At 45.6% G+C, this 144179-nt stretch overlaps 1 protein-coding gene across 1 annotated transcript; it reads right to left on the reverse strand.

The window, feature by feature from the left end:
- Positions 1-6252: 6252 nt before the first annotated feature.
- Positions 6253-117490, reverse strand: PIP4K2C (phosphatidylinositol-5-phosphate 4-kinase type 2 gamma). Its single transcript, XM_029594928.1, has 10 exons — positions 117109-117490; positions 94221-94318; positions 90443-90539; positions 64964-65110; positions 50089-50235; positions 28309-28347; positions 27047-27160; positions 22202-22445; positions 21777-21880; positions 6253-7989 (listed from the first exon to the last, which is right to left on the reverse strand). The coding sequence occupies exons 1-10, from the start codon at positions 117280-117282 to the stop codon at positions 7909-7911; spliced, it is 1245 nt and encodes a 414-aa protein (XP_029450788.1). The 5' UTR covers positions 117283-117490; the 3' UTR covers positions 6253-7908.
- Positions 117491-144179: the final 26689 nt, after the last annotated feature.

The following is a 144179-nucleotide window of genomic DNA, read 5'->3' on the forward strand; positions in this document are numbered from 1 at the left end:
CGTAACTCCCTCTCTTCAGTAGCAGAGGAGTCTCCGCACGCAAAGGCGGGCAACTCCACCGATTGATTAACGTGAAAAGACGAGACCACTTTCGGTAGAAAGGAAGGGACCGTCCGTAAGGAAACCCCCGATTCAGAGATACGCAAGAAAGGTTCCCTACAGGACAGGGCCTGTAACTCGGAAACACGCCGTGCCGAGGCAATCGCCACTAAGAATGCCGTTTTTAAAGTGAGATCCTTAAGAGTCGCGCGTTTCAGGGGCTCAAACGGCGCCATGCATAGAGCGGAGAGAACCCAATTGAGGTTCCAAGCCGGACAAGGCAGACGTAACGGGGGGCGAAGGTGTTTAGCACCCCGAAGGAAACGAGCAATATCCGGGTGAATCGCCAGAGACTTACCTCGCAAACACCCCAGCGCCGCCACTTGGACTCGTAGGGAACTGCACGCCAGACCTTTGGCCAGACCCGCCTGGAGGAACGCCAGAACCTCAGCGACGGAAGCCGAAGTGGGGTCCACCCCGCGCTGCACGCACCAGTCCTCAAAGACAACCCAGACACGGACGTAAGCCAAAGACGTCGACTGCTTCCTGGAACGCAGTAGCGTGGCCACCACCGCATCTGAATAACCTTTTCTCTTCAGTCGATTCCTCTCAAAAGCCATGCCGCGAGACAGAAGTGATCCGCATCCTCCAAACAGACGGGGCCCTGATGGAGTAGGGCCGCCATTCCCTGGAACCGAAGGGGTGCCGCCACTGCCAGTTGTACGAGGTCTGCGAACCACGGCCGGCGAGGCCACTCCGGTGCCACCAAGATCACGTTGGCCGGATGCAACTCTATGCGCCGTAGAATCTTGCCGATCATCGGCCATGGGGGAAACACGTAGAGCAGCACATCCGTCGGCCAGGGAAGCACCAGCGCATCGACGCCCTCTGCCCCCCGCTCTCGACGTCGACTGTAAAATCGCGGGGCCTTCGCGTTGTGCCACGTGGCCATCAGATCCATGTGGGGCACTCCCCACATTTCGCAAATGAGAAGAAAAGCTTCGTCCCCCAGCTCCCACTCTCCGGGATCTAGACGATGACGGCTGAGATAGTCCGCCTGCACGTTGTCGACTCCCGCAATGTGAGACGCTGCGAGGTTGCTGAGATGTAGCTCCGACCAGGCCATCAAGCGCTGAGCTTCCTCCGCCACCTGGGGGCTCCGGGTCCCCCCCTGCCGGTTGATGTATGCCACGGTGGTCGCATTGTCCGACAACACTCGGACCGCCTTTCCCCTGAGCAATGGTAGAAAAGCCTGCAGGGCCAGACGGACCGCTCTGGTCTCTAGGCGATTGATAGACCACTGGGCTTGCGACACCGACCATAGGCCTTGAACTGAGCTCCCTAGGCAGACCGCTCCCCAACCGGAGAGGCTGGCATCCGTGGTCACCACTGTCCAACTGGGCACCAGGAGGGAGACTCCGGCGGAAAGGTGACTGGGGTCCAGCCACCAACGCAGGCTGGATCTCGCGTGTCCCGCTAGAGGAAGTGGTAAGTGGAAATCCTCCGAGACCGGCTTCCAGCGGGAAAGCAAGGATGACTGTAAAGGTCACAGATGAGCGAACGCCCATGGCACCAGCGCCAGCGTGGAAGCCATAGACCCTAGGACCGTAAGGTAGTCGCAGACTCGTGGTTGGCGGAGAGACAACAAGCGTTGTACCTAAGTTTGCAATTTGACCATCCGTTCGAGGGAAAGAAACACCTTGCCCTGCTTTGTGTCGAAAAGAGCTCCCAGATATTCCAGGGTCTGCGTTGGTGTCAGATGACTCTTGCTGAAGTTGACCACCCATCCCAGGGACTGCAACAGATGGAGGACCCTGGCCACCGCCATCCGACACTGATCCTCGGATTTCGCCCGAATCAACCAGTCGTCCAGGTACGGATGGACATGGAGACCTTCTCGGCGCAGTTGCGCCGCCACCACGACCATCACCTTCGTGAAAATACGAGGGGCCGTTGCGAGCCCAAAAGGGAGCGCCCGAAACTGGTAATGCCGACCCAGAATGCAGAATCTGAGGAAGCGTTGGAATGACGGCTGGATACCTATGTGAAGATACGCTTCCGTGAGGTCCAGGGAGGCCAGGAACTCGCCTGGCCGGACCGCGGCGATGACGGACCGGATGGTCTCCATTTTGAAGCGAGGAACGCGTAGGCATCGGTTCACCCCTTTGAGATCCAGAATTGGTCGGGACGTGCCGTCCTTCTTTGGAACTATGAAGTAAATGGAGTAACGGCCCTTTCCTTGTTGGCTGACAGGAACGGGGGAGATGGCTCCCAAGTCCTCTAAGCGGCGGATGGTGTCTAGCACCGCCACTTTCTTCTCGGGAGCCTTGCAGAGTGACACAAGGAACTTGTCCACTGGAATGCGAGCAAAATCTAATGCGTAGCCGTGACTTATCACGGTGAGGACCCACTGGTCCGACGTTATTCCGGCCCATCTCTCGTAAAACGACAGCAACCGCGCCCCGACGTTGGGAACAGCGTGCCGAGGCTGCTGCGGGAGAAGGGCCGACCCTCTTTCATTGTGAAGACTTGGGCGCCGTGATGGCCAGGGCACCCCCTGGTCTACCAAAACGCCTCCCACGAAAGGACTGCTGCTGCTGCTGCTGCCACTGTGGGGTACGGGAGGAGGAAGACCTGAACGAGTGCCCGGACGACCTTTGAGGCCGCGCCCTCCTGGGCCCACGAAAGCGGGACCTGGCTGAAAAGGAAGGCCGCGACCTGGATCTATCTTCGGGCAACCTGAGAGCCCTATTTTCCCCCAGGGAAGCCATCAAGTCATCTAATTCCTTGCCGAACAGCAATTTACCCTTGAATGGCAGCGCCCCGAGGTGAGCCTTTGAAGAGCCATCCGCCGCCCAGTTGCGTAGCCACAGGAGGCGGCGAGCCGAGACCGACGCCACCATGGATCTAGACGAAGTGCGCAGTAGATCGTGGAGTGCATCTGCGCCATATGCTATTACCGCTTCCAACTTATCCGCTTGCGCTGCCTCGTCTGCCGAAAGGTCCGCATTGGCTTGAAGGACCTGAGCCCAGCGTAAGCCCGCTCTCAAAGCGAAATTCGTACACATGGCGGCCCGAATTCCTAGCGCTGAAACCTCAAAAATCTTCTTGAGCTGTACTTCCAGCTTCCTGTCCTGAAGGTCCCGAAGGGCTGTAGCACCCGTAACCGGGATAGTAGATCTTTTCGTTACCGCCGAAACCGCCGAATCCACCTTGGGAAACTTGAGAAGGTCCAGCGCATCCTCCGGAAGCGGGTAAAGTTTGTCCATGGCCTTGCTGACCTTCAAACCCTAACTCCGGGGTGTCCCATTCCCGGAACATGATGTCTGTTGAGGAAAAATGGAACGGAAAAGCAACTGCTGGACCCGTGAGGCCTAACAGGACCGGATCCATGTTCGCTTCCTGACGAACCACCGCCGGAGGGGGGTTTATTCCCAGTTCCTGGATAATAGCTGGAATTAGAGGTGGCAATTCATCCCTACGGAAGAGCCTGACCACTTTGGGATCGTCTCCTTCCACAGCCTGTGAGCCTTTGGCTACGCCGGACGTAGCGGAGCCGTCCGCTCCTACATCGTCGGGCCCCTTCTGGGTCTCTTCAGGGGAATCAGCGTCCTCCTCGGGGGAGGAATCGGTGTCGGCCTCCTGTGGGACGCCACGTGGAGGCCGCTTCCCCCGCGAGGTGCCCTGGGGTCCCTCCGCGACCCCCGAAGGCTTCCGGGACCTCTTCAGCGGTGGAGCTCTGCGAGCCTCACTCCGGCCGCGCTTGCTTTTTTTGTATTTTAGGACCTTGCGCAACAAAAGCGCAAGGTCCTCCGAAAGAGAGCCCGAATCCGATGAAAAATCATCGGGACTCCCCGGGGACCCTGTGTCCCCCGAGGGACCCCTTCCGACCGCGATTCGCTGCGGGGAAAGCGCGGGAGGCAAGGCCGAAGGCCCTGCCGAGTCCCGCGCCATTTCGCGGCCCGTGGCCAAAATGGCTGCCACTCCCGCGCTGATCGGGAAAAGCTCTTGGGGCTTTTCTACGGCGCCCCCCCCGCGCGGAGGCGATCGCGCGGGCCGAGAACGAGCCCCCCGAGGCGCCCCCGACGACCCCTCTCCGCCCGGGATGCAGGCCGCGCAGAGACTTTCGCGCGAAAGACGCGCGCGCGCCGAGCCACAGGCCCGGCAGACCGAGCCGCGAGGCATGCTGGCGAAGAGGCGCGAAGACGGAGCAGCAGGAGCGACGAAAACTGAAGAAAAAAAAATCGAACGGCCTCCCCCCGTCGGCGGCGCCCCCCCCTGCGAGCGGCGCCGCGAAGCAAGAGAGAGCCGGCAGAAAATAAAACCAAACCTTTTTTTTTTTTTTTTTTTTTTAACAAAAAAGCCTGTCGCTGTCCACGGTCCTGGAGCCCTAATCCAGCAGGGGTGAGTGAACCGGGCTCCCCGGTGTCACCCCTGACGCTGCTACTAGGCCAGCTGGGTCCTCGACCCTAGCAGCGGCCTCAACCAGGGGGGGGTGGTCCCCTCAGAACCTCACAACCCCCCTGGGAGGCAGGGCGAAGGGACCTAAGGGACAATTTGGAAAATTACCCAAACAGAAAACAACGTAGCCTAACTGGCCTAAAGGAATAAAAAAAGAACCGACCCTGACGGAGTACCAGAACCAGGGCAGGCAGGGCTGTGACCGGACCTGCACCATCTACTGGAGACAGAGTAAGACTGAGGGGCTGTGACTGGCACAGGGGCATATATGGCTCCGCCCACAAGTTTTAGTCTGTCTCCATCTACTGGTGCGGAGTCACAACCCAGGTGTCCTGGACTGATCCTGGTACGTACAGGGAAGGTAAATTTTGTCTTCTTGCTGTAATTGCTTAACACTGTGCTAGTGTCCGCATCTGCTAGGAGACGGAGAGATACTGAGGAGCTGAGGCCACTGCAGGGGTATATCTAGGGTGACGTCAGCTTTGAAATCTGACTCAAGTCTCCCATATGCTAGCAGAAGAGCACATAACCCACTGGTCCTGAGTCTATCTGGCTACATGCTAGGAAATAAGAATTGCACATACACTTTTGCTAACATGGTTACCATTGTACTAAGGACCTACCTCAGAGAGCAGCACTAATTTTGTACCTGTGTGGTGCTCCTTTTTCAGTTGTGTGCGCAAGCCAAAAACATTTGCTCGCACACTGCTCAGAGATAACACATTTGCTTACCACTAGCTTAGTGCATTAGGAGTGGACTCAATTTTTACCATGTAAATAAAGAAAATGTGAACTAAAATTTAGTACACTTTTACTCATTTTATTACATCAGGCTCGTGTCTTCAAACCTTTCCGTAATTTTTCACTTTCACAAACCAAATACAGTCACTCTCACCTACTGGGTCTCCACAGAGGAAAGAAACTGACATCTCCAGGGACAATATATGCCATAGCCTTCAAGCAACAACAGCCCTCTGGTCATTATTCTTTTCCCACTTTAAGTGGAGACAGCAGTCTACATTTGCCAAATATAAGCTGTATTATTTAAAATGATAACAGTCATCTCTCACTGTGTTACAGCACACAGGATCTGAAGTGTGCCTAGAGATAGAACCATGTAACATTGATCCTCTTGCATTGAGTGTATGAGGCTATTTTGTTTACTGGTAATAATCTACATCTTGTGCAGTGGAAATGGACTAGGAAATTCAGATTGCATTCTTCTGCAGCTATTATTGGCTTCCTTAGACAATACTTTCTTACTGTCCAGTGCCAGCCGCCGCCAGTGGAAGCACACCCCTTGAACCTTATGAATTATTTCCACTCTGCAGGTGCCAAAAATCTCATTTTAGCACACACTTTCATTTGTCACTTGTAGAGCTCACTGTGGAGCACACCATTAGGGATACTGCTGTCCAAGGTGAGTGTGTCCAGAAATATAACAAATATGAAACACCAGGCTTAAGGTAGCATACACAGCCAAACAATTGTACACATTCTTCCTTAATACAGCAGAAATGTATTTAGATCAAGTTCTTGAAAAAGTTATCTGGGATATCTTTGCTCTGGGGGGGAGGGAGACGAAAACACCTAAGCCTTTATCTATTCAGTTTTTGAGGACAGCAAGGCTGGAGCCTAGTCTAATACACACCATATAAAAGCTCCCAAAAGAAATTGTGCAGGAAAAATTAAACTAGCAAATTTCAAAGGGGGAAAAATGTAGACAAACACAAAAGTTAGAGAGTCTGAAAATGTTATAATTTGCATGTTTATTGCACACACATTGTCAATAGCTCAGTCACAGGTACATAAGGCATGTTTCTCATTGTTAACTATATGCTAACACTTCAATGGAAGAACTAATATCAGCTTGGGCATGATAGTGGGATTCTTTCAGCATACTTGTCTTATTGCTATATCTATGGAACACCAATTGCTACTAAATTAACTTGCTCGATTTTCATTTTCTAATTTTAGTCCCAATCTACCCACGAAGATTAACTCTGCATTTCCATGACAAGCCTGTAATCCCAACCATAACCCCTGTTGAGACATAGGCATTCCCTTTACTGAAGCATTAACACCTCAAACTCAGAATGCACAAGCCATCCTTTGCACTTATCAAGACTATCATCATTCTCAAGAAAGACATTTATAATTAGCTCTATCATCAATCTGATTTGTTGGTCGCACTGAGAAAAACCACCTCCATGTAGAAAAAGAACTTTGAACATTTATAAAAGGATAAGGCACTCAAAGGTTAGCAATAACACCTGATGAATGGGAACTTCAGGTCACTGCTGTGAGAATTCCTTAGGACTCTAGATAAACAATCATTTTAAGGTGAACTGAGCCCATGCACGTGGAACAGAACTATGCTAGTGGGTTATAATTGTTCTTTTTCTACTCTTTGGCCCCTAGTCCCATTTGCCTCAGGTCTCCTCTTGGGCTCCCAGTCTTGGCTGCCTCAGGTGGTCTTTATTAACTCTTGAACTGCCACTACACTAGCAACAAATAAGAAACTATACTCTGTTTTACAGTGATGTGGCAGGCAGCGATATGTAGAGAGAGAGAGAGAGACAGACACCAAGATGTGGGCTCGGCAGGCTTTTGCTGTTAAAAGATGGCTCCACTTACTAGGCAGTGCTCAGAGGATGAAGAGCAGCAACCATCCTCTATCAATTAAAGAAATGTCACTTTGTTAAGGTTTAAAATTCTTCAAGCAGCTCCCTTAAATACAGCTAATTTATGCAATATTTATCAACACACAACCAAGAGATGTGTGTGATGCGTAAGTTTAAGGAATATAAAAAATAAGTTTGACAGTTTAAGGCACCAGTTTTTTTTTTGGTTTTTTTTTAAGTGACCAAGAATATTTGCCCAGCCTACTTTGAAATTTAGCATTTTTAGATTTCCTTTGAATAAAAAGGATTAAAGGAAGTGAGAAGAGTCAATGCCTGAGTACCCATATTGTGGAATGTTGCATGGGTAAGGGGCACCAAGATCTCTCCAGGCATTAGGCCTTACAGCAGAGATATATTCCACAGGGTTCAAGACACCTTAAACCTCCACAGCAGTACCAAAGGACCTGTGATATATCAACAGCAGCCACAGAATATTCAGCAGGGCAGGAGATACAGCAACCGTGCCAGTAGCATGTACTACAGGGGTGAATTAGATCAGGATGTACAGGGAAAATAACTCATCCCAATCTCCCTATATGCCCCCAAACTGCACATGCACTCCCTGTTAAATCAGTTAGAACAAGTAGTTCTGTATATCCACTCACTGCTCTAGTGATCATATATGAGCTTTTTGTAGTATTTTACCACTCAGAATCCATGTGCGAGACCCTATGACCAAAATGTAGCAAAAATGACAGCTTCCTCCCATGTCCTGCACAGATGGCTAGGTGAAGATGTTGGTCACAAAGTCCAGAAAACGCTTGCCATACTGCTCGGGGTGAACGGTGGAGATCTCGGCTCCTGCCTGAAGGGGAAGAAAGAGATAATGATTCTTCTGCATCCCCTGCTGCCACCCAGAATCTCCCATCACTCTGCATCATGTACTGTATCTGAGGGCTCCGTATATTACTAGCAGTGGCCATGTGATCCAAGACTATACTTTATAGGACTCCTGAAGTGCACTGCCTGTTGATTGACCAATATAAACAGCTGTTTTCTTTTTGGTCTGGTAATTTTGTCCTGCATCTCTGGACCTGCATCTCAACCAAGGTTGGCCTCTTTTGGGCTGTGGCATCATAAGCCTTCATTTGCAACCATCCAAGGTTTTTCCCTATTTTATATTCCCTCCCAACTCATTCAGCCAGGTTATGTAGCAATGGTTCTTTCTAGAGGGTTTGAATTCTCCCTCAGTTGTGTCCTTAGCTCTGGCCAGCCCAGGAAGCAGAAGACCTCACCCAGGAATCAATCCTGGGTCATCCACACAGCAGCACATAGTAACTGCCACAGCGTTGACTCAAAATTGAACAATTCTGATTAAGTCCGAAATAATACAGACATTAACTCTCTTCCTCATCCTTCCAATTCCAATTGAGAAGCACATCCTCTTTGCTTTTGAACATCTGACCATAAGTATGAGAGCTTTTGATAGTTTATATCATGGGCTCTAAAACCAATGGGTGAGAATTTAGCCTAGTGATCAAAGCCCAGAGCTAAAAAAAACCCCTGAAGATCCAGACTTCAATCCCACTACTGCTACAAATTCACTGTGTGGACCAGGGCATAATCACTCAAACTTAGTAAGCATTTTAGACATGATCTGGTAACTTATAAGATTTATCACACACGAGAGTCCTCTACAGTAAATAGTAAGGCAGTAGATCCTTTGCTCTGTGCTGGGAAGAGGCACACTAAGTCTGAGCTACAACAATTTGGGGTGTCTGCTCACCAGAATCCAGCTCCATCCAGGTTTAGGAATATCACTTACGAAACTTAAGGAATTCTCACAACATAATTTTAATTCTTTCCTGCCTTCAATGCTCTGGTAAGGAAGCAGCTTTTTGGGTTCTTGGGCTAGTTTATTTTTCTCTTCATCTCCTATTTTCTTCCACAGGGAAAAGCAAAGGGTGCCAAAGATGGTTTTTAATGTAATATACAGAACTAGACAATTACACCAGTTATACAGTGGCAGAGCTGTGTGTTTGGGACTCAGCAGTGAAATAGGAGGAGGTGCTGTAGGGAAGGATTAAGTGACATTCTTAGATGCTCTATTTAACAGAAGCAGGAAAGCTTACGGTATATCAGCTTTGTGTTTCTCTCATAGAATAAGATATATGCATGGTTTCAGTCTATTTATAAAAGAAAAGGAGAGAGGAGACCAAAAATACTCTGTACCTCCAAAAAGATTTTTAACCATCAATTTTAAATTTATAATTATTTTAAATATTTTAAATATTTACCCATCAAATGACAATATCATAGATCTTATCGCTCTTAATACAATCTAATCTGCAGCCTCTCACCACGCAATGGGCCGCAGGCTGTAATCAGCCTTCAGAGCTTTTTGATTGTAATCATCTATTGTCATTTGCCACTATCATTTTAAAACCTACTATATACCTTTATTAAATTTCTTAATCAAATTATCTCTATTGTTTTAATAACACCACTCTCATATTATCTTAGAACTCCCGTTCTTACACTACCATCACCAAATCTCATAAATTGAATTGAATACTTAGCCAGTAAATCTTTAAGTTAAGCAGATATACTGCATTGTTTTCAACTGTTCCCGATATGAATCATGTTTCAACTGAGGTTTAGTCTTCTTCAGGGGAAACTATTTAGATTTCAAAAAAGGCCAAAATACTCTGTTAACCCCGGACAAAGGATTAGTGTCTCTTGAGGGATTCAAACATGGCGCCACAGCGTCCCAAGACTCAAAGTTGTCAGATTGCTCTCATCAACTTCTCAAAGTTGATCAGAAAACCTAAGAGTTGCAGAAGACATATTGTCCACAGGGATTGAAGCATCACATCTTATGATTTTGCTGTGATTAGCCAATCAAGATACGAGAAGATTTGTATTCCCTGGTAATGCAGATGAGTTGCCACCACTGCAAGGCATTTCATAAAGATCCTCTTGTGAGACAAGTCACAACAAGAGTATTTTGTACTGGTAATGGGAAGAATCCACCTGGAAGCAGAGGTAGCACCAATGCAAAGGGTGGATGGATATGTGAGTAGATACATCCTTTAGATCAGGGGTGGGCAGGGGTAGGCAGTGTGTATGCAGGTCTCTCTCATGCATATTCATTAAGGATACCCTGAAAACCCGACTGGTTTGCAGCCCTCGAGGACCGGAATTGCCCACCCCTGCTTTAGATCCAGGGCACATTCATTGTTCTGTATGTAAGGAACAATTGCTGAGGGATTTCATTTTGAATTTCTGGAAGTATGTTTGTTTAGATAAGTCCAGAATGGGCCACATTCTCCCCCCCCCCCCCCACTTCTTGGGAATAGAATCCTTGTGTATGTTGAGATGCTGGGATTGGCTCTATTGAGTGCTATCTGAGAAGCAATAGGACCCCCAGACTAAGCTGTAGCAAAGGAAACTGATCCAGATTGAGTGACGAGCGTCATGGAAGGGATGGTGGCTGGAATAAATGCAACCAGTACCTAGACTGCACAATTTGGAGGAGCCAGGGGTCCTTGGTCATCTGATGTCACTACAAAATTTTTCCCCCTACTGGAAGAGCAGGGGATAGATTGTTGGGAGAGATCAAAAACTAAGCATCAGCATAGGGTGGGTCTGTTGTGTAGTTTTCGGCTGACAGTGTTCTCTTTGTCAAGGCCTGGTTGAAAGTTGACACTGGGCTAGAAGAGGTGGCAGACAGTTTTTACAGGTAGAAATAACATCTAGCTATGGAGGACTGGTCAGGAGCTGTTGAGAGCCACATTTTGGCCTTGTGCGATTGTCTCCAGGAGCTTTTTGCTGAAAAGACTATTCCCCCAAGCAGTTTCTCATGGACAGCCTCACGGATGCTTCTTGCTCAAAGCCATGCCATGCATCCAGCTCCAATGGAGGCATGTGACAGAATCAAAGGATTTGTAGATCGACTGAAGTAGGTGGCAAATGTCCACTTCTGCATTCAGGAGTGATTGAGTAATTGCCTTGATCAGTAGCAAGTAGGAAAGGCTTCAGATTTTTTTTAATGTAATCATGGATATATTATACCATGTAGAACTGTTGGACAGATATGCAAGTATAAAGCATTGTACTTTGAAAAACACACCAAAATTATCTAGAAGCTTATGGTCTTTTCCTGGGGGAGAATTCAAGTGAATTTTTCTCTTCACCTTTTTCACAGCAGACTCGATCACTACAGATTGAAGAGGCAGCTGGGTGACACCAAAGCCGGTGACTGCCGACTGTATTTGAGGTCCAGCTTTTTAGCAGTAGGAGTGTCCAAAATGGGAATTTCCCACATTCTCATCTGAAGAATGAGGAGGATGTGAACGGAAAAGATTGTTGGTTCAGCTGGAATATCCAATATATGAAGGCAGCCAAGGAACTCAGAATGGAGGTCTTTTGTCTTTGCAGATATGGACGCCCAGTACTGTACCTATCTTTTCCACAAACTTAGAATAGATGAGGTCCTCTGGTGGCAAGATATGGTCCAGAGGAGCCAGAAGTGGGTTGAAAGGTATGCCAAGAGTGTTCATCTGAACCTAAAATATACTGGCTCACTTATCCAGGATTCCAATGATGAAAAGAGGGAAATTGGGAGGGGCTTCCGGTTGACTGAGGACGAGCGGCCTGGTCTATCACCTCTGAACTACTGGATTCTGCTGTGACAGAATGAAACATCCCTAATCAAGGGTTCTGAAGATGAGTTCACCTCTATAGGTGAAATTGGGACTCCAGTCTACAGTATTGCCATAGTGATAGTGGAAAGGGGAGGCTGTAGTGTTTCTTCTATCTCCTTGGTCAGAGAGGTAAATAAACTTCACTGAAAGAACTGAAGCAACTGAAGGAAGATTGGTTCTTACCTGCTAATTTTCATTCCTGTAGTACCACGGATAAGTCCAGACTCCTGGGTTTTGCCTACCCACCAGCAGATGGAGACAGATGTTTTGACTGACTCTGCCCTATACCCTCAGGTGCCACCTACAGTACGTCAGTATTACACTGTATCCAAGCAGAACGTTTATAAACCATAACTCAGAACAACCTTAATTTTCCTACACTACCTGGTCACTAACCCCAAGAAGAAGCAGAACCCAGGAAACTTTGAAAACCCTGAACACAGTTTAACATAATCTGCAGAATATAAACAAGTTCTGAACGAGCGGACTCTTCTCATTTATTTATTTATTTAACATTTTTCTATACCGACCTTCAAGGTTAAATACCATATCAGGTCGGTTTACATCGAACAGGGGTAGATCAGTGTAACATAACATAACAAAGGAACAACTTTTTATAATTAGTGGAGGTAAAGCAGAAAAGTAAGAAAGTTACATAATAACAAGGACCATGAACTAGGAAGCTGAATTCAGCTGGAAAAAGAGAAACCTTAAGAATGTATTAAATTAAAATACTTCTTCTCATACTGAAAAGAGTGGGACTCTGGACTGATCCGTGGTACTACAGGAACGAAAATTAGCAGGTAAGAACCAATTTTCCTTTCCCTGTACGTACCCGGATCAGTCCAGACTCCTGGGATGTACCAGAGCTTTCCTATACTAGGTGGGATCCTGAGAGTCCCGCTCAGATCACATCTTCCCCAAAAGCACCAGAGCCTGGGGCCTGGATATCCAACTGATAATGCCTAGCAAAGGTGTGCAAAGATTTCCAAGTAGCAGCCCTACACATTTCTTGCGGCGAAACTTGCTGACACTCCGCCCACGAGGTTGCTTGCGAATGGGTAGAATGTGCGCGGAGTCCGACCGGAAGTGGATGGCCATGAATCAGGTACGCTGAACCAATAGCCTCTTTCGACCAGTGAGAAATTATCGCCCTAGGTGCCTTATGTCCTTTTTTGGCTCCACTCCATAGCACAAAGAGATGGTTTGACATACGGAAGCTATTAGTAACTTCCAGATAACTCAACAGTACTCGATGCTCATCAAATTTCCTCAGATTTCTAGACTGGGGATCAGAATGGTCCAAATCTGGAAAGGATAGAAGTTCTACCAAATGATTCAAATGAAGAGGACACCACCTTTGGGAGAAAAGAAGGAACTGTCCACAAGGAGACTCCCACATCCATAATTCTCAAAAAAGGCTCTTTACAGGACAATGCCTGAAGTTCTGACACCTGGCGAGCTGAGGAAATAGCCACAAGAAAAAATACCTTTAACGTGAGATCTTTGAGCATCGCCCTCTTCAGAGGCTCAAAAGGCGCCACACACAGAGCTTTGAGAACAAAATTTAGGCTCCACGAGGGACAAGGATTATGCACCGGAAGATGTAAATGTTTTGCCTCTCTGAGAAAATAGCCCACGTCCAGATGCGAGGCTAAGGCTACCCCGCGTATTTTACCACAGAAGCAACCGAGGGCCGCCACTTGCACCCTTAGAGAACTGCACGCTAAGCCTTTAGCCAAGCCGGCCTGTAGGAAGGACAAGATAGACACTGACGCATGAGCAGGGACCACCTTGCGCTGCATACACCAAGTCTCAAAAACTCTCCAGACCCTGACATAAGCTAGGGAAGTAGAGGTCTTCCTTGACTGCAAAAGGGTAGCTACGACTACATCTGAATATCCCTTATTCTTTAGCAGTCGCCTGTCAAAAGCCAGGCTGCTAGACAAAAATGATCTTCCTGTTCCAAACAAACGGGCCCCTGACGCAGGAGGTTTGGGAGGTCCCAAAACCTCAGTGGTCTGTCCACTAGATCCGCGAACCATGGACATCTGGGCCTTTCTGGGGCTACTAGGATTACCTCCGGATGAGCCTCTATGTGCCGTACAACCTTGCCTATCAGAGGCCAGGGCAGAAACACATACAGAAAGATGTTTGTTGGCCAGGAAAGAGCCAGGGCATCCACCCCTTCTGCCCCGGCTCCCGACGTTGACTGAAAAATCGTGAGGTTTTGGAGTTCCAAAACATTGCCAACAGGTCCACACTCGGTGTGGACCACCTGTCGCATATGAGACGGAATGCCTCCTCGGAGAGCTCCCACTCCCCTGGATCGAGGAAATCCACCTGAACGTTGTCTACTCCTGCGATGTGGGAGGCCACAATCCTCACGAGATGATGTTGTGCCCAGGCTATCAGTAGCTGAGCTTTGATTGCCCCCGGCTGGCTTTTGGTTCCTCCTTGGCAGTTGATATAAGCCACTGCAGTCGCATTGTTGGATAGAACCCTGATCGATTTCCCCTGCAGAAATGGCAGCAGAGCTTGCATTGCTAATCTCACCGCTCTGGTCTCCAAAAGATTTATCGACCATCAGGATTCCTCCACTAACCATTGGCCCTGCACCGATCTGTCTTGACAAACAGCTCCCCAACCGGAGAGTCTGGCATCCGTAGTGATCACCGTCCAAAGTGGGAACATCCAGGGTCACCCCCCACCCGGTGTAAACTGTCCGAGAGGAGCCACCAATCGAGACTGGAATGTGCAGAGTCTAAGAGGAAGGTGTTTACTGAAGAGGATGTTGGGGAGGTACCCGTACGGTGAACCTAGAAGATGTGGTAGACCTCACTGACAAACTGAAGAGTAGTAAATCACCTGGAACGGATGGTATACACCCCAGAGTTCTGAAGGAACTAAAAAATGAAATTTCAGACCTAATAGTAAAAATTTGTAACCTATCATTAAAATCATCCATTGAACCTGAAGACTGGAGGATAGCTAATGTAACACCAATATTTAAAAAGGGCTCCAGGGGCGATCCGGGAAACTACAAACCAGTTATAGCCTGACTTCAGTGCCAGGAAAAATAGCGGAAAGTGTTCTAAACATCATAATCACAGAACATATAGAAAGACATGGTTTAATGGAACAAAGTCAGCATGGCTTTACCCAAGGCAAGTCTTGCCTCACAAATATGCTTCACTTTTTTGAAGGAGTTAATAAACATGTGGATAAAAGTGAACCGATAGATGTAGTGTATCTGGATTTTCTGAAGGTGTTTGACAAAGTTCCTCATGAGAGGCTTCTAGGAAAAGTAAAAAGACATGGGATAGGTGGCGATGTCCTTGCTTGGATTACAAACTGGCTAAAAGAGAAAACAGGGAGTAGGATTAAATGGACAATTTTCTCAGTGAAAGGGAGTGGGCAGTGGAGTGCCTCGGGGACCCTTACTATTGGGACCCTTACTTTTCAATATATTTATAAATGATCTGGAAAGAAATACGAGTGAGGTAATCAAATTTGCAGATGATACAAAATTATTCAGAGTAGTTAAATCACAAGCAGATTGTCATAAGTTGCGGGAAGACCTTGTGAGACTAGAAAATTGGGCATCCAAATGGCAGATGAAATTTAATGTGGATAAGTGCAAGGTGATGCATATAGGGAAAAATAACCCATGCTATAGTTACACAGTGTTAGGTTCCATATTAGGTGCTACTACCCAAGAAAGATCTAGGCGTCATAGTGGATAACACATTGAAATCGTCGGTTCAGTGAGCTGCGGCAGTCAAAAAAGCAAACAGAATGTTGGTAATTATTAGAAAGGGAATGGTGAATAAAACGGAAAATGTCAAAATACCTCTGTATCGCTCCATGGTGAGACCGCACCTTGAATACGTGTACAATTCTGGTCGCCGCATCTCAAAAAAGATATAATTGCGATGGAGAAGGTATAGAGAAGGGCTACCAAAATGATAAGGGGAATGGAACAGCTCCACTATGAGGAAAGACTAAAGAAGTTAGGACTTTTCAGCTTGGAGAAGAGACGACTGAGGAGGGATATGATAGAGGTGTTTAAAATCATGAGAGGTCTAGAATGGGTAGATGTGAATCGGTTATTTACTCTTTCGTATAATAGAAAGACTAGGGGGCACTCCATGAAGTTAGCATGTGGCACATTTAAAACTAATCGGAGAACATAAGAAAATGCCATACTGGGTCAGACCAAGGGTCCATCAAGCCCAGCATCCTGTTTCCAACAGTGGCCAATCCAGGCCATAAGAACCTGGCAAGTACCCAAAAACTAAGTCTATTCCATGTAACCATTGCTAATGGCAGTGGCTATTCTCTAAGTGAACTTAATAGCAGGTAATGGACTTCTCCTCCAAGAACTTATCCAATCCTTTTCCAAACACAGCTATACTAACTGCACGAACCACATTCTCTGGCAACAAATTCCAGAGTTTAATTGTGCGTTGAGTAAAAAAGAAAGTTCTTTTTCACTCAACACACAAGTTAGTGCAGTTAGTATAGCTGTGTTTAAAAAAGGATTGGATAAGTTCTTGGAGGAGAAGTCCATTACCTGCTATTAATTAAGTTGACTTAGAAAATAGCCACTATTACTAGCAACAGTAACATGGAATAAACAGTTTTTGCTTGCCTGGTTCTTATGGCCTGGATTGTCCACCGTTGAAAACAGGATGTTGGGCTTGATGGACCCTTGGTCTGACCCAGTATGGCATGTTCTTATGTTCTTAAGATGAAATCGTTCGGACACCAGGTTCCAACGGGATAGCAATGCTGACTGAAGAGGTCTCATATTAGCAAAGGCCTATGTGACTAGCTCCAAGGTGGAAGCAAATGAACAGAGGACTCTCAAATAAAACCAGACTCTTGGAGGACACTTGCACATCAAATCTCGAACTTGCCCTTGCAGTTTGGTTATTCACTCCTTGGTCAGGAAGACCTTCCCCAGCTGTGTGTCAAATGGGGCCCCCAGGAACTCCAGAGACTGGGAGTGAACAAGATGTCTCTTGGCTAGGTTGACCACCCAACCTAGTGACTGCAACAGATGAACTCGTTAAGCGACAGAGAGACTCCGATTTTGCCCGAATCAGCCAATCATCTAGATACAGATGAACAAAGAAGCCTTTCTTCCAGAGTTGCGCCACCACCACAACCATTAACTTGGTAAAGGTCTGGGTCGCTGTGCAAGCCCAAACGGCATAGCGCAGAACTGGAAATGGTCTCTCAGAATGAAAAACCTCAGGAATTTTTGATGGTTGGCTTTGATCTAGATATGCAAATATGCTTCGGGACACTAGGAACTATCCTCTGTACACCGACGCCACAACTGTCCTCAGAGTCTCCATGTGAAACCTTGGGACTCGAAGACAGCAATTGACCCTTTTTAAGTCCAGAATGGGCCAGAACGTGCCTTCTTTCTTTGGCATCATGAAGCAGATGGAATAACGGCCCCTCTGCTGCTCCGGAGGCACTGATACTTTGGCCCCGAGATTGCTTAAGCATTGTATATTGTCTTGCACCGCCTGACGCTTCTGTGCATAGGAGCATGGGGAGATGAGAAAGCTGTCATGAAGGCGCCATGCAAAATCTAAAGCGTAGCCTTGACTTATCACATTGAGGACCCATTGGTCTGACGTGAGTTTGGCCCACTCCTCGTAAAACTGAGATAACCTGCCTCCTACAACGGGAACAGAGGAGTGGACCGGTCTCATTTCATTGGGAAAATTTTGTTCCTCCCACAGCCTGGGGTCCGGTCCTACCGAAACGACATCCCCGAAAGGATTGGGGCCAGGATTGTTGCCTACTCGAGCCTTGTCTGGACAACGAGCCCGACGACATGGAAGAGTGGAACCTCTGAGACCCCTGAAACAGAGACCAAGGAAGAAAAGAGCCCCACGTCTTGGGTCTGTCCTCAGGTAGGCGATGAACCTTGTTCTCCCCCAATGATTGAATGTCTTCCAAATCTTTACCAAACAGCAGTTTGCTTTTGAAAGGCAGCGAGCCCAGCTGAGCTTTGGAGGAGACATCAGCAGACCAGTTTCTCAGCCAAAGTAGTCTACCAGCCAACACCGTTGAAGTCATGGACCTGGCTGAAGTGCAGAGCAGATCAGATCATACAGAGCATCTACACTGTAAGCTTCCACGGCTTCCAATCGCCCTGCTTGCACAGTCTCCTCCTCTGGCAGCGACGTGTTGTTCTGTAGGAGCTGCACCCAGCAAAGTCCTGCCCTCAAGGCGAAACAGCTGCACATGGCAGCTCGCACTCCCAGTGCAGAGACCTCGAAAATCTTCATGAGCTGGATTTCAAGCTTACGATCCTTAAGATCCCTGAGAGCTGTTGCCCTCTCACCAGGATGGTGGTCTTCTTAGTGACTGCAGACCCCGCAGCATCCACCAAGGGGACCTGCAGAAGATCCAGGGCTTCCTCTGGTAAAGGATACAGCTTATCCATCGCCTTACTGACTTTTAGACCCAAGTCTGGGATGTCCCATTCATGAAACAGTAAGTCCATAACAGAAATATGGAATGGGAAGGAACGGGATGGACCACGAAGACCCACCATGACAGGATCAATGGCCCCCCATCCGTGAGTTTTCAGGAGGGGCATTCATGCTCAATTCCTCCAACACCACAGGGATAAGTGGACCCAACTCATCCCTCTGTTCCCTCAAGGTGGAACAGATAAACCACCTTGGGGTCATCCCCTTCAAGAACTGGGGGGCCATGTCTGGTAGAATGGGCCTGGACCTCCTCCTGGTCCACTCCCAGTAGAGGCTTGTCCCCTGGATCTCCATCCTCAATATCGGAAACCTCCAAGGAGAAAATGTCCAGCAGCCGGGGTGTCACAGACCGCAGGGGCCACTTCTTTCTAGTAGCCCCCTCTTCCTCCGGGGCTCTGGACCGCTTAGGTCCTTTGTTCCCTGGAACCAAACCATTCCTCTTGGTGGCTCTCCTTGCTTTAAAAAGCTTTGTGCTATAACATAATAAAGTCAGAGGAGAAGGAGGATGAAGAAGAGTCTGAAGCCCCCTCAGGGCTCTCCTCTGCCGCGACTATAGGCTCCTCACTAGCAGGCCTATACAGTACAGTGCGCTCTGGTGGAGCGCACTGTTAGCCCAAGTTTGGACGCGTGTTTAACGCGCTAGCTTTACCCCTTATACAGTAAGGGGTAATAGCGCGTCGAAAACGCGCATCCAACCCCCCCGCAACTAATAGCGCCTGCAACATGCAAATGTATGTTGATGGCCCTATTAAATATTCCCGCACGATACAAAAAGCAAAATGTGCAGCCAAGCTGCAATATTAAGTCGGAGGCCCCAAAAGTTAAAAAAAAAAAAAAAAAAAAAGTAAAAATAATAAAAAAAAAAAATTTTAAATCGGCCCGCGGCCCAGAAGACGGACGCTCAATTATGCCGGCGTCCATTTTCCAAATCCGTGGCTGTCAGCGGGTTTGAGAACAGACACCAGCAAAATTGAGCGTCGGCTGTTAAACCCACTGACAGCCGCCATTCCTGTCAAAAAGGAGGTGCTAGGGACGCGCTAGTGTCCCTAGCGCCTCCTTTTACTGCTGGCCCTAATTTGCATAGGCCACCCTCCTGAATCGCGCATCCAGGAGAGTGGCCTGTGTGCTCGCCAGCTCTCCCGTGTGTTTTTCTGTATCGGCCTGTAGGCGTGCCCACCTCGGCGGCCACCTGCTGTGGTGATAAAGGTGGTGAGGATTTCCCATCCCCTATTGCGGCTTGTGCCGCCACGCGAATTGTTTCCAAAATGATGTCCATTCCCCTGCTGAGCGGGAACAGATCTGCTGAAGAGAGCCGTGTCCGGCTGAGCCTCCCGGGATCTCAGCACGGCTTAAAAATGTCTCCCCTGGTGGCCTCAGAGGTGCCCTCCTCCCCGGGAAGGCAGGCGGAGCATAAGCCATTGCGGGAGACTCGTACTCATTCCCACAGGCATCGTCAGGCGACGGCGCTATTAAAAAAACAAAACAAAAAAAAACCAAAAAGGAAAAAAAATTCAGCTTCCAACGTCTGACCACACCCACAAGAGAAAAAACGGAGGCTCTCACAGTAAAATGAAACCAGCCAAAGCGCAGTTCCGACACTTTTTTTTTTTTTTTTAAACAGTCAAATCTGACAGAAGCTCTGCGTGGGTCCTGCAGCTACTGGGGTGAGTGATCCATGGCCCTTGACCCCAAACTCCAGCTGCCTCAACTACCGGGGGGGGGGGGGGGGGGGGGGGGTCCCTCAGGACCTGTCAACACCCGGGGAGGTTTAAAAGGTTCTTTGTTGCTTCCTCCTTTTTTTATTTTTCTTTTTTTTTTTTTTTTTTTTTTAAAGGGCTATAGCTGCCTAACCTAATTTTCCTAAACCTGGTTTTTTTTTCTTTTTTTAATTAATTCCTAATTTTCTTCACAGACTGTAGGCTGTGTCACCTCCATCATCTGCTGGAGATAGAGAAATACTGATAAGACTGTAGGTGGCACCTCAGGGTATAGGGCAGAGTCGGTCAAAACTTCTCTGTCTCAATCTGCTGGTGGGGAGGCAAAACTCAGGAGTCTGGACTGATCCGGTTACATACAGGGAATGCAGCTTCTGGCCTGGCACAGGTGGTAGGTCCCCTTCTTCTGAGACCAGGATAGGATCCTGCATGAAAATATGTGGTCTGTTAGAAGCAAGCAGTACTATCAAGGAAACCTGTGCTGCAGTCTCCAGGCAAAGTCCTTCTGCCACTAGTCTAAGCTATTAGAGGGAGCAGAGGCAACCTGACCCCTTCTCCTGCAGATCTAGGATGGGCTGTGAAGAGCTGTGTTTGCAAAGCAGCTTGATAAAGCTAAGCCTGAGGTGGATGTGTCAGAAGCTTGAATGCTTAGATCCCCCGAATGATTTGGCATACGTCATCTAATCTTTAGAGATGCGACTAGAAATGCGATGCAGGACAATATTACAGTTATGTCTGAGCTGAGCCATATGACATTGCACTGTGCATAATGGGATCGTGTTATTGAGGATTCTGTGTACCATGTGACCTAAGAGTAGGGGTCTCCGGGCATTGCACCTTGGCACACCATGCACATCAATGATGATGCATCAGGTGAGTCAATACATTGTGCATCAGGCATGGTGATGCTGCTTGTGCTGATATAGCACACATGGTCACATCGATGGTGCCGGTGTGCCCAGCCTGGAGTGTTTGTGTTTCATCGATGCAGGATGTGATGGCTCCATTGATTGATGCCACTTTATTTTCAATGCAGAGTGGCTGGTGGAACTCGACTCCATGGTGATGGCTTGAGCATAAGGGGGTGTTTTAGAGGAATTCCTGCTCAACTCTTTTCCTGGCAAGGCAGACAAGGCTGCACTATGGGATGAGGACCTATTGTTACTCTGGATAAATTTACACAGTTCCTCGATCCAAAGTGCTCTAGAATGCTCTGATCATGGGCAGATGTGTACAGAAGCATAATAGTTCTGGTTCAAGGCATCCGTAATGCAGCTTGTGGCCATCAGTGAGGGAAAATTTGCCACATACAACTTTTAAACCTGCTCACAGTTGTTAACTTCTGGCTGGATGAGATGGAATTTTCCCCCCCTCCCAGTAGCACTGAAAATTGCTGTTGTGGGGCTGCAGACGCAGCGAGGCAAATAAGAAAAAGATTTAATGAGACAAACACACAAAAAAAAAAAAATACATTTTATGAAAATAGAGGAGAGCGCGTACACATCCATGTTTGTGCACAAACCCAAAATAACTGAGGCAGCTCATGAGGTAATGTCTATACAAAGGCTCTTGCACATGCTCAATAGGGATCAAAGCTCTACTAATTTAGAGAGACAAGTCAATTTACTGCCGCTGGATAATGTCATCCCCACATGTAATGGTCAATTTAGTCTGTTTAGCAACAGGAAATAAAGTGGCTGTGTGACTTACCCCATGTTTGACTGTCTTTGCTGCATGGGCTGCCTTCTTCTTGGCATCATACTGTGTCAGAATGTCAATCAGTCCCATGAAATAAACTTCCTTCTGTGGTGCACCTTCCAGAACATGGATGAGGCAGAAACAAAACACAAGAAGAGAGATTAAAATTAAGACTCCGACACTACAAATAGTCTGTCAATTATATGATGAATGCATTTTCACTAGTAAGCGGAAATCAATACAGGCAAAACACAAATGGCCTGATTGATATAGAACTCCAGAGGACACAGACAAGGGACTTGTGTTCTACAAAGCCACAGGAATCCAGTGGTCAACAGTGACTGGAAACACTGAAAGTGGCAACCAGCTGTCAAAGCAGGAAGGTGGCAGCAGGCTTTGAAGGGATCTCTGGCTCTACTCCTTCTGTGCTAACTTACCATCTGCACTCTTGATTGCATAGACATCTATGCTTGAATCAAACTCCCCTGGGCCCAGAGGCTTATGGGAGTTTAGGTAGCTGGCTATCCCCTCAGGGGACGTGCTATAAGATCCCACAGTCACCGGATTCTCAGTCTCATCCTCCTCCTGCCTTGGATCCTCCTCCTCTTCCTGTTCAGCCCGCTGCACATCGTGGATACCCAGCAAGAGGCTGTATCCCATGATCTTCAACTGAACTAGAAACTAAGAATACATTTAAAAAGATGTTTTCTCTATAGGTAAAAGATGGATGCATTCTGTGGAAACTGTGTTCTTTCCTACTTTGATACTGCAACACCCCACCAAACCAGAGCCTTATGGGCTCCCTATAGCAGCTCTCTGATAGGCACAGTGGGAGGGAAGAGAAAAGCATTTAGGGTATCATGTACATAGAAGAGCCTTAAATTGAAGCATGTCAGCAAAGTGCAAAAAAAAAGAAAAAACACCCCACACTAGGGATGTGCAGAGGAATGCCATACGTTGCATTTGGGATTCGGATTCGTCGGGGAGCAGATAACGTTGCATTCGGCCTATGGCGCCCCGATGTGTTATTACAGCGATTTCTATTCGTGTCCCAGCTAAAATTAAAATTAACTACAACCCCCCCACCCTCCTGACCCCCCCCAAAGACTTACCAAAACTCCCTGGTGCTCCAGCGGGGGGTCCGGGAGCCATCCCCTGCACTCTCACAACCTCGGTGCTGGTTTCATTATGGCGCCGATAGCCTTTGCCCTCACTATGTCACAGGGGCCGACCGTCAGTCCCTGTGACATAGTGAGGGCAAAGGCGATCGGCGCCATTTTGAGTACTGGCATCCAACGGCCCCGAGTGCAGGAGGTCGCTCCCGGACCCCCTCTGGACTTTTGGCAAGTCTTGTGGGGTCAGGAGGCCCCCCCAAGCTGGCCAAAAGTCCCTGGGGGTCCCGGAGCTATCTCCTGCCCTCAGGCCATCGGCTGCCAGTAATCAAAATGGCGCCTATAGCCTTTGCCCATACTATGTCACAGGGGCTACCGGTGCCATTGGTCAGCCCCTGCACATGGTAGGAGCACAAGATGGCGCCTATGGCCATGTGACAGGGGCTGACCAATGGCACCGGTAGCCCCTGTGACATAGTAGGTCAAAGGCTATTGGCGCCATGATGAAACCGGCACCGAGGGGGTGAGTGCAGGGGATGGCTCCCGGACCCCCAGCTGGACCACCAGGGAGTTTTGGTAAGTCTTGGGGGGGGGGGCAGGAGGGGGGGGGATTTGTTTAAATTGATTTAGGCGGCCGAATAATTCGGCGAAGATTCGTGTATTCGTGGGGAATCGCGATACGTTTCGCTTTCCCACGAATATGGCAACATCTGTTGAGGATTGCCAATACGTAGGGACCGAATGCACACCCCTACCCCACACCTCATAGGAGAGTGGCACATTTCAAGACAAATATGAGAAAAACAGATTAATAAAAACTACTATAAATAAATGCAAATATACAGGTATTGAAAAAAAAATTTCCACAAAATAAATGCAATACCACACATAGTAAAAAGCTAGGATTTTAATAAAATTGTGATTTTTTTATTACATATTTTATACAAGTGTCAAAAACATTAAAGATACGTGCGATATCCATTTTTCTCATATTTGTCTTTGAAATGTACCACTCTCCTGTTTTTGTTATTGTTTGTGGTCACAGGCCTCTGATTTTTTTTGCTCCAATAGCAAAGTGCAACATTACCAGAAAACTACTAAATAATAAATCTTGATTGCTCTTATAAATGCACAGAGTAGGAACACACATTTGATATAAAAAAAGGTTTTTTTTGTAAGAGTGAATTTCACCAAAAATATAATATATGAACTACTCTGGGGGTTGTCCTTGATCTGTTTCAACAAAACATTGTTGCAAATAACATGCTAAGCAATTCCTGTACAGTAAATATTCAGAGGCAGGCACTCATAGTTCGAGCACAGCACCAAATCAGTAAGACTCCTGGAGCAACAAGTTTGAATCCTTGGCTCTCCCACCCTGTGACCTTGGCTAAGCCATTTGAGCTCCCTTTCCTGTGGCTCAGTTTTCCCAACTATGACAAGGCAAATACAAAACACAGTTCTTCTTTGTGCCCTGTAGAAGCTTTAATACAGAAACTTACTTTCAGGCCAGCCGAACACCTTAGACACGACTGCATGCACAGGTTCTAAAGTATATACCAGTGAAGTGTGTCAGGATCCTGGTTCGGCGACAGCTATTGTTTAAAGTTTACATATTTGGAAGGAAACAAGCTTCTTTTGTATGTCAAAGGACATTTGTGGCGAATTGTAATGATAAAAAGATTGACCAGTAAACCAGTTTTTTGATATTCTGTACTTGTATCTAAGGTTTCTGGAGTACACTGTGTGTGTTAGGGCCAATTCGTTGTGATTTATAGAGGACATTTAAAGCCATGAATTGTCAAACTGCTTTCAATTTTTCACAATCCAGTGGTAATCTTAACTATAGAACAATTACTGCATTAATAAATGAATACCTCTTACTACCCAGATGTAAGTTGGCAAAATGGAGTACCATGTACAGTATAAGCCTCCATTTAGTCTCAATAACATAAAGAGGTAATAAATATATGCATATACCTACACATCCATATCTATTATCGATATCTATACACAGTGGCTAAGTCTACACCCCCTTGAATGTGTTTCACATTTTGTTGTATATAAAGGAAGGAATATAATTCTCTCAAAAAATAATCAATATAATGCAATGAAAGAAAAAAATTACAATATCTTAAATATCACATTTTTAATATTCAAAAATATATAAACCACTTTCTAATATACGTATCACTGGAAAAAATCTCTTTCCCTACTACAATAAGATCCCACATAAAAGGCATATATCACCACATTATATCATACGTGACAGCATACCTACCTACACACACACACACATTTCTTGCCCATATTCACTAAAAACATTAACAAATATCATGACTATATATACACAAAGAATTCTCCAAATGATCTTGTCCATCTCATATTAATATCTTCTTCAAATGGTTGTTCACAGATGTCCCTTGTACATCAACCGCCCTGATAATGGTCCCTCATTTTATTTATTTTAGATTTTTATATTCCGCTTTTCACACTTTTACCCTTGATAGGCTCCTTCAGAGGGAATTGCATAAAACCTAAATATAACAAGTACAAAAGGTGTTTACGAGTTATACAAAGATGTCAAATTAATCAACACGATCTTACAATACCTTTCACAAACGACTCATCGTGCAATTCATTTCATATTGGTTAACTGCAATACCAAAATTCCTAGGCATACTGTTTCACAATCCAGTGATCATCAGGATATCTCACCAAGCTGCTAATTACAGAACTGATACTTCGTGTTGCTTCCAACATCAACAGAAACGCTGGCAGAGACACGAAATATCAGCCATTGTGGATTTAGTTAGCAGCTTGGTGAGATATCCTGCTGATCATGAAAGGGTGTTATGAAATTGTATTGGATAATTTGACATTTTTGTATAATTCATAAACACCTTTTATACTTGTGTTATATTTGGATTTTATAGGATGAGCCTCCAGGACAGGGTTGGGAAACACTGCTTTATTCACTCCACTGTAGCTTTGGTTGTGTGCTTTGGGTTGTCATGCTGAAAAGGTGAACTTGTGTCTCACTTTCAGCTTTCCTGCTGAGGGCAGGTTTTCCTCAAGGACTTTTCTGTACTTTTCTCCATTCATTGCTTCTGTGCCCCAGTCCCTGCCGATGAGAAAGATTCCCATAACATGCTGCTGCCACCACTTTTACAGCAGGGATTGTGTTCTCTGGGTGAGGTGCTGTGTTGGGTTTGCACCAAATGTAAAGTTGTGCATTTAGGATAAAAAGTTAGATTTTGGTTTCATCAGACCACAAAACCTTTTGCCACATGGCTACAGTATCCTGACTATTCCTTTGAAATATACAAATGGAATTCAAGGTGGGCTTTTTGAGTACTAGCTTCCTTCTTGCCATTGTACCAAACAGACCAGATCTGTGCATTGCTTGAGATATTGTCACTTGCACACTTTGTTTAGTCTTGGCCATAGAAGACCAGAGCTCTTTCAAAGTTGCCATTGGCCTCTTGGTCATTTCCCTGATCAGTCTTCTCCAAGCTTGTAGGTATGGCCAGATCTTGGTGCCATACACCTACTTCATCTTGACCAAGCTCAAAGGGATATTCAAGGACTTTGCAGTCCTTTTCTAACCGTCCTCAGCCTTTCCACAGCTCCTTGATGATCATGGCTGGTCTTTGCTTTGAAATGCACTACCCAGCAGAAAGAACCAACAGAACTGCTGAATTTATCCTGTCATGTGAATCAAGACAATTTAACACAGGTGGGGCCAAATTCACTTGGTGTGTATGCTTTTGAAGGTGACTGGTTACGCCAGAGCTATAAGTATTTAAGATTGCTATAGAAGCACAAGGGGGTTGGTCATTTATCCAACCAAACTATTCCATGTTTTTATTTCTAATACATTGTGTAAGGAATTTTAGAATATATTTTTTTTTACTTGGTAGTTGTAAGGTAAGATGTGTGGACACATGTAACAAAAACTAGCTTAATGTATTTTACTTCCAGGCTACAAGGCAAAATGTAAACATTTTGGAAAGGGTTGTAGACTTTCACATTGCAATTTCACACCCCTCTCTCAATTTCAAAATTCCAAATATGCACCTGTTGTTGACTCTTTGTTGAATGGTGTTTTGAGGCATTAATTTGCTTTAGATTTTCACCACACTGCAATAATACTTTTCCTTACTTTACCTCAACATCTCTCTTTAGCTTCTCCATAAAGACTTTCTTCTGCTCTTCATCAACATAAACCTTCTGACTGTTGTTTAAGAAATCCATATCTTTCAGTGTGGGCAACTCTTTGACCTGGAACGGCACAAGTCAGAATTTAAAGAATAGTCAGAGATCAGAATACCTACAGAATATGCTTTACCAGCTAATTGCAATCCCTTTCTGAGTCTTTAATCTGCTCCCTATTTTCCTGGGAGGGTGTTCCTAGGTTATTGTATCTTACAAGTTACTTCACACTCATAGATCTAAGAGGTCCACATTGGTTATGATGTCACAAATGATATCATGAACATAGGTCCTATCCCATGTGAGTGGATTTGTGATGGCAGCTCCTAGAGAGTCAGAGAAATGAAAAGAAAGCAGTTTAAAAATTAAAAATTAAATATTTTGCAGTAATATTCTAAATTAGTAGGGCATGAATGAGTATTACCGGAGGTTATGTGATCCCACCTCCATACTTCTGAACATTTTTACAAGTTACTTTTATTACATGTTTTAGGGGCTTGTCTGATAAGATTTAGGTTTGAATCCCAGGCCAGGACCCTCATCTTCAGGCTAGCCAGGGCTGGGGATGCTGTGGGGGTATTGTTCATAGCCCACCAGGAGGCTTGGTGAAAGAGTCCCAGTCATCATACAATGGCATCAATTAATGGTCAAAGTCAGGGTGCAGGCTTTTGCTGTACTGGCTGGGTTAGATAGGGCAGGGAAGATAAAGGAGTACAGTGAAAGAGGCATAAAAAATAGTGGGGAGGATAACCCAAGAGCAAGAGAAAAATCACTAGGATCACCAGAACTCAATTGTACTTTCTACTGGCTTCACAGTAAATTCTAATAGTCTTCTACCAAAAACATAACAAATAGCTCTAGAAGCAGCAGCATTCTGTGCTCTCATTCACAGCAGGACCCCATAGTACCATGCCTGTCTATAAGACAGATACTAGCAGTTGTACATGATAGAACACAGCTGCAAGGGATCAAAATGAGAACTCTGTTCTGTGTTTCATCTGAAATTTCAAGCAGATGCATCCTTTTTTTTTCAGTACCACCAAGATTAGTCTGAACTATCCTGGCAAAAAGGGGGTCAGGAAATTCTGACACACACACACACAATCTGTTTTGGGAGGATGACTTGGGAAGGGTGCTGACCCAAAAGGTAGGATATGGCAGTGTAGTCAAACAGAATACATAGCAGTAAACCATTAATCCAAATAAGTCTTTTATACCTTTTCTTTGTCACTGGCTTCACGGGACACCAATGAGCCCTAAAAAAGGAATAAAAGTTAATATAGTACATAACTGCAAATAAAGACAATTGGTCTATCCAGTCCATTCAGTTATTCCTGTTCATTCTAAGCATACATCCCAGCTATCAATCACAGAAGCTCAAGCACTTGTAAGATTACTGTTTCTTATCCAAGTCTTTTTTTGTCATCTTCTTTTTATTGGTCCTCTACCTTCCTGGGTAGATAAGCATACTAGCTCTCACGCTTAACACCCAACAGTTCTTTCCAAAAGTCTTACCACCAGGCTTTATAATAATCTAATCAGCTATCAAAACTAGTCAATTATCTAAGTCCCCATGGTCTTGTTGAACAGTATCTGGCCACCAATCTGCCAGCATCATCCCAGTTCGTTTCTTGGAGCTGTAGCCTGCTAGTTCCATGGTGTAATGGAAGTTAACAGACTAGTTTGAAGTCCACAGACCAACCTCTTCATGAACTCATATTTACTGTTTTGCACTGTGAAATGAAAAAAATGATTTGGAAAAGGCAAAAGTCTGAGAACTGGAATTCCAGCAGTTCCCAGGATAGGAAGGAAAGCAAGCAATTAACTGATACCAAAGTCTGACAGAAGAAGGTACACTCACAGATGTGCTTTGAACTGACAAGAATGCAGATAAAATAGTCCTGTTCAAAAGTTTGCACACTCTCGAATATTTGGGCTTTTTATATACACTCAAGTTGACACACAAAGGTTGAGATGGCAATGTAGAGTAGGTATCCACATCTGTGCCTTGTTTGATTGCAATTAGTGTGTATAGTCAATGAATGTTTTAGCTCTTGACAAACCCTTGTGCATTTCATCCAGGGCTACACAGACTTTGGTGGTTACTGTTAATATGTACAATTGTTAATATGTACAAATACTGTCCCTGTGTTCCACTACGTTTCACTGTTAAACTGTTAACTTGTGTTTCACTGTTAAACTGTTCCTACGCATGTTCTAATGTTACAATGTAAAATGGTACGACTCCCGTCATGCCTTTATCCAGTTATAATGTGAACCGATGTGATGTACCCCAATGAATGTCGGTATATAAAAGCAAACAAACAAATAAATAAATAAATAAATACTGAAGCAAAGCAAAAGAACTTTCAAGGGATCTGCGAGCAAATGTAGTTCAACTTTATAAATCAGCAAAAGTATATAAAAGAAATCAAAGATTTGAAAATGCCAATCAGCACAGTTCAAATTGATCAAGAAGTGGAAAATTATGGGTTCTGTTAATACCAAGGTAAGCCAAGAAAGATTTCAGACAACTGCCAGGAAAATTTGTCAGGATGCAAAGAAAAACCCCAAAGCAACTTCTACTGAAATAAACTAGTGTGGGTATTTCAGCAGGCACAATAAGGAGATACTTGAACAAAAATGGGCTGCATGGTAGAGTTGCCAGAAAAAGAAAAAAAAAAAAGACATTGCTGAACCAACACCACAAAACAGTCCGCTTACAATATGCCAAACAGGACCTAGAGAAGCCTCAAAACTTCTGGAACAAAATAATTTAGAGTGAAGAGATCAAAATTGAACTTTATGGTCACAACCATAAAAGCCATGAAGAGAAGCACACCATCCATACCATGAAGCATGGAGGTGGATCCTTACCATGAAGCATGGAGGTGGATTGCTGGGTTTTTTTGGGGGGGGAGGGGGGAGCTAAAGCGGCACAGGGAATTTAGTCAAAATTGATGGCAGGATGAATGCAGCACCTTATCAGAAAATACTGGAGGAGAATTTGCATTCATCAGTCAGCATACTGCGCATAGGCGTCACTTGGACTTTCCAACATGGCAATGATCCGAAACATAAGGCTAAGTCGACTTTTCAGTGGCTGCAGCAGAAGAAAGTGAAGGTTCTGGAGTGGCCATCACAGTCTCCTGACCTCAACATCATTGAATCACTTTGGTGAGAATGTAAACACGCAGTTCATGCTAGACAACCAAAGAATTGTTGAGATTATTTACCTGATAATCTCCTTTTCCTTAGTGTAGACAGATGGACTCAGAACAAATGGGTATAGTGTGCTCGTGCTAGCAGTTGGAGACGGATCTGACGTCAGCACGGGTACATATACCCCCACAGGAAGTGAGGCAATTCAGTAATCTTCCTTGCAAAAGCTGTTATGGATATATGTGAACTGACGATCAATGAAATAGTGAAACAGGATTCCCCTGACCGATTGATAGTAGCTGGAGACCACCAGCATTCACAACCGGAAGGCGTCGACACCTGGCAAAGGGGACGCTCTTATGTAAGAAGATGACATGGCCTACCTTGAATCGGTGAAACCCATGTATACCGGCAGCCGGGCGGGATGCTGAGTCCATCTGTCTACACTAAGGAAAAGGAGATTATCAGGTAAGTAATCTCAACATTTCCTAGCGTGTAGCCAGATGGACTCAGAACAAATGGGATGTACAAAAGCTACTCCCGGACTGGGTGGGAGGCTGCCTGAGGACCGCGTAGGACTGTCCTCGCCTCTGAAACAGGAGAGCTTCGCTACCTGGACCTTCAAGGAGTTGAGGGACAGTCCTTTGTTCAGGCCACCCTGTAAGAATTGCTGAATCATGGGGGATCTTGGACGTCCCAGGGGGACACTCCGCATTCCTCGCACCAGGCCTCAAATATTCTCCAGATCCGCATGTACGCCAAGGACATCAAGAACTTCCGAGTACGAAGCAAGGTGGTTATTACAGCCACCAAATATTCACGCTTCATCAGGCGAGTCCTCTCAAGGGCCAGACCATAAGACAAAACTGAGTTGGGTCCTCATGAAGGATTGGACCTTTTTGGAGAAGGTCCCTGTGCAGGGGGAGGCATAGGGAGTGCTTTACCAGAAGCTTCTGCATGTCTGCATACCATGAGCGTCTGAGCCAATCCAGGTGCACCAAAAGGACTAATCTTCTGTGGTGTTCGATCCTGCAAATGACCTAGCCCAGCAGATGCCACAGAAGTGAGGCATACAGTAAGTACTCCTCTGGCCAGGTCTGGACAAGGGCATTGATCCCTTGGGAGCACTGATCTCTTCTGCGACTGAAGAATCGGGTGACCCTTACATTGTGATATGTGGCCAGTAGGTCGAGGGACGGGAGAGGCCCCAGCGATCTACTATGAGCTGGAAGGCTCTGGTTGACAACGCACATTCCCCTGGATCCAGACTCTCTCTGCTGAGAAAGTCTGCTCTGACATTGTCTTTTCCCGCGATGTGGGAAGTTGTGATCCCTTGTGGATTTCTCAGCCAATTCCATAAGGGGGTCTATCTCCAGAGACACTTGGTGGCTTTTGCTTCCTCCCTGGCAGTTGATGTAAGCTACCATTTTTGCCTTGTCTGACATCAAGCAGACTGTCTCTGGAGCCTGTGGCTGAATTGCAGACATGCTAATCTGACAGCTCAGGTTTCCAGATGGTTTATGTTCCAGTGCGCCTCTTCCTTGGTCCATCACCCCGGTTGTCAATTCCTGACAGTGGGCTCCCCACCCTTGGAGGCTCGTGTCAGTCATGAGGACTTAGCCAGTTCGGTGGGGACAGGCTTAGATGCACTTGCTGTAGCCACCACTGTAGCCAAGAACATACTTCCACCAGTAGGTGGAAGTGAATCAAGTAGTCTTGAGACAGTGGGTTCCAATGTGACAGCAGGGAGCATTGGAGTGGTCGCATGTGTGCCCTCGCCCATGGTACTACCTCCAGGGTTGATGCCATAAGTCCGAGGACCTGGAGATACCTCCACACCCTGGGGCACATTGTGTTCATCAACCGACACACTTGGCACATCAGTTTCCTTATCCTTGAGGGAGAGAGGATGACCTGGTCCTGCTTGGTGTCAAACCGGACTCCCAGGTACTCTAAGGACTGAGAGGGCTTGAGACTTCTCTTGTCCAAGTTCACGACCCAACAGAGTTCCTGAAGCAGGGATTTGACCCTGCTGGTCACCTGGAGGCTCTCTTCCAACGACTTTGCCTGGATCAGCTAGTCATCTAAGTAAGGGTGCACTAGGATCCCTTCTTTCCTCAGTGCTGCCTCTACAACCACCATAATTTGAGAATGTTCTGAGGGTGGTTGCCAGGCCAAAGGGCAATGCCCAGAAGTGATAATGGTGGCCCAGTACTGCAAAGTGTAGGAAACGCTGGTGGTCTTGACAGACTGGGATATGAAGGTAGGCCTCAGAGGTCCAGGGATGTTAAGAATTCTTCTGGTTGTACAGCCATTATGACGGAGCAAAGAGTTTCCATGCGGAAGTGAATTACCCGCAGATGACTACTGAGATCCAGGATGGGGCGAAATTAACCCTCCTTCTTGGGTATGATGAAATAGATGGAATAAAGTCCCCTATTTTCCTGAGGTGTAGGTACTGGGGTTATAGCCCTCAAACTGAGGAGCCTTATCAACGTGGATTCCACTGCCAGTTTTTTGTGCTGGGAATGGCAAGGTGATATCATGAACATGTCCCAAGGGATGCTACAAAATTCTAGAGCAGTGGTTCTCAACCTTTTTTCTATTGAGACACATCTGGCCATCATGGGCTAAATGTAAACATATATCCTGCATCCACAGGAACTTGCCCCGGTCCCCAAACAATGGATGCAGAGAAGATTTCCCCATACATTTTGCCATATTAAAAAAAAAAAAAAAAAAAAAAAAAAAAAAAAAAGATTCTGATTCTGGTGCTATGACAGTAACAGAAATACAAACTCCTTACTACCAGGTGCATTGTAAATATACAAAACCTGAACCCCCCCCAGCACGTGTAGCAAGCCTTCCATTCCATAGCAATACTAACTCCAAGAACTCAGACAGCAATACCCCTACCTTTGAAAAGGCAACAGTGCACCACCAGTTCATGTCCTATTGAGAATGAGAAAATGCAACAAATACCTAGATACTAGTAAAATACTTCACCCACACATACAGATCTGATCTTCAACAAATACAGAATAAAAGCCACAAATTAAATTGTGGAGACAAAAACGGGAATGGAAACCTCAAAAAGCCATTCTGCATGCAGTGAAAAACTGAAGAGCTAGAAACAGAAATACATCTATCTCCTCCTACACTAAGCAAAGTACAAAGAGAAGAAATGAACATTCCCAAAACTGACATTATGTCTGTTGCTCCTTGTCACTTCCCCTCCATCTTCCTTCACTTCTCCCAATTACTCCCTTTCAATCATTTGCTCACACTCTCATCCTTGCCCAGCATTCCCGACATCCACATATCCTCTTCCCTGTGCTCCCTCTCTCGCCTACTTGACTCCCTACTTCCTTCATCCCATCCCCCTCCCTGCCCATCTATTCTGACCCTTGTTTCCCATTACTTTCTGCTCAGCAGCCCCCACTTTCCCTCTCCCTTCCACTTTTATCTGCTCAGAAACCCCAACTTCCTTTCCCACACCCTCCACAGGGTGAAGAAAACAGCAGCAGCATCACTCCCAGACTCAGAAGGGGAAGATAAAAGTTTGTGTCCCATTGGGCCCAGAACAACAGGAGCTGGCAATATCTCGCTCTGATCTGGATGAAAGAGGAAACAGCCTCCCACTGGGACAGAAAGAGAAGGCAGTGAGAGTAGCCCTCCTGTCAGTCCCAATATAAGAGAAGTCAACCAACTCCCACCCAGGCTGATAAGGAGACAGCAGCCTGCGACACACCTCTCAGGACCTCACGACACACCTGTTGAGAAACACTGTTCTAAAGCGTATCCCCTCTCACATGATGTCCAGTACCCACCCATTTGTCTGACGTGATCTCGACCCACCTCTGATAGAAGAGGGATATAGTTGGCCCCTATCTCCTCGTCCCGTGGATGGGTCGGCCAAACTTCATTGGGAAGTTCGGGTCAAACCTGAATCAGGTCCTCTTTTTGGTTGTTGGCTCTGAAAGGACTGAGACCTTCAAGGGCAGAGATGTCTGAAATTACGAGTTTCTGTAGGGTCGAAAGCACTGGGAGCCCCTGGCCCGACCCCTCATGGGTGAGGGGTGCAGTGACCTCTTTTTCTTATCTTCCGGTAGTCAAGGCACTGGAGATTCACCCCACGTACTGGCTAGCTTTTCCAATTTGCTTCCAAAGGGAAGGGATCCCTTATAGGGCATCTTTGTGAGGTTTACCTTAGAGGTCGCGTCCAATTTCGCAGCTATAGCTGGCCGCCACCACTGAGGCTACTCCTCTGGCTGAGGTACACACTAAATCAGAGCTTGCATCTGCTAGGTGCCACAGTCTCTCTGGGATGCACCCCTGAGCTATCTGCCTCTCTCTCGAGAAGCAAACACGAACGAGCCACCAGGGCACAACAGGAAGCAATCTACAGTGTCATTACTGTCACGTTAAAGGTTTGCTTAAGGATGGACTCCAATTGCCTATTATGTGCATCCATCAAGGCCGCGCTTCCCTCTACTGGGATAGTTGTTCACTTTGAGACAGCGCAGACCAGGGCATCCACTTTCAGGAAACGCAGGCATTCTTTGGCCACCAGGTCCAGAGGTTACAAGGCCTCCAAGGCCTGATCTTTAAAACTGGCTTCCAGGGTGTCCCACTCCAGGTCAATCAACTCCTGGTTGGCTTCCAACATCGGGAAATAGCAAGAGGCTTTCCATAGAGACACCAGGATGGGATTCCTCTTTGGTTCAGACATAGGATCCATGCCAGGAACTCTCAGAGTTTTCAGGATCTGGGAGACCAGGGCTGGCAATTCATCTCTGTGGAAAAAACATAGCACAATCCAGTATAGCTCCAGGTCTGGAGGGATTTCCCAGTCTTCCAATGAGTCTCATCCCCATCGTCGTCCGTGTTGTCTGGGTCTCTGTCAGGAGATGAGGCATGTCCCGAGGCAAGCTGATAGGGCTGGGAGGACAAGGGCTTCCCAGCTGGGGCTCAGATCAGGCAGGGACAGCAGCTGACTGTACCTGAACAAAGGCTTGAAGGCCCTGAAAGAATTCCACCCAAGGAAAGGTTGCCGGGTTCATACCTAGCCCATGAGGAACTGGGGTATGTGCCGCTGACCTGCCCTCTCCCAGGGAGGATGCAGCCCCGGGATTGCTCAGATCCGGGGTGCTACCAGATAAGGTCGTGGCTGACCCGTGCTCTGACAGAGTGGCCAGGCTTGGAGAAGTTCTTAGAGTCCAGCCCTCCCTGGGCTTCCTCTCAGTGCTGACATAGAAAGGATTCTAGGTCAGACTGTGCAGTCCTAATATGGCAGGCAGCACAAAAAGGAGTGTTGCTTGTGCTTCTTTGGTGCTGGAGCCATAGTTACTGTAGCTTGTGCATTCAGCCGATTAGCACCTGAGCTTGAGTGTGCACAAATCCGCCCCGACAAGCGTAAGTATAAGCTTCCGGTGGTGCGTGAATGTGCGCAGTTATACGCGCAACAGGGCCGGCCTGCACCGTTCGTACTTACGGTCAATGGGGGAAAATGGCGCTGCACCAAACCACCCCGTGGCGTGCCAGAGTCTGAAGCAGGGCCTAGCCCACTGGGGGCTGCTTAACCCGCTTGGAAACTCCCTTCCCTTGCCCTAATAAGATTGGGAATGTCATTGATACAGTACACAGAGCAAGGAGACCGGAGGAAAGACTTACTGAAGCCCTTCCATGTCTCTGAATCAGAGGAGTTCTTTATTTACCCAGGCCCAGTGCTTACCGGCTGAGTGCAGAGATGGTCTCTGGCTGCGGGGGGAGAAGGCATAGGCAGTCACTGCTGCATTTGGCTTCCTGCTCCCGTTGCCTTTCAGCTGCTTCAGTAGCAAAGTCCATGCCAGGAACCATTAGGTATCACTGCAGATTGAGCCCCGCTCTCCTTTCTCCAATTTAAAGGTAAAATTTCCTCTTCTAAAGCGTACTGTGTTCCTGAGGCAAAATCCACATCTGCTAGGAGATGGAGAGATACTGAATGGTTGAGGTCACTGCAGGGGTATATATAGGGCAACGTCAACTTTGAAATCTGACTGTCTCCATCTGCTAGCAGGGGAGCACATAACCCATTGGTCCTGAGTCTATCTGGCTACACACTAGGAAAGTTCAGTTTGGAGAAGATACGACTGGGAGGGGGGGGGGGGGGGGGAATATGATAGAGGTCTACAAAATTATGAAAGGACTTAATGTAAGTCGATTATTTACTCTCTCAAATAATAGGACTATGGAGCACTCCATGAAGTTAGCAAGTAGCTCATTTAAACAAATTGAAGAAAATTCTCTCACTCTCAGTGCATAGTTAAGCTTGGAATTCATTGCCAGAGGATATGGTTATGGCAGTTAGTGTAACTGGGTTTTAAAAAGGTTTGGATAAGTTCCTAGAGGAAAAATCCATAAACTGCTATTAATTAATAAGCAATAGTGGCTTGAGATTTAATATTTGGGTATTTGCCAGATACTTGTGACTTGGATTGACCACTGTTGGAAACAGGATACTAGGCTTGATGGACCCTTGGTCTGACCCAGTATGGCATATCTTATGTTCTTATCCACAGCCACATCTTTCTCCTATCTGTGCCATGAGTTTGAGACCTTCCCAAAATGTTCATCTTGAACTTTTCTCTTGAAGTATTTGACAAGATTCCTTGGGGTAGAGACTGAAAGATATCCAATTAAGTTAGCTGGATAAGTCCTAGCTAACTTACAAGGGATAGACAGCAGTGCAGCTATGCTGCTAAATATCTCCATAAAAATCGTTGATTAGCTGGGTAAGTCTTATATGGGTAACTTTAGACCTTGTATTCTTTTGTGCCAGATTGTGGGAGTTCTTTTTCTTTGTTCTGCTATCCTTTGGCAATAAAGAACATGACTCACCTCCCTCATTACTGGAGGGAAAGTGATGCTTGCACAGAGTCTCAACTCAGAGCATAAGAGGATTCTGCTCTTCATTTTGGGTAAAGGTTTTTCTGCAGGTGTAGATTTTTCTCCTTTTTGCAGGAAATGAGTAAGGCAATTCTAAAAAATTCAGGGTAAATGGCTCCTCGATCTTCTGGCCCTGGGAGCCATGCAAGCACACCTAGTGCAATTTGGAATGTCGGGAGAAGGGCCCAGACATCGGTACAGCAATTATAAAAGTCAAGACATTTTCTTGCAGGATCTAGGGCATCTTGAAGCGTGGTTTTGATTCTGAGGCGATGTTGAACTTGATTTTGGAGGGAAAAAAATCTTGAATAATGCCAAAAGAAAGAAAAATGGTATAATTCATTTTTTTTTAGATTTGTAGACAAATATGTTTTAAGAGAAAAGGAAAAAAAAGCAAGCGGCTTAAAAAAAATAAAAAAGCACAAATTCATGTCCATTAGCAAAAGAAAGAAAGGAAAAAAAAAACACCGAGGAGACAAACTTAGTGGCTGCACAGAAGATCTGCACATGTTTAGAAATCTAGGTATTTCTCTGTGCTTTGAAAGACATTTCTGTTCTGACATCACCAATTTGTGTGGCTGATATCCTGTTTGTCCACAGAGAAAACATTCCATACATCAAAAAATTTTGAAGAAAGACCAAATGACTGCCAACATGGTTAAATGATGAAAGAGAAGAGGCTATTAAATCCAAAAAGACATTTTAGAAAACAGAAAGCAAGCCCAAATACTGGTAAAATAGATGCAACAGTTATAACATTTTCCTTCTTACTCCTTGTTATTGATTCCCTGTTACATGTAACTGCTTTTCTGCACCATTGTTCAAATTGTAAAGTTTATTGCACCCCTGTTTCTTGTGAACCAGCATGATGGGACTACCGTCTTGAATGTTGGTATATAAAAAAAACTTAAATAAATAAATAAAAAATAAGGCAGGGCAAGAGAAATTTTGCAAAGAAGTTTGCCAAATAGATAAAAGCTAGTAATCAAATTTTCAAGTACATCATAATCAAGCAGCCTGAAAAAAATGTAACTTGGGACACTAGATGACCAGAGAGGACAAGGAAATAGTGGAAAAAGTAAATTCTTTGCTTCTATCTTTACTGGAGAGGGCGATGAGGAGAGAACCTCACCAGAGCTGTTCTTTGAAGGTGATGCTTTTGAGAAATGAAGCGAATCATACCAAAACTGGAAGATATAGTACAGCAAACTAATAAGCAGCAAAATCACAGTATCTTAGCATTCACCCAAGAGGTCTAGTCCTGGGGGAATTCTGCGCTACTGCCCATAGAAGGCGGCCCTGGCATACTGCAAATGGAGCGCACTGTTCACGGCGAAGATGAAGGCAATGGTGAGAGTGAATGTGTGTGTGTGAGAGGGAGCAGGGGAAGGTGAGAGAGAAAGTAGGGGGGGGGGGGGGTGAACAGGAGAGTGTGAGAGAGCAGAGGGAGTGCTTGAGTGTGGGTGCCAGAGAGAGGAAGCCTATATGAGGAGATTGTGAAGGAGTGTGTATGTGTGAGATTGGGAGCTGGTGTGTATGAAAAAGGGATCGTGTGTATGTGAGGGTGCTAGCCTGAGTGAAGGGATTGTGTATGTGAGAGAGAACCTGTGTGAAGGAGTGCATGAGAGACATAGGTAGTCTGTGTGAGAGTGTATGCGTGAGAGAAACAGAGCTTGTGTGGGTGTATATGCAAAAGAGAGGGGTTCTGTATGAGGGGATGTGTGTGTGTGTGTGTGTGGGAGCCTGTACGTGCACTAGAGAGAGAGAGGGAGCATGTCTGTGTGAGAGAGAGGGACAGAGGGAACCTGTGTGAGGGGCAGTACTAAGAATGGTGTCAAACTCTGGGGGTGGTGAGAGTGGAAGGGGTTGAGCCTAGAGGTGGAGGGGAGAGATACTGGCAGATGGAGGAGTTGGGGCCTGAGAGGGCAAATTGGCCAGAGGAGTAGGGAGAGCAAGTGGGACACTCTTACAGTGAATTTCTAGGGGAATTCTGCTCAAACTATTTAAAATTCTTCATCTTTAATAACTTTTTTCTGTATTAATTTAAAATGTAATTACTTAAAGACCGTCATGTAAATTGTGTTATTTTGACCAATATAAAATATGCAGAATTTTAATTTTGTGCGCAGAATTCCCCCAGTAGGTCACACAGAACTCTCAATATAAAATTGCTGTAATCTTTAACTGAAATCTGACATCGCACCTCAAATATAGCACCAGTTTTTAAAAAGGGCTCCAGGGGTGATCCAATGAACGAGACACCTAGTAGTTAGAGCAGCAGGTTGAGAACAGGGAGGCCAGTGTGCAAATCCCACTAATATTCCTTGTGACCTTGAAAAAAATCACTTTCACCTTCCAGTGCTTCAAGTACAAATTTAAGATTGTAAACTCTCTGGGAATAGGGAAATACCTACAGTACCTGAATACAATCCACTCTAAAGTGCTATAAAAAGTGGAATATAAAATCAAAATTTTACAGAGCAGTGCCACTATTAGCCATGTAGACTTGGGAAAGTCACTGTTTTTCTGGTTATGAGAAAGGATCCCAAAGAATAGATCTAGTCCTATCAAGTACTCGAGACCTGGATTGGACACTGTCAGATACAGAGAGGATTTCGCTTAATTACTGCTTTAAGAAAACTGCCCCATGTTGACTAGTAACAAATAAAAAGGTCATGGTCAGCCCAGAGACAGAAAAACAGAGGCTGTGCAATAGTGTGGAAAAGAATGAGACTTCAGAGCGCATGTGAGATAAGAAAGGTGCCAAGAAAGCTACAAGAACAAAAGAACTACTGAGTAAGCATAATATATGATGTCTAAGAGGCGCATGAAGGAAAAGTACCAGCAAATGTAGGGGATGAGAGAGGGGAGGAGGGGAAATTGTGCGAGCCATGTTTAACAGTGTATAAAAGACTAATGAAAATTCAAAACGATGAGTAGACTGGCACTGCCTGGTGAGCAGTTAATTCTGTGATACCCGGCTCCGTTTACTCCCTTAAGGAAACACAATCTTGTTTCCTTCGCTTTCTGCTATCAAGTTTTGTATGTATAAAAAACAAACCTGCTGGTGATTATCGATCTCTAAGCTACTTAATAAATGTTATGTTTTGAAACTGAAAAGCTGTTTCATTACTGGCTTTGTGCCTTCTCTGGGGAGGAAACCAGGCGAGGTAAGTTCCAAAGTTTCAACATTTTGGTAGCAGAGGATGGTTTGAATGCGGCAGGACCAGTCGGGACCGCGTGTACGGCTGGCAGATCTGGTTTTGACCACAGGTACAACTAATCAGGACCTAATGGTCACTGGCACGATTAGGCACCACGTGAGGTACATGAAACACACGTGGGTGTATATATATATATTTTGTTTTATCTACATACGTTAGTATTTTTATTTACATTTATTGTAGTTTGAAGCTGGTAATTTTTTTTTTCAAGTTAGTTTAAGCTTAAGTTCATTATGTTACAAGGTACAGGATTCCCCAGTTGCCTGGCATTAGATTGTGAATTATTTCCACATGAAGTTAAAATCATTACTAAGCATTGTAAGAAATGGGCAGTGTGGGTGGAATAGGATGCATTTATGAGCTGGCCTGAGGACGGCAACTTTTCAGCCCCGGTTCTGCAACAGCTGCTGCAATTCATTAAGCATAAAAGACAGTAAAGTCCTTGACACGACATTTGTATTATTTTAATATGTTCATGGTTACACAGGAGCATAAGATGGGCACCGGGTCAGAATCCCCAGGTTCAGAATCTGTTCCACGCTCCCCTCCCCCTTATGAGAGCAAGGAATCAGATTTAACCCTTGGTTGGGCTATAGTCCAGAAAGCCTTAAACTGACAGCCTGTTTGTTTTTATAGTTTGCAATAAGATTTGAATGTTGCTCGTAGTAGGCTAGTTTTGTTTGAAGACGGTAGTTTCTCAGCCCGTCTTACATCAGTTGTTAGCAAGAAAGATTTTCTTTGGCCAATTGTCCAGAATACTTAAAGAAAGCTTATTAAGAAGCGATACTAGTTCGTTTGCCTGTATATTTGTTAATAAATTTGTACTGGAACACAATACAAAGAGGTTTAAGACAGCAACAGTTAGTCCTTTGTTTTGCCTTGCTTGCAGGGCTCGGAGATTAGAGGAGCATAAAAAGGGAAAGTTGTTGGAAAGCACTGTTTGCAATCTGGTTATGTCCGATTGCTGCCAGGGTGTAATGCATTGCAGTGAGTGGGGATCCGCTCTAAAGATCACAGCTCAGTTTCCATTTAAATTGCCATGGAAGTTTTAGAATTTTAAAGGACATTGGGAGCTGGAGAGTAAACTGTGTTGGAAGATAAGAGGAAGCGGGAAAGAACTGGTTTAAACAAATCATTTTTTCTGTTTGAAAGTTATAAACAGACTGATGAGGAATTAAGGTTTGGAGAAATTAGTTGATTTTTACAGAAAGGGAGTTTAATTTAATTTAGTAGATTCTTGAAAAAAAGTTTGGTTTTGTGGACTCTCTCTTGATGGCTAGAATTGAAATTGAGCAGAACCTAATAAGGTATGGCTTCTTTAAAGGATGGGTAAATAAATACTTGTATGTGAGACAAATAAGGAAAGTGAATGGCTCTGATGGAAAAAGAGAACAGCTGTCTTGTCCATTTTCTCTGCATATAATGTATTATTCCATTTTTTACTTTTTCACTTTCTTTGCTTAATAAATCAAAAATCATGTGGTTAGAACAGAATAGGATTTCTTTCTTTAGGTAAAATATTAGCTGAAGGTACTTTCGAAAAGCTGTAACAATTAAGAGGTTTTTTTCTGTTAGATCTCTGCATTAGTTACAGCTCCTGCGTACAGGGAAATGATGTTTACTATGATGCAGGGTATTTTAGAGGACTGCTTATATATATCAATTAGGAAAGTGTTATGCCAGTAAATAAACTAGTAGTTGAAGAATAAATTGAAATATTTTTCATCTATTAGAAATTCTAGAGTTGCTTCTGCAGTAAGAAAGCGTTTTTACTATTTGCCTTTATTTTGGATATTATCTATTGGCATTCCTGCTTCCTGCTCTGCACTATAGAATTGCAAGACATCTTTGTGCAAAATGAAAAACAAAGTGTCCTTTTTGCTGTTAATGCTGGGATCATGTGTAAGTCTAGCACTAGTCCTGGTGACCAGGCTTTGATAACATGCCCGACTGGACTAGTTACGAACAGTTTAATGTTCCAGCCCAGTTACTGAACCAAATAGACACTGTAGATTTAAGGGAACTTATAGCATTAGAACAAAATTCTGATTTGATTTCAGAGATCGTTAACTGTCTTTTCCAGAGAAGGGTGGCAAATGTTAGGAACTGTTTGGGGAACAGGGGGGCTCCTCTATTGGGAATATTGACAATTTGATTGCTGAAGAAGCAATTACTAGTGTTAAAGTTTAAAACTTGAAAGGACAAGGCAGTTAAGGGGTTAGCAGCAGAGAGAAAGGGGGGGGGGGGGGTGAGTGGGAGATGCAGGAAAGTGTTTCCCAGGAGAAGACACAGAGGAGAAAACTCCATTCAATGAATTAATCTTTCAGTTTAAAAACAGACTGGTGAGGAATTAAAAGATATTAAGAATAATAACCACCTTGATTTAGCAAGAATGTTTAATTTTGTTTGCAGTGGATAGAAATCTGTATCTTGTCAGTGCAGGGAATACAGAATTGAATGAGCTCTTCCTTTTTGGAAAGAGTTGTTACTATTGTAAGTTTTTTTTAAAGGTGCAAGTAAGTGTAACTGATGGAGTACGTTATGGCATGGTAATGTTAATTATATAGTTAAGATACTTCAGTATTGTCTCACCTAGTTTTGCCTAGGTGATACTGAAGTAGAGCTGTGTTTCCTGCATTCATTAGGTCTTAAGGTATTAAAAGGTAAACTTCAAATGTGTCAATTATAAATGTAATATTCTCGCTATCTAGATGAGAAAAAAAAATGTCTACTGAGAGAATTGAGGCTGTTTTGAAAGTACAGGTCCCTCGGACATTGAAAAAAAAGTTACGAGCATTCCTTGGCATGGTATCACTGGTGGGGGTTGGTCTCAGCAGTCAGGGCTCCCTAGGCCCTTTCTTGCAAATCCAAACTGATTTTATCGAATTGCCTTTATGTAAAAATTATAAGTACGCACTAACTGATTTGCTGTTTCTCAGGGTGGGGGGGGGAGGCTTTCCCAGTAGTGAAGGCAGATACAATCTCTGTAGCTAAGATTCTGCTGAGAGAATTTATTCCAAGATATGGAATTCCAGAATCAATTGATAGTGATCAAGGGACACACTTTGTGAATGACATAGTAGGCGTCAGGTTCCACACCCCTTACAGACCCCAAGCCTCTGCCCTTATAGAGAACTTCAACGGCAGGTTAAAAACTAAAGCTGGGTATTATTCTATACCACAACTTGTGGTAGTGTCTCCTAGAGACATAACAGAGACAAGAAAGTAGCTTCATGACCGCTATTTGCTGAAGGCATATCAAAATGTTTAGTTTCAATGGAACTGTAATTTCACTAACCATTACCTTAATTTTGTTGTATGCCAGACATATTTTTCCAGGTTGACAACAAAGCCTTCTATGGCATGTGAGATGTACTGCTTGAAGATGACATTTTTTCCCAATTTGATTTTCATTTTTCAACAGATCTATTTTAATTCTAACTTTTGTTTTATTTTGGATCGACCCAAACACTTTTTGGTCTAATTTTTGAGCTAAAATATTTGTTAATTGTTGTCTGTCTTTAAGTGTTATTTGTGTGTCATAACGACTGAAGAATGCAATGCATAAATTTATTTAGTCAGTTTAGTGAAATATGTTTTTATGTAATGTCTGAGCACCTAAGTTGTTTGTGGTTTAGACTATTGCAAGTTACCTTATAATAAAGTGGGAACATTATGCAGATTAGTAATAGTATTTTGTGGGGATTATTAGAGGCAAGGAGTTATTTGACATGACGGAATCCTCTCATTGATTAATTTGAATTTGTTTTGCTCTTATATTAGGTTTTGATCTGTAACATACACATCTAATTTAATGAATTAAGAGGCTATGCTTCGATATAAAAAAAAAATGTACCATACTGGGAGAACTGTATACGACATGTGTCATTGATTTCAGAAATCATCCCATCCTTTGCCACAGAAGCCATCTTGCACCCTTCATTATATGAACTGAAATGTTTACACTTCTTGCCTGATTTTCTCTTTGTCTAGTTCTATGGAGGGGTGGCCTTAACTAGATGCTGTTTTCCTTGCTTTTATGAGGCAATGTACCTTTATTTGACATGTGATAACTGATTGTCATAAAAATATTTTTATGATATACCTAGTCAATATCTAGTTAGGTACCTATTTGCAGATGCAATTATTTACATTTTCAAATTAATGATAGAATCTGAATTAATGCAGTTTTTATTAGTCCCACACATTCCAAGCATTTTGTAGCATTTTCCAGTCCTATAACTTCTAATATGTATATGCATTTACTTACTGAGTCAGATAAATGATTGCTTGATATGTTTCTCCACTACCTTTATCTATGGAAGCTGGTCTGATCACATTCAGGGTTCAAGAGAGATGTATAAGTCTCTCCCCCTTATTTCTTCCTCTGTAATCTGTATCTATGGTAAGCACATTGCTGGTCTTCCATATTCTATTCCCCCTGCTTCTAACTTTAACCAACATACTAAATTTGGTTATTCCCCTTCTATTATGAAGTTCCCTGTATGACCTTTTGGTCATTTCTTTCTTCCTGTAACACTTATGATATTTACAACCTTTTATGGATTCTTTGTTTTCCTTTTTATCCTGACTTCCTTCACTCTCCTGTGCAGGGACTCACCCAGGTGGTTTGGTAGCCCTACAAGGACATTATTTTGTATGTGGACACAAAGCATACCAAGCACTTCTTCCAGGGTGGGCTGGCATTTGTTTCAGTGCAAGAGTTTTGTTCTATACACACATTTATCCAAATTTGTCTATGATTCCAAACGCTAATTATTCCCGATTGAAGAGAGAAATGCAACAGTTGCTAGAGTTCCTTAATTCTAACAAAACCTCCCCACTTACTGAAGGCCAAATTGTAAGATTAGCCATTACAGATGTCATTCCATTAGTTACAGGGTTCCTTTTTCAATTCATGGTACAAAAATACAGCGCTTACAAGCCGTTTTAGAAGTTATGGCTTATGAGTATGCTTTTAACAAAACTATTAATGAATTAGGACAGCTAAGGATTTATAGTATGCAGAATCGAATGGCATTAGATTATCTGTTATCATCCCAAAGCGGAGTATGTGCTATTGTAAAAGGACAATGTTGTGTTTTCATTGATGATAATTCTGAATTAGTGATGGATTTGGTCGAACGCGCCAAGGCAGCAGCATCAGTTCCCAAGTATGACCATTGGTCTACCTGATGGGAACAGCTGATAAACTGGCTCACATCCCTAGGGGAAATTGGCAGGGGTTTCTTGTGGTTTGCTCTGGTCCTTCTTATAGTTGTGACAGCAGTGTGTATGTGTTTGCCTACTTGTTTATTGCTTGGCTGGCAGATAATGCAACGATGTTGGGCTCAAACAACGTCTATCACCTTAAACAGGATCAACATTCAGAGGTCAAGTATGACACAGAACCTCTATGCTTCCCTTAATACAGCAGCTTCCCTTGAAAGGGACCTCCTCAGGATGAGTCATCTTGACAATGACGGCTAAGATCAGAGTACACCCTCTGACAACCTAAGACAGTCGCATGGCCTTGGTGGTGATGATTGTCCCAAGCAAGAGGGAAATGAGGAATTGGGTTAATTACTGCTTTAAGAAAACTGCCCCATGTCGACTAGTTTATTTTATTTATTTATTTATTTATTTATTTAAAGGCTTTTATATACCGGAGTTCATGCACTTGTGCATACCACTTCGGTTTACACAGAACAAGGAACAGAAAATTACATCAAACAGATTGAACAATTAAACAAATATACAATTACATCCAACAATTGGGTATAAATAACATGGCTAACTTAGTAGGAACTTAGAGTTTGAGGTAAAGGAGAGAAATAGTACCAAGTGGTAACAGAACAATGTTAATGGCTAAATAATAAATATAAATAGTAAATACAAATTCTTATAATAAATACAGGTGTTTACAGATTACAGTCTTCATGAAAAGTTTACGTCTACAGAATAGGGTTAAGTAAATAAGAACTGGCGGTTATTTCTATAGGAGTGAAGACTTCAAAAACTGAGGTTACATCTGGATTAAGAGGTATTGGTGTAGCATGCTCAAATATTTAATGATTTGGAATTGTGAGACCAAGGATAAAATTAGGAGTTGTTTGATATGATTATAAAAGCGAGAATGATTCAAGTTCTGGGATGTGGTTCTGAGCTAGACCTTTAAGTGTAGGCTTTTGTAAAGAGCCAGGTCTTGAGTTTCTTTTTGAATGTTCGAGTACACGTTTCGAGGCGAATGTCCGTGGGGAGGGCATTCCAATGAAGGGGGCTGGCAGTCGAGAATGCACGTTTCTTGAGTGAGGACTTGGCTGAAGGTACGTGTAAGGTGCCTAAGTATCTGTTTCTGATTGGTCTTGAAGACTCGTGTAGGCGAAGTGGAAGGCTTAGATCTAGCGACGTTTGTGAATGGATGTTCTTGTGTGTTATAGTTAGCACTTTGAAAATGATTCTGGATCTGATGGGGAGCCAGTGTAAGTGTTTTAGTATGGGTGTTATGTGTTCACTTCTGCTGGTGTTAGTAAGAATCCTTGCGGCGGAGTTCTGCAACATTTGTAGAGGTTTTGTGGTTATGGTTGGAAGGTCTATAAGCAGAGAGTTGCAGTAATCGATCTTGGAAAATAGTATTGTTTGGAGAACTGTTCTGAAGTCCTGAAAATGCAGGAGAGGTTTCAGCTTTTTCAGAATATGTAGTTTATAATAGCATTCTTTCGTTGTGTTCTTGACAAATTCTTTGAGGTTCAGCCTTTTGTCTAAGGTGACCCCCAGGTCTCTTACTTGAGTGGAATTGATCATTGGTGGTGAGGTTAGGTTGTTGGTAGGCTGAAGGTTCTCATCTGGAGTGATAAGCAAAAGTTCTGTTTTTGACGTATTAAGTACTAGGTTAAGGCTAGATAGGAGTGAGTTTATGGACTGTAGACAATTGTTCCAGAAGTTGATGGTGCTGGAGATGGAGTCAGTGATTGGCAGCAGAATCTGAACATCGTCTGCGTATATGAAGTGTGTGACCTTAAGACTTGAGAGTAGATGACATAGGGGGAGAAGATAGATGTTAAAGAGGGTGGGGGAGAGAGAGGATCCTTGGGGAACTCCGAAAGAGGATTTGACCGGGAGGGAATCCTTGTTGCTGATTCTGACCTTGAAAGTCCTATTGTGTAGGAAGGATCTGAACCATTCCAGGGCTGATCCTGAGATGCCTATGTCTGAGAGCCGGTCGATCAGGATAGAGTGTTTTACGGTATCAAACGCAGCTGATAGGTCGAGGAGAATCAGGAGGTATGGGGTCTTTTTCTCCAGACCTACGAGGACTCTGTCAGTTAGAGAGGTTAGGAGGGATTCCGTACTAAGGGATTTGCGGAATCCGAATTGGGCTGTTGTGAGTATTTTATGCTCTTCTAGGTATTCAGATAACTGTTTGTTGATTATCCTCTCCATAAGTTTGGCTACAAATGGAAGGTTAGCTATGGGGCGAAAATTAGCTGGGTCTGTAGGGTTCAAGTTGGGTTTTTTGAGGAGAGGTTTGAGGGTGGCTAGTTTCAGGATGTCTGGTACTAGTCCTTGGGTTAGCGAGCTATTAATTATCTCTGCTAAGGGCTTCGCTATGATGTTCGGGATGGTGAGTAGGAGTTTAGAAGGGATGGAATCTGTCGGATGAGTGGAGGGTTTCATCTTTTTGAGAGTCATTTCGATTTCAAGTGAGGAGATAGGTTCGAATGAATCAAGGTTTATGTTCTGGTTGCGTGAAGGAGTGATGATAGAAGGAGGTACTGTGTTACTGGTTGCCAGAGGGGCCATTAGCTTGAGAATTTTGTTTTCAAAAAATTGAGCAAGCTCTGTGCATCTTGATTGTGCTTGATCATCTGGGATAGTTGGTGAGGTGGGTTTTGTGAGCTCTGAGACATATGTGAACAGTGCTTTTAGTAACTGAAATCTGAGACATATGAGCTCTGAGACATATGAGCTCTGAGACATATGTGAACAGTGCTTTTAGTAACTGAAATAAAAAGGTCATGGTCAGCCCAGAGACAGAAAAACAGAGGCTGTGCAAGTGTGGAAAAGAATGAGACTGCAGAGCGAATGTGAGATAAGAAAGGTGCCAAGAAAGCTACAAGAACAAAAGAACTACTGAGTAAGCATAATATATGATGTCTAAGAGGCGCATGAAGGAAAAGTACCAGCAAACGTAGGGGATGAGAGAGGGGAGGAGCGGAAATTGTGCGAGCCATGTTTAACAGTGTATAAAAGACTAATGCAAATTCAAAATGATGAGTAAACTGGCATTGCCTGGTGAGCAGTTAATTCTGTGATACCTGGCTCCGTTTACTCCCTTAAGGAAACACAATCTTGTTTCCTTCGCTTTCTGCTATCAAGTTTTGTATGTATAAAAAACAAACCTGCCAGCGATTATAGATCTCTAAGCTACTTAATAAATGTTATGTTTTGAAACAAAGGCTATTTCATTACTGGCTTTGTGCCCTCTCTGGGGAGGAAACCAGGTGGGGTAAGTTCCAAAGTTTCAACAACAGTATGCTGGACCTGATGGACCTTTGGTCTGATCACTTTGGCATTTATTAAGTTTATAAAATCATGAGTGGGGTGGAATGGGTAAATAAAGGATGGTTATTTGTACTTTCAAATATTAAAGCAAGGGGATACTCCATGAAACTCAGCCAGCAGATTTAAAATAAATCATACAAAGTACTTTTTAGCATAACACACCATCAAGCTGTGGAATCTGTTGCCAGAAGATGTGGTCAAGCCATAGAAGGATTTAAAAGAGTTTTGGAAACTTTCCTGGAGGAGAAGTCCATAAAATATTATTAGCCAAGTAGACTAAGAAAGGACAATGATATCCTTGGAAGTAAGAAAAGAGGACTACCTTTTGGGATCAACGGGTACTTGGAATCCGGCTTGGATACTGTTGGAGACAGGATACTGGGCTCAACAGACCTTGGACTGACTCAGCATAGCATCTCTCCTGCTCTAAAATCATAGGGGGGAGGAAAATGAGGAACCAAGCTGGAGTATCAGCAACCTCCTGCAAGCCAGTATTAAGACAAAATTGGAACCAGAAAATGCAAGTTGAAATTTCTCTTCTCACACATAGTTGAAAAGAAAAGATGGAGTACTGCAAAGTCAGTTCACTCACTCATACAAAGCAATCTTTTAGCTTCCTAGTCTACCAAGTTAGCTGTAATATATGGAAATTTGCTTTAAATCTAATCAACCTCAGCAGAGTTTACTGCTTTGCTAGTATAATTTCTGACTAATTACATGCTTAAACTCATCACCTCAAATTGCTACAAGATGAAAACTGAAGCCCTGATAGAAGTATTGAGAAGGCAGTAGAGAAAGAGGAATGGAAGTGTATGTATTATAACCCTATGAGGTGGTGCAAGAGTGGATGAGAGGGGAAAGTGATTATTTGCTCTTGTTAAAAAAATACAATAAAGCTCAAGTGATAAGAAATTAATATATAACCTTTATGCTTCCAGATATTAGAAGCTGCTAAATGCCTCCTCACTGCAAATGTGTCTGGCAGTCAACAAAATCCACAGATTTGCAGAAATGGGCTAGCTCATCTCCAAGAACACTTTTTTAGTGGAGAAATACCTCCCAGAGGAGGGGAAAGGGACTTCACATTCAAAAAACTTTCCGAGTTCTGAGTGCACTTACCTTCAGATCATATTTCCTGTGCACTGCCAGTCGATGGCTGAAGAGGTTTCTCATCACCAATATGTAGTTGTCCTCACTGTCCACGCTCAAGCGATACATGGCTAGGAACTGGGGGAGGAGTGTGTTTCCATGGCACTTCACTATGTACTACCCCACCCCATAAAACAAAACACACAGAAAGGGCTTATGTACATGACAGTCTTTATAGAATTACACAGATGGTTAAAATTCTAGTATTGTATAAACTGTACATTTTGTAAAACCTGAAATCTTTAATATATGGCTATCAAGCCTTGCTGCAAAAAAAAAAGTAAGTTTGTTTACTGTAAATGGTGTCCTCTGCAGACAGCAGGATGAATTACCCATGATACACGTGATAGCATCTGACAGCATCGAACAGATCCTTTTCTCTAAAGCTTATAGAGCTTTTGCTCTGAGCATATGTGGGAATTCCCATGCAGGCACTGCCTCGTGAGCTGCCTCAATTGATTTTTTAAAAAGGTAAGTAGTCAACTCTCCAGGGAGGAAGACAGGTATTTAGCATGGCTAATTTATCCTGCCGACTTCAAAGAACATCGTTCATAGTAAGCAAACTTGGTTTCTCTATCAACCAGCAGGGCTGAATTAGCCATGACACGGGGCGAGTTCCAAGCTGAGGGTTACAGCATAGCGTTTACTGCATAAGCAACTTAGATCCAACCATGAGTAGACTACTAGGTAAACAATTTATGCAAAACTGCTTGCCCAAATATACTGTCCCTTTTTGATAAATTGTCCAGAAAGTAATGGGACATGAAGATGTACACTGACAATGAAGTTGCAGCTTTGCAGATGTCTTCAATGGTAACAGCTCCCACATGAACTATTTTATGTTTGTTTATGTTTATTTATGTTTTATTATGTTTTGCAGATTGTCTTCAATGGTAACATTGAAGACAATCTTTGCATTTTGCAGATGTCTTCAATGGTAACAGCTCCCACATGAACTATTTTATGTTTGTTTATGTTTATTTATGTTTTATTATGTTTTCTCAAATTAACTATGTTCAATGTAAACCGCTAAATGTTCAATGTAAACCACTAAATGTTCAATGTAAACCGCTAAATGAAGCGATAGTTACGGTTCCTTAGCGATAGTTATGGTTCCTTGTAAACCGGGGTGATATGTATACTATACAGGAACCCCGGTATATAAATTCTTTAAATAAATAAATAAATAAATGAACTACTGATGTGGCCATAGCTCTTACTTGATAAACTGTGATCTGGATGTCTGCTAAAGTATAACAATGTGCAATATAGTTTGCCAGCCAATGGAGAAATTACTTACCTGATAATTTCATTTTCCTTAGTGTAGACAGATGGACTCAGGACCAATGGGTATAGTGTACTCCTGATAGCAGATGGGAGACTGAGTCAGATTTCCTAAGAAGATCCCATGCTACTGATAGAAATTAGCCACTGCTATTAATTGTAAGTCAACTTAATTAATAGCAGGTAATGGACTTCTCCTCCAAGAACTTATCCAATCCTTTTTTAAACACCGCTATACTAACTGAACTAACCACATCCTCTGGCAACAAATTCCAGTGTTTAATTGTGCGTTGAGTAAAAAAGAACTTTCTCCGATTAGTTTTAAATGTGCCCCATGCTAACTTCATGGAGTGCCCCCTAGTCTTTCTACTATCCAAAAGAGTAAATAACCGATTCACTTCTACCCGTTCTAGACCTCTCATGATTTTAAACACCTCTATCATATCCCCCCTCAGCCATCTCTTCTTCAAGCTGAACAGTCCTAACCTCTTCAGCCTTTCCTCATAGGGGAGCTGTTCCATCCCCTTTATCATTTTGGTTGCCCTTCTCTGTACCTTCTCCATCGCAACTATATCTTTTTTTAGATGCGGTGACCAGAATTGTACACAGTGCGGTCTCACCATGGAGCGATACAGAGGCTTTATGACATTTTCCGTTCTATTAACCATTCCCTTCCTAATAATTCCTAACATTCTGTTTGCTTTTTTGACTGCTGCAGCACACTGAGCAGACGATTTTAAAGTATTATCCACTATGATGCCTAGATCTTTTTCCTGGGTGGTAGCTCCTAATATGGAACCTAACTGTGTAACTACAGCAAGGGTTATTTTTCCCTATATGCAACACCTTGCACTTGTCCACATTAAATTTCATCTGCCATTTGGATGCCCAATCTTCCAGTCTTGCAAGGTCCTCCTGTAATGTATCACAATCTGCTTGTGATTTAACTACTCTGAATAATTTTGTATCATCCGCAAATTTGATAACGTCACTCGTCGTATTACTTTCCAGATCATTTATATATATACTGAAAAGCACCGGTCCAAGTACAGATCCCTGAGGCACTCCACTGTTTAACCTTTTCCACTGAGAAAACTGACCATTTAGTCCTACTGTTTCCTGTCTTTTAACCAGTTTGTAATCCACGAAAGGACATCACCTCCTATCTAGAGATAGGGCGCCAGCTTAGCCGCAACCTCTTGAAGTCACAATTCACCTCATGGGTGATTCCCTTGATACCGTTCATGGGCAGCCATGGGTGGTATGTTGAGTCCATCTATTTACACTAAGGAAAACAAAATTATCAGGTAAGTAAATTTCTCCATTTCCTAGCATGTAGCCTGATGGACTCAGGACCAATGGGATATACAAAAGCTACTCCCGAACGGGGCATGAGGCTGCCCGTGGTCCGGATAGCACCATCCTCGCAAAGGCTGCGTCCTATCGAGCCTGTGCGTCCAGGCAAAAATACCGGGATCCTGCTTACACACCACCTCCAGTCACTGCTCGGCAGATGTTGATGGTGACAGTAGCTTAGCTTCTGTCCAGGATACTTCCTGGGCCCTAGTGGAATGAGCTTTAACCTGAAGGGATAAAGGCTTTCCCTGCCTCTACATAAGATCCTGCGATCATTTCCTTGATCCAACGAGCTATGGAACCTCACGAAGCTATTTCGCCTTGTTTCTTTCCACCGTGAAGAACAAACCAGCGATCCGTCTTGCGCACTGGATCTGGATTCTCCAGAAACCATACTAAAAGCCTACTGATGTTTAAGTGGTATAGGAGTCGGTAGTCTTCCATGTCCTTGCGTCTATCTGTGGATGGTAAGGAGATGGACTGGTTTAAGTGAAACTCCAAGACCACCTTCGGCAAGAAGGAAGGAGCGGTGTGAAGCAGTATCCCTCCTGGATTCAACCGGAGGAACGGTTCCCAACATGACTGCGCCTGCAGTTCGGAGGCCAAAAGGAGGCCCTGCTAAAGAGTCCAATATTAGATTGAGGATCCATAGGGGGGACCAGCAACTTAAGGGTGGTCAGAGGTATTTAACCCCTTTTTGGAAACTAGCCAAGTCCGGATGTGTCGACGGGCAGACTACATTCATCTCGCCTCTGAAACAGAAGGAAGGCGTCTCCTGGACCTTCAAGAAGCTGAGAGGCAAACCTTTGTTCTGGTATCCTGTAAAAATACTAGAATCATGGGATCTTAGTTGTGCGAGGCAGCACCCTGCACTCCTTGCATCAGGCTTCAAATATTCTCCAGATCCGAACATACGCCAAGGACGTTGAGAACGTCCGCACAAGGAGCAAGGTGGCAATTACTGCCATTGAATATCCACACTTCATCTCAAGGGCAGGACCGCAAGACAAAACCAAGTTGGGTCCTCGAGGAGGATCGGACCTTGGTGGGGAAGGTCCCTGTGTGGAGGGAGGCCTAGGGGGCTCTCCACCAGAAGCCTTCACATGTCTGCATACCCCAGGCATCTGGGCCAATCCAGAGCTACCAGAAGGACTCATCCTCTGTGGCGTTCGATCTTGCGAACGACCTTGCCCAGTAGAGGCCACGGAGGGAAGAGTACAGTCATTCCTCTTCTGACCAAGCCTGGACAAAGGCACCAATTCCTTGGGAGCGCTGATCTCGTCTGTGACTGATGAATCGGGGGACTGTGGCCAGTAGGTCGATGGATGGGAGGCCCCAGTGATCTACCAGGAACTGGAAGGCTCTGGTCGACAAAGTTCATTCTTCTGGACTCAGACTTTCCCTGCTGAGAAGGTCTGCTCTGTTGTCTTTCCCACAATGTGGGAGGCTGATATCCCTTGCAGATTTAACTCAGACAATTCCATAAGGGGGACTATTTTAAGAGACACTGTGTCCTTTTGCTCTTCCCTGGCAGTCGACGTAGGCTACCATTGTTGCATTGAAGTGTATCACACCGACCGCCTGAGTCTGTGGCTGAATTGTAGGCACACTAATCTGACAGCTTGGGCTTCCAGGCATTTTATGCTCCAGCGCCCTTTTTCCTTGGTCCATCGCAGCAGGGTTGTCAGTTCCTGACAATAAGCTCCCCGCTCTCGGTGGCTCACGTTTGTCGTGAGGAGGAGCAAGTTTGGTAGGGGCAGGCTTACATCTTTGCTTAGGTGAACTTCCTGTAACCACCACTGGAGCCGAGAACATACTTCTATCAGAACATGGAGGTGAATTGAGTAGTCGTGAGACATGGGTTCCAATATGACAGAAGTGAGCGTTGGAGTGGCGGCATGTGAGACCTCACCCACGGTACTACTTCCAGGGTTGATGCCATCATGCCAAAGACTTCATACCCTGGGGCACATTGTGTCCGCCAACAGACATACCTGGCCCATGAGCTTCCTTATCCTCGGAGGGAAGAGAACTTTGCTCTGCTTGATGTTGAGCCGGACTACCCGGTACTCTAAGGACTAGGAGGGCTTGAGGCAGCTCTTGTCCACATTTACGACCTGACCAACTTCCTGAAGCAGGGACGTGACCCTGCTGGCTACCTGGAGGCTCTCTTCCAATGGCTTCACCCGGATTAGACAGTCATCTAAGTAAGGGTGCGCCAGGATCCCTTCTTTCCTTGGTGCCGTCGCCACAACCACCATAACTTTGGAGAATGTTCTGGGGGGCAGTTGCCAGTAGTATGAAGTTAGGCCCCTGAGAGGTCCAGGGAGGCTAAGAACTCCCTGGATTTACGGTCATTCTGACGGAGTGTAGAGTTCCCATGCGGAAGTGGAATATCCACAGATGACGATTGACACTCGAAGTCCAGGATGGGGCAAAACGAACCCTCCTTCTTGGGTATGATGAAATAGATGAAATAGCACCCCGCCTTTTCCTGGGGACATAGGTACCAGAGAGTTATAGCCCTCAAACTGAGGAGTCTTATCAACTTAGATTCCACTGCCATTTCTTGTGCTTGGAGTGTAAGGGTGACATCATGAACATGTCCCAAGGGATGCTGCAAAATTCCAGAGAGTATACTTCTCATATGTCCAGTATCCATTTGTCATGTGTGGTCTCGATGCACCGCTGACAGAAGAGGGATAGTCAGCCCCAGTACTCGAAAACAACAAGAGGCTTTCTGTAGCGAGATCAGACAGGACCAAGGAATCTGGCACCTCATCTGGGTCCCTGCCAGGGAAACCCTTGGTGAGGAGAGGCATGCCTCAAGATCCTTCGATAGCGGTGTAAGAGGTATTTGTATTTTTTTTGTCCAGGCAGGGCAAGTGAGGTAGCAGGTTGCACCTGAACGATGGTGTCCATGGCCTTGGAAAATTAATTCCATCCTAGAGAAGATGGCAGGGCCCCTGCTTAGCCCCGGAGTACTGGGGTAGATGCCGCTGAATTTCCCTCTTCCACAGATGACCCAGACATGGGTGCTTCCAGCTAAGGCTGGGGCTAACCTCTCATCTGAATAGGAGGAGCCATGCTTATCAGAGACCAAGGAAGCCTATTCTCCTTTGACTTCCCCATAGGGCTGGCACAGGCTGAAATTTAGGTTAAGCTGAGAAGCCTTAATATGACAAGCAGCACAAACAGCAAGGCGCTTAGGATCCTTGGTTGCCAGCACCATTGGTGGTGGTAACTATGCGTTCCAATCGGCTCGTGCTTAAAAGTTATCCATGACAAATTTAAAGGGCCTAAATGGGGCGAGGTGAGGTGCTTTTCCCGTATGTGTTTATGGCATTGTACGCTAAAGTACGCACTGATCATAATGCCCACAGTGCCTTCGTAGTTGCAAGCATATGTGCTGACGTAACGCACGCAGCGCTTTCATTCGTACATGCAACAGTGCGCTGACGTCACTCGCTCAGCGCAAGTGCTCTCAGAATTGTGTGCAGGGCCATATGATATACAGAAACTCTCACAAGATGGCGCTGAAGAGGCAGACCACGCATGTGCTTAATGTGGGACCTAGCCCCCGAGGACTACTCAACCCGCTGGGAGACCCAATTCCCCTTACCCTCCATGGCAGCGGGAATGACACCAGTACGGAAAAGGTCATGCTGACTGACTGGGAGGGACCACTTGGAGAAATTCTGATCAAGCCCTCCCTGGGCTTCCTAACAGTGCCGACAGGATTTAAGGTCAGGCTGTGCAGCCCTAATATGGCAGGCAGCCCAAAGAAAGTGTCGCTTTTTTGCTGCCGGATCTATAGCTGTCTTCTGAGTTCGGCCAGCTAGCACTGAATCGAGCATGCACAAATCTGCCCCAATGTGTGTATGCATAAGCGCCCTCAAATGTATGCGTCCGGGTGTGCGCGAGTGTATGCGTACACTTATGCACTCAGGTATTCGCACTGTTTTGCACACAGATACGTACGTACATATGCGCACATTAGGTGCACAAAGAGCTGGCCCGCACCGTGCGTACCAACAGATGGGGGGGGGTATGGCACCAAACCAAACTGCTCGCAAGAAAGCACTGCCGCGGCCTGCCATGTGGAGTGCTCACTGAGCCTGAAGCGGGGCCTAGCCCATCAGAGGGGCCGCTCAATCCACTCGGAAACCCCCTTCCCTTGCCCTAATGAGATCAGGGATGTCATCAGTACGGCGTGTTGAGCAAAGAGACCGGAGGACTTTCCAAAGTCCTTCCACATCTCTGAATCTGAGGAGTTCTTCCTAACCTGGGCTCAGCGCTTACCAGCTGAGTACAGAGGTGGTTTCCGGCTGCATGGGGAGGGGGTGGGGGGGAGAAGAGAGCTTAGGGTGTCACCACCACACTCTGCTTCCTGCACCCACTGCCTTTCAGCTGCTTCAGGAGCAAAGTCCATGCCGGGGGCCAGCTACCGGAGCAAGGGACACCTCTGAGGGATCTCGGAAATCACCTCAGGAATTCTCCACTGGGGGAGGGGCCATTAGGTATCACCGCAGGAGAGCGTGGCTCAGTCTCTCTCCAATGTAGATTTTCCTTCCTCTAACAAGTACTGCAATCTCGCTAAACCCCAAGTGCTGGTGTCTGGATAACATGTCTACATCTGCTAGGAGAAGGAGAGATACTGAATAGCTGAGGTCGCTGCTGGAGAATATCTAAGGTGACGTCAGCTTTTAAACCTGACTCAGTCTCCATCTGCTTGCAGGGGAGCACATAACCCATTGGTCCTGAGTCCATCTGGCTACACGCTAGGAAATGCTCCATTTTCCAGGCCCTGAACTTTCGTGATCAAACAATGGCCACAATGACAGCAGTTTGCCTGTCATGGTCCAAGTCATAGGCCGGGTAACAGATCATGTCAGTCTTATACAGTCTGACTACAGACTACATATACAGTCTGAAACAACTCACTGTGAGCTTCTTGGATCCAGATATTCTGTGAAGCAATCTTCTATTTTTTTTTTTTAATATACCACTAAAAAGTACTGTTTAGGGGGCTGTCGAGGAGGTGAAAATATTTTTAAAAAGTATGAAATATAATTAAATGGAAAAAGTTTTCTGGAGAGATAGGATACATGTCTGTGCTGAAGCTCAGATAAAAAAAAAAAAAAAAAAAAGACAGGCGATTCACAAGGCAATGCCTGCATGGGCATTCCCACATATGCTCAGTAGAGCAAAAGCTCTATAAGCTTAGAGAACAGTCTATCAACACCATCGGATGATGTCACCCATGTGTCACAGCTAATTCAGCCCTGCTTGTTAGGAAAAAAAAAAAAAATGTAAACCCTCCCCTCCAAAAAGAATTGCATGGCAGTTAATGACCTAGTAGACAACCTTAAGGTCAGAGCTTAATCATGCAGCATATTTGCTGCCAGAAATTACCAAGCCATTGCTATTAAAGATTTATGAACTGGCTTAAAAAACAAAAAAAAAACCCCTTAATAAATACCTAAAACGCAGAAAGCACTTAACAGTAGCAGGTTTGAATAGCTCTATCCAGTCTGAATTCAGGGTATCTATCCTAGTATTTGACAAAATAACATATACATAAAAATAGTAGGTTATCATAGAGTTTGTATATGCTATAATTTTGATGCTTTTGGATGATAATTTGATTACCATATTGTAAGATACCCAGAGACCTTTTTTGAAGGAGGATGACATGTAAATATTTTAAAATGAAATTAAAAGCCTTATTTAAAATTAGATAACAGGTGTAGCTCTAATTGCAATGTGTCTTGGAAATCATCTATATAAAGCATGACTGGTATGTCTTACATTTATCCCCCTTTTTCATTTTCAATTTTATTAGAATTTTAGCAGATTAAGACTATTTAAGATGTTATGCTTCATCACTGCCTTTCTCTGACCATAATATCATGGCTGGGTTACCCTACTCCCACCCTTATTTCCATTAACCTAGATCTATACAACAAGACATATTGATGTCCATATTCAAAAACATTTAACAGGCTAACTCAGAATTTATACTCAATCACGAAAATGAACGCTCTGTTCGATCACTGTATAATAAACATTTCTTCAAAACTCCTGTGATGTGTTTACTGTTCAATAATCATATCTTGTTTTTCTTCAAAAATGTACTGATTTTTTATAACCTACACGACTGTGGGGCAAAATTTAATAAGTATAATCATTCAATATATTTTTTTTTTAAATATTTAAAGGATTTAGTTGAAGGTTTCATATAATCGTGTAGGTGTCCCTGTACCGTATATGGATGTTATAATCATTAACCTCCAACCTCCTCCTTATGTAACATTTTTTTGCTTATATTATTTGAATATTTTTCTGTATAAATATGACATCCAATAAAGTTATTCTTATTATATTTATGACATCCAATAAACAATATTCTAAAAGAACTCCAAAACTTGTTGTTCTAGAAGGATTCAAAAACTTTCAATATTTTCCCACAATGGTGTAACACTAATGTGGTAATGTGTGTCTAAAATACATCTGCTATAAATCAATATATGCTTGAAAGTCCCGACATGTACATGTTTCAGACACTATTGTCTTTCTTCAGGGGAATATACTATGTAGCAAACAGTACAAACAGATGATAATTTCCACATAATCCTTCTCAAACTCACTACGATTTAAGTTAAGTTTTCACCACTTCCCTTGAATTCCACAATAGTTCGTTGTTTCTGCGGGTATGCTGATATTAGTCTCTCCCAGTCTTCACAGCTATTCTTTAAATTCCACAACGGTTCATGGTTTCTCCAGATGTCCAAATCTCAAGTCTCTCGCGGTCTGAATGTCAACTGAACCTGTCTCTAGAGCCTACTCCTTACAACCCACTCCTCGACATAAGTATTGAACCAGTCTAGCAGTTTTTAAGGACCAAATAGCCAATGGGAATCCACCATATTAAAGTGTTCTATTGGGTTTTAGCCAAGACGGCTTTTCTTTTACAATATCCACGCCTTCTTGATTACGTAGCTTTCAAATGCAACAGACCTGGTTGAAAACACCAACATTTGCTATGATATACTGTCGGACTTGATAGGGAAGAACTCTCCAACTTGAAATGCAAACACTTATATTGAAGCGGACCTAATGGAACTAATCTAAATAAACTTGCACTGAAAGTATTACAGCCGAATGGGAAACATAAATGTTACAAAACTGGGGACAGATTTAGCTCTTCATTCATCCCTGCTGGATGTGACGACTCTAGGGTGTAGACCCAAAATAATTCACGATAGTTTAGTCGTACACCCAAGTCCCCTCCATGTGGGGAAACACTAACTTGTTCCAATACAGTCCATTTTAAATCTGCTATACCGTGTCCTGCTTCCTTCAAATGTTGCACCATAGGAGCCTTCATTTTGGCTGTAGTGTACCGTGACTTGTGTTCCCCCAATCTAATGCGTCCTGGGCGTGATGTGTGACCCACATAGAGTTTGGGACATGGGCAAATGATTACGTACACCACATTACAAGAGTTACAATTGGTGTTACTCTTTCTCCAAACTTTGTATTGTGACAGGATCCACCCATTCCTTCCCTACTATAGTTTGATGGCACCAACTATAGCATCCACATGACTGATGGTCTACAATTTCCTCTATGGGAACACTGTGATCCAATTGTGCGTGTACCAACATGTCCCTGATGTTTCGGCCTCTTGTTGTAGCAAAAATGGAGGTTCTATAAATTCTTTATGCAATGACAAAATATGCCAGTGCTTCTTAATGGCCGAAATAATAACGCCCGTGGCTGTCGATTGTTGTAATACACATACTAATCATGAAGTGTCCTTTTTGGGTTTATATGACAACTGTTGGCGGTCACTGAATTTTGCTCTTTTAGATGCCCTCTGAATGGCCTTATGGGGATATCCATAGCCTCTAAATCTCTCTTTTAAAAGATCTGCTTGAATTTCAAATTCCATGTCTGTTGAACAAATACGCCCGATTCTAAAAAACTGGCTCACTGGTAGGCCAATTTTAAAATTATATGCGTGATGGGTTGGAAATTTCAGTAGGTTGTTCCTGTCCGTAGATTTACAGAATACCGTAGTGTTGAGGGATCTGTGAAGTTTAGTAACTTCTATATCCAAAAAAGTGATCTGATACGGTGATGAATATGCTGTAAATTTCAAATTGCTGTCCACTGTATTAATCCATGTGAGGAACCTCTAATCGTTGATCCAAACTGATCCAGATGAAAAAGATGTCATCTATAAAGCTAAGCCAACATCTAATATCTCCTCACCATTCTGATGTTACTATGTAACTCTCTTCGAAATTGGTGACATACAAGTTTGCTACAGCTGGTGCTAAAGGAGATCCCATAGGAATCCCATGTATTTGGTGAAAACAATCCTGTCCAAACCAAAAATAGTTGTTAAATAGCACTATTTCTGTTAAATCCACCAATAACTCAGTTGTAATTCTATGAGGTGTTGTCAGTTGTGACAAGGTTTGAGAAAATCTGTAGGGCACTTTGTTGGGGGATATTAGTATACAGAGAGCTTATATCCATGGTAACCATAGCTCTCTGTAATACTTCCTCCACCTTCTCTATAATAGTCTGAGTGGGATCACTTTGTGTTTGCTCATAATATTGTGGATCTTGTAAATGAACCATTAATTTATTAATATGTGTGACCTTATCTTGGATCACCACAGCGCCCCCCCCCCCCCCCCCTTGTCAGCAGGTTTACCTACTACCTGAGATGACTGTGATAAATTTATCAGAGCTTCACGTTGCATCTGTGTTAAATTGGTGATGTTTAACTGGTGTAGCCTCATATGCGGCCAAATCCTGTAAGACCAGTTTATGAAAAGTTTGTACATGTGGATCTGCTGGTCCGGGCGGCTGCCAATTAGAACGTGGTTTAACTACAGACGGATCAAAACTGATTGCACCATCATAAAAAACAGCCTTAAATTCAATTTACGTATAAATCTTTGGATAGACACTCTACTATCAAACTTTGAGTATCTGGTGGTGGGTACAAATGACAAACCCTGATTGGCCTACCAGTGAGCCAGTTTTTTAGAATCAGGCGTATTTGTTCCACAGACATGGAATTTGAAATTCAAGCAGATATATTAAAAGAGAGATTTAGAGTCCGTGGATATCCCCATAAGGCTATTCAGAGGGCATATAAGAGAGCAAAATTCAGTGACCGTCAATAGTTGTCATATAAACCCAAAAAAGGACACTTCACGATTAGTATGCGTATTACAACAATCGACAGCCACGGGCGTTATTATTTCGGCCATTAAGAAGTACTGGCATATTTTGTCATTTATAAAGAATTTATAGAACCTCCATTGTTTGCTACGAGAGGCCGAAACATCAGGAACATGTTGGTACATGCACAATTGGATCACAGTGTTCCCATAGAGGAAATTGTAGGCCATCAGTCATGTGGATGCTGTTGTTGGTGCCATCAAACTATCAGGCTGATTCAGTAAAGTCTGCGGGAGAGCGGACGAACGCCCGCTCTCCCGGCGCGCGCACCGGCCCTTCGCCGGTGCACGCTATTCTGTATTTAAATTAGGTGACATGGTAAAAACGGGGAAAAGGAGGCGCTAGGGACACTAGCACATCCCTAGCACCTCCTTTTTGACAGGAGCGGCAGCTGTCAGCGGGTTTGACAGCCGACGCTCAATTTTGCCGGCATCGGTTCGAGCCCACTGACAGCCATGGGCTCGGAAACCGGATGCTGGCAAAATTGAGCGTCCGGTTTTCGGCCCAACAGCCGCGGGAAGAATTCAATTTTTTTTTTTTTTTTAACTTTTCGGGCCCTCCGACTTAATATCGCTATGATATTAAGTCAGAGGGTGCACAGAAAAGCAGTTTTTACTGCTTTTCTGTGCACTTTCCCGGCGCCGGAAGAAATTAGCGCCGACCCAAAGGTCGGCGCTAATTTCTGAAAGTAAAATGTGCGGCTTGGCTGTACATTTTACTTTCTGTATCCCGCACGCATACCTAATAGGGCCCTCAACATGCATTTGCATGTTGAGGGCCCTATTAGGTGCCGCAGGTTGGACGTGTATTTTCCTCCCCTTACTGAATAAGGGGTAAGGGAAAACGCGCGTCCAATAGCAGGCTAACCGTGCGCTCCGGAGTGCACTGTACTGTATCGGCCTGTATAGTAGGGAAGGAATGGGTGGATCCTGTCACACAATACAAAGTTTGGAGAAAGAGTAACTCCTGTAATGTGGTGAACGTAATCATTTGCCCATGTCCCAAACTTTATATGGGTCGCACATCGCGCCCAGTACGCATTAGATTGGGGAGGGGGGGGGGGGGGGGAACACAAGTCGCAGTACACTACAGCCAAAATGAAGGCTCCTATGGTGCAACATTTGAAGGAAGCAGGACATGGTATAGCAGATTTAAAATGGACTGTATTGGAACAAGTTATAGTTTCACACGTGGAGGGGACTTGAGTGTACGACTAAACGCTCGTGAATTATTTTGGATCTACACCCTAGAGTCGTCACATCCAGCGGGGATGAATGAAGAGCTAAATCTGTCCACAGTTTTGTAACATTTATGTTTCCCGTTCGGCTGTAATACTTTCAGTGCAAGTTTATTTAGATTAGTTCCATTAGGTCCGCTTCAATACTAGTGTTTGCATTTCAAGTTGGGGAGTTCTTCCCTATCAGGTCCGACAGTATAACATAGCAAATGGTGGTGTTTTCAACCAGGTCCATTGCATTTGACAGCTACATTATCAAGAAGGCGTGGTTATTGTAAAAGAAAAGCCATCTTGGCTAAAACCCCTTGTAGAATAGAACACTTTAATATGGTGGATTCCCATTGGCTATTTGGTCCTTAAAAACTGCTGGATTGGTTCAATACTTATGTCGAGGAGTGGGTTTGTAAGGAGTAGACTCTGGAGACAGGTTCAGTTGACATTCAGACCGGGAGAGACTTGAGATTTGGACATCTGGAGAAACCATGAACCTTTGTGGAATTTAAAGAATAGTGGTGAAGACTGGGAGAGACTAATATCAGCATACCCGCAGAAACAACAACCTATCGTGGAATTCAAGGGAAGTGGTGAAAACTTAACTTAAATGTAGTGAGTTTGAGAAGGATTGTGTGGAAATTATCATCTGTTTGTACTGTTTGCTACGTAGTATATTCCCCTGAAGAAAGTCGATAGCGACTGAAACATGTACATGCCGGGACTTTCAAGCATCTATTGATTTATCGCAGATGTATTTTAGACACACATTACCACAATAGTGTTACACCATTGTGGGAATATATTATTGAAAGTTTTTGAATCCTTTTAAAACAACAAGTTTTGGAGTTCTTTCAGAATATTGTTTATTGGATGTCACAAATACAATAAGAATAACTTTATTGGATGTCATTTATACAGAAAAATATTCAAATATAAGCAAAACAATTTTACATAAAAAGCTTACCTAAGGAGGAGGTTGGAGGTTAATGATTATAACATGCGTATATGGTGCAGGGATGCCTACACGATTATATGAAACCTTCAACTAAATCCTTTAAATATTTTAAAAAAATAATATATTGAATGATTATACTTATTTAATTTTGCACCACAGTCGTGTAGGTTATAAAAATCAGTACATTTTTGAAGAAAAACAAGATACAATTATTGAACAGTAAACACATCACAGGGAGTTTGGAAGAAATGTTTATTATACAGTGATCGAACAGAGCGTTCATTTTAGTGATTGAGTATAAATTATATATCACTGTCAGGTGGCTTTGATTTGTATAGGTTTGTCACATAACTCAGAATTTAGCCAGTTAGATGAATATTTAGGCTCATCAGATGGCTAGAATTTAGCCGGCTAAGGGCCTGATTCATCAAGGTATTTTCCCATAATGAGAGAAAAGCCTTAGTGAATCAGGCAGTAAGTTAGGAGTATTCAGAGGGTGTAACTGGAAGGAGTTGAGTTAGCTGGCTAAGTCTAGTCGGATCAAAGACCTGTCCTAAAGTTAGCTGGCTATAATTAGCCGGCTAGCTTTAAGATAGCCAATTATATTCAATAATTCAGTTTCACAACTGAATATACCTTCAAGTTAGCCAGATAAATGTATTCAACTAACTTTGCTAGCCCAACTGTGTCTGAATATAGACCTCAAAATAAAATATGACTACAGAATGGAGGTCTTTGGCCTGCATTCTCACCTGGTGGTAGTGTGAAAGAAGATTATGCACATCAGCAACATCCTCGCTCGAAATCTCTTTAATGGCTAACGTCCTGTCGTAAGACAATAGAAAGCGGCTATCATGGGCCTCGTTCTCGCTGTATGGAGGGCTGCGTGTCAGGGAGACCTGCAATGCACAGTCATCAGATAAAGATTCACTTTCTGAGTTCTTCTCTGCTTAGCTGAAGAGCCAGAACCAGAAGTAAAGCAGTGTCACAATATGGATGAGATGCTGGCGCACACTGAGGAAGACGAACATTTGTGAGGTGGGCCTGCCACTCCCATAAAAGAAAATTATTCCTTACCTGCTAATTTTCGTTCCTGTAGTACCATGAATCAGTCCAGACGGTGGGTTATGTCCCCCGTCCAGCAGATGGAGTCAGATCAGAGCTCGAGAGTGCCACCTCATATAGCAGCGCACCCTCTGCTGGAGCTCAGTATCATGTATAACAAAGCCCAAAAAGAGCAAGAAACAAAAAACAATTTGGATCAAACAACTGACGTAAGTAAACATCAAGAACAAGAACATGTACGACCCAGAACGAGGTCGAAACAGTGAAACCTATGAGGAGCTGTACCAATCCCCTTAGGAAGAAAAAAGAAAGAGACAGCTACAGAGACAAGGCCGAGCAGAGGTTCACAGTCCCAAAGTGGTGGGCGTCTGGACTGATCCATGGTACTACAGGAACGAAAATTAGCAGGTAAGGAATAATTTTCTTTTCCCTGTACGTACCAGGATCAGTCCAGACGGTGGGATGTACCAAAGCTTCCCTAAACCGGGTGGGCCCCTGAGAGCCCTGCTCGGATAACCTGATCGCCAAAGTGCTCAGAAGGCGAAGGCGGTAGGTGTAGCCGATAATGCCTAGCGAAGGTATGCAGCGACTTCCACGTCGCTGCCCGGCAGATCTCCTGAGGAGAGACCGCACGAGACTCTGCCCAAGACGCAGCTTGAGAGCGTGTGGAATGAGCTCTGACGCCCCTAGGCGGATCCCGACCGGACCCAATATAAGACGCTGAAATGGCATCCTTGATCCAGCGGGCGATGGTCGTTTTTGACGCGGCGGAGCCCTTTTTAGGCCCCGACCAGAGCACAAACAGGTGATCGGAAACGCGAAAATCATTGGTAACCTCTAGGTAGTGGAGGAGCACCCGCCTGACGTCCAAATGACGAAGAGACTTCGAATCCACAGGAGAGAACGCCGGGAGCTCCACCGTTTGATTCATGTGGAAGGAAGAAACCACCTTTGGAAGGAAAGACGGGACCGTACGAAGCGAGATCCCCGCTTCCGAAATGCGTAGGTAAGGTTCCCTGCAGGAGAGAGCCTGCAGTTCCGAAATGCGGCGGGCAGAGCAGATCGCCACCAGAAAAACGGTCTTCATAGTGAGGTCCTTCAGCGACGCGCCCTGTAGAGGCTCGAAAGGCGCGCCCGCCAGTACTCGAAGAACCAGGTTGAGGCTCTACGACGGACAGGGATCCCTGACCGGTGGCCGCAAATGACGGACCCCCTTCAGGAAACGTGCGATATCCGGTTGGAGAGGCAGGGAGACTGTTGTCTGTACCAGGACATTCAGAGCCGCGACTTGTACTCGGAGAGAATTATATGCTAGTCCCTTATCCAGCCCATCTTGCAAGAATTGAAGGATCAATGGGACCGTCGCCTCCGTGGGCCGGGCTCCATGGTCGACACACCAAGACTCGAAAACCTTCCACACGCGAACGTAGGCCACGGAAGTGGAAGGCTTGCGTGCCCTGAGCATCGTGGAGATTACCGCCTCTGGATAGCCTCTGCGGCGGAGGCGGCGCCATTCAAAAGCCAGGCCGCAAGACAAAAGAGTGCCACCTGCTCGAAAAATACCGGTCCCTGTTGGAGGAGCCGGGGAAGATGACTCAGCCGGATCGGTCCGTCCACCGACATGTGCAGCAGGTCTGCAAACCAAGGCCGACGCGGCCACTCCGGCGCTACGAGAATCACGGGGCCGCTGTGATTCTCTATTCTGCGAAGTATTTTGCCCACCAAGGGCCAAGGAGGAAACACATAGAGCAGCTGACCTTCCGGCCACGGCAGAGCGAGAGCGTCCACCCCCTCTGCCCCCCGTTCCCTTCTGCGACTGAAGAAGCGCGGAGCCTTGGCATTGCCCGCGGTCGCCATCAAGTCCAGTCGCGGGGTTCCCCAGCGACGAACCAGGAGAGCCATCGCCTCGTCGGAGAGAGACCATTCGCCGGGGTCCAGTCTTTGTCGACTCAGATAATCTGCCTGAATATTGTCCACGCCGGCAATGTGAGAGGCCGCGAGCCGAAGCAGGTGAAGTTCCGCCCATGCCATCAGGGGCGCGATTTCGGCTGAAACCTGAGCGCTTCTCGTTCCTCCTTGACGATTGATGTAAGCCACAGTGGTCGCGTTGTCTGAGAGAACCCGTACCTCCTTGTTCTGAAGCAGAGGGAGGAAACGTTGCAGCGCGAGGCGCACTGCCCTGGTCTCCAGACGATTGATCGGCCACCTCGCCTCCACCGGAGACCATGTCCCCTGTATGGCGCTGCGCTCGCAGACGGCGCCCCACCCCACGAGGCTGGCGTCGGTGGTCACCACCACCCAAGATGGGACTGCTAGAGAAACGCCGCGAGCCAGGTGATCCGGGACCAGCCACCACTCTAGGCTGTCGCGAGCCAACTGAGGAAGAGGCAGAATCACGTGATACTCCTGGGACACCGGTTTCCAACGTGAGAGCAGGGACGCCTGCAGAGGGCGAAGGTGTGCAAATGCCCAGGGAACCATGTCTATGGTGGATGCCATCACTCCCAGAAGCTGTAGATAATTCCAAGCGGTAGGTTCCGTCAAAGACGCGAAGAGCCTGATGTGCTCCCTCAAGGAGAGGGCCTTGTCCGCTCGGAGGAAGACCATTCCCTGCTGAGTGTCGAAGGTTGCTCCCAGAAAATCCAAGCGCTGAGAGGGAACTAGGGAACTCTTGGACAGATTCACCACCCAGCCTAGGGAGCGAAGCATCTCCAAAACTCTGGTCACCGAAGCCTGTCCATGTGAGAAGGACTTTGCCCGCACCAGCCAATCGTCCAGGTAGGGATGTACTAAGATCCCCTCCCGAAGGGCCGCCGCCACCACCACCATGATCTTGGTGAAAGTTCGTGGGGCCGTCGCGAGTCCGAAAGGAAGAGCCCGGAATTGAAAATGCTGATGCAGAACTTTGAAGCGTAGATAACGTCTGTGGTCCGGACGTATAGGGATGTGTAGATACGCCTCTGTCAGATCCAGAGAAGCCAGGAACTCCCCCTGGTGGACTGCTGCAATTACCGACCGTAACGTCTCCATGCGGAACCGACTGACCCGCAGCGAGCGGTTTACTTCCTTTAAGTCCAGTATGGGTCTGAACGAATCGTCCTTTTTGGGAACTACGAAGTAGATGGAATAATGGCCCGAGCCCACCTCGGCGAAGGGAACGGGAACAATAGCCTCGATGTCTTGGAGTCGGTCCAACGTCTGTTGAACCGCCATCCGCTTGAGATCGGAGCCGCAAGGAGAGAAGACGAACCTGTCTCTTGGCGGACGGACAAATTCCAAGGCGTAACCGTGTTGTATGGTGTCCAGCACCCACTGGTCTGAGGTTATCCTTACCCACTCCTCGAAGAATGCCGAGAGTCTGCCCCCGATGGGCGGACTGGAGGAGTGGGTCGCTCTGGCATCATTGGGAAGGCTTGGTGGAGGTATTTCCCTGTCCCGAGGCCTCTCTCGCGGGACGCCGCCCGCGAAAGGAACGGGACCAAGGCTGTGATCTACTGGGAGCTGTACGAGAACCAGGCTGTCGGTACGACCTGTAACGTCGCTGCGCCCTAGCCCTGGTCCTAGAGGAGGCAAATGCCCGGTAAGGACGCTGCCTGTCTTCAGGCAGACGATGAACCGAGTTCTCACCCAGCGACTTGATGATTTCATCGAGATCATTGCCGAAGAGAAACTTCCCCCGAAAGGGCAAAGAACCTAGGCTCGACTTGGACGAGGCATCCGCAGACCAATTCCGCAGCCACAGGAGCCTTCGTGCTGCCACCACAGAAACCATGGACCGAGCAAGAACCCGGAAAAGATCATACAGGGCATCAGCTCCGTAAGCAATGGCAGACTCCAGGCTGTCGGCCTGGGCGGTTTCCTCCGGAGGCAACTGCTGGGACGTTAAAAGCTGTTGAACCCACAGGAGACTGGCCCTCTGAGTCAAAGAGCTGCACATGACGGCCCTCATTCCCAAGGCCGAAACTTCAAATACCTTCTTAAGGAACGTCTCCAGCTTGCGGTCCTGCGTGTCCCGTAGGGCTGTCCCGCCCGTGACGGGGATCGTGGTCCGTTTCGTCACCGCTGAGACCGCCGAATCCACTTTAGGGAAACGAATGAAATCCAAAAAATCCTCCGGTAAGGGATAAAGTTTTTCCATGGCACGGGTGACCTTCAAGGACGCCTCAGGGACGTCCCATTCCCCAGTGAGAAGCTGTAGAAAAGACTCATGCACTGGGAAAGCCTTCGCTCTAGGCCGGAGTGCAGCCAGAACTGGATCCCCTTTTTTTGATGAGGTCGCGATCGCCGGGGTCACTGGAGCCGGAGGATCCGGAGGTGGATCCAGATCCAACTCCTGCAGGGTCTGCTGGAGGAGATCCTCCAGCTCCTCTTTGTGGAAAATGCACAGAGCGCGAGGATCGTCGCCCTCCGCCTGTCCCTCCGGGTGTGCAGGGTCCAGAGGATCCAAGGGGTCAACCCCCGACGGGGAAGCCGCTCCTACCAACCGTGGCTGAGATGGCAAAGCAGAGGTCCCCGGAACTGCCCCAGCCGGGGTCAGGGACCCGGAGGGAGGAACTGTGAGCTTAGGAATCTTTGGAGCAGGAGGACCTGCTGGAACACCTCCTGGGGCTGCCAGGCCCTGTAAATAAGCTGTGTGCATCTTGAGAATAAAGTCCGGGGCGAAAAAGGGCAGCCCGGGAGGCGCAGCAGCAGCAGCATCCCCTGGGGGTGGATGAGCGGGTCGACCTTCCTCGGGACAACGATGTAGGCGGGGGGGCCCCCTAACAGCCCCTATCTCCTCCGGCGAATTTCCTGCGCTCAGATCCTGTTCCAAAATGGCCGCCTTTCCCGCCATCGGCGAGGAAGTGGCCGGCCCTCGCTGCCCGGGCTGCGGGGAGGATGGCGTCGGGAGCGAGCCCGAGGCGTGCGCTTCACCTTCCCCCTCGGGGAGGCAACGTGGACACACACCCTCCCGCGAAAAACGAGACCCCGGGTCGCCGCAGGTCTCGCAACGGGAGAAACGCGGCATGACAGCGCCGCTAGAAACAAACGCCGCGGGGGGGGGGCCAAAAAACGAAGCGCACCGCGGGGGGCCCTAAAAGGCCTTCACAACCCGCCCGACGAGTCCGCAAGCGCTGGCGGGAAAGTCCCTTCTGCCGGCGCGCCCAGGCCCGCGAAAAGGCTGCCGGGCCGCGGGACCGTCCAGGAAAATTAGCTGAAAATAAAAACTTGCACAAAGTAGAAAACTTACCCCCCAAACGAACCCTGAAAGGGACTGAGAGGTAGCACAGGAAGGAGACAGAGCAGAGAAAAGCACGCCTCCTCAGAAATTAAAGTTAAAAATTTTTTTTTTTTTTTTTTTTTTTGTACAACTAGATCCAAATTGCTAAAAGAAATAAGACATGACAGGAAGAACTGAGAAAAGAGATAAAATAACCAAAAAACCTGTCACACTGGGGAAGCACTGATTTCCCCAACTCGCATCTGCTGGAGTCAGAATGATACTGAGCTCCAGCAGAGGGTGCGCTGCTATATGAGGTGGCACTCTCGAGCTCTGATCTGACTCCATCTGCTGGACGGGGGACATAACCCACCGTCTGGACTGATCCTGGTACGTACAGGGAACCAAGCAGTTTCTATGGCTGTATCACATCAGCAGCTACATTTCAGATTCTGTAAAAAGTGTTTTTTGTCTTTGGGGGGGGGGGGGGGGTAAGAAAGAAGTGTGACAGCACACAAAAAAAAATTCTGTCCTCTGAATGCAGAAAAAAAAAAAACCTAGTAAAGAAAATAAATTATGAGGTAAATGTGGATATATATAAACTTAGATATGTCTCATGATTTAAGTTATCTATATACCTATATATCAAAATTAAACCTAAAAAAGGGGAGGGAAAAAAGCACCTAATTTAGCTTATAATATTTGATATCATCAATTATTCAAGTTAAAAATTCATATTTATTGAAAAAAATCTTTAAAAAAGTATTTTGTTTACATACAATTCAAGATACTCGTACATAAATTTAATATAAAGAATACACAATTCCTACATCTAAAAACCACTTTTCATCCCTCAACTATGACTAATCTCACACTATCACTTATCCTAGTCACTTTATACTTAAGCACAGTAACAATTCATCACAAAATAGCTATACATTTTCATGTATAAATCATTTCCATCAATAAATGCATGAAAATAAAATTTACACTTCATATAGCATTCATCCACTTATCTATTTTTTAGTAATACAGTACATTACGGAAAAAAGAACTATTACAAGGAATGAGGAGTCAAAATCAGATGTTAAACGAACCACACGGTCACAATATCAAGTATCCCATTAGTTTTTAATTTATCAAGAAAAATTGTCATCTATATAACTTTCTTTGTTACAGAAGGGTTTATCTTTCGTTCCGACCACACGGTATGATTCATTTTCTATGACAGTGTCTCTTCAAAAATGTTTTCGTAAACTTAAAATAATTCAATTTTTTAACAATAGCACACAGATGAGAGCCAACACGTTGACTAGACCTTCTAAGTGGACTCCGCCAGGTCCAATAGATCCAGCTATTGCAGGTTTTGAAAAGTTGGTGATAAGGGACTTAGAGGTTTTAGAACATGCACCGTTACAGTTTACAGAATATTACAGTGGAGGAGCGGGAGGCTTGTTCTTCACTCCAGAATGATCCCTCTATAACTATATGCCCGGCCGACAAGGGGGGGTGGTATTGTTATTCTTGATACTGTAGCATACGATAGGGAGGTTATGCGACAACTTTCAGATACTAAATGTTATTTACCTCTGGAAGGGGATCCTACAGAGGCATTACAATGTGAGATAGAAGAGATATTAGAGGAAGGTTTGACTAGCAGGTTGATTACTCAAAGAAAAACATTTTTTATTTTTTACACAGTCCCTAAAATACATAAGCCTCTGATTTCACCACCAGGTCGCCCAATAGTATCTGGGATTAATTTGATATTGGAGCCCCTATCCAAATATGTAGATTCATTTCTTAATCCTTTGGTAAGTCAAATTAGGTCATACATTCGTGATTCATCAGATTTTATTCTTCAGATATGATCTATTACAGATGTCCAAGATGACTGGCTATTGGTGACAGCGGACATCACTTCGCTTTATACAAGCATTCCACAGGAGGCATCCTTGAGGTTGATAAAGCAATCATTAAATGCCAATGCTGTGTCAGATAAATTAGCTCAGTTCATAACTCAGCTGGCATCTGTGGCTCTTACAAAAAACTTTTTCAGATATAAGAATCAGTATTACCCGCAGACTCAAGGCACAACCATGGGAGCCACTATGGCTCCCTCATTGGAGTGTCTGTATGTAGCCCAATTCGAGGAACGATATATTTACCCTTCCCCCTATTGGTCTAAAATAGTGATGTGGGTACATTTTGGAGATGATATCTTTTTATATCTGGAAGGGTACTTCACAGGAATTGGCAGAATTTACAGTATGGATAAATACATTGGATTCTAATCTGCAATTTACGCAGTCATCCCATTTACAGTCCATCTCGTTTTTGGATTTACAAGTTTTTAAACTTGATAAACAGCTGAGTACATCTATTTTTTCAAAACCAACAGATCATAACAACTTGCTGCATTTTCAAAGCTTTCATCCATATAATTTGCGGATCCATATTCCTGTGGGACAGTTCTTAAGGTTTCGTCGCTTGTGTGCTACTACTAATGAGGAATATAAAAAACAAGCAGGTCTCATGCGAGATAAATTTCTGGCGAGAGGATAGCCAGCCAAGGCAGACAAAAGAGCATACAAACGAGGTTTATATGCTGATCATGACTTGTTGTTACAGACAAGACATAGGGCTGAGGGGGAACAGGCAGTATGTGTTTTACCATTTTCTGCTAGGTCTCACAGTATCCAAGAGATTATCTTAAAACATTAGCATATACTTGCTTTATATGCATCTTTACAAAATAGACCTATTTTTGCCCATAAGAGAGGAAAAAATTTACGTGACCTGTTAGTCTTTTCAAATTCACGGGAGGAGCGATCAGAAATAGCGTGGGACAATATACATGCAATGGCTGCTCGGTGTGTAGACATGTTTTTGTCACACAGACTTTCCAACATCCGGTACTTCCGATTCAATATAGATTGAAGGGACACTGATTGCGGTACATCTAGGGTCATTTATGTGATCATATGCCCTTGTTTGAAGGTATACATTGGGCATACTAAGTTACCAATAATAACTCATATCATAAAACACAGAAGTTGTATCCGTACTCAAAAGCAGGAAGCCCCTCTCGTGAAGCACTGGTTAGATCAAAAACATACTCTTGATCAACTGAAGTTCTGTGTAATTCAGCAATTACAATCCCGGAGAGGTGGTGCTATCTCTCAGAGTTTACGGCAAACGGAACAGAGATTTATTTATTTATGGTGGACTTTGATACCGAATGGACTCAATACCATGATAAATGGGAAGCATTTGTATGAATGTATTATAACTATACATGCTGAGTGGTGATCTGGGGAATATTAATTTCCCCTGATCGGACCACACGGGAGTAGAGGTGTTTTAGATAGGTGGGTAAAACCATGTGTGATTGGATAAAGGGAGGACATGAGGAAGTATTTAAATGGTGGCTAGCTACGTAACGGAGCCTCGTTATGGAATCGATAGTACAAAGCCGTTTGGTCAGCATAGATGAATAACTTAAGCTAATGTGTGCAGTTATGTGATACTGTGGTGGGCATTTAGATGGATTGATGTGAGATGGCTAAGAATGACGTGGGACTTTGTTACAAGGGGACTGGTTTTTTTCTATCTTTGACAGAGAGCAGATATAGAGAAAGTGCAATAATAACATTTCAAACATCTTTGACATTCACACCCCTCTAAATATTGGAGCCCTTAACAAAGGGATAAGCATTTGTAAGTATAAATATTTTGGGCGGTATATGGGGGTAATAATACGCTGTGGCGTCAGTTTTGATGTTTAAAATGTTCTTTTAGGAGGTCGAATCAATGACAGCTTGATGCATACTAAGAAGCTCATTGGATAATGGAACACAGGTGAGGTTTTTTGAACATTTTGTTGTCGGGAGAGCACTGCTGTTCGTTAAGTCTGCTGTGAACATAATTAAATAATAGTTAACAAATTTGAAAATTCAGTGGTGGGGTAATTGGTTATTTTTTAAATATCTGTGTCAGCAGTAATAGGAATGCCATTGAGTTCTATTTATCTATGTTAATGTTAGTATATATAAAATACTTACCTACACAGATCTGTCTTTTGCCAAAAGCAAGCATTGCCTTCTTCCGGGAAACACTGCTGACTGTTCAGCCATCCAGAACATCGTCTGGGAATAACTATATTCATTGGACTAGAGCCGGGTATCAATTCTGAATAATCAGACATCCAGACCTCTTGATCTGGGAAAAACTTTCTTCGGACTGTGCTAATCTGTCCGGAAATGAGGATTGAGTATGACCTGCCAGCAGCACACATACAATAATTCATCCAGCCGGAAGGTGTATGAGAACCCGGCGTTTTCTCGATCTTGCCCCCATGTTGATTAGGTGGGAGTGAGTTGAGGTAAAGAATATTTTTTTGAAATAGTGTTTTTTTTTTATATAAAAGGAATATTTGAACATTATAGTAATGTATTTACAAAATTATATGTAATATGTATTTTAGGATTGGGTATGGTGTGTTTTTATGGGGTTAGGGTGGTAGTTAATGAGATTGGGATAATTAGAAATGTAGTAAATATTGTAGGGCATTACACTCTGAGCACAGTTAGTAATGGATTGTGAAAGCAAATGCCATTCAGTGTTTTAAAACATGTTTTTCTTTATTAGATACAGTTAATACTGAGATTGAATGTTTCGTGTGTAACTGATGGTCATGTTTGAAAATTAAAGCTCCCCTGAAGAAGCCATACAGGCAAAACGAGGCCTTGTTGGGATATATAAAAAAAATATATGAATAAGCCATCATTTGATACAGTGGGAAACGGACAGGGACAAGTGAGTAATGAGGTTATGCCATCAAAATTACACAGTGTGATATTAAGAAATGGAAAATTATGGTCAGGCATAACAGTTCTTTTTTCAGTAATGTACTGTATTACTAAAAAATAGACAAGTGGATGAATGCTATATGAAGTGTAAATTTTATTTTCATGCATTTGATGGAAATGATTTATACATGAAAAAGTATAGCTATATGTGATGAATTGTTACTGTGCTTATGTATAAAGGGTGACTAGGATAAGTGATAGTGTGAGATTAGTCATAGTTGAGGGATGAAAAGTGGTTTTTAGATGTAGGAATTGTGTATTCTTTATACTAAATTTATGTACGAGTATCTTGAATTGTATGTAAACAAAACACTTTTATAATAATACACATACACACTATATATATATATATATATATATATATATATATATATATATATATATATATATATATATATATATATATATATAGTGTGTATGTGTGTGTGTGTATTATTATAAAACATAAAACCAAAAATTTGGCAATGTCTACCTAACTAGTGCTTGATATGAGCCACAAAAAACCCCTAAAAAAGGGGAGGAAAAAAGCACCTAATTTAGCTTATAATATTGGGTACCATCAATTATTGAAGTTAAAAATTCATATTTATTGAAAAGTCCTTTTATAAAAGTATTTTGTTTACATATACATACATATATATACACACACACACATATATATATATTTATGGCACCTTTGAAAGCTATCATGCACTGTGCTGTAACCCAAGGGTAGCTGCATATATGCATCTGAACTTTCCAATGAACAAAGCTGAAGAGAGTTACAGAAAATGCCAATCACCATTGATGGCAAAGAAACAAATTTTTCCATTATTTTAAAGGCTTTAAGTTTAACAAGTTGGATTTTCTTCAAGCTCTAAGGACAAACGCATTAAAGTAAAATGCTGCAGGTTTTTTTTTTTTGTTTGTTTGTTTTAAGGTAAAAGTAGTTTGCTTTAGGGATGTGAATCGTTTTTTGACGATTTAAAACAATCGTCAGATATATTTTAAATAGTCAAAAATCGTTAGAGCCGCGATACAATAACAATTTCCCCGATTTATCGTCAAAAAACCGTAAATCGGGGAGGGGGAGGGCGGGAAAACCGGCACACCAAAAAAACCCTAAAACCCACCCCTGAACCTTTAAAACAAATCCCCCACCCTCCCGAACCCCCCCCAAAATGTTTTAAATTACCTGGGGTCCAGTGGGGGGGTCCCGGTGCGATCTCCCGCTCTCTGGCCACAGCTGCGTTAAGAGAAATGGCGCCGGTGGCCCTTTGCCCTTATGTGACAGGGCAAAGGTAGCGCCGGCACCATTTTGGTTCCTGGCTCCCGACGTCACGCGTGCAGATCACTCCCGGACCCCTACTGGACCCCCAGGGACTTTTGGCCAGTTTGGGGGGGGGCCTCCTGACCCCCACAAGACTTGCCAAAAGTCCAGCGGGGGTCTGGGAGCGACCTCCTGCACGCGGGCCGTATTGCCAATATTCAAAATGGCGCCGGCGCTACCTTTGCCCTCACTATGTCATACAGTCTGTGATTAAGCTGTAGTGTAGTCGAAAAGACGGTGACTGTCAGGGAGAAGGGCAGGTCAGCATGGCTAATTCATCCTATCTACGGAAACACCGTTTACGGTAAGCAAACTTGCTTTTTCCCCGTTGATAGCAGGGCTGAATTAGCCATGCTGTCATGGGAATCCCAAGCTCCTCATCATGTTTTTTTTTTTTTTTACGTGATCATTAACAGTGTGGCAGTCACCATTAATAAGAGGATAGAGATTGCGTGCCCTATTTTCGCATCAGTGGCTGTTTGTTGATCAAGGCAGTAGTGAGATGTGAAGGTATGGAGCGATGACCATGTAGCTGCCTTACGAATGTCTATGGGTTGTACATTTTTAAGATGTGCCTAGGAGGCTGCCACTGCTCTGACTTGGTGAGCTTTAGGAACAGAATGTAGCGGTAACCTCTGTCGTAGTAGAATGTGATGCACTGTGCTATCCAGCTGGAGATGGTGCGTTTGGCCACTGGTAGTCCAGGGGCTTTCGGGTTGAAAGAGACAAAGAGTTGAGAAACACGGGAGTCCGTGTTTGTTCTCTCTTTGTAGTATGCTAAAGCTCTTTTGCAATCTATAGTGTATGCAGTAATTTTTCCCTATCATTTGCATGAGGTTTAGGGAAAAATATGGGTAGTTCTATGGTTTGATTGAGAATGGAATTGAAAAACCACTTTTGGTAGGAAGGATGGGTGGGTTCGGAGAACCACCTTTTGGTGATGAAACTGTAAATATGGAGAATAGTGGACCAAGGCCTGTAATTCACTGACTCGTTGTGCTGAAGTTACTGCACCCAGGAATACAACCTTCCATGTGAGGTATTTAATATATGCCGAGTTCATGGGTTCAAACGGGGAAAGCATGAGCTGTTCAAGAACTATGTTGAGGTTCCACAGAACTGGAGGTTTAGAGATCGGAGGATGAAGGTGAGTTAACCCCTTAATGAAACTGGAGAGTAAGGGATGATTTGATATAGGAATAGTGTTAAATGGTCTATATGATGCCGCTATGGCACTGAGATGAACTCTAATGGATGATGTTGCAAGACCAGCTGTGTACAGTGTATGAAGGTAATCCATGAGTAGCTCAGGTGAGCAGTCCAATGGTGGTACGCCATTGGAAGTGCACAGGTAGAGTTTCCATTGATAGCTATAATTTTTCCTCGTTGAGAGTTTCCTGGATTCTAACAAGATGAATTGTGCCGAAGTGGAAACTCCCTGCTCTGTTAGAAGGAGCCTCTCAATCACCATGCTGTCAGATGGAGAGATGGGTGTAGAAGTGTCCCTTGATCTTGGAAGAGAAGATCTGGGCGATTCGGTAACCGAATTGGGTCCGTGATGGATAGTCGGAGAAGGAAACTGTACCATGGTTGGAACACATGGAGTCTAGGAGCCACCATGTTATGTCCCGTCTCATCTCGGAGGTCAACGATAACTTCTGCGTCAACGGTTGTGACTTGTTTCCATTGACGTTTTAGTCCCCATTGCAGGCGTCTCATGTGTAGCCTGGAATTGGGAACCATGAAAATAGTCGCCGCCGTGTGGCCTAGGACTACTAGAACTTGTCTCGCCGAAGGTCTTTGAGTATTGTTCAACACATGGAGAAGTTGACGCAATTGTACTATTCTTTCGATTGGGAGGTATGCCCGGTTGCGAGTGGTGTCCAGGCATGCTCCTATAAACTGTAATGTTTGTGTTGGCTGTAGATGTGATTTCTGAAAATTGATCACTAGCCCCAACTCCTGTAAGCACTGTATCACTCGGAGGTGGTAGATCAAGTCGTCCGGAGTCAAGACGATTATCAGCCAATCGTCCAGATATGGAAAGATGGTTATACCCTGTTGTCTGAGATGAGCCACTACCACAACCATGCACTTGGTGAAAACCCTGGGTGCAGTCAATAGTCTAAAGGGGAGAACTTTGTATTGGTAGTGGTGATGCCTGTAGTGAAAGCATAGGTATCGCCATGAGGATGGATGGATTGGAATATGTGTGTAGGCATCCTTCAGATCAATGGAACACATCCAGTCATTGGGTTGAATTAGAGGTAGGATCGATTTCAACGATATCATTTTGAATTTCTCTTTGGTGAGAAATTTGTTCAGTTCCCTCAGATCTAGTATGGGACGAAGGCCACCCAACTTTTTGGGTATGAGGAAATATGGGGAATAAAACCCCGCCTGTTGAGTTTTCGGGGAAATCCGTCGAATGGCCTGTTTGCAAAGCAAAGCAATTTCCTCCCCCAGTTGTGGCTGAAAGCCTTGATTCTTTAGAGTGGAAAGGTGAGGTAGTATGGGTTTTGTGGTAAATTGGAGTTGGTAACCGTGTCGTACTCTCTCTAAAACCCATTGATCGGATGTTATTCTCTCCCAGGCTGCCCGGAAAGAATGTATTCTGCCAGATGGTGCCTGATGTCGTGGTGGTGGCTGGGTTATTAAAAAGATGGTGTTGATTTTACTGCAGCCGGTTGTTGTGTCTGCTGTCTCTGGTTACGTGGCTTACCCCTACATTGGATTGGGTTGTGCTGTTGCGGCGGCGGACATTGGTAAGATGGATACATCTGTGTATGAAAGGATTGATAAGACCTGTAAGGTCTACGGGCATAGGACTGTCGACGAGTAGATCCCACATAACACGTGGTCGAGTAGTGAGGTTGTGATGTTAAGGATTGGACTGCTAGAGCTTCCTCTTAATTTGCCCACTGTGTCCTGAAAACATTCTCCGAACAGGTCTCCTGTACACGGGAGGTTCGTTAGTTTCTCGTGTAAATCTTCCCGTACGGTGCTGGAACGTAACCATGCCATCCTACGGGCTGCGATGGCTGTTGCAGATGCCCTGGAAGATGTTTCAAATCCCTCATATATCGACCGCAGAAGGTGTCGAGAACACTCCTCCATGTCATGCAGAGGCGGTGGTATCTGATCTGCCGTCGAGGAAAGCATACCTTTTGTGGCTTGTATGCACTCATATAGGTATTGTACCATGTAGAATTGATGGTGCATAATGCGGGCATTCAACATTGAGTTGTGGTACATCTTCCTGCCAAACTCAATCCAAATATCTGTTATCTTTGCCTGGTGGATATGAGGTATGCGACTTTGCTTTTTTGAATCTTTGCATCGCAGATTCTACCACAACTGAGGCATGTGGTAATTGTGGTAGTGAATAAGGCGATGTTTTCCACATATGAAATTGTATATCCATTTTTCTTGAAACAGCTGACAGAGAGTAAGGTGTTTCCCAAGATTTCTGTAAGACGGTATGTAGGAGTTCTTGTGGTGGAAGAGATGTCTGTTCTCCTGGAGCATCGAAAATTTTTAGGAGACCAAAAGGTTTCTGATCTAGGGTCTGTCTCCTTTTGGACTTCCAGGTGTAATAACGTACCGAATTTTTCTAAAAATATTGGGCACGTAAGGTCCTCTGGAGGGGAATATGGTTCCTGCGGTTCTTCCTGCAGGTCCGATGGGAATGTTTGCGGAGACATGGAATTGATAGATGTATTTTGTTTCTGAATTGGTGAAAATGGTCTCTTTGTTAATGGGGATGCTGGAGGCTCCACCGAAGGTTCTCTGGAAGTATGTGTATTGTGTTCCGGGGAACTCACAGATAGCTCGTTAGACATCTTAAAGGCTGATTGAAGAGTTTCCTAAAACCCTAACGACTGAGATAATTGAAAAAAATGCCTCTTATGTGAGAAGGCATTGTTGGACGACCAGATTGTTTTGGTAATTCACATGCTTTAGGTTGCACTGGAGGCATTGGGGGGGGGGGGGGGGGAGTACTTGGAACATCATATTTCCTCCCCATCTTGCCGTCTGTGGCCTTAACAGAATTACCCGAGGATGTAGATGCATTAGAGGAAGTGATCTGTATTATTTCTCTATGAGATAAGGTCTTTGCACCTTGTGCATGAGATGACCTAGAAGTAGAAGGGCTCAGTTCCCATGTTTCACTCATGCTCAAAGCCTTTTTGTGGTGCGAGTGATGTGAATGCCTCTGGTGATGGCGTTACGATGATCCTGTGTGGATCCCTTGTCCTGACGGCGACCGTCTTCTACGTTCTGTTTTCAAACATGTGGAAGTGGATCTCGAAGAGCATGAAGTACCCGAGCAATTTGGTGTTACATCTGGAGAGGTGGAATGAGATACCTCTGTGAACTCATGTCGTTTTAACCCATGTGGTATTGAATGAGATTGGTGTTTGGACTTTTGAGACGCTTTCTGTGGTATCTCTTGCGGCGCCGTAACAGTCAGGGGTTCAATGTGATGTCTAGGCGTCGGGCTCCTCAATGCTCTATGGTGTTGTAGTCCATTGTGCGCCCATGTCTTCGGCGTCGTGTGCGCCGATGTTTTCGGTAGTTTGTGCGCAGATGTTTTGTGCGCCGATGGTGTTTTGGGCACAGAAGTTATATGCGCAGACAATGTTTTGGGCACAGAAGGACCCTTAGGCGCAGAAGTTTCAGGCGCCGTTGCTTCCGGCACCAATAATTCAGGCTCTCTCGGTCCTCTTGGATCCTATGGCCTATGTCGTCGTGGGCAGTCCTTACCTCCAAGCCTGGAAGGTTGAGGGTCCCACGACGACGCTCCTTTTTGAGCTGAAGCCATTGTTGTCGAGGGGCCAGGCGAAGAATGAGCTTCCGATGGCTCCGATAAACTGAAAAGTTCCCGTATCCGATAAGCCCGCTGTTTTTGGGCCCTCTGGGACATTTGGGCACAACATTCACAGTTTTTAAAATTGTGTTCTGGCCCCAGGCATCAGTAACATCGGTCATGGCCATCCGTGACCGACATTACCTTGCCACAGGTACAGGGTTTAAACCCCGATTTTTTAGACATTTTAAGAAAAATAATAAAATGCTGAGGAGAAGTCAGCTCCGTGTGCGATCCCGCGCGCGGAAAGAACAGACTGAGGAGAATCTGTTATTTTCCTGCGCGGGAACACACGCGCAGTCGCAGAGAGCTAAAATCTAATCTCTGCTTGGTAAAGCTCCGCCTCCCGGACCTGATTGACAGATCCCATGACAGCAAGGCTAATTCAGCCCTGCTATTAACGGGAAAAGGCTAGTTCCACATGAAAGGAGTCAGCAGATTCTTAACCAAGCTGTTCCTTAAAAGCCCTTTCATTCTTCTTCATCCTCTAATATTGTTTACGTACTTCAGAGGAGAAATTAGTTTTCTTTAGTGTAGACAGATGGACTTAGGACAATGGGTTGTGTGCTCCCCCGCTAGCAGATGGAGACGGAGTCAGGTTTCCAAGCTTAGATACACCCCTGCAGTGACCTCAGCCCTTCAGTATTCTCTTCAAAAGCCATTGAGGACATACTATTGAACAAACTTAAACTTTATTAAAACTTGGTAACAGATAACAGTAACTGTACTCGACCAAATAAATGCTGAATCCCAGCAAGATTAGAGATGTCCTGATCTAGGGATTGGGCGATGGCTTACCATTATCCTCTTGGAATCTATATTTGTTTTACGGATGATTCCTTGGCCCCATTCTTGGGCAGCCGTGGGCGGGATGCAGAGTCCATCTGTCTACACCAAGGAAAATGAAATTATCAGGTGAGTAATTTCTCCATTTCCAAGTGTGTAGCCAGATGGACTCAGGACCAATGGGATGTACAAAAGCTACTCCCAATCAGGGCAGGAGGCTGGCCGCAGTCTGGTTAGCACTGCCCTTGCAAAGGGTACATGCTCTCGGGCCTGAACATCCAGGCGATAGAACCCGGAGGTGGTGTGTAAGGAGGACCACATCGCCGCTCAGCAGATGTCGACAGGAGACAGCAGACTAGCTTCCGCCCAAGATACTGCCTGAGCCCTAGTGGAATGAGCTTTAACCTGAAGAGTAATTGCTTTCCTGCCTCTACATAGGCTCCCATGATCACTTCCTTGATCCAGTGAGCTATATTAGCTCACGAAGCTGATTCGGCCTGTCTCTTTCCACCGTGAAGAACAAACAAGTAATCAGTCTTGCACACTGGTTTTCAAACTTCAAGATACTGCACCAAAAGCCTACAGATGTTTAAATGGCGGAGGAGGTGGTATTCTTCCATGTCCTTGAGCCTATCTAGGGATGATTCAATGCACTGATTCAAGTGAAACTCCGAGCTATCATGGGCAAGAAGGATGGAACAGTATGACATTGTAACATTCCCGGAGAGATCCGGAGGAATGGTTCCTGACATGACAATACCTGTAGTTCAGCGATGCGATGAGCAGAGCATATTGACACCAGGAACACCATTTTCAGGTTAATAAGTGCAAGGAAAGACTGTGCAGAGGCCAAAAGGAGGGCCCTATCAAAAACTCCAAAACTAGATTAAGATTCCACAAGGGAACTGGCCACCATAGGGGTAGCTGGAGGTCCTTCACCCCTTTCAGAAAACGGGCCATGTCATGATGAGCCAGCAGGCAGATTCCGTTCACCTTGCCCCGGAAACAGGAGAGAGCCACTACCTGGACCTTCAAGGAGTTAAGGACCAACCCTTTATTCAAGCAATCTTGTAAAATTTCCAGAACCAGTGGAATTTTGATAGTCTAAGGGGCAACACCATGTTCCTCGCACTAGGCCTCAAGTACTCTCCAGACCCGCACATATGCTAAGGACGTAGAGAACTTCCATGTGCAGCGCAAGGTGGTAATTTCTGCCACTGAATATCCATGCTTCACCGGGTGAGCCCTCTCAAGGGCCAAACTGTAAGACAGAATCAAGATGGATTCTCAAGAAGGACTGATCCTTGCTGAAGCAGGTCCCTGTGTGGTGGTAGGCACAGGGGTGATCTCCACCCGGAGTCTCTGCATGTCCGCATACCATAGACGCCTGAGCCAATCTAGATCTATTAGTAGGACTAATCCCTGTGGTTCTCAATTCTGCTAATGACCCTGCCAGAAGAGGTCATGGAGGGAAGGCATATAGCAAGTCCTCTCATGGCCAGGCCTGAACGAGAGTATTGATCCCCAGGGACCACTGATCTCTTCTGTAACTGAAGAATTGGGAAACCTTCGCATTGTGAAATGCAGCCTGCAGGTCGATGGATGGGAGGCCCCAGCGATCTACCATTAGCTGAAAGGCTTTGGTAGACAACGTCCATTCTCCTGGATCCAGACTCTCCTCTGATGTTTTCTTTCCCTGCAATGTGGAAGGCCGAGATCATCTGTATATGCAATTCCGCCCATTTCATAAGGAGTTCAATCACATGTGACTCTTGCTGGCCTTGGTTCCCCCCCTGGCGGCTAATGTAGAGCACAGTTTTTGCATTGTCCAATATCACGTGGACCACCTGACCCTGGAGTATGTGGCCGAACTGTAGACATGCCAATCTGACTGCCCAGGCTTCCAGGTGGTTTATGCTCCAGAGCGAGGCTCGCATCTGCCATGAGGACCAGCCAGTTCGGCAGGAATATGTTTACACCCTTGCCCAGGTAAGCTTTCTGCAGCCACCACTGGAGTCGAGAACATACTTCCACCGGTAGGTGGAGGTGAATCGAAAGTCTTAAGACAGGGGGTTTCCAACGTGACAGCAGGCAGCATTGAAGTGGTCGCCTGTGTGTCCTTGCTCACAGAACCACCTCCAGGGTTGACGCCATCAAACAGATGTCCTGCAGATAGCTCCACATTGTTGGGCAAATCAAGTTAGTCAACTGACACACTTGGGACATCAACTTCCTTATCCGCGTGGGCGAGAGGAAAACATTGCACTGCTTGGTGCCGAACCAGACTCCAGATATTTCAAGGACTGGGAGGGTTTGAGACTGCTTTGGTTCATGTATACGACCCAACCAACTTCCTGAAGCAGGTAGGATACCTGATGGTCACCCGGAGACTCTCTTCCATGGGCTTCGCCCTGATCATCTAGTTGTCCCAGTACAGGTGCACCAGAATTCCCTCTTTTCTCAGTACTACTGCTACGACCACCATAATCTTGAAAAATGTTCTGGGGCGGTGGCCATGCCACAAGGCAGTGCCCGGAACTGATAACAGAAGCCCAATACTGCAAGGCATAGGAAACGCTGATGCTCTTGGCAGATCGGAAAGTTCTTAACCTCCCTGGACCTTGGAAAGGTCCAGGGAGGTTAAGAACTCTCCTAGTTGTTCAGCCATAATCACGAAGCACAGAGTTATCATGCAGAACTGAATTACTCATAAATGTCGGTTGATAGTCTTGAGGTCCAGGATGGGGTGAAAGGAACCCTCCTTCTTGGGTACGATGAGATAGATGGAATAATGCCCCGTATCTTCCTGGGGCGCAGGTACTGGGAATTATAGCCCTCAACCTGAGAAGTCTTACCAAGGTAGGCCCCACTGTCTGCTTTCCGTGCTGGAAGTGGCAAGGAGACATCATGGATATGTCCCAAAGAGAGTAGCCAAACTCCAGCATGTATTCTTCTCATATGACATCCAGTACCCATTTGTCCGAAGCAATCTCAACCCACCGTTGGTAAAAAGGAGGGACAGCCAACCTCTTGTCTTCTCACTGCGAGAGTGGGTCGACAGAACTTCATTGGGGGGGGGGGGGGGGGGGGGCCTTCGGGACAAATGAACTCAAACTTGCCCCTCTCTTGGACTGCTGACTACAAAAGGACAGAGGCTTCTGAAATGTCGAGCTTCTGTAGGGCCAAAAGCATTGGGAGCCCCTGGGCCGACCCCTCATGGGCGAGGGTTGCTGTAACTACTTTCTCTTATTTTCTAGTAGCCATGGCCCTGGAGATTCATCCCATTTACTGTCCAGCTTTTCCAATTTGCTTCAGACAAGGAGTGATCCCTTAAAGGGCACCTTTGTGGGGTTTACCTTAGAGGTCACATCAGCTGACCAATTTTGTGTTCATAGCTGTCTTCTGGCTGCTACCACTGAGGCCACTCCTCTTGTCCAAGGTACGGACTAGATCAGAGCCCGCATCAGATAACAGGGCTACGAGGCACAAGAAGCAATCTGTAAGGTAATTGCTATTGCATCAAAGGCTTGTTTAAGGATGGACCCCATCCGACTATTATGCGCATCCTTCAAGGCTGCTCCTCTCTCCACTGGGATAGTGTTGGCTTCGAGACGGTGCAGACCAATGCATCCAAATGCTCTCTCACTGCTGGATCCAGTGAGGATAGAGCTAACTCGTCCCCCCTTTTAAAACTTGCATCTGGAGTGCCCCCAATCCAGGTCAATCAACTCCTGGATGGCTTCCAGTACTGGAAAGTAGCAAGAGGCTTTCCGTAGGGAAATAAGTCTAGACCAAGGAATCTGGATCCTCCTCCGTGTCACCTGGGCCAGGGATACCCTTGGTGAGGCGAAGCATGCCTTGAGATCTGTTGATAGGAGTGAGAGAGGGAGGGCTTACCAGTTGAGGTTCTGTCCAGACAGGGACCAGTGAGGTAGCAGAGTGCGCCTGTACGAAGGCTTGCAGGCCCTGGAAAAATAATTCCATCCAATAAAAGGCAGGAGGGCCCATGCCTAGCCCAGGAAGTATTGGGGCAGATGCCACTGAATTTCCCTCTCCCATGGATGGCCCGATCCGGGATACTTCCAGTTAAGGCTGTGGCTAACCCATCATCTGAATGGGAGGAACTGGGCTTAGCAAAGTCCGAGGAAGCCAACTTTCCTTGGGCTTCCTTAAAGTGCTGACACAGGTTGGAATTCAGGTCAGGCTGAGAAGCCTTAATACGACAAGCAGCACAGAGAGCAAGGCACTTAGTTTTCTTGGTTGCCGGTGCCACTGATGGCGGTAACTGCATGTTCCAATTGGCTCGTACTTAGATTATATGCGCACAAATTTAGAGTGCCTAGAAGGGGCGCAGCGAGGTGCACACTTGGTCCGCGTGCTCAGCTTTTCTTGTATGTGCTTACGACGTTGTGCGCTTAAGTACGCGCTGACGCGCACAGCTGTCACACTGCATGTACCAACGTCTTACAACACACAGCAACGAGCACAAGATGGCGCCGATGAGGCTGACCACACGGTGTGCCTAATGCGGGGCCTAGCCCACAGAGGGCTGCTCAACCTGCTCAGAAGCCCAACTCCCCTTACCCCCCCACGGGCGCAGGAACGTCGTCAGTTCAGTGTGCCGAGCATGGAGACCAGAGGAAGCCTACTGGAAATCCCCCCAATCGTCTCTGGATCAGTAATTTTTTTTTTTTTTTTACTTACCTGGGCTCAGTGCTTACTGGCTGAGTTCAGAAACAGTCTCCAGCTGCAGGGGGAGAGAGCTTTGGCTGTCACTGCCGCACTTGGCTTCCTGCACCTGCTGCTTCAGCAGCGTCCATGCTGGGAACCGGCTACTGAACCAAGGCACACCTCTCAGGAATCTCTGATATCACCTCAGGAATTCTCAACTGAGGGAGAGACCTTTTAAGTATCACCGCAGGAGAACAGGACTCAAGTCTCTCTCTAATTTAAGCGTAGACATTTCTTCTTCCAAAGGGTACAGTGATCCCGATAGGGAAAGCACGTCCACATTTGCTAGGAAATGGAGAGATACTGAAGGACTGAGGTCACTGCAGGGATGTATCTATGGTGATGTCAGCTTCAAAACCTGACCCTGTCTCCCATCTGCTAGCAGGGGAGCATATAATCCATTGGTCCTGAGTCCATCTGGCTACATGCTAGAAAAACATCCTTCTCCCCTTGTTTGCCTTATTTACAATCATCTCGTGGAAAAAAAAAATATGAAAAAAGCGTACCCTGTACAGCTAAGTGGGGGATCCTGCCAGGCAAGCATGCCTCCTGATCCCCTTCTCCCCCCAGATCCTTGCTTTGCTTAACTTAAGCAATGAAAATAATTTTATCAAGCCTTACTGTGGCTAGTGGTGAACTGGAAAGAAAGAAAAAGCTATATCCACTCTGTGGATCCTGCTAGCTAGCAAGTACTCTGAAGTGGTCTCATATGAGCCTTTGCTCAGGGAATCATATTGATGGCTGCTGCTATTGATGCTAGTATTTGCAGGTATTTCTTTGCTCTGGGCTCCTTGGTGAACAGTAGTGTCTTTACCTGCTGTTGCAACTTGATCCTTCGCTCTTCTGGTAGGGACACCATTCCTTTGCCTGTATTGGAAATGGCTCCCAGTTATTTCAGCATTTTGGGTCTGGTATAAGTGACTCTTGAGCCTGTTCACAATCTGCCCCAGTACCTCTAGTTGCTGAATGACAGTTTCAAGGACACCTTCCTGTTGGGAATCTGCTCTTATTAACCAGTCATCCATATATGGATGGGACGGATCCTTTCCTTCCTTAAGGAGGCCACTGCTACCATCACCAGCAAAAAAGGTACCAAAGCCCAAAAGGAGAGCGCCTGAACTAATAATGCTGATCCAAAACTGCTGATGCTTTTGATTTTGATTGGGGAAGCCGTGTTTCGGCAAGCCCCTTTTGCTGAGCACCGGCCAATCAGGCGGCGCACCCTCGCTCTCTGACACCACCGTGATACTCTGGACGCTGTTAGTAATCTTTTCAGTGCTACTTAAAAAAATTGAAGCATGGCCTTTTCTTCCATCTTGTCCAGCCAGAAGGCATCAACAATGGTGAGCAGTTTGAAAAGTTGTAGCTGCGAAAAGATTATGGGATTTTCATGAAGTGATGCTAATCTACATGCACATTTTTCTGCATTAATCTTACTGACAGCGTCCGGTGGGGGGGGGGGGGGGGGGGGCGCGTGGGAATTGCTCTTTACTTGTATACTGTATTTCTGCCTCTTATCTCCTTTTCTCTCCCTTTACATTTGGTAGTTCTACTCTGTATTTTTGTGCTTGCAGAATACATTATTGGGAATTGCTCTTTTTGCCCGCCCAATTCGGGGAGCGATTCTGCAGGTCCTTTGCGGCAGTAATTTTGATTACCGGCGCATAGGACCTGCAGAATCGCTCCCCGATTGGCCGGTGCTGGGCAAAAGGGGCTTACCATCAACTGTTGATTTTGATTGGGGAAGCTGTGCTTTGGCAAGCCCCTTTTGCCCAGCACCAGCCAATCAGGCAGCGCACCCTCACTCCCTAATGCCACCGCAACACTCCCCCCACTCCCGCCCCACAGGATGCCTTTTAGTGCCCTAAAATTCTGATTATGTCAGTTTAACATACTCTAAAATTATATAGAACATTTTTTTTTCTTAAAAATATGTATAAAAAAGGTGATGCGTCTTATACGCCACTGCGTCCCATACGCCAGCAAATACGGTATATAGGAGGGATCCCAGAGGAAGAGATTGGGAACTTTGCCTCTATCTGCTTGTAGGGGGACGGAACCCACCATGAAGACTCGTCTAGCAGGACGAAAAGGAAATGATTCTGAATATAAAACTGCCATCACCTGTCCTCTTCCGTAACCAGACCAGGCTTCACAAAGGTTATATCAAAGGCACCTAGACATCAGATATTAGGAGGTAGCAGCCTGGTAGTTAGAGCAGCACGCTGCAAACCAGGGCTCAAATCCTTCTGCTGCTCCTTATCTTAGACTTGTCACTTCACTCTCAGTTGTCTTAAGTATAAACAGAGTGTGAGCCCTCTCGGGACAGGGAAATAATACCTACAGTACCTAAATGTAATCCTCTTTGAAGTTCCTGAAATGCAGAATATAAATCAAATAAATCCTCATGAGAGAAGGTTCAGATGCCTTGAGCATTTCAAGAGCAAAAAATTTTCAGTCAATACAAGTGCATTTGGAACTCATGTATGCCAGGATTTAGTGTTCAAATTTTAAAAAGTAATGAACACTTAAAAATAGTTCAGAGGAAACTTTCAGCTCAGCGGATCTAAGCCACTGTTACTTCTGCACAACACTTGTGGATACCATGTAATAGCACTTCATAATACTGACCTGTGTCTACTCAGAACTGGTTAGCTGCTCCACCAGTGAAAGATACATCATAGGTGTACACAGGAGGGGTATTGCATCTGTAATACCCTGAGCAAAAGTGGTTTGGATTGTGACTCTCTGCATTTGCAAGGAAATAAATTCCAGAATAATATAGATAACGTTTGATTCAGCTTTAGATATTCAGATTGGCTCGTTTAACTTCTAAAACATTTCAGAACAAAGTAATCATAGAACTTGGTGTAGAATGAAACAGAATCAAGAATAACTGTATAGATTCTCTGGATTGTTACAGTTGTGATGAGTTTTTCTGGAATATTTTTATTTGAATCGAGTTGGTACAAGGACAGTGTTTCAGGAATCTCAGAGAGAAGGGCATGTTGCAGGCTTAGTTCACAGCCCTTTGTCTATAATGGAGACTCTCTCAGTAAGAAACAACTTCCTTAGGATGCTCTGGAGTCTCTAGAGTGACCAATTGGGAAAAAAGTTATATTCTGGGTCAGGAAACAAATAATTCACCAAATGTTATATACCCTTGAAGCGTAACTAAGTTACTTAATACAGCCACAAGTCACCAGGTGGCAGTGTAACAAAAATGTATAAAGTATAAGCTGTGCATACAGAATAATTGTTTTATAAAGAGCTTTAACAACTGTAGCATATGGATCGTACTTTGCATTTGTCACCACAGGATAGCATTTACCAATAAATATCACTGCATCTTAGACAAAAACACATACATAATATCACTTTTTCATATCCTCTGTCTACCTGATAATCCTGGTCATCTATGCCAAAGCGTTCTCGGAGATTTCGGAAAACTTGTGGACAATACTCTTTGAACTTGAAGTGACTGGGCAGGTTTTCTCTGAAAGGTGTGAGGCAGAAAGAAACATTAAAAATGGCTTATTTTAAATAAAATTCCCCTACCAAAAGAAACTCATGGTACTTCCTCCACTGTTATTCATCTTTTTGCTCATTTTTTCTAATATGCTTTTATTATTAAAAAAGTTTTATTGCTGAATATGATGTTGGTTAGTTATTGTGAAAGCACACATTACTGTATCATCTGTTGAGGCTCAATAGTCTTAGCCCTTTCGCAAAAGCACGTAGCTGTTAAATAATGACCGCTTGTTAATATGAACATACGTCCAGAAAGTGAAAGCACATGGTATAGCCAACTGTCAAATTCATCAAATATGCACATGATTACAGAAATTAAAATTTTTCCTGGCACTGGGAGGGCAGGTATGTGCAGTCATCTATCCCACTTGACCACTGTCAGCCAATGGTACACTTGAGTATCAGAACCAGGTATCTGTGTGACATCATCCATAACATCCCTGACAAAGAGGGGTTAGACCAGCTTGGAGCACAGGATCCCAAAAAACATGAAGGTATCTACTGTCCAATAATATGCCAGAATCCTGTTTCAGTGAACACTATATAGAAAATTATACCAAAGCTATTTTAAAATATGTATGCATTGAATGCTGTTCAGAAGTACACCAGGCCAATACAAATGGAAAACATCTAAAGAATATTTTAAACAAATGTAAGGTACTTCTTTCAACCTCGGGTGATCAGAAGAATCTGAACTTACATCTCAGGATTTGCAATCTCTGTTTCAAGCACAAAGTTAGCAGCATACACATTATGACAATTCCTCATCTGATCATTGCAGCAACAGTCTTGCCAGGAGCCATCTGCCAGGGCTCTTCCCAGAAGCCAATATCATGAACTCTAAACACCAGGTACTGCCCTCATCAATAACACCCCCCCCCACCCCCAACACCTCCAGGGGCTGTGAACACTGCCTCCGCCGTATCCCCAACTGATCTGGAGAGCAGAAGACCCAATTGGGAATCGTATCGGGGCACACTGCATTATAGCATGCACCACCATCACTGGGCCAGGTCCAGCAGACACATTTTAAGTGCTGGAAAACTAATTTAGTCTTTGATTGATCACAACTGACTTTCTTATTTATTTATATTACGCTTTTCAGCACTTCAAAGTGGATTATATTCAGGTACTGTGGTTATTTCTGTGTCTCCAGAAGGCTCACAATCTAAAAGTTTGTACCTGAGGCAACAGAGGGTAAAGTGAAGTATCCAAGGTCAAAAGGAGCAGCAGTGGGATTTGAACCACTAGGCTACTCCTCCACTCTTTCCAGATGTTTAGAGCACACCCCACTCACAAAATACAGTCAGAAATAAAACGTTTCAGCCTCCTGTCAGTTTTTCTCTCTCTGATGCCTGCTTTGGTCTGTGGCTGCTCAAAAAGTTTCCAATGGGTGTTGGCACTCTGCAAAGTGGCAATCAAAGCTCTAGAGAAGATAGCATTTTCCAAAGTGATACCAGCAACATGTGACTGAACTGGTGTGATCTGTCAGACTGTACAGAAGGGCATAGCTCTGACTAACCAAGTGACAATGAGGCCAAACTCCCCGAGCAGATTCTAGTACAATACTCGTGGCTTTGTTTTTTTGAATACAAATGCATGACTATAAGGCAAAGTTTCCTAGTATCAGCTATCTGCCCAGCATTTGCCCGTCTATATCTGCTCAGCCTCAAAGAGAATGTTGCTCCAGCATTAGGTAAAGAGGTGCCCAAGGAAACAGTATTATGCAAGGTTTTGCAGTTCTTCTAAACTTGGTAGTTACTGTGTTTGTCAGCATGTTGACAGGGCTAGATCTTTTTGCAACCAAGTATCTAAAAGCGATCATTTTTTCTTTAAAACATTTTGATTACTTACACTATACAGTGGTAAAGTTATGGACATTTTTATTAGAAAATAAATTCAAACCCCTGTCTTAAGGGAAAAAAATGACAAACTGATAAAAAAAAAACTACTACAGAAAAATAAACTATGTCTTCAACAGCTCTGTGTCAGCTCTACTTTAGAAAGACTACAATAAAACTGACCAGTTTAGCAGTTCCCTGCAGCACAGTTTACATTATAATTGTCTAAACTTTGCATGAGGGCCCAAATCACAACTTTTCTCAATCTGGGGAAGGGGAAATTTTTACAAAGATATTACCACCATATAAAATGTGCATTTTATGAGCAAGCTTCAAATAAGTGAACATTTTTTTTTAATGAGATAGCTATCACAGGAGAGTTTGTTCATCTGTACATCTGTGACCGACATTACTGGCAGGGATAGTAGTGAGTGAGCAGGAAGAAAAATTCAGAACAAGTGCTTGCAAGGAAGCAGGCAAATCTGTAACTCAGGTGGAGATCCCAAGCCAAAGAGAAGAGAAATACTGGTGGGCCCAACCAGCAGGGCTGGCAGAAAATCCCGGCCCTGCCAGCCAAAGAAGAGGAAGAGCTGAGTGCATCAAAATGCCCTTCTTAACCTCCACTCCCAAAATGGCCTCAAAATATCTCAGACCCCCTCAGGTAACCCAGTCTTCCCCCAAGCAATTGAAAGCATCCATGGGAAGGAACGGCAACTCCCCAGGGCCACCACTTACCCCACTGTCTCCAAAGCTCTCCTCTATTAGACCACCAGCAGCACAGCAGAGAGGGAAGGCACTTAATCTTCCTCTGGGGCTGGCAAACAAAAAAAAAAAAAAAAAGCATATCCTCAAAGGAGCTGACAACTGCCTACTCTCCCTTCCTCTGTCAGGAATGGGGAAGGTGAGAGAGAGAGAAAGTAAAAAAAAAAAAGAAGGTATGCACTCAAAAGCTGCAAGCAGCCCACTGGTATACCTCCTCAGACCGGGAAAAAAAAAAAAAACCGCCACCACAGCGCCTCCAAGGGGAAAAGATAAGAAGAATCTGTGCCTTCACAGAAGCTCCTGCTTCTCTTCTGCCATGTGGAAAGAATGCAGTGGCGAAGCACTGCCCAAGCATTTTCAAAGCTCGCCAATTAGCTCTGCTTATCTCATGAGGTACAAACAAATCGTAAGTCCTCTGGGGATAGGGAAATACCTACAGAACCTGAATGCAATTTGCTTTGAAGTACTGAAAGTTGGAAATAAAATATTGCTTTCTGTGCATTTTGTTTAGCATAGCACAACCTGCAAATTTTAAAACTGCTCGAGTATGCCTGTTTCTCAGTAGCAGCTGGCAGGCTGCAAAGAAACGTGTTTTGGTTTGTTTGTGGGGGGGGGGGGGGGGGAGGGTGCTCACATTCTGGCTCGGCAGCCATAGGTTGGATAAGCCTGGTTTATATACTGTCAGAGATGCATGACAGAGGCAATCAGCCTTGGTTGCATTACAGAAAGACTTTTCATAAGAGGCAATGGGACACACTCCAAAAAGTGCACTAAGCTGACTTCTGACTCAGGCACTGCACTTTTGCACACAGAATATAAACAAAAGTTAAGCAGGGGAAATGCTTTCAAAAATAAAGAAACAATTTGCTTTTTCATCCATGTTTCCTGGCAAGAAAGACATAGCCACTTTAGATAACAAATCTACCATGAAAACCAGGGAACGAACAGATATCAGACCAAAGAACTTAACGATTAACAGATTTGCCCTATTTCTTTTAACAGATGTATAAAAACCTGAAAGCCACAAACATTCTTACACCTACCTATTGAAGAGATGATTATTGACTTTAATTTTGGAATTGGCCTTGAAATCATCTGGCAACAGCATCACTGGAATAGGAACCTGATTGAGCTCACTGATCTAGACAGTAGCAACAAAAATTAATTTTAGCATCATCTTGCTTTTATTACTTTGCACCATACCACACCACTAATTTTGACAGCTTTTACTCCATGCATATTCACATTAAAAAATGAAGAATATCATTGAGAAAAACTATTTGCTTTAATGTGGCTATTTGATGATTGTTGACCCTCCCCTGCAAGATCTCTTTCCCCTTCAGCAAGTTATACAACCTGACCCAAACTTTTGAAAGTAAACACCCACACACTTCAGAACACTGAGGGACTCAATGCTGGAAATCTTTGCAATAATCCAAATCAGTGGCAGAAGTCATAGCTATATTTTACAATTTTGGTTAAGTACAAAAAATGAAATGTCAATGCCTTAATGAACTAATCTTGATATGCATAAGGGTGCTGCACTTAAAGAGCAAAGGATTATTTCCTTAAATCAGCCATGCTAGCACAAAAATGTAGACCTTTGTTAACAGTTACAACAGCCAAAATCAAAAGATATCCTCAAGCTACTGAACAGCAATTTCTTAAAAATATAAACAAGTTTATTTCTTGAATTTTTATATTATGATTGTAGTTTTGCTTTTATAAAGAAACTGTAAACCGTTGTGAAGGTCAACACCAAACATCGGGATATAAAACCTGCTAAATAAAATAAAAAAATACTAGGTATTAATTTTGTAAAACAACTCAAGTAAAAAATATTTTATCATAAACCCTGTTGGGTTTTTAAAAATTTTTTTACAACAGTCAGAGTCATAACAAAGATGTACATCTTGTTCCAAAATGCTTTTTTAGTAAATATATAAATACACAAAAATTAAAATAGAGCAAAATGTTAAAACAAAAACAAAAAAATAAATAAAATCTAGGAAATTATCCATAACAAGAAAGAGGCAAGTTCCAAACCCCAAGGGGATTTGGGCCAGTGTTTAAGTTTTTGAATGTGCATATGTCTCTTCCTTCCCCACTGCTAGGGACTTGGCATATACATTTTATTTTTCCCCAGGAATTTTAGTGTTTACTACAAGAACAAAAATGAACAGAAAACAGAGGGAAAAAACTGACTTGCCATTTTTCCAGGTAAAATGTGTGTTCTTGTTATAACATACACTAATAAAATCCTGGGAAATTTTTAAAAAATGAACCCTACATATACAACTCAGGCTGCAATTTATATGGGACATATGGGGAGATTTTTTTTTTTTTTTTATATATACCGACATTCATCTCAATTGAGATATCACACCAGTTTACATTCAGGTACTGTAGGTATTTCTCTATCCCCAGAGGGCTTACAATCTAAGTATTTGTACCTGAGGCAATGTAGGGTAAAGTGACTTTCCCAAGGTCACAAGGAGTGACAGCGGGACTTGAACCTTGGTCTCCTGGTTCATAGTCCACTGCTCTAACCACTAGGCTATTCCTCCTAGTATTAACACAATTCTGTCTTCCTTGCACCTCTTCGTATCTTTAGCTACAGCTGAGACATACCTTGACTACAGCAGTGATGGCTGGTCATCCAAAATGTCTCTGAAGTTGAAAATGTGTTTTGTAATATTGAACTCTGTAAAACTACTTCTTTGCTATATAAGTGATTTCTAAATATGATCCAGAATTCTCTCTCTCTCCAATTACTAAATGGAATGAACACTTATGGATAAACTTGGATGATGATGATGACTGGCAGGATATCTAGCATTCAGCACATTCCATCTCCTTGTGCCAAGAGTAGAACTTTTGATATAGCTATTACATTTTGAGGTTTCCTCACTCACACTCCCTCTGCTGAATTAGTATGGATTTGCTTCTTATTCAAGGTAGTGGAAAAAAGTAGTTTACCTCCAAGTCTTAGATTTCCTAGAGAAGTACAATATCCTACACCACTACCAATCCGTATTCAGGAATGGCCATGGAACAGAATCTGTCTTGGTGGCCATAGCAAACAGCACAGGCCCAGAAAACAAGGTAGGCAATCTAAAAAAGCCGCAAGGTGTGGCACTACTTTTGGTCCCCCCTCTTTATTCCTTTTTTCTTCTTCATTTTTTCCATATTTCACTGTCTTTTCGTTCATTCGTTCATCAATTTTTTAATCCAAAAATGTTTCATTATCATTTTTACAGATGTTTGTACTGCGGATGGCTTTTGAATATACACTTCATATGTGACTCACTGCAAATTGTTTTGATATTTGAGAAGTCACTTTGAGGTACATTTTCAGTTGCTTTAATTAGTAAATAGCTTGAGCCGATTAATTGATCTTATGACTAATCAACAAGTTAACATTTAATGTTCATTTATACATAGGTCTGATTTTTCTGTCATATTTTTAGACTGATGTTTACAATTTTAGATTGATGTTTATATGCTCTTATTTATTTGCATGTCTTCATATTATGTCTTCTAGTTTCTATTTTTATCCTAATTTGAAGTGAGGTTCTCAAATGTTTTTATCTTTATTTGATTATTAAGTCATTTTGTTTTTATATATATGTTTTAAGTATTTATGTTTTATTGTGTCAATATGTATGTTTATTCATAGCCCCCGAGGCAGCCACTAGAAGGTGGCGAAATATGGCCTGATTCGGGCGAATTTTATCAATTGCTTCATACATCTCCACCCATTAAAGAATTTGGAAGAGACTTTTTGCGCATCTATTTCCTTTGTTTTTCCTCATAGCAAACAGCATCCGCCTCCATGAGGATTAAGGTGGAGACTCCTTCACTGACCAACTCAATCTCCCAGCTGCCTTCTTTATGGTTAATCACCATCTTCTGATTCAGCACGTAAAGGGCACTGGCATCGATGGCACTGCCCTACAGTAGCTCATTCTTTGCCAACAGAACACAATCTGTTATGTGGGCCAACAAACCATCCTGACAGAGAGCTCATCTGTGGAGTGCCTCAGGACTCTGTCCTCTCCCAGATACTTTTCAACATTTGTTCACATCCTATCTGTGACCCATCCAGTTCTTGAACTGAGTGCTGTCTATATGTGGATGACATCCAATTCTGCAACTAAACCCATCTAAATCAGAATTCCTCTGGTTCAGCTGCCCCTACAATCACTGCCCTCTCTAGAAGATACCATCCTACATCCTAATGGCAGGGCTTCCCAAACTTGCCCTGGGGATCCACAGCCAGTCGGATTTTCAGGTTATCAAAATGAAAATGCATATACTGAGTCTCTATGATATGCATATTGAGCTCATGATTATTCATTATGGATATCCTGAAAACCCAACTAGTTGTGGAGTCCAAAGGACAGGTTTGGGAAGTCCCACCCTAAGGAGTCAGTACAAAACCCAGTGATCCAACTCAAACAAAACCTCACAATGGAACCTAACATTTCAAAAAGTTGCAAGGTCCTCCTTCATGTACATTAGTCAGATCCATCAACTACATAATTTCCTTGATAAACAATCTTGCTACTTTAATCCAGGTGTTAATCGCCAACTGACTCATTTACTGCAATTTCTTATACGATGGCATATCACAGTACAGTTAAGAGCTCTTCAAGCTCCTACAAAGTACTGCCACAAGAATTTTGGTAGATGCAAAAATCAACTGATCATATCAAGCCTACTCAACATCAATGTTACTGGCTCCCAGTAGAAATCAGGATAAAATTTTAACTGCTTTCGTCTTTCGTCTTCAAATGTTTAAATAAGCAGGCCCCTGAATACTCACTCAACTTCTCTCCCCTTATACCCCCATTAAGGGAACACTGGTTCACCAAAATGGCTCTTTCCTCTCCTCCGCTAACATATAAGACTCCATGCTTTCAGCTGCTACACACCAAAAATTTGGAACCAGTACCACTAACTGCACATGGATCCTTATTACCTCGCGTTCAGGTAGAAAGCTAAGGCATGGCTTTTCAGCCAAGCCTTCCTTTAAGACTCATATCTTCGATTCAACTTTCTGAGCGCCTGACAAGGGACTGTTATACCCAACAGGAAAACAGGTCAGTCTTGAAACTATTCACAAATTGCCTTTTCTATATGAGATCCCAATGCAATGTTAATTGCAAATTCTGACTTCATTGTAAGCTATTCTAATGCTTCTGTTCATGTTAAATTTATTGTAATCCGCTTTGAGACCAACTTTGGGAAAAAGCAGAATATCAAATATTCATAAATAAATATGGTGGGTTTGAACCAAAGCTTCTGAACAGAGGCAAAAAGAAAAGTTATGCATACTGGCTTTTAGTTTACAACTCACACCTAAACTTGGTTGCTAGAATATAGAGGTGGGGTGGTTCTATTCAGGATAAAAAACAAAACAAAAACTGATTCATTTCAGTTAGGCTCAAAGATACACGGGCCGATGCAATAAGACATGCTGCCTACAGCTCAGCACGCAATTGGATGCACGTTTTGAACGCACATCCATAACCCCCCCAATGCAAAACTGGGGTTAGCACGTCCAAAATACGCATCTGAGTATGTAGGTAATTATTTAGACATCTTATATATCTGTTTACAAAAATAACATTATTGACCAACAAGAGGAAATATTGGAGAATTACTTAACTGATAATTTCGTTTTCCTTAGTGTAGACAGATGGCCTCAGGACCAATGGGTATAGTTTACTCTTGTTAGCAATTGGAGACGGATCAGATTTCAATCTGATGTCAGCCCCTAGTACATATACCCCTGCAGGAAGAGCAGCTCTTCAGTATTCTCCTCGAAAAGCATTGTGGATATATGTGTGACTGACTAATTGATTTAACTTAAATAACTTCATAACTTGGTTAAACATTATAACTTGATTAACTTGAACTGGTTGAATTGACTATAGCTGGAGACCGCCAGTGTACTCAACCGGAAAGTGTCGACACCCGGTAGGGTGGGTGCCCTAGGTGAATGAAAACATGGCTTACCCTTGAATCATTCGAAATTCCATGCGTAACGGCAGCCAAGGGTGGGATGCTGAGTCCATCCGTCTACACTAAGGAAAACAAAAATTATCAGGTATGTAATTTCTCCATTTCCTAGCGTGTAGCAGATGGACTCAGGACCAATGGGATGTATAAAAGCTACTCCTGAACCGGGTGGGAGGCTGCCCGTGACCCATTTAGGACTGCCCTTGCAAATGCAGTGTCCTCCCGAGCCTGAACATCCAGGCGGTAGAAACTGGAGAAGGTGTGGATGGAGGACCATGACGCCGCCCTGCAAATCTCGGCGGGTGACATCATTCTGGTTTCTGCCCAGGACACTGCCTGGACTCTAGTAGAATGGGCCTCGACTTGTAGAGGCGGCAGCTTGCCTGCTTCCATGTAGGCCGCCTTGATGACTTCCTTGATCCAGCGGACTTTGGATGCCCGCGAGGCCGCTTCCCCTTGTCTCTTCCCGCTGTGAAGAATGAAAAGGTGGTCCGTTTTTCGTATGGGTTCTGACATTTCCAGGTATCTGGATAGAAGTCTGCCGATGTTGAGGTGACTTAGACTCCAAGCTTCTTCCGAATTCTTCAAGTCATCCGGCGATGGTAGTGAGATTGTTTGGTTAAGATGGAAGTGTGATACCACTTTGGGAAGGAACGAAGGGACCGTGCTTAGCTGGATGGATCCCTGGGTGAGCCTGAGGAACGGCTCACAGCAGGACAGTGCTTGTAGTTCTGAAATGTGGTGGGCTGAACAAACTGCCAGCAGAAATGCTGTCTTTAAAGTTAACAGGCGGAGGGACAGACCCCGGAGGTGCCTGAAGGAGGTTCCTGCTAGAAAATCCAGGACCAGGTTGAGATTCCAAAGAGGTTCCGGCCACTTTAGGGGTGGACGGATATGTTTGACTCCTTTCAGTAAGCGTGACACGTCCGGGTGAAAAGCTATGCTGTCGCCCTCGCTCTTGGAGCCGTAGCATGACAATGCGGCCACCTGTACATTGATGGAGTTGAGGGACAGCCCCTTCTGTAGCCCGTTCTGTAAGAATTCCAGGATCACGGGAACTTTAATTGAGCGCATCTTAATGTCGTGGTCTTCGCACCAGGCTTCAAATACTCTCCAAATCCTTATGTACATTAAGGATGTGGAGAACTTGCATGCTCAGAGTAGGGTGTCGATTACAGCCCCCGAGTATCCGCTCTCTCAGGCGAGCCCTCTCAATGGCCAGGCCGTAAGAGAGAATTGAGCTGGATCCTCGTGGAGGATCGGTCCTTGTTGGAGCAGGTCTCTGTGTGGAGGCAGTGGGAGGGGATTCCCTGCCAGTAGTCTTCTCATGTCTGCGTACCACGGTCTTCATGGCCAGTCCGGGGCCACCAGAAGTACTAGCCCCTGTGCAGCTGTATCTTGTGAATGATTGCGCCCAACAGGGGCCACGGCGGGAAGGCGTATAATAGGGTCCCCTGTGGCCAGGTCTGTACCAGGGCATCGATCCCCTGGGACTGAGGTTCCCGCCTGCAGCTGAAGTATCTGGATACTTGGGCATTGGACCAGTTTGCCAGAAGGTCCATGTCTGGTGTCCCCCACCGGTTCACTATCATTTGGAACGCTGCGGACGACAGCTTCCATTCTCCTGGGTCTAGACTTTCCCTGCTGAGGTAGTCCGCCGTGATGTTGTCTTTCCCAGCAATGTGGACGGCCGAGATCTCCTGGAGGTTTACTTCCGCCCATGCCATTAATGGGTCTATTTCCAGAGACACCTGTTGGCTTCTGGTTCCCCCCTGCTAGTTGATGTAGGTCACTGTCGTGGCATTGTCCGACATTACTCTGACTGCTTTGTCTCGAAGTCTGTGAGCGAATCGTAGACAGGCTAGTCTTATTGCCCGCACTTCTAGGCGGTTGATGTTCCATCCTGACTCTTCTGTGTTCCACTGCCCTTGGGCGGTTAACTCCTCGCAGTGTGTTCCCCATCCTCGTAGGCTGGCATCTGTGGTGAGCAGGGTCCAGGTTGGGGAAGATAACCTTGTTCCCCGGCTCAGGTGGCTGACCTGCAGCCACCACCGTAGCTGGGTCTGGACTCTGCCCGGGAGGGATAGACGTACGGCATAGTTCTGAGACAGTGGATTCCATCGTGATAGAAGTGAGCGCTGTATGGGTCTCATGTGAGCTCGCGCCCATGGCACTACTTCCAGTGTGGATGCTATCAGACCAAGGACTTGCAGGTAACCCCAATGTGTGGGATGAGGTTCGCTCAGCAGGATTTGTAACTGGTTCCACAGTTTTGATCTCCTTGTGGGAGTCAGGCTGACCTTATCTTCTTTGGTGTCGAATCAGACTCCTAGGTATTCTAGAGACTGTGAGGGCTGTAGACAACTTTTGTTTGTGTTGACCACCCATCCTAGGCTCTCCAGTAGAGTATTGACTCTGTTGGTTGCTTGGTGGCTTTCCTCTGGGGATTTTGCCCTGATCAGCCAATCGTCTAGGTAAGGATGTACGAGGACTCCTTCTTTCCTCAGTGTTGCCGCCACCACTACTATGATCTTGGTGAATGTCCGGGGAGCTGTGGCTATCCCGAAGGGTAGTGGCCCGAAATGGTAGTGACGGGCCAGGATTTTGAAGTGTAGATAGCACTGGTGTTCCTGATGAATTGGGATGTGTAGGTAGGCCTCAAAGATCCAGGGATGTGAGAAACTCTCCCGGTTGTATCGCTCTTATTACGGAGCATAGGGTTTCCATGTGGAAGCGGGGAATCCTCAGGTGGCGGTTGACCGACTTGAGGTCCAGGATGGGCATGAACATCCCCTCTTTCTTGGGGACGATAAAATAAATGGCATAATGCCCATTATTTCTTGTGGAGGCACTGGGGTTATGGGCTCGAGGGCCAGTAGTCTGGTCAGTGTAGCTTCCACTGCCGCCCTCTTGGAGAGGTTGTGGCAGGGGGACACCATGAACTTATCTGGAGGGGTTCGCAGATAATCCAGGTAGTACCCCCTCCCGAATGATGGCTAGGACCCACTTGTCCAAAGTTATCTCGACCCATCTGTGGTAGAATAGGGCTAGTCTGCCCCCTATGGCTTCTTCCCTTGGACGGGTCGGCTGAATCTCATTGTGGAGTACGGCTGGGGCCTGTACCCGAGCTGGTTCCCCTCTTGTTGTGCTGGTTCCGAAAGGACTGGTTCCTGCCCGTAGGGCGTGGCGCTTGATAGCTGCTTCTGTATGGATTGAAGCGCTGTGAACTTCTGCCCCAGGAGGACAGGGGGAAGGGTCGCTGGTTTCTCTTAACCCTGTCCTCCGGTAGGCACGGCAATGGGGACTTGCCCCATTTGTTGGCCAATTTCTCTAGCTCGCTGCCAAACAGGAGAGATCCTTTGAAGGGCATCCTTGTGAGGTGAGTTTTGGAAGATGTGTCGGCCGACCAGCTTCGGAACCAGAGTTGTCTCCTGGCAGCCACCGCAGATGACACTCCTCTGGCCGCTGTGCACACCAGATTGGAAGCAGTGTCCACAAGGAATGATACTGCTGGTTCCATGGCCTCTCCAGGGGTGTTGCTCCTGGTCTGAGATAAGCAGGCACGTGTCACTACGGTGCAGCAGGCCGCTATTTGTAGGGACATAGCGGCTACGTCAAAAGACTGTTTGAGGATGGATTCCAGACGCCGGTCATGAACATCTTTGAGCGCTGCTCCTCCCTCCACTGGGATAGTAGTGCGCTTTGAGACTGCACAGACCATGGCATCCACTCTTGGGCATGTGAAAAGGTCTTTGGCCACCGGGTCCAGGGGGTACATGGCCGCCATAGCTCGTCCCCCTTTGAATGTGGACTCTGGAGCACTCCATTCCAGGTCAATTAGCTGCTGGACGGCTTATAACAGAGGGAAATGGCAGGAGGTCTGGTGGAGGCCCTCTAGCAGGGGATTCGGCTTAGGCTCTCCCGAAGCACCTGCGCCCGGGATAGCAAGCTCCTTCAGGCTATGGGTGCCCAGGTCAGGGAGCTCGTCCTTGGTGAAGAAGCGTCTCATGGTTCGGTGAGGCTCTGTCCCCGGGGGAAGTTCCCCCTCTTCTAGGGGCTCTGCTTCCTCTTCAGATTTGTCCGCGTCCCCATAGGTGGGGCTTCTGGGCGGTAGAAACTTTTATCTAGGCCTCAAAGGGCCTGGGGCATAAAGGTCTTCTGGCGGAAGATGTGGCTGATCAGCCAGAGGTTCCGTTTGCATGTGAACAAAGGTGTGTAGCCCTTTGAAGAACTCCACCCATGAGATGGACTGTGGATCCAAGCTAAGGGGCGTTGAGTCCCTGGGGGTCCCCGTCTGCGGAGGTTTCCCGCTGGGATTTGCTAGGTCCGGGGTACCCACTGAGGAGCTATTACTCGGCCCTGGGTGGAACTGGCCCTGGGCTAGATCTCCCAGGGCCTCCTCGCACTGAGCAGAGGGCGTTGGCCTCCTCGCTTTGTGCGGCTCTGATATGGCATGCTAGGCAGAGGCCTTGAGCTTTTATCTCCGTTTCCGGTGGTGCCATGGCTATCGGCGCGTAAAACCTTATGCGCTCCGGCGAGTCTAAGATGTGTGTGTGGGTTGTGCGTGCAGTTGTGCGCCCAAGTCGTGGTTATGCGCTTAGCCCGGTAGGCACGCGACACGAGTATATCTTATGCGCACGGCCCTTGGGCGTGTAACTTTATGCGCACATGTAGTTTGTGCACCTAGCTATACTTGTGCGCTCGGGTCGACAAACGGAGTGGCGAATAGGGCCAAGATGAGGATGGTGACCACGCGGCCAATATGGCGACCACCTCGGAGGGTCTCCACGTGGGTAGACCCTTGGAACTAACCGGGACCTGGCCCTGCTAGGGCAGATCAACCCGGCGGCACTGGTCCCGGCCGGCGACCTGTGCAACTCCTCGAACCTCGGAGACTGGAGTCAACGCTGAAGATTTCTACCTTACCTGGTCTTCGGCGCTTCCCGGTTTCGTTCCGGGTGGTCTCCAGCTGCGGGGGGAGAGGGCTAGGTCCTCGCCGCGAATCGGCTGCTGGACCGAGGCTTACCTCTGAGGGACCACGGAAATCATCTCGGGAAATCTCAACTGGGGGAGGGACCCGAGGGTATCACCGCAGGAGAGCGGGGCTCGTCTTCAGATGTAGGTTTTTCTTCAAAATTTGGGTTTTCTTCGTTGAATTGGTTCTAACGCTGTGAGAGCGTGCAGATAGTCCCTAATTGCTATGGAGACGGAAAATACTGAAGAGCTGCACTTCCTGCAGGGGTATATGTACTAGGGGCTGATGTCAGATTGAAATCTGATCCTTCTCCAACTAACAGGAGTACACTATACCCATTGGTCCTGAATCCATCTGCTACATGCTAGGAAAGACCATATTTCACCTGTCTTGAGAGAGATCTATTGGTTACCAATCCAGTCAAGAATTCAATATAAATGTCTATTATTAATACATAAAACAGTATATGGTAGCCATACTGAATGGTTAAATGCATCTCTCTGTATCCACACTCCAGCCCGCAATCTAAGATCCTCGGGGAAAGTATTGTTGGCAATACCATCACCAAAAATAGCGCATTTGAGTTCAGTCAGAGAAAGGACCCTGTCCCTGGCTGGCCTAAAAATCTGGACTGCATTACCTTTAGACATCAGAACAGAATCAAGTATTCAGAAATTTAAAAAACTGATAAAGACCTGACTATTTGAGCAGACGTTCAATGAAGCAAGTGGAGCGAGTAATTGATTTCTTCCATAGCCTATCAAGATACTAAATTTTATAATATCTTAGTCGATTGTTTTATTACTAATTTTACTTTATGGAGGTTAGGCTGGTTAGGGTAGAATCCGAAGAGTTGAGGAATTTTGCTGTAATGTCCAAATTATCAATGTTAGAGTTCATTGAAGAATTGCGTAAAATTGTGATAAGGATTTAATTTTATTGCATGTTTTATTTTATTTTAATGTATGTATTCGTTTCATGCCTATTTTATTATGAGTTAACTGAGATGTATTTGATGTATTGTTAACAGACTTGATCTCTTTTGAGGAAGGTCGGTATACAAAAATGTACAAATAAAATAAAATTCATAACTATAAATCAGCAAATAATGAAGGGTTACAGAGGTAGTATTCATAAACAGGCATTAACATCTATCAAATGAAATGTTCCAATACATATTAACTAAAGATCTAAGACCTATGACGTGAATCATAGAAAATAGATTAAAATAAAATTTCACAAATTAGTCAGTACTTTGGGCTTTTTACAGTCTTGGCAATTTTGTTCCTCATGCATCAATTAGTATCTCTTGTCCTCCTTGTTATTGTAGATCACTACATTCTGATGTAGTAAGTTAGAGTGTATGCATTCTTGAATAGCCAGGCTTTTAGCTCACATTTAAAACTCTTTCTATCTGGTATCAAATGTAACATCTCAGGTTGGGAATTTCAAAGTTTAGGATCCACTACAGAAAACACAATCCTACATGCATCGGGTGTGTGCTCCATATTGTGGGGACAGTCAATAGTCCTTTATTATGAGATCTTATTGTTTGCTGAGGTGTGTCTGGTTGTAATGTCATGCCTATCATATCGGTGTTACTCAAATGGATGATTCTGAATATTAACATTAATACTTTAAAATAGATTCGTGATTGTACTGGCAGCCAGTGCAGTGAAATCAGTTAGGGTATAATGTGATCAAACTTCCTAGTTCCTAACAAAAGTCTTGCTGAGGCATTTTGTAGTACTTGTAATGGTTTTAAGAGGCATGTGAGAAATAAGGAGTTACAGTATTCTAAGTTTGAGAAAATCAGAGTTTACAACACAGTTCGGAAGTTTTCAAAAGTTAATAAAAGGTTTCAACAGATGTAATATGCAACTTGGCGTAACCTATATTAATTTATTGATGTGCCTTTTCATAGTAAGGTTCTCATCTAGCTGGATACCTAAATCCTGTATTTGATTTGAGGGAGTAATTTGAAAATTACCTCAGTCTAGAGCCGGTAGTTTAGCTATCAAAGAGTTTCTACTTAACCAAATGATTTCAGTCTTTTTAGGGTTTAATGTTAGTTTAAGCTGTGACTGTTCCTGCTATAGTGCTTTCATATAGGTTGAAAGTTGATACTGTATTTTCAAGTGATTTGGGGAATGGAATGTAAAACTGTATGTCGTCAGCATACAGGAGGAATGTAATTCCTAAATCCACCAGTAATTTGCACAGTGGGAGCACATAAATATTGAATAGTGTTGCCGAGAGTGCTGAGCCTTGAAGGACATCTGTATCAATATGGAAAGTATCAGATATGTGATTGCCCAGTTTGACTTGGAATGTTCTATTAGACAGAAAGGAAGAGAACCATTTGAGAACACGGCCTTCGATCCCAATGTTGCTCAAGTGATGGCACAACAGGGTATGGTCCACAGCAGTGGGTTTCAACCTTTTTTTCCCGTCAGGACACACCTGACAGATGATGCTCACGTGACACACTGCACACTACATTTAACAGCTATTCTAAAAAAAAAATTAAAAAAACCCCACTAAATATTTTATTGTTGAAAATGATGCAGGAGAACGAAATTAAAGAGTGTTCTATAACTGCTTATAAAATATTACATTTTTTTTTTACAAAAATTTTGATCTTTGCTTACTATATCAGTGAAAAATCTTTGACTGATATGCATATGCAGCACACAGTTTTTCAATACAGATAAACTCTCATGCATTTCACTATCAACCTCAGAAATTTCTGACCTCTTCTGGAGTTTATACAGAGCAGAGTTAGAAAATGTCCCCTTTCAACTCACCATACAAAAAATATATTCCAATTTTGATATCCCCTCAATAATAGTACTTCAAAATCCCTTCCCTGCCAGCCACTTTGTGAAATAACATGAAAGCCTACTGAAGAGACATTTAGAAGTTATACAGCATATCAACCATACCATAAGAGTACTAGCACCCTGGACTTGAACAGCAACAACCTTACCTATGAAAACGCAAGACTGCAAATATAGAACACAGTACACTTTCTATTGGAAAAACTAAAAGCCAGACTGCTCTAGATTCCTACACAGAATTTACATCCTAGTTAGCAGAATCCCTCACCTCTGTCAAACATGCAAAATGCAGACTGACTCATCTGATACAGAATAAAAGACCATAAATTATAAACAAGAATACAGAGAAAAACAAACTCCAAGAAGCAGGGGGTGGATGTGCAGCAGGATGGCAGGGCAGGATACAGCATGCCTGCAACCTTTCTGGCTTGGATTAGTGGTGGCAGAGATTGCCAGGATTGAGGGAAAAGCAGCAACAGGGAGCAGTGATGAAGAATTTTAAGTACCAGCTCCTTACTCTGCACTCTCAAGCAGCAAGCAAGCACAGGCTTGCTATGTCAAATTTTTGGTGACAGACCTTCCAACCTTTGGTGACACGGGTTGAGAACCACTGGTTCACAGTGTCAAAGGCGGCTGTTAAGTCGATTAGCATAGAAGATAAGATTTTCATCTGCATCAAACCCTGGTAAAACAGAGTCCGTTAATGAGAGAGGAGTAGTGTCTCAGTTGAACAATGTTTCCTAAATCCGTATTGATTTGGGAAGAGAATATCTTGGTTTTGCAAATGATTTACAAGCTGGGATTATACTACCGTATTTTTCGCTCCATAAGACGCACTTTTTTTCCCCAAAAAATGGGGGGAAAATGTGGGTGCGTCTTATGGAGCGAATGTAGTGTCTCTCCCTCTCGCGCGCCATTCCCCGACCCCTCCGAACTCCTCCCAAACAGCATGGTGACGCGGGTGTGTCGTATTCTGCCGGCGGAACTTGAGCTCCCTGCCGGTCTGCTGTTCCCGGGGTGCATCTCGCTGCGAGGGTCGGCGCGGCGCAGGTCAGACATCAGCTGTTTGAATTGCGTGGGCTCCAGAGGCCCCTCCAGTTCGGACGGCTGGCGTTTGACCTGTGCCGCGCCGGCCTTCGCAGTGGGATGCACCCTGGGAACAGCAGACCGGCAGGGAGCTGTTTGAACTGGAAGGGCCTCCGTAGCCCATGCGGTTCAAACAGATGATGACTGACCTGCCCACGCCGATCTTGCAGTAAGATGCACCCCGGGACCGGCGGGGAGCTCGGGCTCTGTCGTCGGAAGACGTCTCTTGCAGTGAGATGCACCCCGGGACCGGCAGGGAGCTCGGGCTCTGTCGTCGGAGGACTTCTCTTGCAGTCCAGAGTAAGAACTTTGGAGCAGTCATGAAAGTTTAAAATAACTGGTGTGAGAGAGCTGTGCGTATGAAGGAGAGAGTCTGAGTGAGTAATTGTCTGTGGGTATGTGCATACGTGAGGGAGAGCCAGTGAGTTGAGTGGGGGAGAGAACTAGTGAGTGTGAAAGAGCCTATGTATGATTGTGAGGGAGAGAAAACCAGCAAGTACCTGTGTGGATGTTCTCTGCCTTACTATAAAAAAACAAAACCAAAAAAAATCCCATGGACGGCCACCAGGGGAGCTCCGGATAGAGCTCATTATGGGGACAGAATTTTTTTCTTAATTTTCCTCCTCCAAATCCTAGGTGCGTCCTATGGTCAGGTGCGTCTTATAGTGCGAAAAATACGGTAATTTTTCAAGTACTTTTGATAGAAACAAAAAATTGGAGATTGGATGATAGTTGTCCCAGTTGTCAACTCTTCCAGTTTTATTTTTAGGAATCAGCTTTATCACAGCTTGTTTTAACCCATGTGGTACAATTCCTTCTGAGAGAAATGATTAATCACGGATGTGATTATCAGAGTGATAACAGTGTACTTGTTTCAAGAAACAGGCTAGAATTGGGACACATGGGTGTGTAGCAGTCTTAATCTTAGCAAGGATTTGACCAATTTTAAGATGAGTTACTCTGTCGAATGTGGACCAGGCCATGTGAATCTTTAGTTGCTATTGGGGGAGAACAGATAGGGAACTGAGTTTTTAACCTATTGATTTTATCAGAAGATGGGCATTTCCGCCATTGTTTATCTAATTTTCTAAGGTTCTGTTTAGTGCATCTTAAATCATCATTGTGCCAGGGCTTCTTTTGTTTAGAGGTATTCCTCTCTTTAATAGTTTTTGTCTGGACAGGACTGAGGTTTTCAGCTATGCCATTGATAATCTGGTCCCAGGAATCAAATGCCAAAGAGGCATTGGATTGATGTAGTTCATGGAGCTTATTTTCTATTGATTCTGCAAGTACCTCTGTGCATCTTTTTCCTGAAGGTAAAAGTATGATTAATGTAAATTTATGTTGATGAGGCTATTACCTATCCCCCCTCCCCCAATTAAAAAAAAAAAAAGTGCATCCACACACATTTTAACCTGCAAAAATTAATGCCTGCCCAAAACAGTTCTTGAGGAGCCCAAAAAAGTTACAGAAAAGCAGAAAATACTGCTTTTCTGTTCCTTTTTTCAGTTTCTCTGACTTCATATTTTGTGATATTAAGTTGCAGGAACCAAAATAGGAGAATTAAAAGTATGCTGGCAGTCTGGTTAGGAAAAGGGACGCTCAATTAACGAGCATCCATTTTTCTAACCTGTTGTGGTGCACAGGTTAGGAAAATGGACGCTCATTAAATTGAGTGTCCATTTTCCTAACCAGACTGCCACCTCTTCTGTGCTCCCGCTGCCAAGGCCCTAGGGGTGCACAATTTCCCCTAGCACCTCTTTTTTACTGTGGCATCTGCTGATAATTCATCGGCCTGTTAGAGTACAATTCTGGAAAGATACCCTAAACTCATGCAGTGTGCAAACAAGTGTTAGAGGCTGCTGAACCTATCTTTCAGGCCGATATAGTAAAGCGCAGCCGCGGTTACCCTGTTTCTAACCCGCTTTGTACGCACAATTTGGACGCGTATGTCTAACGCGCGATTCAGTATCCGGTTTTACGCATCCTTACCGCTTCTTGAAACAGACGCATATCCCTTTCCACCCACGGCATGTATATATATGTTATGTTAATGATCGGATTAGCTATTCCCTCCGATACAGTAACGTGCGCCCAGATTATCACCTTTTTAACCAGCTATTCTGCCGCGTCTTTAACAAGAAAATTATTCCTTACCTGCTAATTTTCATTCCTGTAGTACCATGGATCAGTCCAGACCGTGGGTTATGTCCCCCTTCCAGCAGATGGAGTCAGAGCAAAAACTGAGAGGGCGGTCCCTGATAATTGGTGCGCCCTCTGTAAACCTTCAGTATTAAGAATATCCAAGCAATAAGGAAAAACACACCTTGGATGGATCAATATAAAATTGAATATCAACTGTAAACAAGGCTAAGCCAAAAATTTGCAACCTGAACTCTTAATCAGTCCCAAACCGATCCTTAAATAATTACATAGTCGAGCTGAAAGATTATCCCAAAGAACCCCCAACAATCCGTAGGGTGGGCATCTGGACTGATCCATGGTACTACAGGAACGAAAATTAGCAGGTAAGGAATAATTTTCTTTTCCCTGTACGTACCAGGATCAGTCCAGACCGTGGGATGTACCAAAGCTTCCCTAAGTAGGGTGGGCCACTGATAGCCCAGTTCGAATGACCTGAGCCCCAAAGGAGCCCACGATCGGTGGTTGAAGATTCAAGCGATAGTGACACACGAATGTGTGTAACGACTTCCAGGTAGCCGCTCTGCAAATCTCCTGCGGAGAGACCGCTCTGCTTTCTGCCCAGGAGGCTGCTTGAGCTCGGAGAGAATGAGCCTTTATAACATCTGGCGGTGGACGCCCAGCACCAACGTACGCCGTAGAAATTGCTTTCTTTAGCCAGCAGGCAATGGTGGTTTTAGAAGCCTTGTTTCCCCTTCTGGGGACCACTCCAGAACAAAGGAGGACGCACGTGACATCGAGGCGTCTAAGCTCTCTGGAATCCTCGACCTGGAAGGACGGCAGCTCCACCAACTGATTCAAATGAAAGAACAAGACCAACACAAGGATACCCCTGAATCTGTGAAGTGTACATAAGACTCTCTACATGACAAGGCTTGAAGCTCTGAAATTCTGCGAACAGAACAGATAGACACCAGGAATACTGTCCTGAGAGTAGCTCTCTTCAGAGGTTCAATCGGTAGACCGCCTAGAATTCGAAGGACCAAATTCAAGCTCCACGAAAGACCTAAATTGCATATCGGTGGCTTCACATGCTTTACTCCCTTTAAGGACCGGACTATGTCGGGGCGCGATGAAAGAGTAGTTCCATCCTGATGATGGAGGACACCAAGGGCTGCCACCTGTACTCTGAGGGAATTGTAGGCTAATCCCATCTCCAGACCTCGCTGCAAGAAAGATAAGATCTGGGGTATTGTCGCATGACATGGAGAAAGTTGTGTGGATTGGCACCAAGACTCAAAAACTGTCCAGACCCAGACATAGGACATGGAAGTGGAAAACTTCCTAACCTTGAGAAGAGTGGAGATAACAGCCTCTGGGTACCCTCCTCTTCTCAACCGGTGCCGCTCAAAAGCCAGGCCGCTAGACAGAAGCGATCTCCCTGGTCGAAAAATACTGGGCCCTGTCGGAGAAGGTTCGGCAGATGTTTCAGTCGAAGCGGGTCATCCACCGCAAGGGTTGACCAAGTCTGCAAGCCACGGCCGTCGAGGCCATTCCGGAGCTACCAGGATCATGGGCCCTTGGTGAATCTATTCTTCGGAGCACCTTTCCCACTAGGGGCCAAGGCGGAAAAACGTAGAGCAGGAGGTCCCGCAGCCACGGGAGGACTAAGGCATCGACGCCCTCTGCGCCTTGTTCATCTTCTGCGACTGAAGAAGCGCGGAGCACTCCTTTGAGTGGCCATCAGATCAAGATTGGGAGTCCCCCATCGCATGAAGAGGAGTGACACTGCTTCCTGGGACAGCTCGCTCTCTCCCCAGGATCTAAGCGTTGGCAACGTAAGAAGTCCACTTGAACATTCTCTACGCCTGCAATGTGGGACGCCGCCAAATGGGACAAATGGAGTTCAGCCCACGGCATTAGCTTGTTCGTCTCCTGAATGACATGGAGACTCCTTGTTCCTCCCTGACGGTTGATGTACGCCGCTGTCATTGCATTGTCTGAGAGGATTCGGACTGCTCGGCCTTGGACTAGAGGCAGAAAGCGCTTCAGCACCAGACAAACCACTCTTGTCTCCAGTCAGTGTGGCCCATCATGAAGTGGCATCCACTGCCCCTGCATCGACTGGTGTCCACACATAGCCCCCCCAGCCGGCGAGGCTGGCGACTGTCGTAATGATCACCCACTGCGGAACCTCTACCACTCTTAGCAAGTGATCCAGGTTGAGCCACCAGGTCAGGCTGTCCTTGGCTAGAGATGATAGCAGCAGAAGAATCTGAAATTCCCAAAACACCGACTGCCAACGGGAGAGTAATGCTCTTTGCAAGGGACGCATGTGGGAAACGCCCAAGGCACTACATCTATAGTGGAGGCCATGGAGCCCAGCACCTGGGGATAGTCCCAAGCAGTGGGAAGTCGGAGGTTCCTAAAGCACTGAACCTGAGAGAGGAGAGACTGGGCCCGATCCAACAAAGAGACTGTGCCCACATTGGTGCCAAAATGAGCTCCCAAAAAGTCTAGTGGCTGCGCCAGAGTGAGGCTACTCTTGGCAAAATTGACGATGCAGCCTAGCGACTGGAGGAGAAGTAATACTCTTTCCACTGAGTGCTGGCACAAATCCGTGGACTTCACCCGGATGAGCCAGTCGTCCAAATAGGGATGGACCAGAATCCCTTCCCTCCGCAGGGCCACCGCCACCATCACCATGACTTTGGTGAAGGTGCGAGGAGCGGTCACCAGGCCAAATGGCAGGGCCTGGAACTGGAAATGCTGCCCTAAAATCTTGAAGCGGAGGAAGCGCTGATGCTCCTACAGGATGGGGATATGAAGATAAGCCTCCGTCAAGTCCAAGGACGTGAGGAACTCTCCCCGGTATACCGCGGCAATCACTGAGCGCAGGATTTCCATCCTGAAGTGGTATCTTGAGAGCCCTGTTGTCCATCTTGGGAACTTCAAAGTAGACGGAATAATGGCTGAACCCTTGTTCCGGTACCGGCACAGGGAGAATGGCACCCAAATCCAGGAGCTGATCCAGTGTTTGTCGCACTGCGCACTGTTTGATGAGACCGCACAGAGAGAAGACAAACCTGTCTCAGAGGTCGAGCAAATTTTAAAGCATAACCATGCTGTAGAATATCCAAGATCCACCGGTCTGAGGTGATTTTGATCCACTCCTCATAGAAGAGGGAAAGATGTCCTCCTATCCTGGGAACCGAAGAGAGGACCGGCAACGTTTCATTGTGTAGATGTAGCAGAAGCTCCGTGTGTAGAGGAGTTCCAAGCCGGTCTCCGGCCTCGAAAGGAATGAGACCTGGACTGCGACCTCAAAGAGGGAGACCTGTGAGGCACCAATCTAGTCTGACGATAACGCCGTTAGCCTCTGAACCGGGTCCGCGTAGTGACGAACTTCCGGCAATTTATGCACCTCATTCTCTCCAAGCAATTTAATGATCTGTCCAACTCGTCTGGGGTGGACCCATCAATGTCCCCGTCTGCATCCCCAAAGATAAGGTCCTGCAACGCAGGGGCCAGCAGATTAGGAGCGAAAGACCCAGAGGAATTAACAGCTGTCCGTCCTGACTGTCACCTAGAGGGATCCAACACACCTGATGGTCTGGGGACCTTTGCTGGTAAAGGTTCCTCCTCCTGCCATTCAGCTTCCGCTTCTAAAAAAAAAAAAAAAAAGCTTTGTGCATTAAAATCACAAACTTAGAAGAAAAGGCCTGCTGTCTCTTTAAGGTCTCCCCAGGGGAGGGACCGCATTGGGAGGAGAGGCAGGCTCTAGGTCAGCTGGTTGCACAGGGCTTAAATTTGGTATAATAAAAGTACATCAGTAGGAAAATGAGAATTCCCTTCCCCTGTCTGGCAAAGAAACAGGTGCAGCAGGCTGGCTCTCCACATGTGTGGATACAAAATGGCAATCGAGGCATCGGGAGGGAGGGGGGATGAGGAGTTGCTGCGGGAACGGCAAAGTCCTTCTGTGCCTGGCTGCTGCGAGCGGAAGAGAGAGAACTGCTCTCTGCTCCTTCCCCCATAAGTTGCTGGTCTTTGTACAGGGTACTGATTAATAAAAAGTAAAAAACTTTCCTCTTTTTCCTTTTTCTTTTCCCCTCCAGACAGCCTAAAGTAGCAGAGGAATTTTACTTTTCTGAGACCCCTGATTCTCTGAAACCCCTGAGGAATGTGACTTCTCAGGGATGTTAAAGTGACAGAGGGATTTTACTTCTCTGACAATGAGAGACCTGAGGTATGAGACTTCTCAGGGGTCTCCACGGGGAAGGGACTGGACCATCCTTCCCCCTGCCCCCAGCTCCTCACAGGAACAAGAAATTCAGCGCTGCTACCTGTCAGAAACGACCCGCTCTCCCATTCAGTCAGAGGAATGGTGCGTCTCTGCAACTGTTAGGCTGCCCCGAGGAAGAAACGGCATCTCAGGGCAGCAGGGGGTCGTGGGGGAGAGGTTAGACCACCAACATTCACCCATAAGGCAGCTGAAATACTGGCTGTAAGAAATAAGTAAACACTTACCCCAAAAACAACAGAACAACATAAAATGGAATGTACAAGACAGATCTGTCACTGAAAACAAAGTTCTGTCTGCAAGTCTCCGAAAAAGCTGAACACTGAGGCTTTTTTTTTTTTAAACTTTATAACTATGATCCATCCAAGGAAATAATTAAAGGAAAACAAAGAATAAAGAAATTCTGTAAACTATCCTCTAAATGAACTGGGGAACCGAGGGTGCAACTGCCATCTGCTGGAGTCAGAGAAATACTGAAGGTTTACAGAGGGCGCACCAGTTATTTATTTATTTAAAAACTTTTCTATACTGTCGCTAAGTTATATACATCGCCACGGTTTACAAATAGGCACATAGACTAAGGTAAGTAAATGTAGGATATCGTACATTCTAACAGGTGCCAAAGTTCGGTTACAATTTCATAAATAAAATCATTATTTGAGTAATGTTGGTCAAGTCCAGGTATATTATTGAGTTACTGAGTGACTTGAGCGCCCGGCTGGATGTCCGAGGTTACGGTGTGCGTTCATGCGCCTTCGCTGCCTTGAGTGCCCAAATTGAGCGTACAGGCGTGCGTTCATGCACCTTCGCCGGTGGGGGCTGCTGGAAGCCGCCTTGCATGGGGAGCGCCAGATCCGCCCCGGGCTGCTGAAGCTGCTCTCACCGCTGGCTGCCCCCGTGAGGCAGGGGAGCTGCGATGCGCATCTTGGGAGGAGGGGAGAGAGGACTGGGGCTGCTCAGGAGCTGTCAGCGCGCCGGCACGGGAGACCGGCACCCATGGACGCCCTTCTGCTGCTGCTGCTGGGGGCTTGCGTGGCCACGGCCAGGGCAGGTGAGCGGGGGCTGGGGGAAAGTTTGCCGTGACCTGAGCGCCCAGCTGGATGTCCGAGGTCACGGCGTGCGTTCATGCGCCTTCGCTGCCTTGAGCGTACACGCATGTGTTCATGCACCTTCGCCGGTGGGGGCTGCTGGCAGCCACCTCGCATGGGGAGTGCCCGATCCGCCCCGGGCTGCTGAAGCCACTCTCGCTGCCGGCTGCCCCCGGGAGGCAGGGGAGCCGCGGTGCGTGCCTTGGGAGGAGGGGAGAGAGGACTGGGGCTGCTCCAGAGCTGTCAGCGCGCCCGCACGGGAGACCGGCACCCATGGACGCCCTTCTGCTGCTGGGGGCTTGCGTGGCCGCGGCCAGGCAGGTGAGCAGGGGCTGGGGGAAAGTTTGCCCATGAAATTTAGTCTCTCTCTTGCCCATCCAAAGGAGGCGGAAAATCGGTGCTGCGCGCACAGGTGCTTTGTTGCGCTCCCTGCTGGCGATCGCCAGCTGCTGATGTTTGCTGGCGCTCAAGGCAGCGGGGTCTGTAGGAGAACCATCCACTTTCCTGGTGGAATGACATTTCAAATGAAAGGTACCAGCACACCCAGGATACTGTATAAGCGCTGTATACTGCTCTATACAGTAAAAAGGATTGCGCACACCTACCGCTTCATGGACACGGCTTGCATGTGCGTCTCATTTGAATACTGTATTGAGTGGTATGTGATCCAAACTGTGCGCGTGGCAAACGAGGGTGCGCCCGGCACTGCCGCACTCTTACGCGTCCTTACTGTATCGGCCTGTTTGACAGCTAATGGTCCAGAGTGAATAGTGGAGCATCCTATTTGTGTCTTGGAAGTTCAATCTGTTTTCTCTCTTCTTGTGGCTGGCTATGAAGTATGCTTGCTTTTCTAAAGTTGCAGTTGTAAATTTACTAGCGTCCTGAATTATTTTGACATTCATTGCATACATCATTTTACTTTCTCTAATTGTATCTGGATAAAGTAAATACGTTTTAAAATCTTTTACAATGAGTCACATTGATTTTTGTAACAATTAAACTAATCGCTACCTTTATAAAGTCTACAGAAAAAAAAATAAATGTAGAAAAGAGCGAGGTCCGCGAGACAAGAGCAAGTGTGTGATCAGATCTGCCTCATCCCTAGACCATCTCCCCCAGTAAACCTCACTCATCGAACTGATATTAAACATTTTATTAACACCACCATTCCAAGGGTGAACGCGTTAATCCAAAATAATTTGCCTAACAGAGCGAACGAGACTCGGCAGCTCGCATTTCCCTCCTCTCAGGCACAGGTGTCCGGGACCGCCAGACTGAAAGGGAGATAAACCACCCCCAACCCCTCACTTTGGACAGAGAGGCGCCAGAGGTAAAAGGTAATGGGAATGGAATGGGAGGGGGGAAACGAGTGAGCTCCACAGCCTTAGCTTTACAACCGGTCCCGTGGTACCCAACTGACCCCCATAACCACTAGCCTGCCCTGCCCATTGACTCTCATGTCCCAATTCTCACCGAGTGGTTCACTCCCCACATGAAGACGCTGAGGAGTGGGTCGCTGGCGCGGAACACTTTCACCTTCTGCTGCACGAAATGCTTCTTCTTGGTCTTGGTTTTAGACGTGGTGGTGGTAGCAATGGAGAAGGAACCACTCGGCGCCCCGGAGACTCCAACTGAGGAGGTCGCCATGGCTTCCGCAGTCTCCGCCTACTCTCTACCCTCAGCTAGCGCTCACCTGCGCGCGCCCCCCCTCACGTGACCAGGGGCTGCCTCTATCCCGGAAAAATAAGGAAAGAAAAAAAGTCACTCCCAGGCGCGCGCAAGACCGACCTCCTACCTACGGACCCGTCGCCACTACCACGCTAGTCCCTAACCTCGGCACCGCGTGTCACGTTACGTATGCGTGCGCGACGGCGAGGCCTACCTGTGCGTACTCACGTGACAGAGGGGTGGAGTTTTTGGAGTGATTCAGGTGAGTCGCTTCCCACTAGGCGGTGGTATCGTCATAGCAACCTATGAGCCTCTTCCTCGCCTTATATAATAATTTGTCTATCTATCTATCTATCTATCTATCTATCTATTTATTTATTTATTTTCTGTTACTTATATACCGCCCCGCCAGGCAAAAAGTGAACGGAGTGGTTTACAATAAACATTCATAAAATTATATTTACAAACTCAAGCATAAAACAGGACAGAAAATATGTACTTTGTGAAAACCTCCGAGCCCAGACAGTCTGTTATGATAAATATACCTTGACCCTCTGTTTTCACAATGTATAAAATATAGGCAAAGCTGCCAGAGAAAGTTTTGTTTTATTACTGAGTCATTTTTTTTGTTTTTTTTTAATTGACTGTAAGGACATTTACTGATAGTTAACAACTCTGGTGCATGGCAGATTTTCATCACACAGTGAGGTGTCCTCCTTTCTCTTCCCCACCTTCCTTGCAGAAAAAAAACATTTGAAAATCACCCTTGTACATGTATGTACTAGGGACTTAGGTATTTTGCTCGCTCTGACAGTGCATGTGAGGACCACTGCTGCAACTGCCTAGTCTAGGGGTAGGCAATTCTAGATCTCAAGTGTGCCACAAGCTGGTTGGGTTTTCAAGGTATCCATACTGAATATTCATGAAATGCATTTGCATGCACAGTTCTATTGCTTGCAAGTGCATCTCATGTATATTCATTGTGGATGTCCTGAAAACCTAACCAGCAAGTGGCACATGAGAATGGATTTGCCTGTCTCTGACATAATCTGACCTCTGCCTTTTATGCAGCTCTAATAAGGGCTTCTTTGATGCAGACTGGGTCCCCTGTCCATGTGTGTGACAGAGTTCCTACTCTTAAAGATACCTCATACCCCTACAGCCCAAAGTAAGTCAAATAAATAACCACAAGTTATATTAATATCCCATATCTATGTAAATGCTCACTTGTAAATTTCAGAGCGAGCAAAATACATAAGTCCCTAGTACATAGCATGTACAATGGAAAGGATGGCTCCACTTTGGATGCACAGAGAGGTGTGGATTCTTTGAAGTATTGTTTGAAGCAGCAGAACTGCCATGCACTTAGAGGGAAACCTCATCTCCAGGCCAGGAATGGGAAATAATGTGGGGCAGGCTGCAGCCACAGTTGTGGTTGTTCTCATCAGCACAAAGACCTAATTGAAATGTCATAGTGGTAGCAATGATGTTTTTTGCCACAAGAGAGGACAATAGTGGAAATTGATGCACTGGAAAAAATCCTTTGGGTGGTATTAAGTGGTATGATTGCAGAAAATGTTTCCCAGGGGAGAAGATAAACTGATACTTCACGCATATCCAGCATAGCTCTCTGCTTCAACGGCAGGGGAGAAGAAAAACTGATATTTATTTATTTATTTATTTTTAATTTTTATATACCGAAGTTCTTGTAGGGACTACAAATCACTCCGGTTTACATAAAACGAATAACTGCTCAACAGAGAGCGGAGCTTTACATGGAACCGTAGAACATATGGAACAGTATAACTGTTTGACAATTTAACATAGTACTAAATAAAGAAATAATAGTTTAACTGGAACATAAATAAAGAGTATAATATTTTAAATATGAAGAAGTATAACTATTTAACGTAGTAATAAATAACAAAATATAAGCAAAGCCAAATAAATATAAGAAAAAACGTGAATTTTGAGCTCCAAGATAATTGTCCCGTTGCATGTTCTTAAAAGTAGTATTTGATACAGTGTCCATAATTAAGGGATATATAGTAAATTAGGAAGTCTGTCCGTCACAGAAAGAATTAAGCATCTGGGAAAGCTTGTTGGAAGAGAAAAGTCTTCAGTCTTTTTTTGAATTCTTGATGACTGGGTTCTAATCTGAGATCTGGGGGAAGAGTGTTCCATTGGTGTGGGCCTGCTGAAGATAGCGCTCGTTTGCTCAATGATGATTTTATTTGCGGAGCATGCAGTGATCCTCTGTATGCGCTTCTGATTGGTCTGGAGGAAGTGTGCGGTTGGAGTTGAGAGCTTAATGTGATGGGGGCTAGTTTGTTTGTCGCTTTGTGGATGATAGTGAGTACCTTATAGAGTATCCTTTGTTTAATGGGGAGCCAATGTAAGTTCCAAAGGATTGGGGTGATATGATCTTTTTTATTAGTGTTAGTTAGAATTCTAGCCGCTGAATTCTGAACCATCTGTAATGGTTTGATAGTGTTGGCGGGTATACCTAGAAACAGGGAATTGCAATAGTCGAGCTTCGAAAGAATGATGGATTGTAGTACTAGCCTGAAGTCGGAGAAGTGAAGGAGGGGTTTAAGTTTTTTGAGGACTTGCAGTTTGTAAAAGCAGTCCTTTGTGGTATTGTTAACGAACTTTTTTAGGTTTAGATGATTATCAAGCCATGCTCCAAGGTCTCTGACGTCAGATGAGAACGAGTTGTTTGTGTTTGGTAGAGAAAAGCTGGAAGAGATTGTGTGTGGATCCTGGGAGACAATGAGCATTTCGGTTTTATTAGCATTCAATACTAAGTTGAGGCTTGAGAGTAGGTTTTTGATGGGCTGTAGGCATTCGTTCCAGTACGTGATGGTTTTTTGAAGGGATTCTGTGATCGGAAGGAGGATTTGTATGTCGTCTGCATAGAGGTAATGGGTAAGCTTAAGGTTTGAGAGTAGATGGCAGAGAGGGAGGAGGTAGATATTGAAGAGGGTGGGTGAAAGTGATGATCCTTGTGGGACTCCTTGTTCTGTCAGGATAGGATGCGATTCTTTGTTGTTTATCCTTACTTTGTAGAATCTGTTGCTTAAGAAGGAATGGAACCAACTAAGGGCTGTGCCTTTGATCCCTATGTTGGCTAGTTGGTCTATTAGAGTAGAGTGTTTTACCGAATCAAATGCAGCGGAAAGATCCAGAAGAATGAGCAGGTAAGATTGTTTGTTCTCCAGATTAACGAGGATTGTGTCAGTGAGAGATAGTAAGAGCGATTCGGTGTTTAGACGTTTCCGGAATCCATATTGAGCTGGGGATAGAATGTTATGATCTTCCAAATAATCTGATAGTTGCTTGTTGACAATTTTTTCCATCAGTTTGGCGATCAGTGGTAAGTTTGCGATGGGTCTAAAATTAGCTGGGTCTGAAGGGCAAGCGTTTGGTTTCTTTAGTAATGGTTTCAGTATTGCCAATACTTCAGTATTGGCAATACTTCAGTATTGGCAATACTTCACGCATATCCAGCATAGCTCTCTGCTTCAACGGCAGGGGAGAAGAAAAACTGATACTTCACGCATAACCAGCATAGCTCTCTGCTTCAACGGCAGGGGAGAAGAAAAACTAATACTTCACGCTTATCCAGCATAGCTACCTGCTTCAACGGCAGGGGAGAAGAAAAACAACCAATAAGGGCTGAATAACATAGTCTGGGAAAAACAAATATGCATGGGTGTAGCTTGCTTATTGCGGCAGTTACTACCCCTAACTAATCAAGCTTGATATTTCACTTGGATGCAGCTCCATCACTGCTCTCTACATTAATGGTGGGGGTGGAAGGGAAATAGAACCAAAGAGCTAAGAGAAACAGATAAGTATGAGAAAAAAATGTGTGAAGCTTGCTGGGCAGACTGGATGGGCCGTTTGGTCTTCTTCTGCCGTCATTTCTATGTTTCTATATGTTTCTATTGATTACTTATGTGCACAATAGCTTTTTCCCTCAATGAAGTGTGATGCTGATCCCAAATGATTACTATTACTACTACTGCTACTACTTAACATTTTTCTATAGTGACATACGCAGTGCAATACAAATCATACACAAGTCCCTGCTCGATAGAGCTTACAATCTAATCAAGACAAACATACAGATTGAGACTTGGAGAGTTTCATATAGTAAGACAATGATTAAAATTAGTTAATTAAAGAGGCTGAAGGCGTACAATCAGGCTTAATATTTAAAAGCAACCTTAAAAAAGTGGGTGATTCATGCTTTACCTCTACCTAAATCTTACTTATCCTCTACTTTTAGAAAACAATAGGCTGCACTTTTTTCAACAGCAGAATGCATATATTGGGTTTGTGCATTTACAACTTGATGATTTCAGCGACAACATTTAATGGTGCAGTATATAAAGGGTGAGACTTGGACCGTGTTTGTGTTTCTTCCTGCCCATTTAGTCTGTGTTTTAGCTGAGCTCTTGAGTTGAGTTGTTGCCAGTTTTTGCTCCCTGGTGTAGAAAACAGTGGAGGCAACAGTTTTCCATGGAGGGAGTAATAACAAATCTCTACTCCTACACTTAAGGTCTAGTTTATTTTTGGAATAAAAATAATTTTAAATAAAGAAATAAGTAGGGACCATACCAAAAAGAACAGTCTATGGAAGTCTCATTATTTATCTCAGTCTCTGAACTAAGTAATTGATCTGCTATTGATGAACTGTGCTAGAGTTTGCAGGAAATTATTTTGTGATAAGAAATTCGTGGTGCTGCTAAATCTTATATTTACTGCTGTATGCATTCTTACTGTGAAAGCTTGTGGAAATTTAACTTTCCTAGCATGTAGCAGATGGACTCAGGACCAATGGGTATAGTGTACTCCTGATAGCAGATGGGAGACGGAGTCATATTTCAAGCTGACGTCAGCCTGCATATACCAGTGCAGGAAGCTTAGCTCTTCAGTATTTCTCCATCTCCTAACCAGATAGGGACACTACACACACTTGCACAGTGTTAGAAAAATTCCAAACCAAAGAAGAAAGAAATCTTACCTCTTCAAGACGAGCCCCGCTCTCCTGCGGTGATACCTAAGGGTCCCTCCCCCAGTCGAGAATTTCTGAGGTGATTTCCGAGATCCGTCAGAGGTAAGCCTAGGTTCGGTAGCCGGCTCCCAGCGTGGACATGCCCCTTGGGTGGCTTAGAGGCAGTGGGTGCAATACCAAGCGTGGCGGTGAAGGTAGTTCCCTCTCCCCCTGCAGCCGGAGACCGCCCGGCACGAAACCGGGAAACGCCAAGACCAGGTAAGGTAGAAAACGTTTTTAAGTCTCCGGTCTCCGAGGCTCGGATTGCCACACAGATTGTCCCTCCGGCGTCTGTGAAATCGGGTTGAGGAGCCCCGTCCGGGCTAGACCCCGATCCGGTGCGACAGCCCACACTCGGAGACCCTCCGGGGGGGGAGGGGGTCGCCATCTTGCCTGCGTGGTCATATGCGCCATTTCCCCCCTTGATCGCCGTATTGTCCGCACAACTGAGCCATGCTTACAGCGGCGAACCGAGTGCACAACCGACTTGTGCGCACAGCGGAGCGTGCACACAAGGACCTTTTCCTGGGTGGAATTCTTCAAAGGACTGCAAAACTTTGTCCAGGCACAATCGACACTGCCTGTGACACAGACCTAGTCTCCACCAGAAGCACAAGACCTTCCAAGCGTCTCTCGCATCTACCCAGACGTGCCCCATCCAGGCAAAAATCCTCTTCTTGGGGGACACAGAGACCTCGGGGGAAGAATCTGTGGGGTTCCATCCGTGGGGGGAAATCCCCCCACGGATGGAACCATACCGAACCATGAAGCGATTCTTCTCCAAAGATGAGTTACCAGCTCTCGTGTCTAAGACCCAGAAGACGCTGGCCATTCCAGGTGCAAGTACCACAGCGGAGCCAAAGACGAACCCAGTTTTAGTTGGTCTCCGTCAGGCCTCATGCTATTTCCCAATGATGCAGGCCGTACAACAACTGATTGACCTGGAATGGAATGCCTCGGAGTCTAGCTTCAAAGGAGGACGGGCCCTAGAAGCCTATTCCCCCTGGAACCCATGGCCAAAGAATTCCTACAGTTCCCAAAAGTGGATGCCATGGTCTGTGCTATCTCAAAGCGCACGACCATCCCAGTCAAAGGAGGAGCTGCACTCAAAGATGCCCAGGACAGACGTCAGGAATCCATCCTTAAACAGTCATTTGATGTTGCAGCAATGACCTTGCAGATCGCTTCCTGCTGCGCCGTGGTGACACGTGCCTGCTTGCTTCTTTCCAGAGATGCAACCATCTCCGCCAAAACATTAGAACTGGCAATATCCTTCCTCACCGATGTGACCTCTGACCTGGTGTGCACCTCAGCCAGGGGTGTCTCCTCCATAGTGGCAGCCAGAAGGCAACTATGGCTCCGAAATTGCGCCCAGTTCAACGTTCCCTACTGTCACAATGGAACCCGATGTCCCAGAACTACTCTATTTGCCTCCAGCTACCGGCAGAGGTTCGGGCCCAGCTCCAATGGTGGCTACAGGAAGACCATCTGAGCAAGGGAGTAAGACTATCCCCACCGATCTGGATCTTGCTCACCATGGATGCGAGCCTGTGAGGGTATGAAGCCTACTGCCAGGAACTGACGGCCCAGTAAGGAGTAGCAATCTGTTACCAGCGGAGTGCTTGGAGTGGGCACTCAGCTGTAGAGGAATGTAGATAGGTGGATCCTTGGGCCGATGGCAGATGACTGTGCCCCCAGGAGGATATCCTGAGAGGAACCACCGGCTAGGCTTGGGTATGGAGACAGACACAGATAATTCTTTTATTAGACAGGTTAGTAGAACCACCAGAGGTGGCAGTAGTGAGCTGATATGCCTGGCAGGGCTGAGGTCCCTCAGGTACTGGATCAGCGATCCCAGGGTTGCTGAGCTGTAGAGAAACTATAGATAGTGAGTAGACAGGGTATGCTGTGTTCATAACCAGAACTGGATGACAAAACTCACATAAGGTCTTAAGGAAGCTCAATAGCTGGAAAGGGTTAGGCCCTCGAGGAGCGAGCACCTAGATCCAGGGAAAGCTCTGAGAGAGCGATGGTAACTCACAAATGTCTGTATCTGCGATAGCTTCCAGGCAGTAGAGAATCTTCAGAGTGTTCAGGAACATGGGCCCTTGAGGAGTGCGTACCGGTTCCTATCTGCAATCTGAAATAAAGAAAAGAGAGCGAGGCCCCCGAGGAGCGGGTACCCCTGGTAAGTCCGAGGAGGCAGAGTAGCTTGGGAGTAAAGCTGAAGCAATCCCCTTGCTAACTCAATTTGTTAGCAAATACTGAGACCTTTTATATTGGAAGCGGATGACGTCATCCCAGGGGAACGCCCCCGAAGTTTGCGCCCTTGCTGGTACATCAATCAGAGCGTGTGCACCCTACGTTATCAGGCAACATGGCGGATCCGCAGTGTCGTGCCGGTCCGGGGACGCCGTAGAGAGACGGCAAGAAAACGCTGCAGCAGCTAAGCATCCATCAGACCCGGAGGGAGTTGCCACAGAGGTAAAGAGGGCGGAGTGAGGGCGTCGAGCAGCGACGGACGCAACACATACACTCTCGACCCGGCCAAAGTGCTCTTCGCGGCATCCAATGTGGTTCCTATGGGAAAGATGATAGTACCAGTCCACCTCTGGAAGAAGGTACTCTCTTGGGCCCATGACTCCCTGACCGCAAGTCACCCAGGGGTAGCTAGAACCCAGGAATTACTCCGAATTTTACTGGTGGCCCCAGTTTAAGGATGTCCGGCTCTATGTCAGCTCCTGCCCGACCTGTGCCCAACAGACTCCTACCGGCCGCCCCTGGGGCCTTCTTCAGCCACTGCCTATTCCCACTGAGCCGTGGACCCACTTATCCACGGACTTCATTGTCGATCTGCCCGCTTCAGAAGGGAAGACGGTGATCTGGGTTACAATTGACAGGTTCTCCAAGATGGCTCACTTTGTTCCCCTTGCTAAGTTGCCCACAGCACCTGAACTTGCGAACCTGTTTACCTGCCACATCTTTTGCCTTCATGGACTTCCCCGACACATCGCCTCTCAATTCACGGCAAAATATTGGAGGGTGCTCTGTAAAAAGTTTGGGGTCCAGCTAGACTTCACAACCTCCTTCCACCCCTAAGCTAACGGCCAAGTGGAAAGCATGAACCAGACATTGAAGACTTTCCTCCGGTCCTTCATGGGAGATTTGCAGAATGATTGGGTGGCCCTACTACCATGGGCGGAGTTCTCGTACAACCAAAACAAACACTCTGCCACTGGCAGTTCTCCCTTCTATACGGTATATGGGAAATGCCTTCGATCTCCTTTGCCCTTGCCGTTGGTAGTGCCATCTCCAGCCGTAAAACTCATGGCCCAACAGTTGCGTCATCTCTGGAAATCCCCGGGGAGAAACTTCGACACACTGCGTTTATCGTGAAGAAGTTTGCAGACCGCCTACAATGTCCAGCCCTGTCATTTCTCCCCAAGGATAAGGTGTGGCTAAGCACCAAACACCTCCGCTTGCGGCTTCCTTCAATGCGCCTGGCCCCAAGGTACATTGGCCCGTTCTCTATCATGAAACGGGTAGGGGCAGTTTCCTACCGCCTCCGTCTCCCGCCTACGCTCAGGGTACACAACATCTTCCTCGTTTCCCTGCTGAAGCCACTGGTTCTATCCATCGTCCATAGGAAAACCCCTGCACCAGCCACGCCTGAGGCACATGAGAATACAGTCTATCAAGTCAAGGAAGTACTAGACGTGCGGTTCCACCTCAGACGCTGGGAGTACCTCCTCTCTTGGGAGGGTTACGGCCCTGAGGAGAACTCCTGAGAGCCAGCCTCCCACATCTTGGACAAGGACCTCCTCCGCCAGTTCCATGTGGATCATCCAGCTAAGCCCAAGCCCCCGGGAATGGGGCGTAGGAGGGGGGTACTGTTACGGCCCCGGGCTGTGCCCGGGGTCCTCCACTTACCTCGAGGCTGGCCTGGACCGCCAAGATGCCGACAAGGCCTGTCCTGGCCTCGGCCGCGGCGCTCCCTCCTCAAGGGAGACGTTGGCGATCCGTCACGCCTGGCCCCGCCCCCTAGGCGTGCCCACGTGCCCTGGGGCTCAGAACTTAAAGGGGCCAGCGCAGGAAACTACAGGACTGCCTCCCGATGATGTCAGACGCTGCAGGCCTACATAAACCCTGCAGCTAGGCTCTTTCCCTGCCTTGCAATGAGGTTCACTCTTATTAGAGTCTCGAGTTGCTGTTCCTGGTTCCTGACTGTCATCTGACTTCTGGCTCTTGACCCTGCTTCGTCCACCAACTCTGGCTTCAGCTTCCGCTCCTGGCTTTGTCTTCGGCATCTGTCTTCTGGCTTCCGACCTTGGTTCGTCCCTGGACTCCGGCTTCAGCCCTCTTCTCTTCTTCAGGTATCCTGTGTTTCACTCGCCTGGAGGTTTCGCCTAAGTCCCAGCAGCTCGGGTCCTCACAGGCTCCTCTCGGGGGGACCGCGGGCTTCCGAGGGTGAAGTCTCTTCTGGTCCTCAGCCGCAGAGGATCACACCTAAGTCCAAGAGGCCCGGATCCCTACGGGCTCCTCCTGGGGGGATCTCGGACTTCCAGTGGTGAAACCTTCTCAGGATACCTCTCCTCCGCCGCCTCCCGGCTGCGACATCCACTGTGGGCAGCCCGCAGCACAACACCATCTGTCTCAGCCAGCCCAAGGGTCCACCGTCCTAACAGATTACTAATCATCTGCTCAAACATTTTCAAAGTACCCCAGTGACCAGTGAAGATTTGGACTCCCAGCAACTGGGGTTACATAAGTATGCTGAACGTCATCATTTTCCAAAAGTATAGTTTAAAAAATTTGTGGCAGATTCCCCCCCCCCCCCCCCACACACACATACAGTCTGGCCACCAGATGTCACTGTCCCTGTCTTAGAATATACTTTAGAAGGAGCCATCCATCCCCCTTAGTCACTCCCACCTGAAGGGTCTGGATTGGATGCCTGAATACTATTTAGCCCAGCTATTTTAAGACACTTTGGGATCAGTTTGAGGAAGCCTTTCAACAGTAGGGATGTTTCAGTTTTACACAGTGATGAGGCCTCCCCCTCTCCACCCAAATGGAATTTCTGTTAGACGTAACAGCTCATCATGCACTCCCTGCCAGAGGGTCTTTCTTCTAATCCACCAGACACCAGACAATCCACCAGACAATCTCTAGTTGTCCTTCACTCTAACCCGGTCTGGCATTTATACTCACGAACAATGGACTCTGACACTTCCAGGTTAAAGCACCTTTTAAGCTTTTAACCCGTACGCTCTATGGTAACACTTTATACTTATTTCCTGCCTTATCTTCTTTCCAGCTTGTCGCAAGCCTCCAAGTTCTCTTTCCCTGTTGATTGTAACTTTTGACCTATTCCTACCTATTGTTATCTTTCGTTTACTTGAATTGTTACTCCAGTTATACCCTGGTTAAATGTAAACCGATCCGATATGGTTATTTACTATGAAGGTCGGTATAAAAAACTGTTAAATAAATAAATAAAATAATTTGTAGAGAGATAGATTTGTAAGCCTGATATCCTTTTTGGGTGAAAGGGTTCTCTAAAGGGGACCAAATACCTGTGAGCCTACTCTAAACTCTAGGTGGGCAAGCACCAGTGATCCTGTTACGGGGAGCGGAACCCCTTAGAGGGAGTGTGCCCTTGGGCCCCTGGCACGATCCCGCGCCAAGGGTAGGTGTAGCGTGGGTGGCGAGAGACAGCCCTACCCCAGCTGGACCTGCATGCCTCTGGAACCAACATGTGGAGTGTTGGTGATGAACAGTCCTCCTACCGTTCCCGGCCCTTTTGGACCTGCCACTGAGATGGCAAGAGGCAGCAGGCCAGACTCAGGGCGTGGGCAGACGAAGGTTGAAAAGCAATAGACAAAGACTTGGGAACCATAGACTGTAGACGTAGACTCTAAAGCAAGGTACTGTAGAAGTAGACTCTGAAACAAGTAGGAAGGTTGAAACGTTGGCACGGTCCCTCAGGGCGCCCTACACAGCCAGTACCACTGGTCTGGTCACGGACCACCCTGTCCTACACCCGCAGGAGCGGGACCAGCGCAGGAAAGGAAAAGCGCTGCACAAGCAGTCCAGGGTAATGGACTGCTTGTGCAGACTGCAGGGCACACTGGCAGTCTAAAGCGAGTTACTGCACACCGGCAGTCTAAAGCAGGTTACTGCACACCGGCAGTCTGAAACAGGAGGCTGCACATCGGCAGTCTGAAGCGAGGTTAAAACATCAGGGTCAGGAACAAACATCAAGGAACATCAGGAAACATCAGGACATGCAAGACACCGGACACCAAGCTGAAACAAATAACGAAGGCCTGACGGAGCGCTGGAAGAGACGAGTAACTCCAATCAAGGCAAGGCATGAGTGCTGGAGCAAAGCTTTTATAGCCCAGGAGCAGGCAACTCCCTGGGAGGAGTCCAGATGGGCTGTACCTCGTTGGCTCTATGAGTGGAGAGGAGCCGCGGGCCCGCCCCTTAGGAGAAGGACGTGGCCCACACCAGAGCATCCAGGCTGCAGTGGAGCAGGCCTCGCGCAGGCCCCGAACAACACCGAAGGCCTCCCAGGCCGTGGAGCAGGATCCGGACACTTGCTCAGGCGAGGCCCTGGCTTCGGAGCAGCCTCCAGAAAAAGGTGAGATGCCTCCTGTGGCGCAACTACAGGAGGAATCATAACAGATCCTGCCACGAGGGACAGTGAAGGCAGAAGATGTACCCAGTTTAACTTTAGGAAATATATTTTGGACTTGAACAGAGTGGGGAGGTTTTTGGAACCTCCTTCCCCACTGGGATTGCAATGCTGAGAACTAGCCTGATCCCACTGACTTTTCCTCAAGAGAGGTCCCCCAGAAATATCAATAAACTAAAGACAGAAGAATAAGAACAGGAGACTCCAACCAGATCTCCACATGCAAACACCAAGGGGACAGGACAGGCTGGGTATCTGAGGAAAAAGATGAACTAAGGTAGGATTTGTTTCAGTAAAGTTGGGGACTCCTCCACTAGGATTCCCAGATAGCCGCTGGGAGACTGTGTGCATTAAATATATCACCATGGGCTCTACCCAGAGGTCTGACAACAAGCAATAGAACCAGTTTCACCATCTCAACATGCCCTGAAGTTCTCTACTCGATACTTCCTTAGCGCCAAGAAAATGGGGGTACTGTAGCCCATTCTCATCTTGAGATGCTTGAGCAAACATTCAAAATGAACTTCCTCAGCATAATCCGACAATATTGGATCTGAAGGATGCATATGTTCACATACCCATCCACACTTCTCACTGGTGCTACCTCCACTTTCAGGTGAATTCTTCCCACTACTAGCCTCTTGTCATCCCCAATGGTCTTCATGAAATGTTTCACAGCAATAGCAGCTCATTTCCATCACCAGAGAATACAAGTCTTCTCAAACCTAGATGATTGACTCATCACTAAGAACTCAAGGGACAAAGTACTACGTTCTCTGAGCTCAACCATAGCTCTGCTTCAACACTTAGGTTATCTGATCAACTTTAAGAAATCAACAATGGAGCCCACTCAGATTCTCAAACCTGCTCTCTTCTCCTCGTTCATCTGCAAGGCAACTCCTAGTGGTTCTTGGACACATGGCAAGGACCACTAGGAATCGCCTTGCAGATGACCCGTCTTTACATCCGGTGCCTCCAATGGGGTCTATGTTCTCAGTGAGATCAACTAACTCAATCTCTGTCATCTCCAGTGGAGATTACAATGACTATGAATCGAGAGTTGCAGTGGTAGTTACACACATGAGTTCTCAAAGAAAGAGCCTGTCTTCAGTCACTATCTTATGAAGTAGTTCTTGTGACAGAAGCCTCCACCAAAGGGTGGGGCGTGCATACTAGAACTCTTTAAACACAAGGCCTCTGGACTCTTCAAGAGAGTCACTATCAGATCAACCTTCTAGAGTTGAGAACAATCAGATACGCTCTATCAGCCTTTGTGCATCTTCTTCAGGGAAAGAGTATCTTGATTCAAACTGAAAACCAGATCACCACATTTTGTCAGCAAGTGAGGATGGGATCATGGCTTCTCTGCTAAGAGGCCCTAAAACTCTGGCATTGGGCAGAAACAAATTGAGCTGCTCATCAGGCCACTTATCTGATGAACATCACCAACATGTTGGCAGATTGATTCAGTAGAGTGTTTCAATCACACAAGTGATTACAACAGCATTCAGTGACATTCAAATTCTTCAGCTTATCGGATCTACCATTGGTGGACCAGGTTGCCTCACAGCAGCACATAAAACTAAACCAATTTTGCTCGGTTCTACCAAGCGATCACAGGTTGGCTCAAGACACTTTTCTCTTCATGTATGTTTTTTCACCTTTACCGCATGTAGCTAGGATAGTGTAGAAAGTTCTTTAAGACCGCACTCATCTAATTTTCATAGCCTCAGCATGGCCCAGCAGATCTGGTATGCATATCTCATACAACTTTCCAGCTGTCCCCCCCAGACATCTGGTAATAGACCTTCTCTGTTGAAGCATGAAAAATGGACATTGTGCCATCTCAACCTTCCAGCATGGATGTTGAGTGCTCAGTGATCAAGGATCTTCATTTATCTTTAGAAACTGTGGACATGCTTGTCTCCTCTAGGAACCTTTTCACTAGAAGGAATTACACCTTCAAATGGCAGAGGTATTCCACATGGTGCCAACAAAATGCTTTGGACCCATTTTCTTGTAAACCTAAACATCTCCTGAAATACCTGCTCCACCTTTCTGATTCAGGCCTTGCCACCTTGTTTGTATGGATATACTTCAGTGCTATAGCAGCTTACCATACTCAAGTAGATAGAAAATCGATATCTACTTATCCGTTAATATCTTGCTTCATGAAAGGCCCATGACATGTCAGACCCAGATACAAAAGCCACCTGTTCTACTGTATCTGTATGTAGTCCTTTCCCAACTAATGAAGTCTCCCTTTGAACAGCTGGAGTCAGCTTCTCTAAAATACTTGACATGGAAGGTGGTGTTCCTCATTGCAGTGACTTCAGCTAGAAGAATCAGCAAACTCCAAGCTCTCATCCACTATCCTTTGAACATGCAGTTCTTCCACAACAAGGTGATTCTCTATACTCACCTGAAACTCTTCCAAAGGTTGTCTCTGCTTTTCATATCAATCGTATTACTTATCTTCCTTATTAGTCCCCACACACATGAGGGCAAAAACGCCTTGCATACTCTGGATTACAAAAGAACCGCATTGGAAAACCTCCCAATTGACTAGGAATTTTATTTTTATTTTATTTATTCATTTTTATATACCATCATTCGGTTCAGCCATCATAACGGTTTACAAAGTCAAACAAAAACAGATAAATTATACATAGTTACAAAAAAGTAACAATGGGGGGGGGGGAATGGAAGGAAGGGGAAGATGGTAGGGTGAAAAAGGGAGGAAAAGGGAAAAAAGGGAAGTAACAGTAATAGTATTAATTTATCATAAAGGGGGGATTCTATCATTACTTCTTATAAGTTCCGAATTATAATGAATATGGTTGATGCTAGTTGTAGATAATTTTTCTTTTGTGCCTGGCTTTGGTTGGTTGAGTTGATTGTAGATGTATGGTATGGAGGAGGTGTAAGTTAAAAACAAAATACAATGTACCTTGTCTAACTGGCTGGCTGAGTGCATTCAGCACTAGGGATGTGAATCGTTTTTTGACGATTTAAAACAATCGTCAGATATATTTTAAATTGTCAAAAATCGTTAGAGCCGCGATACAATAACAATTCCCCCGATTTATCGTCAAAAAATCGTAAATCGGGGGAGGGGGGAGGGCAGGAAAACCGGCACACCAAAACAACCCTAAAACCCACCCCGACCCTTTAAAACAAATCCCCCACCCTCCCGAACCCCCCCAAAATGTTTTAAATTACCTGGGGTCCAGTGGGGGGTCCCGGCGCGATCTCCCGCGATCTCCTGCTCTCGGGCCATGGTTGCGTTAATAGAAATGGTGCCGGTGGCCCTTTGCCCTTACCATATGACAGGGCAAAGGTAGCGCCGGCGCCATTTTGGTTCCTGTCACCCGATGTCACGAGTGCAGGAGATCGCTCCCGGACCCCCGCTGGACCCCCAGGGACTTTTGGCCAGCTTGGGGGGGCCTCCTGACCCCCACAAGACTTGCCAAAAGTCCAGCAGGGGTCCGGGAGCGACCTCCTGCACTCGCGCCGTATTGCCAATATTCAAAATGGCGCCGGCGCTACTTTTGCCCTAAGTAGCGCTGGCGCCATTTTGAATATTGGCAATACGGCGCGAGTGCAGGAGGTCGCAAAAGTCATCACCTTTTGCCCTCACTATAGTGAGGGCAAAAGTAGCGCCGGCGCCATTTTGAATATTGGCAATACGGCGCAAGTGCAGGAGGTCGCTCCCGGACCCCCGCTGGACTTTTGGCAAGTCTTGTGGGGGTCAGGAGGCCCCCCCAAGCTGGCCAAAAGTCCCTGGGGGTCCAGCGGGGGTCCGGGAGCGACCTCCTGCACTCGCGCCGTATTGCCAATATTCAAAATGGCGCCGGCGCTACGTTTGCCCTATGTAGCGCCAGCGCCATTTTGAATATTGGCAATACGGCGCGAGTGCAGGAGGTCGCTCCCGGACCCCCGCTGGACTTTTGGCAAGTCTTGTGGGGGTCAGGAGGCCCCCCCAAGCTGGCCAAAAGTCCCTGGGGGTCCAGCGGGGGTCCGGGAGCGATCTCCTGCACTCGTGACGTCGGGTGACAGGAACCAAAATGGCGCCGGTGCTACCTTTGCCCTGTCATATGGTAAGGGCAAAGGGCCACCGGCGCCATTTCTATTAACGCAACCGTGGCCCGAGAGCGGCAGATCGCGGGAGATCGCGTCGGGACCCCCCCACTGGACCCCAGGTAATTTAAAACATTTTGGGGGGGTTCGGGAGGGTGGGGGATTTGTTTTAAAGGGTCGGGGTGGGTTTTAGGGTTGTTTTGGTGTGCCGGTTTTCCCACCCTCCCCCGATTTACGATTTTTTACGATTTTTAAAAAAAACAAAACATGACGATCAGATTTCCCTCCCCCCCCAGCCAAAATCGATCGTTAAGACGATCGATCACACGATTCACATCCCTATTCAGCACTACTACACTTAGCAAGACTGCAGATCACAAGCTCAGTGAAGGCTCATCAAGTGAGGACCATGGCTGCTTTTGTTGTACATCTTCGAGAATTATCTGTTGAAGTTATCTGCAAAGCTACAACTTGGTCTTCCATTCATATCTTTATGTTGCAATACTGTCTTGATAACATCTCAATATTTGATAAGCAGTTTTGCCAAGTCTGGTCTTGCAGTAGTCCACTCTCCACAGTGAGAGTCGGATTGCTTACTAAGTAATCGCTCTGCTGCAACCCTCAGCTTGGGACTTCCCACATGTAATAGTGAATGCAGTCTGCTTATTGACAGAAAAAGCAAGTTTGCTTATCGTAAATGGTGTTTTTCATACATAGCAGGATGAATTAGCCATGGATTACCCATCCACCTCCCTGAAGAGTAACTACATAGCTAGATTAGCTCTGGTATGGATTGAGGAGACTCACGGGCAACACCGCATGGGAACTCCTGCAAATGCTCAGTAGAGCTCAAAGCTCTATTAGCTTGGAGAGACGAGTCCAATGCTTCCAGATGACATCGCCCACATGTAATGGCCAATTCATCCTGCTATCTATGGAAACACCATTTACAGTAAGAAAACTTGCTTTCCTGATATATTTTTAGAAATAAACTGTGATTCCTGCCTTGAAATGATGTTACGGGTTCAGACCATGCACACTGTTATTCTGCCCAGGGGCTCTGACCTGGGGGAGCTAATCTCACTGAAGTCTACACTGGGGGCTACCTGAGCGGCTTATCCCATATAAATACACACAATTACTCGGATTATACCTGGGGACTTGAACCCAGGAGCTTATTCCCAACACAAAGAACAACACACAAACTTTGATTCAGTACATCACAGTTCCAGGTATTTAGGAAAGTGAGTTTATTAGAGCAATGGGAAGTTAGAAGAAAATAAAATCAGGTTACACAGAAGAAGTAATGATAGACGATGACAGCTGCTACATAGATATACAAAGCTTACATGTTTTCAAAGGATCAGACTGTACCATCACGTGCAGAGCATTCTCCCTTTCTTGCTGTCTCTCCTTATACACTAAATAATGCTTGTGAAAGCAGTGGTGTTCCCTCCCTCTGATTTCTTATCGAATTTCAGGCACAGCTGTGTAGCCTTTATTCTCTTTCTCAGGCTTTAGTATAAGTTAATAACATAACAACTGCTTCTCATCATAGACCTAGTGGAATAACTAAATAAACAGACTCTTGCCTGTTCATAAACATTTCACAGTGCAAGAGAGTAAATAGTTCACTCAGTGGTCTTTAAACTAATCTGTGTCTGGATGAAAACTCTGAATCCATACAGCCTACCCTCTATATACATTCTCAGCAAAAGTGTTATGTTTAAGGGAGAATGTGAACCCCTGGGCCGAGATGAGTGATGACTCCGCCCACAGGGAGGAGCCCTGTGAGCCTCACCATCAGCATGCGTGGTCTCAGTGGCATGGCACACAGCTAAAGAAGGAGACTTTATTATATAGGAAGGAAAGCAAAGTCCACAGTATTAGCAACATGGAAGTACTGTCCTGGGCAGTGGGCAATGGGTATTACCCAGAATGAGACACAGTGGGGAAGATCCGGTAGTGGCCCGTGGGACGGGGTATGCTGTGGATCCCCTCTGGTGAGAGTAGGCACCTCAGGATACAGAGCTGGTAGTGGCTCGCGGAGCGGGGTACACCAAGGAATTCTGTACAGTTGTTATATGTAGAGATGCCAAACCCGGAAGTGGCTCTGTGAAGATGGTGAGCAGGAATACTGTAGAGCAGGAAGGAAGAAAGGCTCTCACTGAAGATAGGCAGTAGTGGCCCAAGGATCGGGATATGCCGCATAGGCTCCTCAGTGTAGTGCAGAATGAAGATGTCTGTAGAAGTACCCACAACTGGTGGTTCCTGGAGCAGGGTAGATCTGAGAAGCAGATCCAGCAGCAGACAGGCAGGAAGGCCCTCAGAGGAGCGGATAGCCAGGAACGCTGGGGAGCCCCCGAGGAGCGGGTACTCCGAGCGTCCAAATGCCAAAGCTGAATCAGGAACAGGAAGTCCTTGAATGAGCAGAGCACAGCAAGATGGAACTCCTTGCTAACTCGATGAAGGCAAGGGCTGGTTCAATTAAATACGCTAGTGGGTTGACGTCATCGGGTGTGGACGCCCCAGAGGTTCCCGCCATGACGTATTTAAATAAGGCCCTTGCACGCGTGCCTAGGTAACTCCAGGTCCAAGATGGCGGCCGGCAGTGTCCACGCTGGCCTGGAGACACCAGAGAGGTTGTTGTGAACTGGCAGACACCGCCATTCTTCCCAAACTAGATGGAGCAGGGAAAACAGAGGTGAGCATGAGAGGTCTTAGCCGTCTGCGACCGCCAGGCATAACAGTAAGTAACAAAAAATGACTCCAACAAATGACTGAGAGGTAAAAGGGGTGGTCAAATAGGAAAAGGAAGTTGCAGAAAAACTAAATTATTTGCTTCTGTGCTTACTGAGGACAATGTTAGGGTCATACTCACACCAGAAATATTTTGAAGGTGATGACTCTGAGCAAGTAGATGGAATCACCTTGAAACTGGAGGATGTAATAACAGATTGACAGACTAAAGAATAACAAATCAGCATGGCCAGATGGTATTCACTCCAGAGTTCTGAAATAACTCAAAAATGAAATTGCAGACCTGTTTTTGGTGATATCCAACCTATCATTTAAAACAGCCATGGTACCATAAGACTGGAGGGTGGCCAATGTAACGCAAGTTTTTAAAAAGGGCTCCAGGAGTGAGGAACTATAGACTGGTGAGCCTGATGTTGATGCAGGGAAAAATAGTAGAAGCTATTCTTAAAAATAAAATTACTGACCACATAAATAGATATGCTTTAATGGGTGAGAGTCAATATGATTTTCACAAAGGGAAGGCTTGCCTTACTAATTTACTAGAATTTTTGAGAGTGTAAATAAACATGTGAATAAAAGTGAGCCAGTTGTTATAGTGTATTTGGATTTTTAGAAGGCATTTGACAAAGTCCCTGTTATGAATCCTGCCCGTGGGTGTTCCCCGCAAGCAGGCTCCTCACCTTCACTGCTCTCCCGATGCGGCCGGATGCCACTGACGCCAGGCCTCCCCTGCGGCCTGTGCTGCGGACTTGGTTTGCCCCTTCACGGCTGGAGCCGCTGCCGACGTCCCGTCATCTTCGCGGCTGGAGGCCGCAATCCCCGAGCTTGCCTGGTGGCTGGAGCTGCCCTCGGGGCCTCCTGCAGCAGCAGGAGCTGCTGCCAACGTCAGGGCCTGCTCCTCAGTCCAGCCCTGCCTCTGCGACGTCGACATCGGTGCAGGGCCGCTGTCCACGGTCCTGCACAGCTTCCTGTTTCCTCCTAGGCACGCGGCCGTGCCTCTCTTCAAGATTTAAAGGGCCCACGGCCAGATATGCCCTGGGCCCCACCTAGAGACTGTTTCCTGTGCCAGCCCTATAAAAGGGCTGCTCCTGCTTTCCACCTTTGCCTTGCATCAGAGTTACTTCACTCCGTCAGGTCTTTCATGTTCTTCGTAGGAGCTCCATGTCTTGTCAGTTCTTGTGCCATGTCTTCGTCTCTTGAGGTCCTCATCCAGGTCTCTGAAGTCTTCATGTTCCTAGCGTCCTCCATCTCTGCTCTCCAGATGTTCCTGAAGTCCTGATGTCCTCGATGGCTAGAGGTACTTGATGTACCTGATCTTCCTGATGTGTGTTCCTGCCATGTTCCAGCTCTCCGAGTTCTCCAGGTGGCCTCTCCGAGGGTAAATCTGTTCTGTCCGGTTCCTGTTTCTGGTCACTGGAGCCCCTGCCAGCTGGATTCCGTTCCTGAGCCTGTCCCACTCCCGCGTGGTCTGTGACCAGCCTCCTTAGGCTGAGTAGGGCGCGTAGAGGACAGGGTGGTCCGTGACCAGCCCATTGGGTCCGCCCGTGAAGGTGGGCTGTGTAGGGCACCCTGAGGAGCAGGGCTCACCTGTCTCATCTAAGTATTTCAAGTTCTTCTCGTCTCGTCTGGATTTCCCAAGGTCCGTAAGAGTCATCCTTGCCTCGGACATTTCTCTTGCCTGGAGACTTCATCTTCACTAGTCCCAGATGTCTTCTATGATCGGAGCTTCCTTCTGCCAAGCTTCAGCCCTTGTCCGCCCTTGTCTCGTGTCCGGCCTGCTGCTCCATGCCGATCCTATGCGGCAGGTCCAAAAGGGCTGGGAACGGTCGGAGGACTGTTCATATCACCAACATCTTCTTGTTGGCTCCGGGAGCATGCAGGCTGGCAGAGGGTGAGACCTTGTCTCCGCCATGCTGGGATACGCCGCCAACCCTCGGTTCAGTCCTGGTCGCCTGGGGTCGGGCTGAGGCCCAAGGCCACACGAAAAACCCGAACTTAACAGACCCTCATGAGAGACTCTTCAGGAAATTGGGAGATCAAGGGATTGGAGGCAGAATCCTACTTTGAACTGGTAACTGGATAAAAGACAGGAAACAGAGGTTAGGAATAAATTGTTCATTTCCAAATGGAGAAAGGTTGTTAGTGGAGTTCCCTAGACGTCTGTATTAGGACCTTTGCTGTTTAGTATATTCATAAATGATGAGGAGTGATGAATGAGATGACCAAATTTGCAGATGACACAACATTCTTTAAAGTTGGTAAAACAGCGATGAATTGTGAAGAACTGCCGAAGAACCATGTGAGTCTAGGAGATTGGGCTTCTAAATGATAGATGCAATTTAATGTGGACAAGTGCAAAATAATGCACATTGGAAAAAAATATTCCCAACTACCCACAGTGCTGGGCTCCATGTTAGGAGTCACAACCTAGGAAAAGGACCTCGGAATCCTTGTGGACAATACCTTGAAATCTTCAGCTCAGTGTTCAGTGGGGGTCAAAAAGGCAAATAAAATGTGAGAGATTATTTAGAAACGAACAGAGAATAAAAAAGAGAATATCATAATAACTTTGTATATATCCATGGTGTGACCACATCTGATTACTCCTGAGTTAATTCTGTGCTGTTGTGGAGCACAGAATTTGTGCAGAATTTCATTTTTTGTGCAGAATTTGGCGTAAGCCCCAGCGTGCCATCAGCAGAGCCTATCCTGCTCGTGGCAAAGATGGTGTATGTCCTGGTGGCAGTGAGTGGAGCCCATCCCACTCGCGGTAAAAAATGGAGCAGACCCCGGTGAGAATGTGTGTAGAAGGATGTGTATGTATATTGTCACGATCAGGCCCATCCGCTCAGCATGCTGTGAGGCTTTGCTGGGCTTCAGGCCTCCGGCTTTGCTCCCATGCCACGTCCCGTCCACTTGCACAGCTCATGCACAGCGCTGCTATGGACTCCTCACAGCCTCTAGTCAGAGTGCCAGGCCCAGTCCTGGCACTCCCAAACAGTACACAGAAAAAGGATCTTAATCAATAAAGAGTTTAATGTGGTGCTGTAGCTTGCTGGCTGCAGCCTTATACTAATGCGTGGTTGTCTTTACAAGCCCAGGGTAAACAGCATTTAAAACCACAATTCCCTTCCAGCCTTTCTCATACCTCCATACAGCAATACAGGATTTACCATCCCCCAACCTCCTGGTTATTCCACCTTCATAGAGGAACAGCTGGAGCTTTCCTCTCCCCAGCTTACCTCCATCTCCTCCTCCTGAGACTCTGAGGAGCCGGGCTTTTGTGGCCAGCTCCACCACGGTGGCACGCCCTCTTCCTCAACGTCCATGGACTCTGCTGAGTCATAGGGATCAGTCCCAATTTCCTCCACCTGTTCCTGCTCAGGCTCCAGCCAGGGGTCAGGTGTTGGTTCAGGGAACCTGGGAAGTGTAGTCTTTGCTACCTTCCTCAGCGCCCTCCTGTGGCTAAGTTTGGTACCACTAGCTTCTGCTTGGCTGTGTCTCGGCTGTTTCTGCCCCGGGCCAGGTCGTACTGCATCACAATATGTATGAAAGACTGTGAGGCTGTGTGTAGGGGTGTGTGTGTGTGTGAGAGAGCATATGTGAGAGTACGTGGATGTGTGTGCCAGAAAGAGGGAGCCTATATGAGGAGATTGTGAAGGAGTGTATATATGTGTGAGGGATTGAGAGATGGTGTGTGTGAAAAAGGGATTGTGTGTATATAAGGAAGTGAGAGTGCTTGTTTGTGAGAGAGGGAGCCTGTGTGAAGGTATGTATGTGTGTGAGAGATAGCAGGAACCTGTGTGCAGGTGTGTGTGTGTGTGTGTGTGTGAGAGAGAGAGAGAGGGAACCAGTGTGTAGGGGTTTGTGTATGTGAGAGAGTGAGAGAGAGAGAAAAATAGGTAGCCGGTGTGAGGGGATGTGAATGAGAGAGAAAGGGAGACTGTGTCGATGTGTGTGCAAGAGAGAGAGGGGGCCTATGAAAGAATGTGTGTGTGCGAGTGAGAGAGAGGGAGCCTGTATGGTGGGGGTATGTGCATGAGAGAGAAGGAGCCTGTGTGTGTGTGAAAGAGAGAAGGACAGAGAGAGCCTGTGTGAGAGGGGCAGTACTGAGAGAGGAGTTAACTCTAACAATAGAGATAGAGTAGAAGGGGTTGAACCTAGAGGGGAGGAGAGAGATAGTGGAAGGTGGAGGAGTTGGGGCCTGAGAGGTGAGAGGGCAAAGTCAAAGGAGGCTGACCAGGGGAGTAGGGAGAGAGGGTGGAAAGGATACTCTATATACATTGTACTTCAAAGGAAATTCTGCTCAAAATATTTAAAACTCTACATCTTTAAGTAATAATTGTTTTCAGTATTAAATTTTAAATTAATTACTTAAAGACTGTCATGTATATTGTGTTATTTTGGCCAATATAAAGTACGCAGTATTTTGCTGAATTTTAAATTTTGTGCAGAAAATTCCCCCAGAAGTAACTGTGTGCAGTTCTGGTCACCCAATCTCAAAAAAGACATAGCGAACATAGAAAAGATGTAGAGAAAGGTGATAAAGGGAATGGAAATCTCCCCAATTGAGAAAGGCTAAACAGATTAGGGCTTTTTAGCTTCAAAAAAAGACAATTGAAAGGGGATATGATCGAAATTTATAAAATCATGAGTGAGGTGGAATGAGTAAATAGGGAACAGTTATTTACCATTTCAAACAACACTAGGACTAGGACACACTCCATGAAACTAGAAACTGGCAGATTTAAAACGAGTCGTAGGAAGTATTTTTTCACTCAGTGCACAATCAAAATTTGGAATGTGCTGCTGGAGGACATGATCTAGGCAACTAACATAGTGGGGTTCAAAAGAGGATAGAACAAGATTCTGAAGGTAAACCTAGGAAAGCCAGTGCTTATCCCTGGGAGTGAGATAAAAGAAATACATCAACCATTGATGATCTGCCAGCTTCTTGTAATCTGGACTAGCCAGTGCTGGAGACAGAATGCTGGGCTCTGACCTTTGTCTGACCCAGCATGGCACTTCTTATGCTCTTATCAAATTTACTGGAGCATTGATAGATTTTCTGCAAGAAAGGGCCTTTCTCCCATCAGATTGAACAAACACTTGCAGGTCCTTGGTATATAGACTGTTGAACGTAGATCAAGGCATGGGCAGGGAAGTTCTGTTTGTTCTGGGCCACATGGTGACAGCAATTTACATAGTTTTACTAAACTCCCTTCACATGCATCTTTTACAGTGGGGCCTTCACTCCCAATGGGATCAGTTGGCTCAACCCTTGATCATCAAGGTGACAGTTTCACAAGAAATGAAGCAGGATCTACGCTAGTGGCTACAAGACATCATCCTCCAAGAGAGAGCTCTTCTCAGAGTCCTCACCAAGTAACACTGGTGACAGATGTTTCCACAAAGGGTTGGGGGCCCACACAGGCCCTTTTCAAATTCAAGGTGGTTGGTCATTAGTGGAAAGACAATTTCAAATCAACCTCTTGAAACTGTGAGAGATCAGAGTCCTCCTGACAACTTTTACCCATCTCCTCCAAGGGAGGAACATTCTCATTCAAACTGACAACCAGGTAGCCATGTTCTACATGAACAAACAGAGTGGCACAGAGTCATGGACTCTTTGCCAGGAGGCAACAAATATATGGGAATGGGCATGCAACCATCAAGCTGTCCTGCAAGCAACCTACCTTCCAGGGATCTCCAACACATTAGCAGATCGCCTTAGCAGAGTATTCCATCCACATGAAGGGTCTCTGAAACAATCAGTTGCTGACAGACTGCGGTCTGTGGGGACTTCTGGAGATCAATCTCTTGATACCAGAGAAAAACAGAAAAGTGGAAAGGTTTTGCTGTAATCTTCCCAGCAAACTCAGATCTGCTTAGGATGCTTTTCTGCTCAGCTAGAATATAGACCTCATGTAAGCTTGCATCAGTTGGAATGATTTTGTGGGTGGGGGGATCAAGCCTGCAGGATTTTTTATTCCTGACACCTAACTGGCTATATAATTTGAATATAGCCGGTTAAGATGAAAGTTATCTGGTTACACAAACTCTATAAGTTTATCCCTGCTCTGAGACATGTCCAGATAATATTGGAATTAGCTGCATAATCTGGCTACCTTGATACCAACTGGAACACCTCAAATTTATGTGGACAAATTTTATTTGGATAATGATTTTCCAGGATAAAATTTATGTAATTAGAGGTGCCAGAAATTTAAAACTTAGGGGTTTGTTCGGGTGACTTCTAGTTACCCAGATAAACCCCTTCGAATGTGGACCTCAATGGGTTCAGTTTTCAGTTAGCTTCCTTCCTTCCTTCCCTGACTTTTGTTGGATCACAATTGGTTTTAAACTAATCATCTCCAGATATGCAATGGAGATATATAATCTACCATTTTGTTTGTAGCTCTGATATAGTTCCTGTAGTTTAAAGATATATGCCAAATGGATGGTACATTTTGACAAATAATTGTGCACTCTTTTGTGTGCTAGTATTTTTTCACAGTTTTCCTTCTGATCTCTGTTAGATTATATTTCACTATAATGGAACTGTTAGACAATAGTTTGGGAATGTGTGTGATTTGGGTGAATCCATGATTCAATGGGCAGGGCCCATCAAGACCACCATTCCCTGTATGTACCCAGATCATTCCAGACTCCTGGGTTAAGCAACCCTGCCAGCAGATAGAAACAGAGAACGTTCTACTGATACTGCTACATAATCATGTGTGCCATCTGCAGTTCCTCAGTATTTCTCTGTCTCCAGCAGATGGTAGATGGTGCAAAACTTGCAGTTCTGCAGTCAGGAGACTGGTTTGATCTTCCAAGCCTTCCTCCCAGGGGGTGTTTGGGTTCTAGTAGATCCTTCCCTGTCTGGTCGAGATTGACGAGCTGGAGGTTGGTGAACCCTTTTGTATGCTCGCTCCTTCATTCTGTGGGGTGTAAATGTGGTAGTCCAGATCCCTCCCCTTCATGAGGCTGCTGAGGCAGCTATGGACTCAGGGTAGTAGTTTGTCTTCTTTTTCTGCTTTTTGTCCTTTTTGAATTTGGCTTGTAGCAGTTCTATGTTCCATCCTTGGAGGTAGGTCTCATAAAGGCGGCCTGAGGTGCTTTGGGAGGTATATTTTCCCGCCGGGGTGGTATGGTGCGCCGCTCTGTTTGCTGCGCTTGTGGCATGGCTCTTGCATGCCTAAATCGATTCAGCCTCTGTTTGGATTGTTCGCTAGGGGGCAAAGGGCCATCCAAGGGCCCAGAGCCAGCAAAAAAGAGAAGGTTAGTGCTCGCGGCTGCTCCTTCTGTGCACCGGGGTTCAGCGTGCGTTGGGGATCCTTTCTCCATTGTTGCGGGAACGGTGGCCATTTTGTGTACACATGCAGCCCGATCCGTGCTGACTGGGGGTGGGGGGATTTTCCCCTGGGGCTTTCCCCAGTTCTGATCCTGAGAAGGAGCAGGGGGAGCAGATGGGTCTGAAGAGCCCATTCTGCCTGTTGTGGGGTCCTCTCATCCAGTGTCTGGTGCTGCCAGTCCCTCTTCTTCAGACGTTGTTTTGCTTCTGCATGAGGTTTATCTAGCTCAGCAGGAGGCAAGTGCTGCAGGGCTGGGGACCCGGACCCAACCTTCTGAAGGTCTAGATGTGGGTTCCAGACCAGGACATCCTCGGAAGTGGCTGTCTTTCATTCACCGGTTGTTGGACTCAGATCCAGCTGATGAGGAGTCAGATGACTCAGAGGGGGGTCCTGGGGATCCTCCCTCGCACGATGCGGCAGTCGATCCGGATGCAGTTGGTATGGATCTTGGAGATGATCCGGAGGAGATCCCAGTTTTCGAGGGTAACGACCCTAAGGTGGTCTGTGTGTTTCAGAAAAAGGAGTTAGGTCCATTGATTCCTCAAATTCTTGAAGAACTTGGAGTGAAGGTGCCACAAGAGGACTTGGATATGGAGGGGGCGGATTAGGTCCTGGATGGACTTTGGGGTTCAGCAAGAGCTTTCCCTTATATTAAGTTGATGAGGAAGTTGGTGGATCGGGAGTAATCTGCTCCTGACACTGGCTTGAGGGTCAGGAGAGCAATGACGAAGCTTTATCCTTTGCCCAAACAGACCCTAGAGCCATTTTCTCTTCCTAAGGTGGATGCGATGGTCTTACCAAGACGACAACTATCCCGGTCCACGGCTTTGAAGGATGTTCAGGATCAAAAATTGGAGGTTCACCTCAAAAGGATTTTTGAAATGTCAGCTCTGGGTTTACATGCAGCAATTTGCTC

Source organism: Rhinatrema bivittatum, chromosome 3 (assembly GCF_901001135.1).
Source record: "Rhinatrema bivittatum chromosome 3, aRhiBiv1.1, whole genome shotgun sequence".
Taxonomy (NCBI): Eukaryota; Metazoa; Chordata; class Amphibia; order Gymnophiona; family Rhinatrematidae; genus Rhinatrema; species Rhinatrema bivittatum.

Bases quoted from the DNA above. Each gene is read 5' to 3' on its own strand.
- PIP4K2C (XM_029594928.1), bottom strand. From the start codon at position 117,282: ATGGCGACCTCCTCAGTTGGAGTCTCCGGGGCGCCGAGTGGTTCCTTC. The intron at 28,348-50,088 runs GTAAGTGCACTC...TTCCTTTTTTAG, and splicing joins ACAGGAAATATGATCTGAAG to GGCTCATTGGTGTCCCGTGA. The intron at 22,446-27,046 runs GTAAAGTAAGGA...ATGTATTCTTAG, and splicing joins AGCTAAAGAGAGATGTTGAG to TTTCTAGTTCAGTTGAAGAT.